The sequence below is a fragment of the Pygocentrus nattereri genome, chromosome 14 (genome assembly GCF_015220715.1).
Source record: "Pygocentrus nattereri isolate fPygNat1 chromosome 14, fPygNat1.pri, whole genome shotgun sequence".
Lineage (NCBI taxonomy): Eukaryota > Metazoa > Chordata > Actinopteri > Characiformes > Serrasalmidae > Pygocentrus > Pygocentrus nattereri.
In genome coordinates this window covers 16,196,300-16,340,478 of record NC_051224.1, presented here as the reverse complement: position 1 = coordinate 16,340,478, position 144,179 = coordinate 16,196,300, and the positions used below count along the sequence as shown (strand labels likewise).

Below are 144,179 nucleotides of genomic sequence, written 5' to 3'. Positions count from 1 at the left end.
ACTTTGAAAACCAGGGCTTTTGTGCTACGTGTTGTATTTTACTGACACAAAAAAATATGCATCAGTATAATCGCAAGGTGCATCAGTAAAATCATGAGGTGCCTAGAGATTCCCACCCCTAATAGGGGTAGGTAGCCATCTCATCTTGCCTTGAAGAAGTTCTCTGACTTGCAAATTAAAAATATTTGTGCATAGATTTGAGTGTGTGGATGTTTTTGCACATTTAGACTGAAAAAAACTTCACATTTACCACTCTGTGCTTCAAAATTTTAATTTTACTCTGAACCTGAAAGGTTTTTAGACATAGCAACAAGAACTAAGGGCGGTGGGACTTGCCAGTATTGTGCAAATAGTCAACTGTAGTAGACCAAGTTTTTAAAGGTGTATGTCAGAAAAGACAGAATCCCCTAGGAAGACAAATTGTGTGCAAGGAGAACAAGATGAGAGGAAAAAAAATTTAAATTTAAAAATGTATACAATAAAAAGGCACCCACAATGCATCAAGGTCACTCTCTGAGTAGATCCAGTAGTTTTTTGCTTCGAGACCCAACTCCTCTTTCGTCCCATCCAGACCCAGAAAAACACTGAGTGCACCTTCTCCATGCTTTACCAAACTCAACTGCTTCTGGATCGCTGTTAACCATGCCAGTACATGTATACACACACACACACACACACACACAAAATACAAAACAACACATAGTTTAACATGGTTTTAAACACAACAAAGCCATATAGCAGTGAGAAATTAATATAAGCACATACTATATTCAAAGAATTCCCATGCTTCTTTACAACATTTTTATTTCTTACATTTTATTTGTTATTATATACAGCTTCCTTCTCTCCTTTACTTCCTCCCCATTTCTCTCACCTGACATGGTCTGCACCTCTTTGGGCAGGAGCTGCTGGTAAGTGTTGAAGATTCCAGCATCTGAGATAATGATGGGAGCATGCACATGCACCTCCTCATGTCCCTTCATAACACTCACACCTGCAAACACACACCACCACAATATCAAAACACTCCAGGGAAGTCCCAGATGTTCATGTCAGTGTTACACAACAGGACACACTCAATGACAATAACAACATGGTGTGTATTATAGAAGGCCATTACCCCTGGAATTATCAGTAAACACTGCAGACACTGCACATTTACTCTGAAGTAAAATCATACATCTTGTCAGAAGTCCCATAAATTATAATATTTTTCCTAGTAAAACTAATCCAGCTCAAACTAGGCTTATTTTGAATAATAGATAAGAGTAGGAATGGCAAAAATGACAACAAATACAATGGCAGTTACAGTAACCTGAGGAGGAGCACGATTTATGAGTAACCTGGTTAACTTAAGCTCAAAATTAACACTGTCCAATAGGAAGAAGGTTATAGAGTATTCTAAGTGCTCAAATCTCACGTTTGGAGCTTACTCAGAAAACTGACAGAAATCTGTCTTTGTGAAATTCCCCCAGAAGAAAAGGACAACAAATGAGGTTACCTATAGCTTCCTTGGCGTCATTGAGGAGGATGCGGTTGACAGGTGCTCTGACGAAGACGGCTCCTCCTGCCTTCTCTATGACTGGAATCATGTGAAAGGCAATCTCACTCGCTCCTCCCTTAGGGTACCAGGCACCGGGCATAAAGTGGCACAAAAGCAAACTATGCATGGAGAAGCTGGCTTCTTTTGGGGGTTTTCCTGGCACACACACATAAAAAGTATTTGAAACACACACGTGTGTGTAATATTATATATATAGTTCCAACAGCAACACTTGGACATAATTTGAAAATGCCTGTTGCTCTCATTGTGCGTAAATTTAATAACAAATAGACTGAAAAGATAGCCCAATATTATTGTAAAAAAGTTTGGTTGCATTGATTTACATTACAAGTAAGTTTTTTCCTTGTCCTGTAAATGTACAACTTTGGAGATACGAAGTTTTGTCCCGAGAACAGCGATATATATGTGTGTGTGTGTGTGTCTTGCACCCAATCAATCAAATCTTCATTGTCTGCATGCATCTTAATACCAATGGTAATTTGAAGTGCTTTACAGAAGGACAGACAGCTAAAAGGGACTCAGATAAAAAATAAATAAAAGCAAAGAGAAGAAAAAGTAATTAAATAAAATAAATGAACACAACTGAAAATCCCAAGCAACAATATAAAATAAATATCATAGTTTAAAAAATATATATATGGATGGATGGATGGGTAAGTAGGTCTTACCATATGTGCCAAAGATGTAGCAGAACACAGCCCTTAGGTCTTTATTCCCAGTGAGGCCGTTCACCACCTCAGCCAGGCTACGGGTGCCATAACGGAAGAAATACGACAGACGATTGATCAAACCTGAGTAGACCAGGAACTTAGCAATCAGAGAGGGGATGAGCTTCAACACAGCCATAAACCAAACACCTTGACCACATTTCTGAAACAGGAAGACACAATAAAACACTTAAATAATGATTTTATACCTGTTTTTATCACGCCATTTATTTCTTATTCTTATTCTTTTTGGGCTTTGTTCATGATGTATGGGCATTAATATATGGTTTCTAAGACATTATATGGTTTCTTCTTGAACATTATACATTATTATGTATTAAGGGGTATCCTGAAGAATTGTATTTGAGATTCCTGCAATCTTGTAGATGTCATTAATGCTGCAGCTGACAGATGGATGGTTCATCCAAGTTTGTTTCATTCTATAGAAACAAAACTCTTACTGCCCATTTCACTCAGTGTCTCACCTTAATCAGTCTCATGAACTCATCAATGGCCTTCTCCTCTCCTGGAAAGCACTTCTTCAGCTCCTGAGTGAAGCGGTGTTCCCCACTGTAGATGTGGTAGACACGGCGGTTCTCCAGGGGCCCCAGGACCACCTCTTCATAGGGGTTGTCCATAGCCTCCCACTGTAGCTGCCCATTGGTCATTTGGTCCACTATGCACCGGAACATCTCATTTTCCAGCATATCACCAATGTAGTGGATTCCTGAACCAGACAGTGGTTAGTATAAGAAATAGCAAGTTAGTAGTTAGACAGTCATTCTTATCAATATTTTTAAAGAAATATCCAAATCAAGCTCTTCTTGTTTTTTTGACATAAAAAGGAGAAAGCAGAGCGGGTCTAACTCCACATCAATGTACTAACAAGCACTGTCAAGATGCCTCTATGCCACTTGTCTCAACTTGGTGAACTGAGCTGAACACTCAACAGCCTTCTCACCAACATCAAACTCGAACCCTTTCTCTGAGAATGTGTGGCAGCATCCTCCAGCTCGGTCATGCTGTTCAAGTACCACAACCTTCTTTCCAACCTTCGCCAGTAAAGCTGCGACACCCAGCCCACCGACGCCACTGCCAATCACAATGGCATCAAGATCCTGGGGGACTCTGCTGGCCAAAAAGCCTGCCACCGAATAAAGAAACACAGGGGGTCGTTAGACACAGATATGAATTATACCACGCACTATAACACTTTTTATAGCCGCAGTTTAAAAACTAAGATATCCCACTTTGGAGACTTCAACTTTGAGTAGGCGTCCCAAAAAACTCCAATATCCACGTGGCTTTGGGAGAATCAATGGAGTTGATTCCAAGATTCAATTCCACACAATCATGATTCCAAAAACCAAGACATAGAAAAGGAAATTTGACTAAAATGAAGAGTACAATATTAATTATATTTGAATGGATCTTAACTCTTAACTAGCCATTAACTTGGTTACCTCATTCTATTCTGTCAGTTCCGTCAGGTGGGCAAATGTTTTCGCTCTGGCAATATATTTTAAATGTAAGCCATAATTTTCATAACACATTTCACATTTGTGCAACGTAAAAACACTGCTGGACTATCAATGTGTGACTAGCAGGATGCATTTTTACAGACGGTCTAGTCAATGACAGCAGAATATCTCCATGTGCACGCAGGTATGAGCACACTTGGAGGTCACTGTATGGAATCGAGTCCAAGGCTTTGGATTCAACTCTGGATTCCCTAATGCCTGGATTCAAGGAATTGATTCTTTTTTTGGATCGACTCACAGCCCTACACATTACCCATTTACAGAATTTGGCAGATGCTCTTATCCACACTGAGTCTAAACTACCTTTTTAGAGCTAAAACACTGCCAGTATTACACATTTCTTATCTGGGTCCAGGAATCAAATAGCAGACTTTGGTCTTCTGAAGTTCTACTTTTTTTTTTCTCTCAGTTTTGTAAGGTGATCCACACACAGAGGTTAATAGTTATTCACTCACTCACACAGAGTGTTACATAATCCAATATGATTTACTCTCACTGAGCACTTCATTAAGTACACCTCCTTGTACCTACAGTGCCCATTTTTCAGCTCATATAACATATAGGAGCATTCTGTGGTCCTACAATTACAGAGTAAAGTCCATCCACTTATCTGCATACTTTGTAAGTGCCTTTTCACCCATTTCTTCAATGGTCAGGACCCCCTCAGGACCACCACGGAGCAGGTGTTATTTGGGAGGTAGGTCATTTTCAGCGCTGCAGTGACACTGACAAGGTGGTGAAGTGTTAGTATGTGTTGTGCTGGTACAAGTCTTCATCTAGTCCTTCATCAGTGCTCACAAGATGCTGATCACAAGACGCTGTTGGCCAGATATTTTTGGTTGGTGGGCTATTCTCAGCCCAACAGGGACACCAAGGTGTTTTAAAAACTCCAGCACAGTGCTGCCTCTGACCCACTCGTACCAGCCTAACACAGACTAAAACGCCACCACCTGTCACTGCAGTGCTGTGAATGATCCAACACAGAAATAATGCCTGCTCTGTGGTGGTCCTGAGGGGGTCTTGACCATTGAAGAACAGGGTGAAAGGCTATCAAAGTATGCGGAGAAACAGATGGATTATAGTCTATAATTGTAGAACTACAAAGTGTGCTCCTATACAGTAAAGGAGTATATCCGAAGTATAGTGTACAGTATAGTGTATATCCGAGGTTCCCCAACCCAGACTGGGTGGCACCGGTTGGGCATAAAGTCTTTACTGACACTAATTTGTTTCTAACTATGCTCTTCCTAAATCTCTTTGCACTTCAGTCGTGTCTTAACTAGTAACTACTAATGCCTACGTCGCTTTAACATAATAACACGATAAAAACCGATCTATAACCCGCTAACCAGCCTCTGACTACCCCATGGAAAAAAACATCAAGCATACAAGAAAACGACGTGTACTTAATGTTAAACTGAATAAAACTAATCATCTACAGTCACTGTCTGTTTCTTCTTTAATACTGATCTCAGACTGGATAGCCGACACAACAGCAGCCTCAGTTTAGCCTCACTGAGCTGGAGCTGTGGATGTTAACGGTTGCTAGCTTCATGTTCAGAGGGCGATGATTAGAGCTGTCAGTAAAATCACAGCGTATAACGTCAACGTTTAGAATTTGTAGCCTAGTTAACCAAAAAAGTTATTGCTCTGGTCATTCTACGTGGTTTCTGATGGTTTCCTCAACACTTAATCTAGCTAGGGTTAGGGGGAGGTAGCTAACCTCACTTAGCTAACGTTAACTCGGTTAATACTAAACTCGCTTGTGTGGCGCCAACCGTTGTGATTTAGTAACGCATAAACCCGAATGAGTAAACAAGCTAGCTAGCGTTTCGCTACTACTAACGTTAGAGTACGACCGTACTCAGGAGCCAGTCTGTGAAGCAGCACTGCACAAGGCATTAGACAGATGTGCCCGTGTATAATCCGTCCAGTTGAGTGAGCGACCTTGTTTCAGCACTTTGTTCTTCTCTTTTCTATCTAGCACCATCGGTTTCAGCGGTTCGCGGGAGTCGAAGTCAAACGGACTCGGTCCGGATAAGCCAACCACATTTTTGAGGAGCAACACGACCAGCAGCACGATAACAAGACCGACCGCGACCCACATCACTGCAGCAGCTCTCTGACACCCGGAGAACTAACTCAACTCAGCTGAACCGAAACGAGCTAAGCTAACGACTCTTTCTGCGCGTGCACGCGAGTATTGGTCAGTATGATCAAGCAACAAATCCAAAGGTCAACTCAGGTTTTTGTGTGTTTAGCGTGTCCACGTTTTACCTTGATCACAGCTTCTATCATCATTTTTTAAATATTTTTTGAGGGATTTTTTTTTCCACACCAGCAAAGTTCAGTCTTAGAAGCTGCTAAATCACTCCCAATCACTCCTCCAACAGAGACTAAAATGCAGCGCAGTTACTGTTTTCAGCAGGACGTTTTCATAAAACCTCCGACAAATGTAGTTCTTTATATCTTTATTGCTGCAGGATATTACAACCATTTCCGCATATGAGGCAGCTTCATATAGTCAGAACTGTAAGATACAGTACAAGACCATGTCAGTGCAAACCTTTACATACACACTTTTAGTAAATACAGCAAACAGTGCATCTGAAAGTAGACAAGTTCAGTGTTAGGCAGGCTTCTTTAAAAAACTAGGCATCAGATCATAACTAAATTTCTCTCACCATTTAATCACGAGATTATTAAAAAAATGAAAGCACATCAGGCAAGTACTTTTACAGAAACATCATTTCATCTTTACCATGAACAACCATAAGGCACATCAGTCCTATGTAACCGCAGCATAAAGAAATATTAACTACTGATGACCAGCAACACTCAAAACTACTCATGCTGTCAATTCTCAAAGCAGGTTTATATTTCATGTCCGTTTCCCTCTTCACACTGATGAGCTCAAATAAGCACATTCATTAATGAAAATGGTTAAAATCTAAAAAAGAAAAGCTTAAAAATCTCATATTCCATCTGTGTAAACATGGAAAAACAAGTCCTGTCACGTGTTACTAAACAGACTTTCAAATTGAAGAGATTAAAAACATTTTTTAGCAACAGATTTTTTTTAGATTATATTTTGGGGAGATCCCCAAAGGCAGACAAATCAATTAAGAGGAACCCTAAACCATATTACACAATGTAAACCTAGATACATACTACTGTAAAGCTCATTAAGGGAAAAAAAAACATATATCAAATAATTGGCAAATTCAGAAATAATCAATGCTTCTCTCTAAAACACAAAAAAGGCTGAAAAGTGGTGAAGCTTGTAATTAAGTATGTGTAAGTTAAAAACATCTGCAATTAATGTATGCTTATTACAAACTACTGCGTTTGCAATAGAAGCACATACACATGGTCATATGCAGAAGTTTGAATACTCCCAGTCAAATTTCATGCTTTGTTCATTTTCTAAGTGAGAACAGTTAACACATCCTCCACAGAGAATAATGTACACACTGTGTATTTCTTTGTAATTTGTATGTATGTTAACATACTGGGAAAAAAAACACACCTTTCACATGATGTCCTCCAACATGTTACATTCAAGTTGTACAGCTGTGTAATTGTACATTAAACAGTGTATTCATCTGTTCTCTGTAAGTAATATGTACTTTTGCATATTAGCATATGTAATGATACTGCATAAAAATACATCCAGTAGCATTCACTAAATTTGTTCTCTTTTAGTTATAAAGTGGGATAAAGTTTGTGAGGACGTTCCTGTGGAACTGTTTAGTAGAGATATAAGAATAAAGCAGTGGTGCCAACAGGGCAGGGGTTTCTTCGTACGATGATGACGCGGATGTGGTTCAGCCGGGTTTGAATGCTTCTTTCCACCGTTACAGTGCTCAGCCAGGACTGAAGGAGTGTTGCTCTGGTCACTCGGCTTTTTTGTTGGCTCTTTTGAGTTTCTTGCAGAGAGCCAAGACGTCCACATAAAGGTTGCGGTTGAGAATCACAGAGCCACACACCATAGCACCAGCCAGCGCACCAGCATAGCCGCACGAAAACAGATCTTGGCCTAAAGGAGTAATACACTTATGTTAGTCTAGCCACCGTTTAATGGAACTTATTTACTTTGCAGGATGTAACAGTCAAGGTCATGATCCACTGTGAGATATTGGTACTGATATGCTGCAGTTATAAATCTCACAGTACAGCACTCTGTTTGTATATGATTGTGTACAGGTACAAAAACAAAAAATACATGTTGCACTATGTGAACAGAATAAATATTACATCTACTCACAGAGGCCTATAGTTCCTTAAAAAAGGCACTGGCATGGTACCCCTTACAACATTGAGGTGGTATGCCCAAGACTACATCTTCAGTACCTTTTACCAGTCATAACTGCACCATATTGTTGTTTTTTTTTTAAACAAATGCTTAACAAAAAGTTTTGAAAATGGCACAATTATTCACCTTTCCCTGGGGGAAAACTCAGTTAGGGTACCTTTTAAGGTACAGTTGGATCTTAAGGCCATTGCTGTACCTTTGATGATTCAATTACATAGATTGTACATTGAAGAACAAATCTGTACACACAGACACACACACACACCTGTAAGGTAGAGATTTTTGATGGGGGTTTGTGGTTTCATGGAGATGCAAAATTCTGCACTGAAGCGGGCAGTGCCATGGTCAGCTCCATAAATCTCTCCTTTAGGAGCCGCTATATAGTGCTGGTTAGTGATTGGAGTGCCTACATCCAGGTACTCTATCTGCATAGAGAATGAAAGAGACAGTGTGTAGGAGAGAGAAAGCCACATAGAAAGAAGGGAATCCAGAAATAAAATGAAGAACAAGAGAATAAGATGAGAGATAATACAGATATACAGTATAAGAGATATACACAAATGTTTGGAGATGCAAGAGATAAGAAAAAAAATTCTACTCAGTAAATAAGCAAACAAGTTTATTAGCGAGAGGAAGGTGTATCAGAGTGAGTAATGGGATCATACCCTGTCCTTGATCTTGGGGAACACCTGATACACCACTTCTAATAGGGAGTTGAGGAGGGTCTCCTTTAGTTCCTTATAGTCAGCCCCCCTGTTTTTCACCCTGTCATCTTTCCATTCCTCGAACCACGAGTAGGGGGCAAAACTCACTAGACTCAGAGTGGATTTACCTGGAAAAAGGCAGAAAAATTCAGTAGAAATTTAGAAAGGAGGGCTTGTCTGAATGATTTTGTTCAAATATGAATGATTCACTTATGAAGAAAATCTAAAATTCCCATTCAGTCTTGATGCTACCAGAAACACACAGAATGTTCCTTTTACCACAAACATAGCTGAACAACTAAGACATGTTTAGTGTCTGAACTTTCCTAGTCTTTCGGTGGAGCTATGAGGCTAAAGTAGCTAACAAGTAGTGGGACCAAATTAGCACTGTGTAAACTGTGGTATTGATTAAGCATGTAGTGAGAAATAATTCATGTGGAACTACACTATGCCTTTGTTATTGCGGGTGATAACTGTGATTTGTATGCGTTAAATCTCACACTCTGTCTTCACCTGTCTCTCTGTACCCATACTCTACCTGGCTTTCTCTGCTCCCAGGTGGGGTCTTTGGCAGATGGCGAGGCAATAAAAATCAGAGGTACACTCTTTATAGCTTCTTCCCTCTGTTCTTTCCTGTAGCCCTCCACCCTAGAGCGAAAACAAGGTGTGTGAGGCATGATATTATCAGTAGACAACAGAAACAGGAGATCAATGTAACTATAGTACACTAATAATATGCTGTACCAAAACCTTTGGCACTAGAAAAATGGATCTGTGCCTTTCCCCCTCACCCATCGGTACCAACAGGACGTAACTGCACTTGAAGGAGTTCTCCTCTGTGTTTAGCAACACTTATAACTGAAGCCAATGAGAATTTAGCAGCTTAGTTTTTCCTCTGCCAGGTGAGTACAAAGTCACCAAGCACTATTACATCAACAATGAGTGAACCAGAGTGTAAACTGGAATGATCCGTTAACTTCATGCTAGCCTCCACAGATTGTTTTTGTTCACTCAACAGAGAAAAATATAAGCTTTGCTTTATTCTATACATGATTCTATATAACTGTAGACATTTGGAACAGTGCAGAACGATGCTTCATTTCAGTTAATAGGGTAACTAACTATAACTAATCAAGCAAGATCAAGTTCAATTCATTTATTTATTAAATATATACTGCTCACCATACCAAGGCCAAAAGATCAGTCTCAATTTCAGATGCAAACTAAAAGGAAGATTCACTTAGTTGCCAACGATAATTGACACGTTAACTTTTCTACCCATCATTTGCTACTGACGAAAGAAATTCAAACATACAAATTAAATCAACACAGACTCTGACAAACACATCTCACTAGTTATGGACAAATGATGCATCAATGGCCAGCTTTTCAGAGACTCACAGATCACACTGTGGCTTCTCTGAAAGAAGAAGGATCATGGAAAATAAGAAGGAAAAACTGATTCGATCCAGCAACGAACCTATATCAAATGCACTTCTATGCATTTGTTCCATCTGTTTTTCCCTTTTTCTCTCTGTCGTCAGTAGATCACGCTAACCCAAGCCTACAGCCCTTTCAAACCCATACACTCACACACACACATCCATGCCCAACTTACTCTGTTTTTTATGTCTTTCTGAATGTAGTCTCTGTACTTGTCTGTCCTGTCTCTGTTGCTTGTTGTAAATATAACCTCTCCATCTATAAGTATTGCTATAACATGCCAGTTCAACGATACATGGCTACTGTATAATCACGGTATTATCCCTGAAAATTATCTCATGGAATATAAGAGAAATTAGTTCCCCTGTCAAAAGGACAAAAGTGTTAAACCATCTCAATAGTTTAAAATCTGACATATGTTTTATTCAAGAAACCCACCTTACAGAGACAGAGTCTCGGAAATTAACGGCTAAATGGATTGGCCAGACTTATCACTCTATATATAATTTAAAAACGTGATATTTAAATATTAATCAGGAAGGACATACCACTCGTAAAGAACTTTATACTGACCGACCCAGAAGGCCGTTACATTATTATTAATGGCATTACTGGGAAAGATAACTTTAGTAAATATGGACCAAAGACAGATTCTCCTGCTTTCTTTCATTCACTCTTCTCAGAAATTCCAGTTCCAGAAAATTCTCAGACTCATTTTTTATAATTGGTAGTGACTTCAATACAGTTCTGAACCCATGCATAGATCGTTCTTCTTCAGATTCAACAATACAAGTTTAAACACTACAAGTCAGATTATGGACTGGTGGATATCTGGAGATTGCAGATCCCCAGTTGTAATGAATATTCATATTACTCCCACATAGACTATGTTTTGTTAACAATTCTATTACACATAGAATAATTCATTTAGATATTAATAGTATTATTATATCTTATCATGCCCCAATTAGTATCACCTTTCTAGCAGACTATAAATCCCTCCCTCCTTTCTGGCTGATGTTTTGGTCACTTTTGAATGTTGGTGGTGCTTTCACAATCGTGGTAGCATGAGACGGACTCTACAACCCACACAAGTGGCTCAGGTAGTGCAGCTCATCCAGGATGGCACATCAATGCGAGCTGTGGCAAGAAGGTTTGCTGTGTCTGTCAGCGTAGCGTCCAGAGGCTGGAGGCGCCACCAGGAGACAGATCAGTACACCAGGAGACGTGGAGGAGGCCGTAGTAACCCAGCAGCAGGACCGCTACCTCCGCCCTCAGCATGACGGGTTTGGCAGTGGGTCAGTAATGGTGTGGGGTGGCATTTCTTTGGAGGGCCGCACAGCCCTCCATGTGCTCGCCAGAGGTAGCCTGACTGCCATTAGGTAACGAGATGAGATCCTCAGACACCTTGTGAGATCATATGCTGGTGCGTTTGGCCCTGGGTTCCTCCTAATGCAGGACAATGCTAGATCTCATGTGGCTGGAGTGTGTCAGCAGTTCCTGCAAGATGGAGGCATTGAAGCTATGGACTGGCCCGCCCGTTCCCCAGACCTGAATCTGATTGAGCACATCTGGGACATCATGTCTCGCTCCATCCACCAATGCCACATTGCACCACAGACTGTCCAGGAGTTGGCGGATGCTTTAGTCCAGGTCTGGGAGGAGATCCCTCAGGAGACCATCCGCAACCTCATCAGGAGCAAGCCCAGGCGTTGTAGGGAGGTCATACAGGCACGTGAAGGCCACACACAATACTGAGCCTCATTTTGACTTGTTTTAAGGACATTACATCAAAGTTGGATCAGCCTGTAGTTGTGTTTTTCCACTTTAATTTTGTGTGTGACTCCAAATCCAGGCCTCCATTGGTTAATACATTTGATTTCCATTGATGATTTTTGTGTGATTTTATTGTCAGCACATTCAACTTTGTACAGAACAAAGTATTCAATGAGAATATTTCATTCATTCAGATCTAGGATGTGTTATTTGAGCGTTCCCTTTATTTTTTTGAGCAGTGTATATATGCTTAAACTTAAACTGGAATATTTTTAGCAAATCAATTAAAACAGGAAACCGAGAAATCAATAACAAAAGCAATCTCAGATTCCTCTGGTAGGATCATTCAGGACCACCTAGCTATCAATGATGCATTTAGGTCTTTTTACTCTAAGCGCTATACTTCTATTAAGAATGCCTCAACAGAAGAAACTGAAGCATTCCTGAGCATTGTCTCCCTACATTACCTACATGTGTATCGGAATCAATAGACAGACCTCTTTCCTCTGAAGAAATCAACAAAGCCCTCTTTCTAATGCCTAATCATAAATCTCCAGGACCTGATAACTACCCAGCAGACTTTTAAAAACAATTCTGGCCTCTTATTTCACCATTCCTTTTAAAAGTAATCTCAAATATTTTCATATTTGAAAATATCTCCATACCCTATCATATGAATACTGCTCTTATCACCCTTATCTTAAAACCAAATAAAAAAACCTACAGATTGCTCCAGCATTTCACTGATCAATTCAGAGAAAAATCATAAGTAAAGCTTTATCAATCAGATTGGAATCAGTCACACCCACGCTCATAAGCACAGATCAAACTTGGTTTATCAAAGGGAGACAGTCTTCAGAGAACACGCGTAGGTTATTCAATCTAATTCATATGTATAACAACAAAAAATCTCTATATATATCACCATGTATAATAGCTTCTCTGGATGCTGAAAAGGCGTTTGATAGGGTAGAGTGGTCTGTTCTCTTTGCCTCTCTTAAACATTTTGGATTTGGCCCATACTTTGTATTCAACTGGATAAAAACACTATACAACTCACCTTCTACTTCTGTCTCAATGAATAGACATATATCCAGACCCTTTCAGCTACACAGAGGAAGTCGACAAGGATGTGCTTTGTCACCTTTGTTTTTCTGCCTTTTTTATTGAACCCTTGGCTGCCTCTATCAGCCAGTGCGATAAAATCTCAGGTACAAAGTCAAAGTCATACCACCATAAAATCAGTCTATATGCAGACAATGTTTTACCATATATTACTAAGCCTTCACTATCCCTTCCATCAGTTCATGATCTGATAAATAAGTATAGTAGGGTGTCTGGCCCATTAATTCCATTAATTGGTGTGTGTATGTGTGTGTGTTTGTGTGTGCGCGCATGTGTTTTTCACTATTTGGTATAAATACCTAAGTTCTGATTGGCTCTATATCTGTGTGTTGGCCGTAGTTCAACAAGCACAGGATGTGCTGCAGAGGTGATACAGAGAGAAAGGAGGCACTCACAGCTCATCCAGATTGTTCTCGGGGAAGACCCAGTAGTTTTTAGCTTCGAGACCCAACTCTTCTTTTGTCCCTTCCAGACCCAGAAAGACACTGAGTCCGCCTTCTCCATGCTTCACAAAACTCAGCTGCTTCTGGATCGCTGTCAATCACACACATGCACATACAAACACATGCACACAAGATACAGTAGCTGTATTTTTAATTTGGAGTTTTAAATATTGTTCCGCTGCCCTGCGATGGACTGGCGACCTGTCCAGGGTGTATCCTGCCTTCCGCCCGAAGACTGCTGGGATAGGCTCCAGCATCCCCCCGCGACCCTGACGGAGAAGCGGCTTAGAAAATGGATGGATGGATGGATGGAATATTGTTCCAAGATTATAAGAACTTATAAATAAACCTGTCACAATTATTTAATTGCAATTATTTCTTACATCTATGAACCTTCACAATCCTGTTTATTTCTTGCAATAAACAGAACAGGAATTCAGCGATTTTCAGTTGTTTTGAAGCAAATATATGAAAATAAAAAACAAAACATTTATTAAGACGTGTCATGTGTCTAACAAAAACAGCAAAAGCTCTAACATCTGCCAGGTTTCTGTGGTAGTCTTTATATTTACTGAATAATATAGTTTAGAATGTAGTAAGCCTGGAATGTAAGGTGTGCAAAGTTAAATGGAAGTGAAGAATTAACATGATGTTTGATAAATTCATAAAACCATAAGCTTTTTCTATAACTTTATACAAATTTTCTATATCTATCAAAAATATGACTGGCATGAAAAAACTGCAGCCCATTTCTCATTCTACATTCTTATTCTCTCGTCCTCTCTCCTTTCCACTTTCTCCCTCACCTGGCATGGCCTGCACTTCTTTGGGCAGGAGCTGCTGGTAGGTGTTGAAGACTCCAGCATCTGAGATGATGATGGGAGCGTGCACATGCACCTCCTCATGTCCCTTCATAACACTCACACCTGCAAACACACAGCACTGCAATGTCAAAACACTCCCGGAAATACATCTTAATACATTATCTATAGAACTACTGGAGCTGGATTAGTTTTACCCATAGAGATTCTGTAACCATTGGTGACAAACACCACCACGTCACACGGCTGTGTTTGATAACAGGTTCTGATGTCCTTTTAGCATGAGCTGGATTAAAACAGGACTGCTATTACTATTAGGGAGTAACAGGGTCAGCCAAATACATAAGATCACCATTATTACTGTTAAACTAAAAACTTACACAGTGCAGATCTGTATAGGATCCACTAAAATGATAATACTTTAGCAGGTAAAACTAATCCAACTCAAATAGGGTTTGTGATAGGCTTGATTTCAGTAAAGCTGAGTTCACTGTATATAACAACAGTATATTCTACTACAGTTTACTTACCTTTAAACAAACTAATATTTTACTCAAATAATGTAAGAAAAATAATGTCTAGAAAATAGAATATCGAGAAAATACAACTTTTGATCCTGAAAATAGGACATTGATCCAAATGTTTAGAATTTCAGCACTATTTTTTTTACGAATGAACAGTTCACTTAAGTTAAAACCAAAATCTGCAGACTTGAAATTAGTTCATTAATTTAGAAAAAGTGAGGCAACCTGTTTCCTATACTTCTTAAAGTAAACTCACTGTTTAAAGTTTACAGCATAAGCATGGGTGAAACAGTTACCATAACAAATTTTACAAAACAGAATGTCTGATTAAGATCAGAAATGATCCCCCCAATCATCCTCCCACGTTACTCTACTGGGCAGTCCAAGTTTGTAAATATTAATTTCTAGGGTGCAAAGGGGAGGTAGGTATGGTTACTCTCCAAATAATGAGATCAAACTCAAATTTCTTTGGGAGTCTTTAACGTTGGTGATTTTTTTTTCATTAAAGTTCAAGATTTATATACTCCCAGTGGTTTTGCCTGTTGCTATACACACCTCCAACTTAACACAGTTAAATAAGTCTTGTGATATTCCAGTACGACAATTAACTTACTTGGTTTGATATTGAAAACTTCCCTTTGTAATAACTTTTGTTCATGTGCTTTTCCCCACTTAACACAATTCTAATTAATCCAAGATTACATGGTAGCATCAAGCTAAATGTGCTGTTTAATGCTTCTTTTGGCAACTGTAGACTAATATTTGAAGCTTGCAAGATTTGCATGTTACATCTGTTTTGTACTTCTGATCTTTTAGTAAATAGGTTATTTAAGATTAAAGCCTAACACTGACTCTCAAAAGTCTGTCACCCTTTTAGCTCTTTGCTAAGCGAATAGCTCTCTGCTAATCTTAGGCCACTCTTGAAAATGAACTGAACACAGACAGTCAATCAAGTGTTGGTCTTGAATATTCAACATACCCACACACTGAAATGGCAAAAGTCGTCAAAGAAAACAAAGTACAAAACACTTATTTTAATACTCTTTTGAGCAAGTTTTGAAAGGTGACCGTAGTATAGAAAATAGTTTCTTAAAATCTTTACTTTTTAACAAAAATAAAAACAAAATTATTGTGCTGGTTAAGAACATCCTTACTGATCAGTTCTCATTTCTTCCTAAAGAAGAAAAGAAACTGTAAATGTTTTGAGGTTACCTATAGCCTCCTTGGCGTCGTTGAGGAGGATGCGGTTGACAGGTGCTCTGACGAGGACGGCTCCTCCTGCCTTCTCTATGATGGGAATCATGTGAAAGGCAATCTCACTCGCTCCTCCCTTAGGGTACCAGGCACCGGGCATGTAGTGGCACAAAAGCAGACTATGCATGGAGAAGCTGGCTTCTTTTGGTATGTTTCCTAAACAAACACACCAATCAGTACCACAAACACTGAAAGAACAAACAAAACAAACAAACATTTTTATGCTTCTTGGTGAAGCCAAGGTTTCATAGAATACTCATAAACTGTTTTCAGCTGTTTGTACAATGTACAATCACATCTATAAGTGGCATATCTGTGATTGTTGTGGAAGCCTGTCATTTTAATTAGGGGTGTAATGATACACCATATTAAAAATTTTAATTACATGCATATATTTTAATATTTGATATGATTTTCCATCCTAAGGTCCAGAATTTATATATGATTTACAAAAATCCTAGCCAGTTTAGCAATAGGTGCATGCATAACATAAGCTGCAGCCCCTCCGTACCCACTTTATTCTGACAGAATGTAAACATAGTGCTATTTTGATCACTGACAATGGTTTCCACAAAAGATGACAAATGAGAGACTCCCAACCGAAACCGAGACATGTACCAATAATATAGTTTTAAATTTCAATAGTGTTTCAAATTTTATTTTTTTGATATTATAAATTAAAACTTAATTAAAAATTACATCCTTAATTTTAACATCTGATACAAACAAGCAAACATGAAGAAATTATAGCCTCCAACTCTGAGCCTTGTGACTGATTTGAGTCATCAATCATTCAATCATCATTTATAAGGCATGTGTTATAATAGCAAGTGTAATTCGAAGTGCTTAACAAACTGACACTGTTAACTGTTTAAGATGTAATATGTGAGATTTGGGGATTTGGAGACCTCTCTGGTAGAAATGTGTAATAGCGCACAATGCCCTGAAGAACTTGGTAGAGGACACATCTTCCAATGATGTGAGTGAATCATCCACTATTGCCATCATATTTTCATCAGTGTAATGTTGATTTTGCATTTGTGACCTAAACATCAAGCCAGACCTTCTTTTTGAGCATGTGTTGTGATGTGGTTCCAAAAACTTCCTACTCGACTCGATTATTATTTCAGGCTTTACAGGGCAACTCAGCAGCGCATGCACAGCATATTTTAGAGTGGTTTGTTTTTGTTCTTTTTTCAGTAATACTACATCTTTCAATCTGAACAAAAAATCTTTAGTTTGAAGACATAGAAAAATAGGAAATAGCCAAAAGAATAAAAGGCAGCAAGAGCACAAATATATATTTAATATTTTACAAAATACATTAAAACACATAACATTCACAGACAATAAGCTAAAATAAAGTCATGACAATCAAGAACAATCGATAAGTGTAGTTTATTGATCTTTTCTGGGGAAATTTCAACGCTACATTGACAAAACACAGTAGCAAAACTTATGAAAGTTATGAGAAAGTTATGAAGAAAAATCACAGGAGATCTTACCATATGTGCCAAAGATGTAGCAGAACACAGCCCTCAGGTCTTCATTCTGAGTGAGGCCGTTCACCACCTCAGCCAGGCTACGGGTTCCATAACGAAAGAAATACGACAGACGATTGATCAAACCTGAGTAGACCAGGAATTTAGCAATCAGAGAGGGAATGATCTTCAACAAAGGCATCCACCAAACACCGTGACCACATTTCTGAGAAAATAAATACAGGAAACGCACAAAATTATTACCATTTTCTTGTTTACATTACTTTTGTTTGTGAAACTTGGCATCAACATGGAGATATAGAATAAGTTTCAGGGAAGGATCGTGCCACCTCCTTCCAGTCTAACATCCTATAAATTCCCATCTCTACCTACAGTTTCACGTGATGAAGATCTGGCCATTCCCACCATCACTCCATCTGCCCTCAGGTCCTCATTTCCTTAGTCCAGAACTTTCCTTTCCCTTTCCTTACACTACCACCATACGCTGAAGGTAAAGTATGAACTAGCAAAATGTTGCCTGAAAGATACTGAGCAATAGAAATACAGTATTTGAAAGCTCTACAGTTTCACAGTTATTTCTATTCTTTTCATGTTTACAGTGCATTGTGCATGTCTTATTTTCAGCCTTATGAAGTCTATATTTTGCTTTCATTCCTCTGTAAACCACTCTGTGAACTTTAAAAATGATGCCAGATAAATAAAAAGCATTATTTGTAATTTAAAAAGAGGAAACATTTACAAAAAAGGTAACTGCATTTGCACATTCAGGATTGTAGTGAAGCTGGCCCATTTACATTTACAGTATTTGGCAGACGCTCTTATCCAGAGCGACTTACAAGAAGTGCTCTGTCTATCTAGAGAAAGTATCTTTGTTAGTTACCAATAGCTTAGAGAAAAAGACAGTCCTGAGCTCAGATACTGCTAGAAACAAAAAGTCACTGCAGACACCGAGAGAAAAAGGAACAGAGTTGAACACAGAACTCAGAATGTGCCATTCAGTGCAATACAATAACAATAAGATACAATACAATAAACTACAATACACAGTGCAATACAATAAAATATAAGTGCAGCTTATCAGTACTCTATCAGTACTTCGTCAGTACTCATCAGTACAGGTCAGTACTCTTACATGATCTAACATGTATTGCAGAATTTGTTCATTTATTCTTGTCTTATGAGAAGAAACATGGTTTGCAGTCACATTGAACACGCATACCAAAAACACAAGCAAACAAATAAAAAAATCACCTATATAAAAAAGCTTTTAAAGGAAGACAAAGCATAAAGCACAGAAAGCAAAACAGGCTATATTTTTCACTTCTCCCTATCGATTAATAATACCATTAATAACACAATCTCACTGGAGTTTTGAAAACTGCATTGTATCCTTGGAAATCTACAGCGAGGACTAATTTGGATGATCGTTCCATAAAATAATCGGTTTAGTCTTATTTATGCTTCTAAAATCATTATCAAAAATCAATAAATAAATAAATATAAAAATCTGGCATCCAATAAGATGGCTGCTTGTTTTAACAATGCTCTTAAAGAGTTCCCTGTTCCTGATACTCACGCTGCGCCAGGTGATCAATGCGAATGTCAAAACTGACTCATAAAAGACTATAAAACATGGGCATAAGGTTTGAGTGCATCTAAAACTGGCTGAAACTCAGAAGTACAACTGTGTGTTGTCTTTGAACAGATAAAGGCGCCATTTCAATCCTTTTTTGTTTTTTTTTTTAAGTACACCGTCACCAACTGCAACTCGTCACTCAGAAACGCATCACACTTACCTTACATTACACACTTGCTCACTGACAGCACAAGGGGGAGGGGACAGCAAGGAGAGGATGATTCAATTGCAATGTACTTACCCTTGGCTAGGTTAGCCTCAGTGAGCTATATAGCTAGCTATGCAAACTTTGTAATGCAGAGAATTTTTTTTGGTTGTGTTTTTTGAAAATTCTGAATACGACATACATAAAGTGCTTTGTGTCTGACTGTACGTTTTAGTTTTGAATGGTGGTGTATTGCCTTTATTTTTTTATTGTCTCGAGCGCTGCATCTTTAACAATGCCACTTTACCATGCAGGTTAGCAGAGTAATGAGGTTCTACCAGGAATCATGTATAACAGATGGAATAGTCTGCCACCTTAAACCCAGTATGAACAGAGCAAATAGAACATTAGGGTTTTGAAATGTGTATTTGTATTTGGCTTATAAACAGCTTTGTCTGTAATTTTTTCAGGTTTGAAAAAGAAAACGTTTTAGGTTGCAGTGATTTCTGGGAAAATTCTGCTGCTGAAGTTGTTACTTGCGTTACTCAGTCCCTCATCCCTCATCTAACACCCATCACTTGACCTAATGAAGTCCTGGAATGACCCTTAAGACAGACTTGGGGAGTCAATGTCAATGTTGGACTTGGCATGTTAAAACTGGTACTGAAAGAGGCGGCCTAGCTCAATCAGCCTCTCACCTTAGTCAGTCTAATGAACTCATCGATGGCCTTCTCCTCTCCTGGGAAGCACTTCTTCAACTCCTGAGCGTAGCGATTTTTGCCACTATAAATGGGGTAGACACGGCGGTTCTCTGGGGGGCCCAGGACCACATGATCAAAGGGGTTGTCTAGTGGCTCCCACTGTAGCTGTCCATTGGTCAGTTGATCTGATATGCACCGCAGCGGTTTATTTTCCACCAGGTCACCAATGTAGTGGATACCTGAACCAGAAAAGGAGGTCACTAGTGTGTTTAATATAAGAAAATGTGGAAAAGTTCAAGGTCAAGTTTCACTAGAGTTCGTCACTTGCACTTTAGTCAGTATAAATACTGCCGTTGTAAACATCAACAACTCTTGGAAGCTCAATTATAATATCTATTTTAATGAAATGTGCAGTTGGAGAATTCTTTAAGTACTTGTGATACCCAAAATATGCTGAGAAAAGCATTTATTTTACATTTTGTGGACATTTCATGAGAAACAATCCAAAATTAAAACTGAAGTTAAAAATATTTTCTTCCTTCTGCAAATTTTATTTTGGAAAAACATAATTCTGTCTAATAATATAATATTGCCCTCCCCACCACTAACATGCCCAAACACCATGAAAAGTGGCCATATGTTTCAAGGTAACTCTGAGCTGAAGACCCCAATCATACAACAGCCTTCTCACCAACATCAAATTCGAAGCCTTTCTCTGAGAAGGTGTGGCAGCATCCTCCAGCCCGGTCATGCTGTTCAAGTACCAGAACCTTCTTTCCAACCTTCGCCAGCAAAACTGCAATACCGAGTCCACCGACGCCACTGCCAATCACAATGGCATCAAGGTTTTGAGGGACTTTGCTGGCAAGAAAGCCTGTAGGGTAGAGAGCAGAAAAGCGTAAGAGATCATTTATTTTAATCATTTAAATTACTAGTAAACACTATTTCAGGAAACTAAGTCTAAGCTGTACTTTCTAAAGTGATGTGTTTCAACTCAGGACTATAACATATGTGAGGCATGGTAAGAGTATCACACAGCTGGGACCAATAGCTAAAGGAGAAAAGGAAGATGTGGGACAAGGGTTAAAACTGAGTATTACATGGAAATAAATGACAATATTTCAGCTACAGTGTATGAGATGTAACCTATCCTGGGTTTTTCCTGCCTTACGCTTAATGAGCTCCAGCTCCCCCACGAACCAGGAGGATAATGTGTATGTGTGTGTGAATGTGAGAGAGTGAGAGAGAGAGTGAGAGAGAGAGAGAGAGAGAGAGAGAGAGAGAGAGACACACAGGCACATTTGGTATTAGCCAAACAATAATAAACTGATTTTGAGCAGAATCTATTTCTGTGATGATTAGATCTGTCCTGTTTGATATGTGTGTGTGTGCATTTCTGTCTTCATGCTTTCTGTTTCAACACAGCCTTCTGTTTTACAGTATCTGAATGTTGCTATGCTACACCGAACCAAATTCTAATCTCAAATGGGAAATCCACAGATTTTTCACATTTTCAGCATCCTTAAGTCATTCCGAGTGATTTGGTCTGAAATGCACTGTTCTAGAGAGATTACTGTCAGAAGTCAAAGTAGTGAGGATAGGACCCAGATGTTTAAACAGTTTAATAGCTCTAAATGCTACCTTAACAGAAAGTTATTTCATGCAATGGTAATGAATGTATGCTTTGGCATAAATGTATTTTTTACAACAAGAACATGGCAAAGAGGTGCATAAAAGTTTTTTCAGACCTACCACTATTTCACCATCATCAACATTACATATAAAACCCTGAAAACATATGTAGGTTCACTGGTGGTTTTGCATTGTAAATAAAAAGGCTATATTTGCACCCCTGGTTCTTATCCACAATACTGTAAATAAACATGAGTCTACACTGAGCTATTTCACATCAAACCACTGACTTACATCTCACTGATTAGTGCAGATGTTTTTGATAAATCGGTGGGACACCCCTCTTTGACCAGGGTATATTTTGGTTTCTCCATCTGAATTTACATGACCAAATCCTAAAGGGAAATTATTCAGTAACTGCATTAAACAAATGTACATTTTTATGTTATATATTATTTTTTTGGTAAAAGTTTCCCTCAAATTAACAGAAAATGTGTTTTTTGGTCATACACATACTGCTATATGCTTACAATTTACTGCTAAAAGCCAAAAATCATAGACGATCTTTGTATTATTTTATAAAAATAATTTTTAGAGTAGATCACTGAAAAGACACCATTTGTTTACAGCCCAGATTTGTGGAAAAATGGGTCAACTTTCAGAGTTCAGCTTCTTTTATTATAAGGGTTTAAAATTACATCACCCATTTATTTGACTGGAAAGAAGAGATAAAATTTCGTATGACACCCACTTATTCAATGCAGTTCATGAAATATGAAAATTATGAAGAATATGACGAAGTGCATTTTGGAACCACTGGTGGTCTCAAGGGGTTGAAGAGGTTAACCACAGGAACCAAATGGAAGACTTCTGATGAAAAACATCTCACTGAGGAATCCAAGCAAAGGTATGGAAGCCAATTTCTTGGCTTTTGAAAGAAAAAAGACAATATACTTTGTCATAATAATGACTTAATATCTCATAATAAGAAGAAATTCTCAGAATTTGAGATGCTAAATCAAAACCATGAGTACGTAAGTCATAATTATGGAAAGTAAATCATTATTATGAGGTAGCATATCATAATTAAGATGGGATAAGTTATAAGAAACAAGAAACAGGCTTCCATACAAAAGGCTGAAACTGGCTTCTAATTCCAGTTGTCAGTTTCACCGTAAATGGCACTGCAGTTTTAACACACAGAAAACGGATTATCTATACTAAATGCTTTATAAACGCTCTGAATTGCGATCTGAATAAACTGAATAAAATGTAAAAGTCAATAAGTAAATAGGAGAGTTCATTTTAAAAAATGATTTGACGCTGCCATCTACAGGCCTCTGAGTGCAACTGCAGCATCATTTAAGGTGGAACGAAAAAGCCGACAGTTTCTTATTCAAACAAGAAGCTAACTTCAGCCTCGTTTTAAATACAAAGGTTCCCACTGTTTTATTTTACAGTGGTCTGTTATCTGACTCCCACCAAAAGCTAATCTCGACTCAGTTACGCTGTGTTAGTACGAGGCTGAGGCCGGGGAGTTCCCTCTCTAACGACTCTGCTTCCTATTCGCAGCTTCTTGTTCGAACTGGCTCGTTCCACCTTAAATAGGACTGCTTTACACTCCAAGCGCCTGTGGCCGCCTGAGAGTTTAACCTTGTTTCAGCACTTTGTTCTTCTCTTTCTTATCCAGTACCATCGGCTTCAGAGGTTCGCGGGAGTCGAAGTCAAAAGGACTCGGTCCGGATGAGCCGAGCACATTTTTGAGGAGTAACACGACCAGCAGCACGACAACAAGACCGACCGCGACCCACATCACTGCAGCAGCTCTCTGACAGCCGGAGAACTAACTCAGCTCAGCTGAACTGGACTGAACTATGAGCTGAACTGGACTAAACTAAACTGAAGTGAACTGAAACCAAGCTAACGGCTCTTTCTGCGCGTGCGTTTACTCCCTCGCGCGAGATTTGTGTGTGATCAGGCAACAAATCCAAAGGTCACCTCAGATTTTTTGTCGATATTTTTAGGTAGACTTTATTACTAAAGTTCAGTCTTGGAAGGTGGTTAAATTTTCTCTTTCTCACAATCTAAAAAACCTTATTCTCCACACTCCACACCCGGTTTCGGTCTTTCATCAGTAATGGCTTCTCACTTCTCAGTGGAGGGGTGGACAGAAAATATTTACATAATCTACTGGTCAGAAGCTAATAGTGTCGTTTCTAGTCCAAATGTTGAGGGCAGAAGTTTCCCCTTCCTGCTCCTGTACTATGTGGCCACCAGCAGAGCTTTTCTAACCCACCTTTCTTCCCCCTACTAGTGAATAAAATGCAGTGCAGTTACTGCTGTTAGTAGGGCGTTTTGTTTTCATAAAACCTCTGACAAATATAGTTCTTAGTTCTTTATATCTGTATTGCAGCAGGATATTAAAACCATTTCCGCATTATAAGGCAGCTTTATATAGTCAGAACTACAAGACCATATCAGTGCAAACATACTTTTAAGAAGACATAGGAAACAATATCAGAAAAAGAAAACTAATTTTAGTGTTAGACAGGCTTCTTCAAAAATAGGCATCACATCATAACAAAAATGTCCCTCACTTAAGAGTTTTTAAATGCCTAAAACATTTAATAAAATACATTCTCTTTCAGCAAAACCTGCAGTTCAACCATTTAATCACGTAAACCGATTATTAAAAATGAAAGCACATCAGGCAAGTACTTTTACAGAAACATTATTATTTCATCTTTACCATGAACAACCATAAGGCACAGCAGTCCTACGTAACCGCAGCATAAAGAAATATTAACTCCTGATGACCAGCAACACTCAAAACTACTTATGCTGTCAATTCTCAAAGCAGGTTTATATTTCATGTCCATTTCCCACTTCACACTGATGAGCTCAAATAAGCACATTCATTAATGAAAATGGTTAAAATGAAAAAATACAGTTGGATTCCATATACTGGACTTCATAAAAAACAAGTCATCTAACAAACCATTTCACAAGAAAAATTACATTAGGCACCTCCTGAAAATCATCTCCAAACACCAACTGTATGACTACAAAAACTAAGCTGGGTTCACATGACTGGTGTTACTAAACAGACATTCAGTTTGAAGGGATTAAACATTTATTAGCATTAATCTTTCTCAGATTATATTTTTGGGAGATCCCCAAAGGCAGCCAGCTACAGAATACAGAATGAATTAGGCCAAAAAATGAGGAAAAGATTGAAGGAAGGTATGAAAAAGTGCTAGAAAATGTAATGATCAGTGCTTCTGTCCAAAACACAAAAGCTTGTAATTTAGTTAAACATATATCAGCAATTTACATATTTTTATAAGTTTTATAAAAAACATAAGTAAATAAAAAACATAAGTTTTACATATTACTGTACATAGTCATATGCAAAAATTAAAACTTTCTAAGTGACAACAGTTGACACATCCTCTACGGAAAGCATACTTAAATATGGTGATTTCCTGCCAACTGCAGTTTACCATGTATATTTATTTATATGAATTTAACATCCTGGAAAAAAATAACATTTTTCACATTATCCCCCAAGTATGTGAAATTCAGCTAATAAACAGTAATTGTACATTAAAAAAATTTAGCTGTGTGTTCTCAGAAGAGGATGCGTACTTTTGCATATGACTGTATATTATATGCAATAATACTACATAAAAGGTGCGTCCAATGGCGTGAATCAGGACCGTGGTTCAGCCGGGTTTGAATGCTTCTTTCCACCATTACAGTGCTCAGCCAGGACTGAAGGAGTGTTGCTGTGGTTACTGAGCTTTCTTGCTGCCATATTTGAGTTTCATGCAGAGGGCTAAGACGTCCACATAAAGGTTGCGTTTCAGAATCACAGAGCCACACACCATAGCACCAGCCAGCGCACCAGCATAGCCGCATGAAAACAGATCTTGGCCTAAAGGAGTAATACACTATGTTAGTCTGGACATATGCAGTTACCTCTGTTTAAAAGAACTTGTTTACTTTGTGGGATGTAAAACAACTTTTTTGTAATCAATTTTTGTATTATCCATGTCTTAAGAGCTAATAATAAACATTATCTGAGGTACAACCAAGATCATGGTCACTGTGAGCTATAGGCACTGATGTGATGCAGTTGTAAATCGTACTGTACTATCATAAAAAGGCACTGGGGTGGTACACCTCACACCACTGAGGTGGACCCTTAAGGGTGCGTTGTTGTACCTTTGAGGATACATTTACATGGTCTGTACCCAGATGAAGTAAAAGGTTTACACACCAAAAATCTGTTTACACACACACACACACACCTGTGAGGTAGAGATTTTTGATGGGCGTCTGCGGTCTTATAGAAACACAAAATTCTGCACTGAAGCGAGCAGTGCCTTGGTCTGCTCCATAGATCTCCCCTTTAGGAGCCGCTATGTAGTGCTGGTTAGTGACAGGAGTGCCTGCATCCATGTATTTTATCTGCAGAGAGAGTGAAAGAAATCTACTCAGCATAAGCCAAGAAAACTGCTGAGTTTATTAGAGAGAAAGAGACAATAAGGCAGAAGGGGTAGTGAGTAACGGGTTCATACCCTGTCCTTGATCTTGGGGAAGACCTGATACACCATTTCCAAAAGGGAGTTAAGGAGGGTCTCCTTAAGTTCCTTATAGTCAGCCCCCCTGTTTTTCACCTTGTCATCTTTCCATTCCTCAAACCACGAGTAGGGGGCAAAACTCACCAGACTCAGAGTGGATTTCACTCAAAAATTCAACACAAATTCAGAAGGGAGGACTTGCCTTCTAACACACCTAAACCATTTCACATCAGACCTCTGAATGATTTTATGAGGAAGTCACATGTAACTGAAAAGTATGTTAGGGTGGTGCAGGACATGTATGAGGATAGTGAGACAGTGGTGAGGTGTGCAGTTGGAGTGACAAATGGTTCAAGGTGAAGGTAGGGTTACATCAGGGATCAGCTTTGAGCCCCTTCTTGTTTGCAATGGTGATGGAAAGGTTGACAGATGAGGTCAGGCAGGAGGCTCCATGGACCATGATGTTTGCAGATGACATTGTAATCTGTAGTGAGAGTAGAGAGCAGGTGGAAGAGAATCTGGAGAGGTGGAGGTTTGCACTGGAGAGGAGAGGAATGAAGGTCAGTAGAAATAAGACGGAATACATGTGTGTGAATGAGAGGGAGGCAGGTGGAAAGGTGAAGATGCAAGGAGTAGAGGTCGTAAAGGTGGAAGACTTCAAATATCTTGAGTCAACCATCCAGAGCAATGGAGAGTGTAGAAAAGAGGTGAGGAAGAGGGTGCAGGCAGGATGGAGTGGGTGGAGACGGATGTCAGGGCTGATGTGTGACAGAAGGATAGCAGCAAGAGTGAAAGGGAAGGTTTACAAGACAGTAGTGCGTCCTGCTATGATGTATGGTTTGGAGACTGTGGCTCTGTCTAAAAGACAGGAGGCTGAGCTGGAGGTGGCAGAAATGAAGATGCTGAGATTTTCGTTGGGAGTGACAAGGATGGACAAGATTAGAAATGAGCAGATCAGAGGGACAGCGAAGGTAGAGCAGTTTGGAGATAAAGCCAGGGAGGCCAGGTTGAGATGGTTTGGACATGTGTTGAGGAGGAATAGTGGATATATTGGTCAAAGAATGTTGGAGATGGAGCTGCCGGGCAGAAGGAGAAGAGGTAGACCTCAGAGAAGGTTTATGGATGTAGTTAAGGTGGACATGGAGATGGTTGGTGTAAAAGTAGAGGAGGCAGTGGATAGGGCAAGATGGAGGCAGATGATCCGCTGTGGCGACCCCTAAAGGGAGCAGCCGAAAGAAGAAGAACAAGAAGAAGAAGAATGATAAACTTATGAAGAAAAGCTGAATTTTCCACTCAGTCTTGTGTGGCCAGAAACACACAGAATGTTTACCACAAAGATAGCCGAGCAACTAAGGTATGTTTATCTTACTATTATGTACATAAATGGACAAAGTAACTAGAGTTCAACTATCAAGAGATTATAACTATGTAATCTATTAGTAGCACGTCATGCAGATGTTCTTGATCGTCAATAAGCCTTTAGACCTGGTCTGACGGTGAGGGCCATGGGCCAACCTGCCAAAGAGATACTCATAGCTTACCCCCTCATCCAAAAAGAGGAACAACACATTTTTATACTATAAATAACATTCATTTTTTAAATAACTTATTAACCAATAAATAGTTAAATGTAATAAAATATCTTGAAGCCTACTTAACTTCTATACTTTCTTTACTTGTGGCCCACCACAAACATGGAACTTTAGGTTCCTCTGTCTTGGACCCTTAATGTGGAACTATACCATGCCTTTGTTATCACAGGTGATAACTGGTTCCTATCAGGTAAATCTCACACTCTGTCTTCACCTGTGTCCCGGTATCCATACTCTACCTGGCTTCCTCTGCTCCCAGGTGGGGTCTTTGGCAGATGGTAAGGCAATAAAAATCAGAGGTACACTCTTAACAGCTTCTTCCCTCTCTTCTTTCCTGTAGCCCTCCATTCTAGAAGGAAAACAAGGTGTGTGAAGCATGATATTATCAGTTGACAACAGAAACAGCAGATTAGTGCAATTATAGTACACTAAGGCTGTTTTTTGCACTAGAAAACTGGGCCTGCGCTTTTTTCCCTCGCCCATCTGTAGTAATTAGTACTGCCAATTAGTACTGTAGGTTTCAGTTTAATGGCTTGTGGTACCTGCACATTTTTCAGCGTGAGAATGCAGAACAGTGCAGAATAATATATATCTGCAAATATGTTAAGCTAACTATAACAACCAAGCAAGGTAAAGTTCAATTTATTTACTTGTTAAAAATCTACTGTGTACGATAGCAAGGTCACATGGTCAGCCTACAGAAAATCTCATTTTGAGACGCATCAATTACAAAACATTCTAAAAACCCATCATTTCTCTTGTACTGCCTCCACAATGAAGCATCGTGCTTCGACCCCGATGGTTGCCACTGGTTGTTTAGCTCACAGAGTGGTTCTGACAGTCCACAGAAATCAACATGTTCTACATCAATTTCTGAAGCAAACTTAATGGAAGGTGACTCTTGGTTGCAAATAATACTCTACACCCACCATTCAAAAACTACTGAAGAAAAACATATGAAAATTAAATCAACTTCACCATTTGTAAAAATGTGGATGTTTTGTGTTTAGAGGAGAAAAGTCCATCAGACTCAGTTTGTCTCTCAGAATGTTCAGCTGGAAGTACACCCCGCCAACAAAAGTCCCAAAACTAAAACTCATCAAATCAGTTCACATCAATGAATCAGCATTCAAATTATTGAATTTTACCAAATGGTGTTGAGTTTAAATGTGTGAGCTTGTTTGAGTTTTGATTGTTCTCATTTTGGTCAGTTCATGTTTTTGAATGTTCAGTAAGGAATGAATATGGTGTAGGTGGAAAAAAGGGTGTGCTGTATATCACAGGCATTGAGTTCTGTAAGCACAGGATGTGCTGCAGAGACGATACAGAGAGAAAGGAGGCACTCACAGCGCATCCAGGTTGTTCTCGGGGAAGACCCAGTAGTTTTTGGCTTCGAGACCCAACTCTTCTTTTGTCCCGTCCAGACCCAGAAAGACACTGAGTCCGCCTTCTCCATGCTTCACAAAACTCAGCTGCTTCTGGATCGCTGTCAATCGCACACATGCACATACAAACACATGCACACAAGATACAGGAGTTTGCCGTTTTAGATACTGTTCCAAGTTTATAAGGGCTTATAAGTAAGCCTGTCACAATTACTACAAAATGGCCTGATCACAAATTTTTTAGCTATTATTTCTCACATTTTATATGATTCTGTTTGTATTGCAACAAACAAATGGGTGCGCTTCACTTGGGTTGAAGCAAATATGAAAATAACAGAAAGCAAAACATATTTGATGAGATGCATCCTGGGTCTTACAAAAACAGCAAAAGTTCTAACTTCTGCTAGGAGCTAGACCTTTAGAGGGCAGCAGTGAGTAATGTTTTATTTGAGATTGATCTGTGTTTGTCATCAGTTGGGGGCCACTAAACACCAAGAGACAGAAAGCAAAATAGCAAATCAGCCCATTTGGCCACTGTAGGCTTGTACTTCAATAGCTGCATATAATGAACAAAAGAGACAGAAATCTCTCTTAGTCTCTTAGAGGCCCCTTAAATGTTTTCTTAGCCCCTTAAATGTTCAAGACTCGCCAAAAGTTTCCAGCTTCTATTATATACTTCTTAATATTATATACATTGTAGTTACACTGTAGTCTGCACAGTTACTAATAATATAGTTTAGGATCTACAGTGAAGAATTACCACAGATGTTTGATAAATAACATAAAAAATAAAGGTTTTTGTTCAATACTTTTTTTTCAATATCTAACAAAAATATGACTGGCATGAAAAAACTGCAGCCCATTTCTCATTCTACATTCTTATTCCCTCGTCCTCTCTCCTTTCCACTTTCTCCTTCACCTGGCATGGCCTGCACTTCTTTGGGCAGGAGCTGCTGGTAGGTGTTGAAGACTCCAGCATCTGAGATGACGATGGGAGCGTGCACATGCACCTCCTCATGTCCCTTCATAACACTCACACCTGCAAACACACACCACTGCAATGTCAAAACACTCTCTACATCAAATACATCTTAATACATTATCTATAGAACTACTGGAGCTGGATTAGTTTTACCCATAGAGATTCTGTAACCATTGGTGACAAACACCACCACGTCACACGGCTGTGTTTGATAACAGGTTCTGATGTCCTTTTAGCATGAGCTGGATTAAAACAGGACTGCTATTACTATTAGGGAGTAACAGGGTCAGCCAAATACATAAGGTCACCATTATTACTGTTAAACTAAAAACTTACACAGTGCAGATCTGTATAGGATCCACTAAAATGATAATACTTTACCAGGTAAAACTAATCCAACTCAAATAGGGTTTGTGATAGGCTTGATTTCAGTAAAGCTGAGTTCACTGTATATAACAACAGTATATTCTGCTACAAACTAATATTTTACTCAAATAATGTAAGAAAGAAAATGGCTAGAAAATAGAATATCGAGAAAATACAACTTTTGATCCTGAAAATACAACTTTGTGATAAGCTTGATTTCAGTACAGCTAAGTACACTGTAAATGATAAGAGTATACTTTACTACAGTTTACTTACTTTTAAACAAACTAAAATTTTATGCAAATAATTTAAGAAATTATTTAATTTTCAGAAAATAAATGTAACATACCAAACAACTAAAAAACACAACTTAGTTATATAATCTTCTGATCACGAACCTTAGAATTTTTGCACTAATTCTCTTAAGAATTAACAGTTTTTTAAGTACTGTTTTTTAAATCTGTAGGCTTAACATGTAATAAACTAGTTCATTCATTTTGAAAAAGTAAGACAATCTGTTTCTCATCCTTTTTAAAGTAAACTCACTATTTAAAGTTCATAAGCTAGGGGTGGGTGAAAGTTTGTCAAAACCTTTATTTTTTTTTACAAAAATTACAAAGCCACTGTGAAGTTCCAGTGAAGTCTGTTAATGAAAAATGGTTTAATTTAAAGTGCAGCAGTTTTTAAATAAAAAGATATTGTTTAAGTATCAGCCAATACTCAAGGCAGCAATATTGAGAAAAAAAAATCATATCACACCATCTCTAGTTCAGAACATTCTTACTGATCAGTTCTCACTTTGACTTATTTAGCGAGAAATCCTGTTCTGTCAAACACCATTTAAGGAGAAAAGAAACTGTAAATGTTTTGAGGTTACCTATAGCCTCCTTGGAGTCGTTGAGGAGGATGCGGTTGACAGGTGCTCTGACGAGGACGGCTCCTCCTGCCTTTTCTATGATTGGAATCATGTGGAAGGCAATCTCACTCGCTCCTCCCTTAGGGTACCAGGCACCGGGCATGTAGTGGCACAAAAGCAGACTATGCATGGAGAAGCTGGCTTCTTTTGGTATGTTTCCTAAACAAACACACCAATCAGTATAAAAAAAACTGAAAGAAAATAAACAAATGAACATTTCAAAATCTGATAGGAACAGAATAAACAGCAGAACAAAATTTACATTTTCGAGGTGAGGCCAAGGTTTATTATAATACTTATGAGCTGTTTTCAAGCAATGTATGTAGAATGTACAATCACATCTGTAATCTGTGATTGCTGTGGACCCCTGTAATTTTAATTAGGGATTTAATGATGGCTCAATATGGTGTATTTTTCGACAAGGCAAAAAATGATTCAGCACCTGAATGTGTGTCAATTTTCAATCCTGAGGTTCTGATTCTCAGTATTTCTGTTAAAAATATTACAGCATGATTCTACTGAGATCTAATTCTATTACAGAAACATTAGCTTGGCTCAGATATATAAAAGTTCTCCCAAAGAACTGTCAATGCCTAATTTGCCCACTAAGAAAAATAAATAGTAAAAATCTATTTCTTTTCTTTTTTTTCCTTATTTTCTTTTGTAATGCATTTGTAATAAAATGAAGCAGAGGTATAAATGTATATTCACTGCAGAAAATATGCTAAAAAATATGTGAAAATCAAATACAATAATACAAAGAAAGTCATAATAAATCAATCAAAAAATATAATAAGTGTAGTTTATTGATTTTTTCAGGGGAAATCTGAATGCTACATTGACAAAACACAGTAACAAAAGAAGAAATCACAGGAGATCTTACCATATGTGCCAAAGATGTAGCAGAACACAGCCCTGAGGTCTTCATTCTGAGTGAGGCTGTTCACCACCTCAGCCAGGCTACGAGAGCCATAACAGAAGAAATACGACAGACGACTGATCAGCCCTGAGTAGACCAGGAACTTAGCAATCGGAGAGAGGATGATCTTCAACACAGGCATCAACCAAACACCTTGACTACAATTATGAAAAAAATAAATACAGGAAACGCACAAAATTATTACCATATTTTAGTTTGCATGACTTTTCATTGTGGAGTTATGGAATAGAAGTTTGGGGGAGTATCATGCCTGAAACCCCACCTCCTTTTACTCTAATACCCTATAAATTCCCAACTTTCTGTGGGTTGCCAGGTTAAGAACACTGGACCTATATGAACAAGCGCAACATTAAACTTTAAGAGCAAACAGCAAAGAGTCATATGCTGTTAGCTGATCAGCTACATAAACATTTGCAATGTTGTTATTGTTTACAATATGTATGTATGTATGGCAGCCAATGCAAAGACAATTATCCCAAAAATAAAAGCCCACTGCTCCAAAAATACTCACTATCTGGAAGAACCTGAAGTCAGCTTCTTATTCTCCAGCTTCTTATGCAAATTTTCCCGTTCCACCTTAAATGTTGCAGCCCTTACATTCTGGCGCCTCAGCCTCTTCACCAGCTTCTTGTTCAAACTTTCCCATTCCACCTTAAATGATACAGCAGTCACATTCTGGCACCCCAGGCATCGGAGTGACAGACATCCCCCCCCTCCCCCCAGTAACCGTGATGATGAAGTGAATGTAAGCTAACCCTAGCTAAAGCTTAATATTCGCACTAATGAAAATTAGCTAACTCAGCATCCATCTTAAAGTCCTTTCAGGCTCTAAGATGTCTCCATTTTCAAATGTATCACCAATATTTATTGGCCTTTAATTATGCCACTGGTCATGTAATGCAATGTGTTTCACATCTGGCAAGGGTGTCAAAACAGTACTGGGAAATGGGCAGGAGGTGAGATCACAGGCAAAACACAAACAGACTTTATTCACCAGTCCAGAAATGTCAAAGAAGAACTTACTGGTTGTTGCATTATTTTTGGAGAAGCCAAATGATGACATATCATGGTCTTTTCATGGTTTAATACAGTAAATATATTACATATTGCTCTATATTTTGTTTTCAGTCCCCTGGAAATCATTCCTCTGTGAACATTTTACATTTATGTATACACTTGCTACATGGTTTAGTGCAGTATACAGTACACTGCAGTACTGTAGTCATAAATAATAAACTGAGTAATACACTGAAGAAGGAGACACTTCTACAAAAAGGGGGACTGCATTTGCACAGACAGGACTGCAGTGAAGTTGGCCTGAACTTGCATTAAATAAAAAGGCAGACAGTCATACGTAGTATGTACTTGTCCTATTGCTCTTGGAAACACCAGACACTCCATGTGTAAAAAACTTGTATGTTTTAGTGCAGTAGATGAGAGATCAAGACACTTCAAGAGCTGACAAATAGAAGACTCTGTCTGACACAGTCTATTCTATGGAATAGACTTCTAAAATAAGAAAAGCCAAAACAGGTTACATTTCTCACTTCTCTAACAATTAACAAGACCTCACTGGATGCACTGTGTCTTTGGAGGTCTACATTGAGAACTCCTGTTCCTGTAATGATACTCACATTACACCAAACTGATCAACGCTAATGTGAAAACTGACACAATAAAAGACCATAAAACATGGTCATGAGGTTTGAGCACATCTAAAACTGGCTGAAACTCAAGAGCATAATTGTGTGTTGTCTTTTAACAGATAAAGGCTCCATTTCAATCCTTTTTTAAGCACGCCCTCACCAACTTCAACTCATCACTCAGAGATACATCACACCTACGTTACATTAAGTGGTTGCTCACAGCACAAGAGGGAAGGGGGGCCCCAGCAGGAGAATAATTCAACTGGAATGTACTTGCTCTCAGCTAGGTTAGCCTCAGTGAGCTGTATAGCCAGCCATCCAGTCTTTCTAATGCAGAGCGTTTTCTTTTTAGGAACTCTGAATATAACATATATAGAGTTTGTGAACAATTGCTTTGTGTCTGGCTTTAAGCTTTGAATTTCAAACTCTGGCGTATTTGCCTACATGATGAAATTCTACCAGTATTCATGTATAACAGACAGAATAGTTTGCCACCTTAAACCCAGTGTAAACTGAGCAATGTTATAAGCCAATGTCACTGCAATGGCTTATAAGCAGCTTTGTTTGTAATTTTTTCAGGTTTGAAAAGAAAAACATGTTAGGTTGCAGTGATTTTTGGGCAAATTCTGCTGCTGAATACTTATGTTGCTCAGTCCCTCGCCCCTCATCAACACCCTTTACTTCAGCTAATAAAGTACTGGAATGACCCTTAAGAGTCGGGGAGTCCCTTGAGGGGGAATAGTGAGGCCAAGCAGACATGGCATGTTAAAACTGGTACTGAAAGAGGCGGCCTAGCTCAATCAGCCTCTCACCTTAGTCAGTCTAATGAAATCATCGATGGCCTTCTCCTCTCCTGGGAAGCACTTCTTCAACTCCTGAGCGTAGCGATTTTTGCAACTATAAATGGGGTAGACACGGCGGTTCTCTGGTGGCCCCAGGACCACATGATCAAAAGGGTTGGCTCCCACTGTAGCTGTCCATTGGTCAGTTGATCTGATATGCACCGCTGCGGTTTATTTTCCACCAGGTCACCAATGTAGTGGATACCTGAACCAGAAAAGGAGGTCACTAGTGTGGTTAACTAGTGTGGTCAAAGTCAAGTTTCACTAGAGTTCTTTACTTACATCCTAAAAGCTAAATATTCTGAAATTAGTTCTTTGCACAATACCATAGTAGAACCACATTTGCTTGATTAAAAAATCAGTAGATGCTTCTTTGGAGAACCATTCTGTAAATGGTATTTTTGAGTGTGAAGAACCTTTTAAATGTTTAAAGAACCTAATATTATGGTCACCGTTATATCAAAACCACGTATCTTAATTGTATTCCTAGTTTTCTTCATTTGAGCACAGCAGCTGTCCTTTACATTGTGTGAACATTTCATGAGGAATGGACCAACAGCAGCAGTCCAAAATGAAAATTGAAATTTCATTACATTTCAATACATTAGAAGTTAGATGCATTTTTTGCATACATTGGAAATATATAGTCCTGTCTGGACAGTGACAACCATACTGTCCTCCCTACTACTAACATACCCACACACCATGATAAGTACATATGTCTCAAGGTAACTCAGCTAAAGACCTCGATCATACAGCCTCCTCACCAACATCAAATTCGAAGCCTTTCTCTGAGAAGGTGTGGCAGCATCCTCCAGCCCGGTCATGCTGTTCAAGTACCAGAACCTTCTTTCCAACCTTCGCCAGCAAAACTGCAATACCAAGTCCACCAACACCACTGCCAATCACAATGGCATCAAGGTCTCGGGGGACTCTGCTAGCGAGAAAGCCTGTAGAAGAGAGCAGAAAAGCACAAGAGGTTGTTTTTTCATAAATTACAGGAATATTAAACACTATTTCAGAAAAGTTTCAAAAGCTGCCGTTTCTAAAGTCACACATTACAATTTCCACACAACACAATGTGAGGCAAAGGTTAAAACAGAGTATCAATGTACAAAATGGCGATAATTCAGCTACAGTGCATAAGATACAGAGTACTAAAGTTACACAAATGGCACATTAGGTATTAGCCAAACAATATACTTAATAAACTGATTTTGAGCAGAATCTATTTCTGTGATGATTAGATCTGTCCTGTTTGATATGTGTGCGCGTGCATTTCTGTCTTCATGCTTTCTGTTTCAACACGGCCTTCTGTTTTACAGTATCTGAATGTTGCTATGCTACTCTGAACCAAATTCTAATCTCAAAGGGGAAATCCACAGATTTTTCACATTTAATACATAATTCAATCTTCAAGATGAAAACAAAGTCATTCAGAGTGGTTTGATGTAAAATGCACTGCTCTACAGAGATTACCTCCAGAATCGTTCTCAGTGGTGATGATAGGAACCAGACGTCTGTAGAGTTCAATGCCTCTAAAAACTACCTTAACAGAAAGTGACTTTATGAAACAGTTATGAACGTATCTTTTGGTATAAAACATTTTTTAAACATGAACATGGCAAAGAGGTACATGTAAGAGCATTGCAAGGCAAAACAGAACCCAAAATAAAAGGTTTTGTTTTAGAGTTGCCACTATTTTATCATTATCAACATTACATAGAAAACTCAGAAGAGGTTATAGGCTCACTGGTGGTTTTGCATGGTAAATATAACTGCTATAACTGGACCTCTGGTTCCTATCACCACCACTGTAAGGGAACAGGAGTCTTAAGGTTTCTCTACAAAGAGCTACTTCATATCAAATCACTCTGAATGAGTTTGGTTACATCTCACCCACCGATTTGTGCAGAAGCTTTTGATAAATTGCTGGAACTCCACTTTAACCACAGGAACCAAAAGGAAGAGTTTAGAAAAATATGGTTCTTACAACAACGCTTTTCTTTTTTCGCAGTGGTCCGAAAATTCTGATTCCCACAAAAAGCTAATCACGTCAGTATAAGGTTATTCGCTAGCTTATTCTCCCGGTCCACCTTAAGTGGTGCAGCCGTTATATTCTGACGTCTGTCGTTCTTGAGAGGCGCCAGAACGTGACTACTGCACCATTTAAGGTGGACCGAGAAAATTCGAACCACACGCTGGAGAAGAAGCTTCGTTTAGACTGTAAGTCAGTGAAGTGTTTAACCTTGTTTCAGCACTTTGTTCTTCTCCTTCTCGTCCAGCACCATCGGCTTCAGCGGTTCGCGCGAGATTGGTCAGTACGATCAGGCAACACGTCAAAAGGTCAATTTTATCTTTATCACGTCACTTAATAAATTCAAAGATCAAGTAATTTCCTCATTTAGGAGGAGGTCACGTTAAGTGGTCCTTTAATGCAGCCGGATATTTATATGATGGTGCTGTATGGAATATTAAAGGGCCGATACCTTACTTTTATTCCTGCATTTAATTTTTCCCCTTGAAAAAAAAATCACGTATTGTGCTTCCCTTTGACATTTGTGTGGCTTTATGTGCAAAACTGGTCGTTATTATTCTTTACAAGACCGTTAAATCTCAGTATGTGCTAATGTCCTAGTACAGGCTAAAAAATATGAACGGAAACGCAGATTTACTTTGCTCCGCTTTAAGCTTTAGCTATAGCTGCTTTCCTCCACTTCCTAACAGGAAACTTTTCCTCAAAAATATGGGGTGAGTCAAAAGTCACAGGACACTGTTTTATTTTATTTTATTTTTTATGCTGACACAAGCCTCCACGATGCAGTGCTGAAGGTGGTGTTTGTTGTGGTTTTTCTCAGCATACACAAATTGTTTGAGATGACCACAGAGTCGATAATAAAATAAAAAAAAAAATTAAAAAAATATAAAATACATGTGACTTTTGACTCACCCTGTAGAAGAGTTTCTTGTAAAATGTCTCTCAACGTTCGACTAATTAATGAGGCTGAGGTCGCTTCTCATTCACCAGCTTCTTTTTCAAATTGTCCCGTTCCATCTTAAATTCTGCCTGAGGCACCGAATGTAACTGCAGCATCATTTAAGATGGACTGGGAAAATTCGATAAACAAGAGAAACATAAATATAAATAATCTGACTGTATCTTGTAGCCGAACGCTCTCTTTCTGTCACCTGTCTAACTGGCTATGTTTGTTCTTCTACTTGTTTTTAGAAGGACACTTTTGCAGAAGTAACAATACTTTAATGTAAGATTGGGTTTAGGCTACTGGATGTACTAAAAAGTTCTACAGGGAGTAATTTTTGCAATAAAACTAGCAAAAATGTTTTTACTTGTACTTGAGCCATTATTTCCTTTAAGTAACAGTTTTACTTGAGGACGGGTTTAGACGGCTCTACCTCACACTGTACTATACAAACTTTATTTTTATTTGCATTTCACATACTGTCCCACCTTTTTTGGAATCTGTGTTTGTATTATGTTCATCACTGGGAAATCACTTGAGGAGGTGACCTTATGACTAATGTGGTTGCATTCTCTTGAAGCCTTATAGAAGATGTATTATCTTTAAATCATTTTATCACATTGTTAATTTTCAATGTTTAATTTAAGGACATTCTTAGACCCGTCACAGCCTGCTAAATGCAAAGGGTGCATTCTGAAAACTTACCTTGCAACTGTGGTTTTGATGGTGGGGACACATTTGAGTAGATGTAGTCATCAACCTCCATTCCCAACAGCAACAGCAGAAGTGTCTAAGATGCTTTCTACAGAATAGTGACAGTGGCACGAACACTTAAAAAAGGATCTCTGTGTCACTTCCTGAGACCTCTGTCTGACCTTGTTCTGCTTTGAGATACAGTGGGGAAAATAAGTATTTGATACACTGCCGATTTTGCAAGTTTTCCCACCTACATAGAATGGAGAGGTCTGTAATTTTTATAATAGTTACACTTCAACTGTGAGAGACAGAATCTAAAAAAATCCAGAAAATCACACTGTATGATTTTTAAATAATTAATTTGCATTTTATTGCATGAAATAAGTATTTGATACAATAGAAAAACAGAACTCAATATTTGGTACAGAAACCTTTGTTTGCAATTACAGAGGTCAGATGCTTCCTGTAGTTCTTGACCAAGTTTACACACACTGCAGCAGGGATTTTGGCCCACTCCTCCATACAGATCTTCTCCAGATCTTTCAGGTTTCGGGGCTGTCACTGAGCAACATTGAGTTTCAGCTCCCTCCAAAGATTTTCTATTGGGTTCAGGTCTGGAGACTGGCTAAGCCACTCCTTAGTTGCCCTGGCTGTGTGTTTCAGGTCACGGTCATGCTGGAAGACCCAGCCATGACCCATCTTCAATGCTCTTACTGAGGGAAGGAGGTTGTTGGCCAAAATCTTGCGATACATGGCCCATCCATCCTCCCTTCAATACGGTGTAGTCGTCCTGTCCCCTTTGCAGAAAAGCACCCCCAAAGTATGATGTTTCCACCCCCATGCTTCATGGTTGAGACGGTGTTCTTGTGTTTGTACTCATCCTTCTTCTTCCTCCAAACACGGCGAGTGGAGTTGATACTAAAACGTTCTATTTTGGTCTCATCTGACCACATGACCTTCTCCCATGCCTCCTCTGGATCATCCAGATGGTCATTGACCAGGTCCTCCTGTGTAGTTCTGGGCTGATTCCTGACCTTTCTCAGAATCATCCTTACCCCACGAGGCAAGATCTTGCATGGAGCCCCAGACCGAGGATAATTGACAGTCATCTTGTGTTTCTTCCATTTTCTAATAAATGCGCCAACAGTTGTTGTCTTCTCACCAAGTTGCTTGCCTATTGTCCTGTAGCCCATCCCAGCCTTATGCAGGTCTACAATTGTGTTCCTGGTGTCCTTAGACAGCTCTTTGGTCTTGGCCATGGTGGAGAGGTTGGAGTGTGATTGATTGAGTGTGTGGACAGGCATTACACAGGTAATGCATTCAAACAGGTGTAATTAATACAGGTAATGAGTGCCGAGTAGGAGAGCTTCTTAAAGTAAAACTAACAGGTCTGTGAGCCAGAATTCTTGCTGGTTGGTATGTGATCAAATGCTTACTTCATGCAATAAAATGCAAATTAATTATTTAAAAATCATACAATGGGATTTTCTGGATTTTTTAGATTCTGTCTCTCACAGTTGAAGTGTACCTACGATAAAAATTACAGACCTCTCCAATCTTTGCAGGTGGGAAAACTTGCATATCAGCAGTGTATCAAATACTTATTTTCCCCACTGTATAGTGCTTTTTAGCATAATTTATTCTTTACACTAACCACACACCATTTTCTGTTGTGTTTTAGAACACATTAGATCAGTTTTGCTGTTGCTGTCAGATTCATAACTACTGTAAAAGAATATATACTGAAGATATGCAAACTTCATTATCACTAAGTTCCTAAAAAGCTTTTATAGGGATGCAAGAAAGAGCATGTAGTGTAGAATAGTGTAGCATTCCGCCACCGGCTTGTATGGCCATGGACACATGGGAGGCACGCCCATGCAGAGCAGCAAGCACAACAGGTACTGCTGTAGCAGCAGTGAAAGAGAGAGAGACTTAAACATGTAAATAAGTTGCTGATGTTCAGTTTCAGAGGGGCAGATATGTTGTGTATGCTGTATTGTGCTGGGCTGTGGGGAAGTAAGGTGGGTCTGTATATCTTTCACAAATTAGAGTTGTGTGGTTGTTGGTGACATGCCTGATTCCAGGCCATACCAGGAGCGCTGGGTGCCGGGTCCCCTATCTGCATGTTAATAAAACACCATTTGCTTGAAGGGCTGCGTGCCCTATGCCATCCTTTTTGTTTTCTATGCCAATGCCACCGTGGTGTCAGAAGTTGGATTACCCTAGAAGGGAACAGTGAACCGATTGGCAAAACAGCAGAGAAGAGCAAGCCTGGACAGCAGCAGGTAGGAACAGTAGCAGCAGGTGGCGTCTAGACTGTGGTGGGTGGCAGACAAAACTCTGTTATTGCTACTGTGGTGAAAAAGGCAGAGAGCAGCTGAGGGAGTGCTGCTGTGGCCAACCACAGGAGCGTGAGGAGTGATGCCACAACCACACTCATTTGAAGCACTCTGTTTGTCACATCAAACATCACATTAGAATAGTAATGTATAACATCACCACTGTTGTTGGCAGAAAACCTTGTATCTCCAAAATTATGACTTTACAGGAGAAGAAAAAAACATACTTTGCTCTTAATGTAAGTCAGTGGAACCAGAATTTTTTCCAAGTAATTTTGGGCTGTTTCCTTTGGTCCACACTTAATGAGATTTTCTTCTAACTTTTTCTAAGAAAAAGTGCTTTTACAACACTGACAAGCATGATAGTATCACATGCTTTAGGCTAATCATTAGGCCTATTCAACACCTTTACACACTTTACTTTTTACCTATTGTAAAGACAACTAATACCGAATGGTTTTTAGCAAAAAATTTTAAAATGCACTTCGGCAAATTGGTTACTCACAGCAACATTTTAAGGAAAACACTAAAGAGGAAATCCACTGCTTTTTTTTAAACCTTGCAGCATAATTCAGTTGTTGAGATGTACACAAAGTTTCCTTACAGTAGTGGTGACAGAAACCAGAAACATTATTTTGACCAGTGAACACAAATGTGTTTTTAGATCTAATGTTGATGATGATCAAATACTGGTAAATCTGACAAAAAACAAGTTTTCTTTGTGTTCTATTTTGCCTTGTGTGTACACTTTCGCTATGAACAGATTTTAACAGTACATTTTAGGTTTAGAGGAATTGAACATTCAGACATTTGGTTCCTTTCATCACTACTGTGAACGATTCTGACTCTGTAGGTTTCTTTAGAATGAAGCAGTTCACCTCAAACCACTCTGACTGTCTACGTCTTAACTATTCCATTTTATAGAAACTTTTAAAAATGTGTAGAATTTCCCTTTATGGGCAGATCATGAGATGCACTGTATGTAGACTACAGCACCTCTTCTGTTTCACAATCTTAGAGCAGACACATCTGAAGTACCACATATGCTGGTGTCTAAATCATGGTAAGAGAAGTGGTTTAGATGTTTTTTTTGTTGTTTGTTTTTGATACACACAACCTGCAACAGCAGCTTTATTTATCTAATTTCTTAGTTATTCCAGTCGTGTGGCAGAAAGCCTATAAAAAGCATTATCGAACTGGACAGTCCATCTGGGACCAGGATCACAAGAATCTGATATTAATGAAGATGTGCTATTGTGACAGCAATTCATCAATTGTTTCCATTTTATTTTTCTATCATGTCAATATGATCAATTGGATCCTTTTAGCTGAGCCCTATATTTTGTGTAGGTGAGCAATCCTGGGTTTACAGCTTGGTTTTATACTTTTAATTATTTAATGATTAAATATTCTTTCATCAATAAACATATTCTTCTTCCCCTACTCACTGTATTATACTGTTATTCTATTTGTTCTCTTGCTAAATATAGGTGATACATTTTACTATTCAAAGAGATGTTTAAAAATAAATGTAAAAGCATTTATTGCAGACATTAAATTATGGGCACACAGTTGAATGCAACTGTTTGATATAAAATAGAAAATGTGTGTTATATATATATATATAAATAAAACACACTTTTTTATTTCGGCAAATGAACAGTAACTGTGCATTAAATTGTGAAATGTGAAGCAGTGTGTTCTCTGTAGAGGTGTTAACTTATTTTCACTAAATAAATCAACAACACATAGTCTGACCAGGGATGCCCAAACTTTCGCATACTGTAACAACCCCCTTAGTTGGTGGACTATTCTTAAAATTCAAACTAAAGTAAAATTCAGCCAACAGCGTCCTGTAGGCAGCGTCCTGTGACCACTGATGAAGGATCTATATATATATCCCCAACAATATACACTCACCAGCCACTTTATTAGGTACCGCTGCTCAATTGCTTGTTAACAAATCTACTGGGATTTTCACGCAAAACCATCTCTAGGGTTTACAGAGAATGGTCCGAAAAAGAGAAAATATCCAGTGAGCAGCAGTTGTGTGGACGAAAATGCCTTGTTGATGTGAGAGGTCAGAGGAGAATGGGCAGACTGGTTCGAGATGATAGAAAGGCAACAGTAACTCAACTAACCACTTGTTACAACCAAGGAATGCAGAACAGCATCTCTGAATGCACAACACGTCGAACCTTGAAGAAGATGGGCTACAGCTGCAGAAGACATTTACATTTACATTTATGGCATTTGGCTGACGCTCTTATGCAGAGCGACTTACAATTTGATTGTTTTACACAGGTAGGCGAAGGTAGTGTTAGGAGTCTTGTCCAAGGACTCTTATTGGTATAGCATAGGGTGCTTAACCAGGCAGGGGATTGAACGCCAGTCTACAGCGTAGAAGGCAAAAGTGTTAACCACTACACCACACCAACCATATGGAAGACCACACCGAGTGCCACTCCTATCAGCTAACAACAGGAAACTGAGACTGCAATTCACGCGGGCTTACTGAAATTGGACAATAGAATACGGGAAAAATGTTGCCTGGTCTGACGAGTCTTGATTTCAGCTGTGACATTCAGATGGTAGGGTCAGAATTTGGCGTAAACAACATGAAGCATGGATCCATCCTGCGTTGTATCAACGGTTCAGGCTGGTGGTGGTCATCTAATGCTGTGGGGGATAATTTCTTGGCACACTTTGGGCCCCTTAGTACCAATGGAGCATCGTTTAAATGCTACAGCCTACCTGAGTATTGTTGCTGACCATTTCCATCCCTTTATGACCACAGTGTACCCATCTTCTGATGGCTACTTCCAGCAGGATAAGTCACCATGTCACAAAGCTCATATCACCTCAAACTGGTTTCTTGAACATGACAATGAGTTCACTGTACTCCAATGGCTTCCACAGTCACCAGATCTCAATCCAATAGAGCACCTTTGGGATGTGGTGGAACGTAAGATTCGCATCATAGATGTGCAGCCAACTGCAGATGTGCATTCCCATCTCTGAGGAATGTTTCCAACACCTTGTTGAAAGTATGCCATGAAGAATTAAGGCAGTTCTGAAGGCAAAGCGCGTCCAACCTTTTACTAGCAAAGTATACCTAATAGAGTGTACACCCACACCCACACCCACACCCACCCACCCATATATATAAAACAGAAGGAATATGCTTGCAGATGAAAAAATTAAGCTTCCAAAGGAAAAAAAAAAAAACACCATACCTACGCTGTACAAAACATCCATGCAAAAACAAAAAATGTAATGATGAAAAATTACCTGTACGTCTTCCGTAAAATTAACAGACAATTTCGTCACTTCTAACAAAAATTCTGTTAAATTACAGTACATGTTCAGTGTATACACAAGATAGCTCCTTCACTTCATATACAGAACATTCTGTATTTTTACAGTTTAGGCCATAAAAATAATCAGTGACCTTGGGGCTGTGGCACCACCAGGACTCAAACCTGTGAGATCTTGACAATAGAGAAAAGACTTACAGGGCTGCCCACAGAGAGTCCAGTTAGAGCCAGAGCCAAGTTAAATTAAAGTCAACACCTCTTCTTTATCACAGTTAAACACGCCATACTGGTAAATTTGAACATAAAGCTCTATCATGGCGAACTAAACAAAACAAAAACATGCTAAATGTATCCAAATGTATCCAGGCAAAATCTCCATTACAAATGTAAGATAATACTTATTTGTTATTTTATATTTATCTACATGTCTAGATTATGGGCATTAATATTTCTGGGTGCCTAGCACACGGACACTGTTCAAGGCAGACAGAAAAGAAACTAAAAAAAATGTAGTTAACTAAGCTGGCATGATGGCCAACTTAACAGGTATTTTAATTATTCCATCTTTAGTTAATAGAATTGTTAAACACTGCATGTACAAGTTAATACTAAACACCACATTATGTTTTTAAAACACATTTGAATTAGTCACTGGTGAAAAAGTATCAAGGTACTCTCTCTCTGGGCGCGGAAGTGCAGTTTTCTCCCTTAACCCTGCTTGACTGACATGCTCTCTACTGCGGCTGTAAGCAGTGGGGTGGCAGGTAAACTGCCCAGCATGTAATGCATGCTTGGAAATAGGGAAAGTGGCAGTAACTCTGTCAAAGAAACAGTGAAATGGAAAAATTCTGTTGAGACTGTGCAGAGGAATAACCCATAAAAAGATTGATGTTTTTACAGTGTACTTTGAAACATGGAGGCAGCCCAGTTACACTGTAAGGCTGCTTTGCTGCCTCTGGCATGGGATGCATTAAATCTGTGCAGGACACAATGAAATCTTAAGACTATAAAGGCAATCAGGAGTGAAATATACAGCCCATTGTCAGAAATCTCAGCCACAGCTCATGGGTGCTCAAACGGGATAATGACCCAAAACACAAAAGGTACAGGCGCCCAAGAATGGATAAGAACAAACACTGGATTATTCTGAAGAGGACTTCCATGAGACCTGCACTGAATCTTATTTAAGTTCTAGGAAAATAGATTAAACAGGCGGTCTGGAGATGGCACCCTCTGAACCTGAGAGAGCTGGAGCAGTTTGCTCAGGAAGAATGGTCCAACAGGTACAGAAGTCTCACTGGGAGCTACAGAAATCACTTGTTAGCAGTGACTGCCTCTAAAGGTTGTGCAATAAAATATTAGGTTACTGGTGCCATCATTTTTGTCCATGATTATTTGCATTTGTTTTATTATTTAAAATCTTTTGTTGAATCAAAAATTGAAAGGAAAGTTTGACTTCTATTAAATATGAAAAAAAAAGTGATGGATGCCAATTACTTTTGTCAGCTTCAAGTTATTTCAGAGAAAATTGTGGGTTTGCACACTGTGAAATTAGACCTCTGCATTTAACCCATCCGTGCAGTGAACACACACACACTAGGGGGCAGTGAGCACACTTGCCCGGAGCAGTGGGCAGCCCTATCCACGGCACCCGGGGAGCATTTGGGGGTTAGGTGCCTTGCTCAAGGGCACTTCAGTCATGGACTGTCAGCCAAGGGGATCGAACCGGCGACCTTCCGGTTACAGGGCAGGTTCCCTAACCTCCAGCCCATGACTGCCCCGAACGAACGGGTTCCAACTAATTTGTCCATGTCTGTATGGTTCCATTGACTTACATTAAAAGTAAAGTATTTTGTTTTCTTCTCCTGTAAAGTTACAAATTTGGGAATACAAGGTTTTGTTCTGACAACTACCACTTAACTATGTCTACATGTTGTTAATTGAATTGAGAATGAATTCACAAGGACCAGCAGCAATGCGCCAAATCCTCACAGCAATGTCTACTTTATTTAACACAAAAAAAAATCTCCATGTTGACAGTTTTTTCCTCTCCATCATGAAAACCAAAAGACCACACAAGGCATTTTTGTCCTGATCCATTTGTTCCAATCATCTGATAACATCTCTATTCTGTCCACAAGAGAAACCCAACAGACACTGGCCAATAGTCATAAAACTCTACTGCTATAGCTGCTCTTCAGAACATGTACCAGCTCATTGCTTCTCATCTACAACACTGAACCATGGAAGGGAACAAATTTCGGCAAACCAACTCAAAGAATATTCTCTTTAATCTCTAGGACACTGATTACCTACAGCAGTAGAATTTTATGAGGAATTGCCAATCATGTGAGTGCATTAGATTTTACCACCTCCCACCCCAGCAAATAAAACCCCACAAAAATCATATTTTACTCTCAGATACATTAAATACTTAACCCCCCAAAAACCCGTCTCCTGCCCCCCACCACACTCATTCATGATTCATGTCTTGGTCATGAATCGCCCTCTTTAGTTATCATTAGTCCATAGGTCCACAATCTGGACACCTAGCGGTCATTGTTTTTGTGATATTACATTGTTGTTACTTGTTATTGGGTTATGTACACAGGGCTTCTCTGTTGGCATTACAGTGAACGGGAATCACAGGCAGTTAGTGATGAAGCAGCGATCCATCAATTAGAAAGAAACATATGAAAAGCAAAAAGACTAAAAAAAAATTAAAAAAAAAAGAGGAAAAAACAGAGAAAGATCTCTCCCTTGCAGTAAGTACCACATTAATTAGTCAAAATGAACTGGAAAACAATGACAATCCCATGACAATAACAGAGAGAGTGAAACAGCTAAACAAGAAAAGCTAAATTATCCACAGCAGCCCTTGTAATGTCCACTTTGGGTCTTTAACACCTTATTTGATTCTTGTTGGCTTTCTCTTTAAGGTATTCTCTGGTGTTGTATGATTGTTTTGTTACAATGTTGTCACAGTTTTTTTTTGTTTGTTTTGTTTTTTCTTTCTTGCAAAAGCACCTCAAAAGCATACTTGGACGGGGAAAAAACTGCTGTACGGAGTCTGTCGACTGTGTCAGCATGTGAGCAGAATGTTATTAATGTTTCAGGGCATGATGGGAGTTTTGTGTGAGGGAGCATCTGCAGTTTGAGTGCGTGTTACAACTCTCGACTCATGACGCGATCGACAATCGCAACCGTTTGCTGTTCTTGTCTGATGATGGCAATTACAGTGGCTTTAGATCCCTGTGCTGAGGGAGGTAAAAAGAAAAAAAAGAGAAAGAAAGACAAGAGAAAAGAGAAGAAATAAAGAAAGAAAGAGGGGGATAAAAAGAAAAAGAAAGCAAGACAGAAAAGTGGAGAGAGCCTCCCCTCTCTTGGCCTGGCAGGAGTAGTGCAGGTCCACATGGTCAAAGTTCAAATGTCAAAAAGAAATAAAAAAGAAATTAAAAAAAAAAAAAAAAAAAAAAAAAAAAAAAAAAAAAAGAGAAAATGGGCGGTGGCTTTTTCTTCCTAAACCTGGAAGTCCCTCTGTAGTATCGCTCAGGTGGTCAGTGCATGATGTCATAACTTGGCTTCACTATGACGTAAGGAAGGGCTTAATAATGGGAGAGGGTCACTGCAAGACCAAACCAACCTGTAGAACAACGAAAGAAAAACAACTTTACTGTGATGATTTGCTCTGTAACTAGAGATGCTTAAAATATCAAAACAGATCAGAATTCTAAAATGGATTATAATCCAAAATGTCTACAGTGACCAAACCTCTGACCAGGACTGACCAAGCTTATCTGCATAAGGCCGGTGTGGCTGCAGGTTTTCACTGAAATCAAGCAAACGCACATCTCATACTCAATTGTTTGAAGAATGAGACCAACTGATTTAAACAAGAGGAATCAGCTGTGCTTCCATAGGACTGGAATGTAAACTTGCAGCCATACTTGCCTTTTGTAATTCTGTATCCTTTGGAACTATGTGGATTTCTGCTAAAACTGCTGGTATAATGTGATCTGGCCACATATTCGGGAAGCTTTTTAAGAGTTTTATAGAGTTTACAGAGTAGAGAGAAGACCTTCAGCAGTATAGATTCTCTATTTAAGGTGGAGAAATGCAGGACGCTTTTTTTTGCTATTTTTGCTGCATAACGCTGAGTTCCTCTGGAATTCAGCAACAAGAGGAATGTCATCCAAGGCTCCCCCCACCAAAAATCAACATCTGGTTTATTCAACCAGTGCAGTCGATGGCAAAAGTGGGAAAACTCAACCCTTGAGGAAGCACTCCGCTTACTGCTGTGGTCCATGGAACAAACATGCAGTGGCAGAACTTTCCTTTATGGCTCCATTTAAAACAATGGAATATCTGGTTTGGAGTCATTCACAAACATGGATTTGTTCTTGTTGGTAACCTCAGCATATAACATAAGAGGAATCTGAGAGCGATGCACCAAAATGAAAATTCTTGACTGAGACCAAAATCCACATGCACTGCTGAAAACCAAAAACAAAATACAAAAAGACAGGGTTCTTTAATCTAGATTTTCATGTTTATGTTTTTGAATTGACATAATAATGGTTATGCTTCAAAGGCGACAACAGCCTATATAGAACTAGAGCACTAATTCAATTTGAAACAGCTTGCTAAATAATATTAAAAATATAACTGTAAAATTCTAACTGTAATATAACTGTAAAATATGTTTTGTGTTGTACCAAAGGCATCTAAAGCTGAATTCCAAAGTGACTTCATTATAATGGAATACACTGCGTTTTTTAATGGGTAAAGCATGTGGAAGCGACAAGTGGAACTCCTGCCTAGCAGCTAGACGCTATTAGCGCCCAAGCTGCTTTAGTGTTCAAAGAATCTAACAAATGTGTATAAAGTAACTTTCAAAAAAACTGTTAAAAAGTTTATTGACAAAAATATTGGGTGACTCCTGTTAATGAATGTCATTAAATCAGTTAATGCTGAGTGAACTAGTGTTTTTAATCACTATTTCTCATTTCCATTACAATGCTAATTATTTGCCAAGTGTCAGATTTCAACATGTTGTTGTAGATTTATTTAATATTTGTTTTTTGGACAAAATATTTGGCCTTTTTTTTCCTCCATCAGCCAAAAAACTAATGTGTTGCTTTGGATTTCTGGTCTGAAAATTACGGTGCATTCCCTAGAATCTGATCCTAGATCAGAACTTTTACTTCGAGGAGTTTAATAAATAGGCAGAAATTCAGATAATTCCAAACAGTTAACAAACTGTTTTCCACAGCTTGGTCTACCTTCATGACATCCACCTAGTGGTAAAAACCTGAAGTGTGAAGGTAAATAACTAGAGAAGTAACTGATGATCACTGATTTTCAAACGACAAAGTAAGTGTAGGTGAATATAAGCAGAACACATTTGTGTGTAATGCGACTAGAGCACTGTCTGATAAACCTCACAGCTTAAGAGTTTCTATCAAACGGCTAGACTCTGTACCTTCTCTGGGCCCATGCTGGGACATTTCCAATTGTAGAGATAATACTGCAGGTTCCCGTCTCCAATGCCGAACTTCAGCTTCTCCAAAAACGTTTTATTCTCCATCAGGTCCAGTGCATTAAAGACATCAAATTCTTTCTGCAGGGGGACATAAAAAGAAGTTAAGACACTAAAAAAACAGAGCTTATGTTAAGAGGAAATTCTAGAGAATTTTCTAGAAAAATTCAGAAAGACAAAGTCAGAATTGTTCACAGCAGTAGTAATAGTAACCAGACGTCATTTAAATACCTCTAAAAGCTACCAAACCATTGTCTGATGTCGGAGACATTGTTTTACCAAAGTTTTGAGATATTTTAACATCCAGTCATCGTGGAGAGGTACATGCAGGATGTTGTAAGGCAATGCACTACTTACAACATACTCAACATATAGAAAATATGTGTAGGACCTGAGTAGGTTCATTAATCATGTTGGACAGTAAATAAAATGGTTATATTTGTGTCTGAGACATTGTCATCCCTGCACATAAACATTTCAAATCACTCTGAATGACTGTTTACACCCTAACAACTGAATTATGTGGAAATTCTGAAAATGGGAATTACCTAAAATGGGAATCATGCCTTAAAAAAAAGTAAAGAAAAAAATAAAAGATAAAAAAAAAAAAAACCCCTTTATTCACTGACCGACTTGGCTAGGATGAGCGCGTCTCCCATCAGCTCGAGCAGCGGTATGCTGGTGTGCACATTGTAGAAGGAGTAAGCTGCCTTCAGACTGCGGTGCACTGGGTGGTTCATGATGGTGGATGGCAGGGTGTAGAAACTCAAGAAGTCAGTCACCTTCCCCTCCGTGTTCTACCACACCAACAATCAGAACGCCAATTATCAATCAATCAGAAAAAGTATTAATAAAAGGAGATTTTCAATTTATTAAGTGCTTAGAGACCTAGAGATTGATCAAAGGTAATGAGAACATATAAAATAATCTAAACATAAATAATGCAATTCTATATCATTTGTACATTTCAGAAGCTCAAAACTAGGAAATGCATACTGGTCACTTTTCAAAATGCTACCTTAAAACTACATGGCATAGTCATGTGCAAAAGCTTGAACACTCCTGGTCATATTACATTTTGTTGATTTTCTAAGTGAAAATAACACCATTTACAGGGAGCAGACTGCATTACAGCATTTTTTCTGGAAATTTTAATGTACAATTAAATTTATTTGTTGAGTTTATATTTAGTTGTATTTTTTTCCCAGTATGTAAAATGTTCCATAACTTTTGCTCAACTTTTCCCCCAATAAACAATTAATTAAAATGTACAGAAGTTTGCTCTCTGTAGAGGATGTGTTCAATTATTTCCACTTAAAAAAAAATCAACAAAACATGCCATTTGACCAAGGGCGCCCAAACTTATTGCTGCAGAAGAGCTGATGTTTGATTTGTGTTTTTGTGACAATGCCTCTACAAAAATCAGACTAAAAGCCCTACTAGGACCAAATCTTCAATAGAGCCGTCCCAATTTAGGTCATTAACATGGTGAGCTGTTAAATTTAACAGCGTTCTAAGGGTGTCAAGAGCTCTGCAGGTGACCCACCTCTACCACGTAAGTGTCAATGATGTTGTCCTGAGGCAGAAGCCAGTGCTTCACCTCCTCCAGGTTCATAACAGGTGCCAGATGGAACTGGCGCAAGTAGTCAAGCAACAGACGGTGCACAGCTGGGACGTCTTTCACCGTCATCGGCCTCAAGCCCGAAGTTTTGGGAGCCTACAGGCAGAAAGAGACAGCTGTACATGAACATCAACATGATAAATAAGGGTATATTTGTATAATCAAAGCTTGGGTTACATAAGTGGTAGGACTGTTCTTACACACATAAGACAGCCACTGAGAGAAAGACAGAAATGGAGAGAGAGAAGAAAGGCAGCCAGTTTTTGACCCTGTCAAAAATTCTAATTTCTCCAGCACAAACAGCAGTGCTATTTACCAACAGCAGACATTTCTGATACTCCATTGTATACTAATAACTTGTTTGTGTTCAAAAAAAGGTATCAGAGGGCATTCCTACTCATCAATGATGGACGGAAACATGATAAACATAACAAAACAAAGAAGCCCTATAAATTAAAACTATTCAAAATTATTTTTAGTGTGGTTTGATATAAAACATGCCATTGTAGAGAAATTTACTGATTTTCAGAACTATTCATGGCGGTAGGGATAGAAACTAGATGTTTAGCATTTAACACTTCTGAAAGTGCCCTCAGAGACGGTTATCACACAAAATGATTACAAATGTGATCATTGACGATAATTTTGGGTAACACTTTATTTGGATTGTCCACTTTAGATGCTTTCTACATACTTAATTTACCTTCAAGTTACATTCAACTATATACGTAGCACATAGACCATAATTTTAACCCTAACCAGAAACTCACCATTGTTTAGAATCAGCAGACAAGAGTTACAACAGACAGTGTTAACAATTTGCACATCTGTATGTAATCTAGAGGCGACTATAGTGGACTACCCAAATAAAGTCAGACCTAATTTTGATATAAGGTTTTGTCCCAAAGAATATCTTTAAATAGAGATACTTTCAAAAGAGCCGCAAGGCAAAATATCTCCCAAATAAAAATGCATTTCACATTTACCTCCATGTTACTATTATCAACTTTACATTTAAAACTCGCATGTAGGTTCAGTATTCATTTTGGATACTAAACAACAAGGCCACATTTGTGCTGTAAATATGGAGAACAATGGTTCCACTATTGTGAAGAAATCTTAATTACTGAGCTTCTCTAGAATGATTGTTTACATCTCAAGGCCTAAATGAAGACAACAGTTTCAGAAAAATCTTTTGAATTCCCCTTAAATAAGGCCATGGATGACCAAGAGAATGAAGGGTAGGCGGACATCCAAAATTCTCACTGACAGTTATACATCGCTTTTCTTTCTTTGGCAACTGCGTGTAAAATTTTAAACTGTTTTTGTTTTTGAAATCACACAGAATAAGGTAGCTAAAATGTACGTAGAACCAATTTATGAACAGGTACATCACTACACTTTCCACCCACACAGCTCTGCAGCCCAAGTGTGAGTTTTTAAGTGTTCTATGCCAAACTGTTTCTGTAGTGTGGAAATGCCACTACAACGGCTCCCCTATATCATTGAACAGGTCCGGCCCTGCAGTGCAAAGAGGCCATAAAAGCCTCGGTACATCTATGAGTTCTAAAGAAGCAATAAGAAAAAGAAGAGTTTTGGAATAGAGGACCGATGTGTACCTCTGGCAGTCGATAGAGCTTCATGGTGCGTTGCATAGTCATGTTCCGACTCAGGTGTGAAAACTTCACCTCGATCAGCTTCCGTGGGTTCAGAGAGCGGTGCCAGTACCTAAATGAACAACATATATATGACAATACATAGGTGTAAAGTTACAGGAATATCAGAAAGGCCTCTGGTTTCTAAAACAGCATCCACTGCATCCACTGTTCTAAGGAGTAAGTTTATGAACCTTTGGAGGGAAATACTTCACAAAAAACCTGACCTACCACTACGTTACATATGATGCTAAACAGTTCAGAAGCACAAGTGTTACCTGCAAGTGCCCACTGGTTTGGGCAGTACCACTCCCGCAGTGTAGACAGCCTGGAAGATGCCCTGAAGGTTGACCCGTCTGGTGATCTCTCGGATCAGGACAGGAGCCACACGCTTGGAGCGTAGCTTCTTATGCACACACAGGAAGTTAATCTCCACCATCTTCTTCTCTCTAGGAGGAAAACAGCACAGATTCCACATGTGCAACTGATCTTTCAGATATTTTAGTGCAGTAACTACGCACACCGTATTCTATGCACTAGGGCTGGACGATTTGGGGGAAAATATTTCATTGCATTCTTTTTGACCAATTTTGCAAATGCAATTAAAATGTGATTTTTAAAATTATTATTATTATTATTATTATTATTATTATTATTAATTAGCCTATATGGCTTTTTTCCCCACTAAGAAGATCAGTTCATCCATATTTCACACTTAAGTAAATCTTGACGAAAACTTGAAAAATCATTTTGATATTACAAACAACTAATAATTCAGCTCACTGTAAATGTCACTAATTGAAATTAGGAGCAATACTGCTCCAGTTTGCAAATGTTTGTTTACTCATACAGCATTGTATACAGAATGGTATAGCATGCTTACACTAAATGACCGCACAAATAATCGGAATTTCACATGATTTAAACAATTAATTGTGATTAACTGAATTGGTTTGTGCATTTGATGACAATCTCATTTGTCTTATTAGCTCTAATTTGACCTCAAAAAGCTATGTTTTTTTTATATAGCTACGTACGTAGACAAAAGTTTTATTACTTTTAATAATTCAACTTGAATCTGAACATAAAGTCACATGAAGGCAGGTGGACCATGAAAATAGAGTGAAAGCAGTTTCCAACTTCTATCCAATTCTTCTTATTATTTATTTTTATCTAATATTATTAGGGGCAGTCGTGGGCTGGAGGTTAGAGAACCAGCCCTGTGACCGGAAGGTTGCTGGTTCCATCCCCTTGGCTGACAGTCTGTGACTGAAGTGCCCTTGAGCAAGGCACCTAACCCCCATTGCTCCCCGGGCGCTGTGGATAGGGCTGCCCACTGCTCCAGGCAAGTGTGCTCACTGCCCCCTAGTGTGTGTGTTCACTAGTGTGCATGTATGTGGGTGTTTCACTGCACGGATGGGTTAAATGCAGAGGTCTAATTTCACAGTGTGCTAACGCAGTGACAAATGGTTGTAAATTCTAATTCTAATTCTAATATTCCTGGGGTGTTTTTGCTTATAAATGATACTTCAGACTCTTAAGAACTTTGAGAATAAATAAATGCACATTTATAAGCTGTTACTGAATGAGCTACAGTGGCAGAATACATAGCAACAGTGCATGAGCAGCTGTGCTTCAGGCTGGATGGATTACATATGGGTAAGTGGTCAAACTAGGAAAATGCAGTGTTTAGTGGCATTAATAATTCACCATGTTAACATTAAGGTGTTAACCTTGACATCACCAATAAACAGTCAAATAAATGACTTTTATATGTATAACAAAAATAATAGTATTAGAGAACTGTTTACCATCTGTAGTAATCTTCAAATGTGTGAAAATTGCTCAAGCTTGTAGATCTACCAGAAAACGTGTATGTAGCATGACATGAATTTGCATATTGTTTGATAAAAGATAAGTAGAACTTATCCTTTGATTTTTAATAAATGCAAATTGTACAGAACTTACCTAATTTTGATCATATTTTAGTGCAGTAGTTTAACATAATGGGGCGGTGAGGATAAAACAAAATATAAAATATAAAATATGCTGTAAGTTTTGCCCAGACTACATTTTATTTTATTTTTAATGTGCTCAATTCATCAAATAAGTAAGCAAGCGAACACAAGAGGGAGTGTGTCATCACAAAATAACATCATGGCTGTGATTTGGTCGCAGGCACGAGCTGAAGGCGAGTGATGTTAATTGCGATAACATCCTACCTCAAGTGTTCTATTGCTTTCATACAAAATTTAATAAACAAATTGGGCTGTGAGCGCAGCATGTAATATGTTTTAATGTTAGCAATTCCTTCCATCAAATTACAGTTCCTTTACAAGCAGCTCGTTGCTAGGTCAGAGTAACAAGCTCTGCTCACTCGCTGCACAGCCAGCAGTTCATTCTCCAGCTTCTTACACTAAACTCCGAAACTGTCATTACCACTAAGCAAACTTCTCAGTTCGCAGCTGAGACAGAAAGAAAACCTACACAACCTGGAATTAGCCAGAAATGATCCAAATACTATTCAACAAGCATGTAGTCTCTGCCACAATATCAAGTGTGGCTCAATTTTGTCAATTCTTGCTAGACTGATATTAAATGTTGTTTTATTCCAGATAGTCTGTAAAGCATTTTGTTTAGAGAATGGTATTCGGTTCATTTCTGGCTGATGCCAGGTTGTTTAAATGTTTTTCTGTCACAGCTGCAGACTGAAAAGCTGCTCAGTGGTAATGACAGTTTGGGAATTTAGTGTAGCCTCATCTTCAGAGTCTAACCAAATGGGCTGTTGGTCAAATGTAATCTAAAAAGTACCCATTTTCTGCTTGTGGCAAAGTAAGAAGTAAAAATGTTCAAAAGGCTTGAATGGCTCCTACAGCTGTCAAAAGTGTTGCTTGGCAATGGTGTCTCAGCGGAGTGATAGTGTTTGTGGGGGGGAGGGACCCGCTTTTATCTCACCATAAGAGAACACCATTAGAACGCTTCTCAACCAATCAGCTTGTGTGGCCGGAACTAACTGATGTATAAACTGTAATCGTGCATCAACTTATTTTGAAGGTGCCCAAAGTTTTGTTTACGACTGTAAACATTCATGCTATAAAATGTGATTTCACTCTGCTCAAGACAGCCTAGTATTGTACAGTTGTCATACAATACCTGCGATCTCCACTGATATTTATTTGTACTTACTCTACTGTTGTGTAAACGTCATATGAACAAAAAGAGACCAGCTTTCCAGATACAGTCTTTCCAGACCAGTTTTGAACAATTTCCACAGAACTCTAATTTGTTAGTGTAGCTACAATTTCAGTTCCAAGAAAAAGATGAAGTGGAAGCATGACCTCCTTCAGTAAGTTACTTACATGTCATAAATGCGGATGTTGGCTGGGATGGCACTAATAAAGCCCACTAGTTTCTGGTTAGAGTTCACCCTCACTCCACAGTGCCACTGTGGCAACCAGCCTGGGGGGCGCAGAGCCCTAAAAAGAGAATGAGGGTGAGTGAGTGATGCCTGCATGACAGCTTGGACAGTAAGAAGGGGGACTGTAGATGGTAGCAGATGTCAGTGATTAACATTTACATTTACATCATTTAGCAGATGCTCTTATCCAGAGCGACTTACAAGAAGTGCTTTGTCAATCTAGAGAAAGTATCTTTGCTAGTTACCAATAGCTTAGAGAAAAAGACAGTCCTGAGCTCAGATACTGCTAGAAACAAATATGTCACTGCAGACACCGAGAAAAAGAAACAGAGTTGAACGCAGAACTCTGTGCCATTAAGAACTTCATCAAGTCTCCCCGGCACACCTCACATTCCTCGCCCCTGAATACAGCCTGGAACATGCACCTACCAAAGCAGGAACTCTGGTGAGTAGTCAAAGCGGAACATGTTATCATCATCCTCCACGTAGTTCTCATTTAGGAGGGTATACAGCTCCTTAAGCTGAGCACAGTGGGAGAACAAGAGAAGTTAATTCACGTACATGTCCACAGCTTTTACTTTTCTGTTATCCAACAATGGGTGATTATTTGCTTTTAGAGTTTGTTAACGATGTTAGTTTAGTAGATCCAGACACTAAACTAAACTGACAATATCTGGGGTAAGTAAAAATTTGTATAAATTAAGATTTTTTTTTCCCACCCAGGTATTCCTTTAACATGAAAATAGGGGGGTTGATCATATTTTTAAGGTGAATCAACCACACCCTATTTTCATCCTTCAAAATTGTGTTAATTCCATGCTACATAAAATATATCCTAAATACTCAATTCATCACCCAGCCATAACCCACATGTCGTTTAGCTCAATTGGGAACACCAGAAAACCAAATACATTTAAGCAACCTTAACCATGCACTATGTGCACTGAGGCACAGCTGCCTGATCTTTTGAACTTTTAGAGCTCCAGTCTACACTACAATGTAATATCACAGACTATCAGGTTATGGTCATAGCCCGTCTAAACAGAGGAATACATTTAGGAGACAAAATAAGCTAATCTGATTTGAGCATTAAGACTTTCTATCTCAAAGGACAAGAACAAAGTGACAGAAGATGGCTCAGGGGCGAGAAGGAGCAAATTGGCTTAGTTAGGCTTGGATGCTGTTGGTGGGTGTATCTGTGTGAGTATGTCTCACCACGGCAGGGTTGCCCAGGTCCAGCGAGTCCCAGCTGAAACCATGAGGAAGGCTGTAGGGCTCCTCCCGGATGTTATCTTTATCAGGCTCAATGCAGCCATGTGATGTCACCGTCTCTCCTACATAAGACAATAACAGTTAACCAAATAAGCTCAGAGAACAAACATGTTGAAACAAGCTCCACATTAACCAAGGCACCCAAACTTTTGCATGCTAAGTATAAACAGTCATTTTGAAGCAGAGCTGCAAAGATTCGTTGATCCAGTTGATATAGTTATTAGTAGACTTGTGAGATCACGTGTGCCATCATTACCTGTTTTAACATTAGAGGTAAAGTGGTAACATCACAGAGTACTTAATGGGCAATTTAGATTTCTGCATAATAAACAGTTAAGATGTAAACAGAGTCAATCAGGGTGGTTTATTTATACAGGATGCTTAATTCTAGAGAAACTTACTGGTGGTAACAGGAACTAGACATGTGTAGTGTTTAATGCCTCCCTCATAAAATTATTACATGAAATGGCTTTGAATGCTTATGGTGGAGAGATACATCAAGGGTGTTCTAAGGCAAAATAGCTGCAAAATATTTTTTTTCTCTCAGATTAACTACTATTTTATCATTTATCAAAATCAACATTGCACATAAAACTCAGAAGACACGTGTAGGTTAACTGGTGGTTTTGGATAGTAAATAAATTGGCTGTATTTGTGTTGTAGCCATGGTGACCCTTGATTCCTATCACCACCACTGTAAAGAAATCTGAGTCTGTACGTTTCTCTATAATGAACCATTTCACACCAAACCACTCCAAAAGAATGTTTACAATAAGCTCATAGACACTTATCTAAGACTTCACTTCATAAAGTAACACAGAAATGCAACACATTACCTAGTTTCGGGACAGGCTGAGTGTCCCAGAACTGGTAGCTGCGGCGTGAGGCCTCTTCCATGGTTTTGGCTGGTCCTGGTCCCACAGAGAAGAGCTCAATGGCTTTCTGGATCTCCTGAAGCTTCTCGGCAGGTAGGGAGTTTACCTGGAGAGACGAAGAAAGAGAGACAAACAGGAAGGAACTCAGAAAAAAATGAAAGCTGCACTACAAAAACAATTTACCACAGAGGTTAAAAAACTCACTTTGGCCAATGGGTCCTGTGCTAAGTCCTTTCCTCCAGACTTGTCCTTCTTTTTCTTTTGTTTCTTTTTCTTTTTCTTGGCCCCTGTGTCACCTTTTTCCCTGTAAGCCATATAGAGCACATGCAGAAAAAAAAATATATTAAAAACACATACCTAACATTACAGGTAGGGCAAAACTATGACATTTATCATTGTGATAAACTTTCATATTACATCAAAGTATGCTTTTCTGATATAAACACGTATCATGGATATGGTACTTGAATGCTGACCAACTGCATGTTATATTAGGAAGGAGCTTAACTGGACCTCTTTAACCAGATTTAGTGGAGAGCAGTATATTATATACATATATATACACATATACACACACACTTTTTTCTTCCACTACATTAAATCTTTTTTGTTTGGTTTTTCTGGCACACTGGAATCACCCACTCAGCATTAAGATCCACTAGTCCCACACTCAGGAGAAAACAGGACATAAGCAGGGAATCAATTCAGGAAAGGTTAGTGCAGCAAAAAGAATGTCTGTTTTGTTTGCCCAAAATAGTTTTATTTGTTCAGCATGTTCTATGAAACACTATATATGTGCAGAAATAGAGTTTTAGTATTAAACAGTTGAAATCCAACATCTTGCTTTATTCGCACTGCATAGCGTGTGAGCAATTATAAATAAATCACAACAGTTACAACAGAATGTAAACAGAATTTTTGACAGCTGATTATTTTATTACCCCATATTTATTTATCCCTGCCCTGTTAAAAGATGACATGTTTCTAGTCAGGGTGGGTTTGGACTCAAACTGCAGTGCTGTGCGTTGGCTCAGGTCAGGCTCAGACAGAAAATTCTCAGGCTGTATTCGGGTTTAGACGAAAAGTTTAGGCCCTGTTACTGCTCTACCACTTTATGTCTTGCTTTGACCAAACCTCAAGAAGATGACATGTTGATGTGCATCGTGAATCCTGAAAGCGTCATATCACCCACTGCTAAATTAGAGATTTGGCCCATTAAGTAAAAGTATCTGGTGACACAAAAGCATTCAAAAATCTGAAAAACAAATGGTAGCCTTCTATCATTAGCTTGTATCAATCAAGCAGAATATTGCCTGCTAAAGAATGAAATTTTTTTTGCAGCAGATCAACACTAGATATGCTGACAACGTGCTACTCTCAAGCACAAATGTTTGAAGAGTTAGTGCGGAGGCTAGAATATGACTTCCCTCAACTGTGTCAGCTTCCAGAGAAGGCTGTGCTTTCATCAGAATCCCTAACTAATTTTTGAACACCCAAACTGGTAAAGCCTTCAAACATTTCATTTCTTTTACCTTGACAGATGTGTGGAAGCTAGTAGTTGTAAGCTTAGCTAAATGGTTAGTACTACTACTACTACTACTAATAATAATAATAATCTTCATTTATGTAGAACTTTTCATTTTAGGTAAAAAAAAAAAAAGAATTCAAGTAAAACACAGGAAAGATAAAGACACTGTGATGTCAGAGCACTATTACAAACAAAAGGAAGGTATAAAGAACCTAAACAAATGTGTTCTTACTCTGGATTTAAAGAAGAATTTGTTTGTAAAATGTTTAACATTTCTGCTTAATCAAAGGTTAAGATGTAAGCAGAACCATTCAGAGTGGTTTGATGTGAAACGTGCCTTTCTAGAGAAACTTGGTGAGTCACAATTGTTCAGTGGTGACGGGAACCAGATGTCTGAAAAGTTTCATGCCAATAGCTCCCTCACAATAAATGATTACATAGAACAGTTATAAATACTCTTCCTGATGTCTGAGATGATGTTTTATGAATGCATGAAGAATGTATGCTAAAACACATACTGAGCATTGTAAGGCAAAACAGCCTGCAAAGAAGACCTATTTTATTAGACTTATTACTATTGTGTCATCATCAACATTACATGTAAAAACTCAGAAGACACATGCAGGTTCACTAGTGGTGTTTTATAATAAATAAAATGCCTATATTTGTATTGCAGACATCACAACTTGTTGATGAGTTTCTCTATAATTAACTATTTCACATCAAACTACTCTGAGTTTATATAGTAACAAATCTGAAATTATGCAGAAAAATGGAAATATTTATTTATAATAATTTCCCCTTTAAACACCTATCAAGATTGCATTTCGGATATTCTCTGGAATGCTATTCTGGATGTTAGGGGCTATGTAAGAAAATTTTTCACCAACTGAGCTGTAAAAGATCCTGGGGGTTGTGAAGTGGTCTGGACGGGCTGTAACGCTTTAACAGATCAGGAAGATGTGCTGGTGCTTGGAGCTCTAAATGTCTCAAACAGCACTGTGTAGTTAATGCAGTGCTTAACAGGAAACCAGTGTTAACTGAATAAAACAGTAGGCGCAAACTTCCTCTGTGGCATTCTGATGAGAATATCATGCTTGCAGAAATGAAGTCTGTTTATCATTGATAGATATTAGAAGAAAACACAAATAATTTCCTATAATGTAATTCACTGTGTATGCCAAAGGTTGCTTCCTGACCACTGGTGGACCGTGAACCTCAATTAAGGAACTGCTGCTCTAGTGAGAGTCACCTAAACACTCACTATGAGGATCACATGGAAAAGAGAACAGAAGAGCACTTCAAAGGAACGCTGTTTTAAATATGATTCATCAAGCATTTTATTTACCCACAATGTTTCCAACCACACTGTGCCAGACCCTTACGATGACTCAACTCTGCTAAATCTTCAGACAGTATTTAGAGCACAGTAAGATGCATTTAACGTGCACCCAGGATATATTCTTATACAAAGGAGAAAACGAGAGAAAAAGAGAGAGAAAGAGAAAGAGAGAATGGCCCTACACAGACCCTAGTGAACAAAAACAGCAGAAACAGGTAGAACACCCACTTTAAAAAAGAGCTTGGACAACTGGAAGGACAGACAATAGCACTAAACCAACGAACAGCAATGAACACAGGTGAATACATGAAAATATTATGGTCGAGTCTTTGTAAAACATACTGAACTAGCCAAAGTTAAAAGTTCAAGTTTTTGCTGATACATAAACAAGGCACTTCAGAGTTGTTTGAAATAAATGGTGCACTGTGGAGAAACTGCTCTAGTGGATTTCTACAACCCAAGTATATCTGTTTTTGTTTGTTTCTTTTGGTCTTCAAATTGTAAAATAGAAACAAATCCAGAAAAAAAATTATTTTGGTTCTATTTTTGCATTACAACAGCCCGCATGTACCTCTATGTACCTTACATGGACATTAAAAATGTTTAGGCCAAAACCTCGTCTGAATACTATCAGAAAGCAAACTCTCAACCACCAGGCAGTGTATTCACAGGCAGAGTATTAAAACTAATCATTTGACCGTTTTCTGTAAGACACCTTTCTAGATCATTAAATGCTCCAGATATCTGGCTGCTGTCACCATCACTGTGAACAACTGTGACTTGGTAAGCATCTCCAGACTGGATCATTTCAGATTAAACTACTCAACAACTTTGTTTACTTTTTAATGATCTAATCATACAGATTTTTTTTAAATTGGTGGAATTCCCCTTTAATGCCTAAAACACACCCATACACCGTCCATCTTGTCAAGCACAAAACACAGCAGGTCTATCCCTAGCTGAGCAGAGCTAATATAGGTTTAGCTAAACTAGAGTCAGGACACAGCAGCGTACTTACTGAGGAGCAGCAGTTAATCCTATTATCATCCAAAGGGGGGGCAGAGAGGTGAGGGCACCGAGCTACATTTGTTACTGTGGGACAGATGGCACGTTACACTACCCTGGGGTGGAAAAGCGTGCATTTGTGAGAGGATGAGTGACCTGCACTGACACGGAACAAAGGCAAGTGAAAGAACGAAATTGCGCTAACTGATGGTTCGACAGGATTCTACCCCTGCTGGCGGGAAGAGGCCACCCAAAACAAAACCGCTGCAGCTCCCCCACCAATGCTGCTTTCAGTCTTTACTGCCTGAATGAACACTATACTGTACTGTCAAGCATGGGCCCTGCCAGTATGTATGGCGCTTTGTGCTGCAAGACTGTATGTGTTCATTCAGCAGCAAGCGATGGTGGTTACACCTCCTACATGCTCAGTGTTGGTGGGAGTTGAAGAAAATGGCTCAATATTTAAATAATAAAAAAAAAAAAAAGTACACAATTTTACCCTTATCCCACATGTAGGAGATTAGCTAGGACATTTTTGGCCCTGGTCTATAGTCTACCTGACTGCTGTTACTTGTTAGCTACATTAGTCTCAAAGCTCCAGCATGAAACTAAACAAGCAAAGTTCATCTATATACATGTATATACACACCTATATATATGCACATACATGTATATACACATCTATCTATCTATCTATCTATATATATATATATATATATATATATATATATATATATATATATATATATATATATATATATATATGTATGTGTGTGTGTGTGTGTGTGTGTATGTATGTATGTATGTATGTATGTATATACCCACACACACACCCACTATTAAATAGTATTCTAATTTGTATAATACAAACCAGATTTTTCAGTGAACCATTCCTTTAGCATACACTACTATTGAGAAATTTTGGTATAAACTTGACAACTCCATAAACCAGCCAATAGCTATTACATAATAGGGAGTGAAATGCTGGCGGTTGATTCATTTGCACAAACAACCACTACGAACAGTAGAATGAAGTACTTTCAATCTAGGAATGCAAATTAGCTAGATTAACAGAGAAGATATTAAAATGTATAAACTCTAGCACATCTTACTCGACACTTTGAACCGATGAGACCACAGCTCAACAAAAAATGACGCAAGTAGAACAAAGACTTTCACTGTTACTTTACAAGGTAGGCTCCATATATTGAAAGTGAAAGTACAACGGAACCTTTGCCTTACATTCCACACATTTCACCACATCTGTGAAGCAAACAGATTTCAGCAGTACTGGCCTACCTGCAGAAAGTTAACTGTTCTAGGTCGATGCAAATATTAGCCACTATATTAGGCATATCTCTCTGGTTTCTACAGTCAATGTCCATTTTACCAGCTCCATTAGCATATAGGAGCATTTTGTAGTTCTACAATTACAGACTGTAGTCCATCTGTATCTCTGCATGCTTTGTAAATCTTTCTCTACTCTGTTCATCAGTGCTTAGGACCCCCAGAGCACCACCACAGAACAGGTTATTTGGATGGTGGGCCATTCAGCACAGTAGTGACACTGAAATGTTAGTGGCATGTTGGCTAATGAATTAGCCCACTAAACCAATGGACTACAATCTATAAATACAGTATAAACAGTAACAGTAGGACGACCATTCGTGTTAAAATGTATTATTTTCCTGTTTCGCTGTGTTCTGGGCAACTTCACGTACTTATATGGTTTTGGGTGACAGAACAGAGCAAGATTTTCCCTCTGTGTAGCTATTAACTCTTCACGCACAAAACTAAGCTAAAAGCAAGAGCCCAATACGAAGCGGTTTACAGCACAAAGCTAGCTTTATCTGCCTGGTTAGTATGTAGCTGGTGTAGCTGTAAAGCTGCCAAACAACGGAGTTTTCAACCCCAAAAAATCAGTAAAATGATAAGTATAATACGAAGTACTCTGTAGACCGTGTACCAGAACAGAAAATACACGATATTTTCAATCGTAGATGGGAATTAAAACACCTTTTCTCGACTGAGATTGAACTAGTCCTAGCGATTAAGCTGCTACCAGCATGCTGGCTTGGCTAGTCAGCAAGAACATTGGCGGCCTTCTTTATATGACTTCCAATGTAGTCAGCCAACCCCTTTATTCAGTGTAGCTGCCCAAATGCTATACTTAGAAGCAAACACCCATCATAACTCCAGAATTAGCTTGTTGTGTAGCGTCTTAGACATCAAATTAGCCTATTTAGCCGTTAGGAAACCCGTTAAACAGGCTGGTTCATGTTCCAGCTACAGTTAACAACCTTTCACATATTTTAGTGAGCAAGACAGCAGTCGGTAGATTAGATATGTTAGTGCAAATACTGTTACTGCTCTCACACATGAATTAGTTTAGAAATATCTCGCTGGAAAAGAAAACCCTGGCAGGTCAGTGTGTCTCCGCCAGAGTGAACTGACAGTAAAGCAGCCCTGTGCTTACAGCACACAGCAGCAGCTTAGCCTGAGCAGCAGAACTAAAGAAACGAGGCTTTAAGTCCCGCCCATCTCTACACAGCGCACCCATATGGCCCAATTGTCGTTTAGATTGTGGTGTCAATCAAAGAAACGGACCAATCATGATGGCCCGGTGGGCGGATTCCTGTGACTATAGCCTCCACTGACCCAGCCGTATGACGGCCGAGCCTTTATGGCTGCGGGGCGCAACTGTTTTAAATCTCTAACCCAAACAGCGGAGGTGTGCGCATCGCTCACCCATCGTCAAAATGATGCTCTTCATTTTCGCAGTCGCTGCAGTGTCCGTGGTCCTCTTCTAGCTCCGCTTTTTCCTCCGGCTTCGGTGCTGTCTCATTCTCATCCGCCATGTTTAACCAGGAAATGAGGGACTGGTCTTGCAAAAGTCCAAACACACCCACAAAACCTCCTATTGGCGGGACTCTCGCACAGCCTTGTGGTCCATGTAGTTTAAAGCACACGTACAGATGTACATACACATGTACATACACACATACACACACACACATACACACACATACACACACACACATACACACACATACATACATACATACATACATACATCTATCTACATATATTCTGAAAATAATATTTCATGTTTTTTGTTCTTTTCCCTTTTTGTTTAAAGAGCTTTTTGATTTCTTTTAGAGAAAAGCTGAAAGATTTAGTGCTTTATTGAAAAAACACTGTCCCACTTTTTTTGTCTCTACTGAAACATTTAATTCATAGGCAGAGCCTTATTTTAGCCACACCCCTGTATTTTAGAGCAGTAAGTGAGACGGCATCCCTGCCCCTCTTGGCTGCATGGTGAGCAGTCAGATCCCAGTGTTTTTGAAATAATTTTGTCCTAAAGTTTGAAAATCGTGTATCGTTTAGTATTGTCACTACAGACTTTTTGTAATTAAGTTAGATCTTATGTGTACAGCTGTTCACAGCTGTGTTTGCTAGTCATGCACTGGCTAGAGATTTTGAGTTCTACTCAAAATTAGCTCAAACTATCTCTACCAACACAAAAACAGTCACTACTGCAACGTCTGGTAAAGTTTCAGTAGTGTTATGACTGTTGGTAGTGACAAAATGGAATGTTCAGTCATATATTTTAACACAATAAACATAATTAAGGTACAGGGTCACTCCAAGCAAAAGGATTTTAGTTTAAATCAGTTAAAAGTCCAAATTGTATTTTCAACTATGAGCTGATTCAGGAGAATGATGATCCATGTGTGTGACACAATGGGTGACACAATTGCTGTGCACAGTGTGTACAAGAGGGAAAAACTCACCTTCAATGCCCACGCCTTTACACTAGATGGGGCTCTACTGTATCGGTTTCAGAGAGCTGTTGTTACAATTGTCTAGATATGGACACAGCTCCTAACAGCAATGTCATTTTTTTTCTTTGTTTTTTTTTTTTTATCAATATTTCTGTGATATTACATTTGGATAAAACTTTTTATTACATCATAAATATGAAAACTATTAAACTGTTAGACATACATATTAAACATGGTAACTTTTAGCAGCTTTGTTATTCAAAGGCCTCGACATATCAACAGACGTGTAAAGTAGCTCGATATCAAACAAAATATAGTCTACTTTTAGGTTTAACTTGGGCTTTATGAATGTGAAATTAATCATAGAAGACAAAGCAGTATCACAGCGCTACCAAAGTCAGTGTGATTGGCTTGAGACTGTAAAACAAAATCATGTCAGAAATGTTAAACAAAATGTTAAAACATTAAAATAGTACAGTCAGAAATACCCATCCAAAGTGTTTCAGCGTGAGGAGAGCTGTGAAACAAATGTTGGATTCTTCCTTCATCCTTTTATAGAAGGACCACTGAAGAGAGTGAATGAATAAAATAAACCACTACTCACCAGAATGCAGCATCCAGTCTCTGAAACCTCAACAACTATAGGACGGACACCAAATTTCTCACCCAAGTTTGAAAAATCTACCTTTTTCTAAAGTCTTAAAGTTTGGAACCATGGTCAAATCATACATTTATATTCTTTTAATGTTGCTTTGTGGTCCAGAAGATGGCGCCATAGGAATGAGTCCCTCCAGCATACACACAAAGCAGCACACTGCAAACAATCTCAGGCTGGTCCTAATCTCTGTTTCTAAAATACAGACCTGCCTTTTAAACTACAGGTTATTTGAAAGTAAAACAAATCAAAACATTCATTTGCATTTGTGCAACACATTTGAAACTGCTGGACGAACACTGAGCAAAGAAATACAAAGAATAACAATCTATTTTTGTTAGTTTGACTACTACTGTAAGTTGATTTAATAATATAAATGATTACTGTTGTAATTACTGTATTGCAATGTAATGGCACAGTTAATGGGCCTCATTCAGCAACTGTTCTTAAGTAGAAATTTCCCACTTAAACAGTTTTTTAAAAGATTCTGACATTCAACGACCTACGTTCAACGGTCTACACACACTGATGAGCACAAACGTGACAACAGAGCACATCATAAATTTGACTTTTTGCAAGAACAAATTTAAGAAAAAACTAGAAAAATTGTAGTAGAAAATAGAAATAGAAAAAAAGACTGAGGCCTCATGTTTTTTTAATTAAGTATTATTTTTAAATATTTGTATTTACTCAAGTATTACCATTTTTTACTGAACACTTGTGTTTTCATTTAGACCTTCAAAGTACTCATTTCAAGTCTGTCAAGATTTTTCTTTTTCTCTTGCAATCAGTTGAGTTTCCATGCATATAAAATTGACTGTTTTTATTATAACATCCAACCAAATTCATATCAGAGCAAAATGAACCACCATTAAGCTGATATGTCTCTGTGTAAGACTATTATTGTGTAACACCATCAAACAAAGGAAACACTTCATTTATTAATTAAAACAATTACTTCTCAGGCTGTGTTTGTACTTGTAGTTTGGTTTCCTTGGTCCAGAATAAAGCAGAAGATGATATGTAATATCATACATAGGTGCATTATAGTTCTGGTTTCCTTAGGGTTCACCTTGATACATTTAATATCAAACCATCATACCAACAAACCATCATTTAATATCAACCAAAGATATAAACAAAAGTCATAGAAGTGAAATATCACAACCGACTGCACATATTTAATGATGTATAATGACTGTGATAATATCCACTGAACTTTCTGAATTGTGTTCTTGAGCTTGATGCTTTTATTTATGTTTTATCTGTTTTGTAATATTAGAACAATTAGCCATCAGACTCCTTGCATTAACTTGGTTCTGCACAACGCAGAGTGAAATCCCTCTAAGAGAAAAATATGTATACTATTTTATAATTACGTCAAACAAAACCAAAATCATCCATTTTATAATTAAGAAATCAGAGCTTAGGAAGAGATAATAAAACAAAAGCATGTGTCAAAACAGCATCAACAACTCATCTTTTCCACACACCAAAATCGTTACGTAGAGAGGCAATGACAGTTTATTCTGTCCTTGGCCATTTTAGACACCTGCGTCCATTTTACACAGCAGCGTTTGTTTGGAAGTGAACCGAGGCCAACCTGCTCAGGACTAACAGAGCAATCGCATCAGAGTTTGCTTTAACCTACCAAGTCGGCACACACTCTTAGAGCAAAAGTGCCTCATGGAATTGATCCATAGTCACTCACTCATTCACGTTTAGCAGGCCAAAAATGCTCCACAAGGGGGCACCATTAGTGAACAAATAGCTTTTGATGTTTCCTAATAATAATAAAAAGTTACATTTATATAGAGCCTTTCACAAACCCAAGGTTGCTTCACATAGCATGGAGGGAAGAAAATTGAATGTGTTTAAATGTGCTATTTTAATTACACTTTCACTTTCAGTAAGATTTTAACACAGTACACATACCTAAGCACAGTTTCTCTGTAATTTTTCCACTGATTATGTGTACCATTATCACAATATCAGCCGGCCCCTCACCCTCTCATAGTTTCTATCACAGTAAATAAGGGAAATAACCACACACAGTCAGATCAAATCTAACACAGATGTGCTTTTAATCAACTTGTACTTTTCCTAATTCAGATTCTCAGCAGTAACTGAGTTATTTTGTGTAAGTGTACAGTGAGTACTCTTGTACAGATGATGAAGCTAGGGTATAATTCGGCTTAAGACAGCTTAACGGTGCCTTACTTGATTTAAAATGAAACTAACTTACACCAGGCAGCACTAGCGCTTGTTGTCTGAGCAATATTTGTAAGCAGAAGATGTTCAGCAAATACTGATTGTCAGAGTATCAGAAAATATTCATAATACCAAAAGCAGAGCTATATTATCTTCTAATTAAAATAGCTTCAATTCATAGTCTACGTACATATTCATACCACATTTGAAGTTACAGACGTAAAAAAAGAAAGTGTACAATAACTCTCACTGCTGTCCATTATACAGTGCTGAACCACTGATATCACCTGTTTCATACAATACAATAATTCTGTATGGAATTCCACTCTTACACGACAGTCACGTCAACATTCCTGAATTCACTTACTTTCAATACATGTCAAAAGCTTCTTTTTCACATGCTACATCCGTCTTTAATCCTGCCAACATCTGCTTCTGCAAAACTTCAGAGACACATAGCCTGAACACAACAAGCTGCTCACAATGGCACAATAATAAAATAATACAAATATTACAGCACTTAATGACTATCTGAATGTCAGTTACAATAAAATGTATTTGGATTGTAAATACAATTAATTTATCAATAAAATAAACATTTGACTATCTAAAAAGCGTTTATTAACATATTAGCAGTCTAGTGTTGCTGCCTCTATGTCCATTTAGAAAACAACACTAAGCACATAACACATTTTGCTTCTATAGAAGCAGTTCTAGTTCTCTCAGCTCTATTCTAAAGCATGGCAGGCAACACCGGCTTTGCAACAGAGATGCCATGTTTGTACTGAGCTACAGGCCTACAGGCATGGACTGTTGGCACTTCTCTGGGCAGTATGTGTTTCATGAGTGCCATCTTGAGGGGGCGTTAGTATAGCCAGGCTGTTCTTGCTCCTCTGCAGCCCTATCCAGAGGCACTACACCAGGTAGAGTCTTCTCAGAAACCAAGGTCCCTATGGCTCAGGCCTGAAGCGGTCAGATATACCAATGCGGCTTGAGACTGTTTTGATGGGGACTCCTCTCCGCGTCACTTTCACATGGATGAAGAGAGTGGCTGGAGAGAGGCTGGAGCCGTCTGCTTTCAGCAGGTGCACGTGCCTGTAACCTGGAGGACAGAGGTCACTTTAAAGCAATGGTTTAGCCAAATATGAAACAGCTTCTGTGGTTTCTGACATGGTAAACCGTAATGTTACAGTCATATGTAAAGGTGGCCCTGATTAAAGTGCTGGTTCTCTACTTGAAAATAAGTTAAAACATCCTCTACAGGAGGACAGCCACTACAACACCACCTGTAATGGCACAGGCCTGTAATGACACAGGTCCATCACAAAACAAATTTATATTTGTTCATTTGTCTGTACAAGGGCTTTTCCTATTCGCAGCTGAACCAGTAAGCTGACCAGCTCATTCTGTTAGAGGCCAGGACTCTCTACATCAGGGGTGACCAGTCTTATCCACAAAGGGTGGGTGTGGCTGCAGGTTTTCATTGCTACAAAAGCAGGAGATCAGCTGTTCAGCAGTTTCAAGACTGAAACCAACTGATTAAACAAGTGGAGTCAGGTGAGCTCCAGCTTGTTTTGAGGAAAAACCTGCAGCCACACCGGCCCTCTGGGTTTGGACAGCCCTGACGTCATAGAGTGTTACCAGTTTTCCCATTCACTTTTCAAACTGAACTATCTGCACCTTTATAATGTCTCTGGTTAAACATACTGGGAAAATAAAACAGAATATTTAAAAACTATATATTTAAAAAATATTTAAATTTTTTTTCCCTGTTGAATTCAGCAAAGAAACAGTAACTGTACAAGAAAATGTGAGTTCTCTACATTCTCAGAAATAAACTGAAACTAAAACCTCTTTTTTCTCTGGGGTGGGACCCTCAAGGGTACATCTCAGTACCTTCAGTCAGGGAACAGAACTGTACCATAATCCAATGAAATGGATCATCCATTGAAGTTGTATTGACACCACAAACACTGCCTCGTCTCCAGGCTTTTTATTTTATTGTTCTGTTTTAAAACATTTGGTTATGAAAACGTACAAATATGTACATTTCGCCTGGAAAAACTTATTTAAGGTACACAATTGGACCTTGGAACATTTGCATTGTTTGTACTTTGATGAACAAGAAATTTACCTGCACAGTACCTTTATTTCTAACAGTGAAAAGATGTGCTAACCTATTTGCACCAATGAAAATTTGACCAGGGGTGCAAAAACTTTTGCATACAACTGTAAATAGTGTCAAAAAGGGGACAAAAGCACAAAATCTCAGTTTAAGGATAGTTACTGCTTTTTGTTAGGAAACATACTGTTTATTGATTTATTTATTTAAATACCACACACACATGATTTACTCTGATATTTAGTAACTGTTTTTAATGTGTTTATCCTGACTGTTCACTTTAAGGAGAAAAAGCACAACAAATTATGGATATTCCAGCAAGATAATACAAGATGCCTCCCAGTTAATAATATAGAATGAATTTATTATTTAATTTCTATAAACTTTAGTACAGTTTTAGTACATATTTGTATTATTACAGCTCCTCTAGTCTTGCTTTTGTGTCATCTGAGATCACAGCAGTCGGAGCTCAAGCCCCGGCTGGGGTATATCTGTGAACAGAGTTATTTTATAGCCCTCTTAAAAGAACAAAAATATCACATTGCAAATAATTTCATATAAATAGACACACACACACACACACACACACACACACACACCTATGCGCAAGCTGGTGAAGGGTATGGTGAACTGTCCGACAAAGTCGTTTTTGCTCGTGTGGTCATGATCCTCCACCACAAAGCGCACCAGCGCCAGCTCTGGAACCTGCAGCTGGAAGCTCAGTGTGCAGTCCCATCGTGGGTTAAAACCTGCGGTAATTACACAACTTGTTGAGCAGAAAATCTTTGTGTTGCTGGGTAATGTCTTTGTGTATAATTATCTGAGCATCAGCAAATATTAGAACAGCAGGCATGCTTCTGACTCAGCCCAGTCTATAATTTCACCATCAGGTTTAAAAGACACTCAAAGGTAGCAGACTAAATGTTTGATTAGGAATACAATACTAATGCCGTGATCTTTGGCTTCATTGTTATGTCACTGATGAGAACAGATATCATGCTGACAGAAGCTCCCGTTAAGAGCAGTTATCTAATCCCTGTTACTGCTAGCTTTGCAGCACAGCAGAAAAACAGCATTCCGTGCATTAAGCAAGTGTTGACTGGGGTTTAAGTAGCCATCAGAATCAATCCTAATCTGCTTGATGCGTCAAGTGATTCTGAAAACTTTGACTCAAAGAAAAACAGAGGTCATACCGTTGTTGTTGATGCGCTGGGTTTTGGAGCGGGCTTTGTCGATAGCCACTCCATGGATCTCTACCCAAACCAGTGGGTCCACGATGGAGTTGGGCTTGTCTGTGTTGATCTTGGGTAACTGCTGGGCAGAAATCACCTGTAGAGGACACAATATAGTACACAGCTCATTGAATTACACACTTCTTTAACCTAAGAATAGCTCAGTTTGCATTGAAGTCCCTGTAGTTACTGAATAATAAGCCTTAGTATGTAATAAGCCTGTGATTTTAAGCGGTTTATCCTATTTTTAGGCATGAATTAGGCATACATTCCATGATTTTTAGCCTGCTTTAATCCCAGATTTGTCCTATCTGACACCCACAATCAAAACTCAATGTAAAAGTAATTGAAGCCGTGGATGATCTGGTAGAGTCTTTAGTCTTACGATTGATCTTTAGAATGATCAGAGGCCTCAAACATGTTTGATTTTTATATTTGAAAATGCTGACTAGTAAGAAAACTGAATGTGTGATTCAGGCGACATCCAATAAGGGAGTTAGAACACTGAAAAAAGACAAAGACATGTATGCGCTCTATGTGAGCAGCAGCAGACCACAGAGATAGAGGAGCTGACTGTTTAACTAGCAAATACGCAACTGGCTTTATAATGAATGTACCAGGAGTCAGAATCACACTAGTGACATTAGAAAGAATACTCTCTTAAACATGACCTTAATAAATTGTTACCCTTTGAAAACATTTTAAAGAATTTTTAGTAACACTTTTTATAAATAATGTGTCTACTGAACACTGAACTCTACAGGTCTTTATGAACTTTTTTATGAAATTTACAGACATGCTTATTGTGTATTATATATTGTATGTATTATATGTAATATATTTTTAGTTTTTGTACTTTCATCAGTGTTTAGAATGACTTATGAATGCAGTATAATGTGTTAAGAATGTGTTTATAGATTATCTCTGACAGACTATTCATAGAAATTGTTATTGAAAACTCTATTGAAAATGTGGTATTCTTGAAAAAATTTCGAAATATTTGATTACCCTGATGATAGCCTCATGCTTTTCCTACCGGTCACACTGAGATAATGTTGTAAAAAGTAATATGATGTGAATACACTACACAAGAAAAAATCTATAGCCTACAAAAGTAAAACAATTAAGATGTTCTTAAGAAAAGCTTAAGAAAAATATAAAGACTTTTTCTATAAGAGAATATTTTAAAAACTTGTATTGAGAATTGCATTTAAGAACATTCTTATGAGCATCTTAGTTTTTGTTTAAACATTCTAAGCTTTTGTCTTAGGGATGATTTTGTAATTTAGGCCTCAAAACTTCACAATTTCAAATCAGCTGCCAGTTTGTAGTAAAATGCTTCTCCAGCATTCACTGCAGAACAGAATAATATCTGCATCCCCCAGCCATGTATTCATCCAGTCTGTGTTTCTGATATGCCTCTTGTGTGTACATAACAACACAAACAAGTCTGGTCCAGTTTAGCTTTGCTTGAGTCACCTGAAAACAGTGAGATGTGAGATTTTGGGTGCTATTTCATAGCTGTGTGCAATACCTCCTTTATGCATAATTGTATGGTGTGTGTGCGCTCACGAGAAAAAGACAACGCTCTGTAAAAGACTCACATTAAGTGTGAGACACGCCTCGTTTTTCAAACTTGTTAAAATTTTATCTGTCATGTAGTGTATTGCCCAGCTTTAGAGATACTTGAATGAAACAAAGGCCCAATCCCATTTCACCTCTTGCTCCTACCACTTAGCCCTTTCCCTCCCTTTTGGGCATTCACGCTTAGGGGTAGAGTGTCCCAATTTTTGTTGAGATGGAGGAGTAGGGTGAAATGTTACGGCTACATGGCCCTCCAAACTGAGGTTTATGAGAAAAAAAGAAAAAATGGGATTATATTAAGATTAGATTGTATTAACTTAGTTTAATGTCATTTCATCTGTTATGGTCCTTTTATTCATAACAAGCTTAACAAATCACTAGTGGTATACTGAAGTCTCGGTAGCTGCGCTACAGTGGGGAAAATAAGTATTTGATACACTGCCGATTTTACAAGTTTTCCCACCTACATAGAATGGAGAGGTCTGTAATTTTTATCATAGGTACACTTCAACTGTGAGGAACAGAATAAAAAAAAACTAGAAAATCACACTGTATGATTTTTAAATAATTAATTTGCATTTTATTGCATGAAATAAGTATTTGATACAATAGAAAAACAGAACTCAATATTTGGTACAGAAACCTTTGTTTGCAATTACAGAGGTCAGACGTTTCCTGTAGTTCTTGACCAAGTTTACACACACTGCAGCAGGGATTTTGGCCCACTCCTCCATACAGATCTTCTCTAGATCTTTCAGGTTTCGGGGCTGTCACTGAGCAACATTGAGTTTCATTGTACTCATCCTTCTTCTTCCTCCAAACATGGCGAGTGGAGTTGATACCAAAAAGTTCTATTTTGGTCTCAACTGACCACGTGACCTTCTCCCATGCCTCCTCTGGATCATCCAGATGGTCACTGGTGAACTGCAAACGGGCCTTGACATGTGCTGGCATAAGCAGGGGGACCTTGCAGACCCTGCAGGATTTTAATCCATGACGGCGTAGTGTGTTACTAATGGTAATCTTTGACACTGTGGTCCCAGCTCCCTTCAGGTCATTGACCACGTCCTCCTGTGTAGTTCTGGGCTGATTCCTGACCTTTCTCAGAATCATCCTTACCTCATGAGACGAGATCTTGCATGGAGCCCCAGACCAAGCAAGACTGACAGTCATCTTGTGTTTCTTCCATTTTCTAATAATTGCGCTAACAGTTGTTGTCTTCTCACCAAGCTGCTTGCCTATTGTCCTGTAGCCCATCCCAGCCTTGTGCAGGTCTACAATTTTGTCCCTGGTGTCCTTAGACAGCTCTTTGGTCTTGGCCATGGTGGAGAGGTTGGAGTGTAATTGATTGAGTGTGTGGACAGGCGTCATTTACACAGGTAACGCGTTCAAACAGGTGTAATTAATACAGGTAATGAGCACAGAGTAGGAGAGAGTAAGTAAAACTAACAGGTCTGTGAGCCAGAATTCTTGCTAGTTGAGAGATGATCAAATGCTTACTTCATGCAATAAAATGCAAATTAATTATTTAAAAATCATACAATGTGATTTTCTGGATTTTTTTAGATTCTGTCTCTCACAGTTGAAGTGTACCTACGATAAAAATTCCAGACCTCTCCAATCTTTGTAGGTGGGAAAACTTGCATATCGGCAGTGTATCAAATACTTATTTTCCCCCACTGTAAATGTACTGTTTTTCGAATGAGAATCTGGTGAATAGCTGACTTCAGGTTCATATCACTAAAGAATTAGGGGTGGATGATAATAAATAATTGTCACATCCCCGTCTTTGAAGGCATATGATGCCCTAAATGTAACTAAAGCCCAGCAATGAGGCTGCTCAATTTTACCCTCCTCTGCTGTCACTGCAGACTGGCAGGGTAACCTACAGAGCAGACAGCACTAGTAGCCTTTTAGTGGAGTAATGCTCTTTTTTTTTTGAGGGTCCCGTTTTGTAGGGGAAGATTTCAACCACTACCCCTTGTAAATTAGTTCCATTCAAAAATAAGGGGTATGGGTAAAAATAAGAAATGGAATTAGGCCTAAAAGTGTTGGAGAGCAAAAGCAGCAGGTAGAGTAACAGACAGATGAGTCAATCACATAACATGCATTTTTGTGTGCAAATCCATTGTTTTCCATTTAGGTATTTTAGAAGATACATTTTACATTGTTCTACAATACCTCCTTTACTTGAATCCAAATAATGTTCAGTTTAGGTTCATTTATTATTTATGTCTTCCAATGTCTAAAAATGTGAGGTGGTGTAAACGGTTTAAAAGGGAAATAGTAATACAATGCTCATCATAAAATGGTTATGTTTGAAAATTTTTTAAATCATAACATGTTGCAAAAGGGTCAGATGATGCGACCATGAAACGTTAGTTATGTAAATGTTATCGTTTTAATGAAGTTTGTTTATTAGAAACAAAATTGTATGCAGAAACTTAGACAAAGGATTCTACAGGTGTCCAAGTATAAAGACTAGTTTATACAAACTTTCAGCAGGTATGACTTTATAACATATGTTCCTATGTGGATGCAGCACCCGACATTTTCTCTGAGATAAAACTGATGATCATGTCTAACTTATATTATTATGAAAGCTATAATACAAATACTAATGGACTGAACTACACTACCGTTCAAAAGTTTGGGGTCACCCAAACAATTTTGTGTTTTCCATGAAAAGTCACACTTATTCACCACCATACGTTGTGAAATGAATAGAAAATAGAGTCAAGACATTGACAAGGTTAGAAATAATGATTTGTATTTGAAATAACATTGTTTTTACATCAAACTTTGCTTTCGTCAAAGAATCCTCCATTTGCAGCAATTACAGCATTGCACACCTTTGGCATTCTAGCTGTTAATTTGTTGAGGTAAGCTGGAGATTGCACCCCACGCTTCTAGAAGCAGCTCCCATTCTTCCAGCATTCTTTCCAGTTCTTTTGCCCATCTTAATCTTTTTCTTTTATTGGCCAGTCTCAGATATGGCTTTTTCTTTGCCACTCTGCCCTGAAGCCCAAAATCCCGCAGCCGCCTCTTCACTGTAGATGTTGACACTGGTGTTTTGCGGGTACTATTTAATGAAGAAGCCAGTTGGGGACCTGTGAGGCGTCTGTTTCTCAAACTAGAGACTCTAATGTGCTTATCTTCTTGCTTAGTTGTGCAACGCGGCCTCCCACTTCTTTTTCTACTCTGGTTAGAGCCTGTTTGTGCTGTCCTCTGAAGGGAGTAGTACACACCGTTGTAGGAAATCTTCAATTTCTTAGCAATTTCTCGCATGGAATAGCCTTCATTTCTAAGAACAAGAATAGACTGTCGAGTTTCAGATGAAAGTTCTCTTTTTCTGGCCATTTTGAGCGTTTAATTGACCCCACAAATGTGATGCTCCAGAAACTCAATCTGCTCAAAGGAAGGTCAGTTTTGTAGCTTCTGTAATGAGCTAGACTGTTTTCAGATGTGTGAACATGATTGCACAAGGGTTTTCTAATCATCAATTAGCCTTCTGAGCCAATGAGCAAACACATTGTACCATTAGAACACTGGAGTGATAGTTGCTGGAAATGGGCCTCTATACACCTATGTAGATATTGCACCAAAAACCAGACATTTGCAGCTAGAATAGTCATTTACCACATTAGCAATGTATAAAGTGTATTTGTTTAAAGTTAGGACTAGTTTAAAGTTATCTTCATTGAAAAGTACAGTGCTTTTCCTTCAAAAATAAGGACATTTCAATGTGACCCCAAACTTTTGAACGGTAGTGTATATTATTAAAGACACACAATAAGAATCTTTTATTAATTGTTTTGAAAGCCGTATTTGTCATTGACCCACATGCAGAGAGAGAATAAGAGAGAGAGAGAGAAGAGAATGTTTCTGACCCGTATGGTGAGCTGGGTGGGTATGTGTCCGGGTCCTCCGCCTGTGTTTTCGGGGTTGAAGTTGGACTTTGGATGACACAGGAAGTCTGGTTTCAGCACATATCCACAGCCACCATTGGGCAGGAAACGGCCGCGGTTCAGATCCATCTGCTCTCCCGGAGTCTGGAAGTTCAGAGCCACTGACAAGCAGAGATATCATGAAAATTAAAAGCATTCAAAATGTGACAAAATCCCAAAAACCCTGGCACTGGGTCCCCACAATGTACACACAGACACTGTAAAAATATGACGTAGTGTTTTCAACCTGGCTGCTTTAAAAGGATCCAGAATGTTAAACACAGGTTACTGTTCCTTTAACTTAGTATCTGATATTCAGTGAATTTAACATTTTTAGGCAGCCAGGTTATTTACTTTTTTAAGTTAAAATGACAAACTTTGTAATTGCTAATGTCACCTATGTCCAGTTACGGTATGTATATACTTCTTGTGGAATCTTGCATGTATATTCATAGCAATTCTACACTGTTATTTTGTGTGTCTTTCTTTAATATTCAGTGTTTGCCACATTTTGTCTGGATTCATTATGACAAATTTATATGACAGAAACAATACTAACAAAATAAGATACACTGAAATATTGCATTCATGCTCTTATTCTACTTCATTTGTAAAATCACTTAATGTTTACTGAGCAAAACCACTGGCATAATATTTTGCAACAAATGAAGCTGTTGAACTGCCAAATTTATAAGAAATACAAGTCAGTCTTTCTTCCTTTGAAGAAGTCATTCAAAAATACCTGACATTTGATCTTTTTATGACAAGATTTATAACTAAAATGACATAATATTTAAATATTAAATAAAGATTAATATAGAAAAGACCATTTTTAAAGTATTCTTACTACCTTTACACCCTCCTAGGACTCCTAGCTGATATTCCCAGAATCCCACGGACGATCACGTGACTCAGATCTCTCACACTTCAGAGTGTCAGAGGTCCACTTCACATAACTAATGCTTGGTGTCGTGTGTTATCTTCCCTATTTAAACTCTTCAGTTTGCTTTGTTCCTTCACAAAGTATTGCCCCAGTTATGTGAGCATACAGAGCATTTCTTTCTCTCGGCTGTTTTCCAGGTGTTGACCCTGAGTCTTGCTCTCGACCTATTTTGCTATGTTTGCTCTTTCTGTGACCTCTGGTTTTTTGACTTGACTTGTGTTTTGACTTCTCTAGGTGTCCCTAGTAACTTTGGATCATTTGTTTTTTCGGTTTTGTGACTATCAGTTCAAACTGTTCTTTTCTGTTTTTAACTGTGAGTGTCTGACTAATTCTGTCCTGTTACAGAAACAAAACAATAAACTTTCTGTGGTTTGTGGTTTGAGTTCATTTTATCTGGACTCATGTCTATCTGTATTCTAACCAGTGCAATAGACTGTGACTTTGAACTGAGGAAATGGCCTAATAAAAAGCCAGAGGAAATAATAACTGAGGTGCATACATCCAACTGCCTTGAGCACTCACTTTAACACAAACATACAGAATAAACATGATTTCTGCTAGTCCAGCCCCCTAGAACATCCATCTTCACTGAGGACTCTTCTGGAACTTTGGCTGATGTGGAGATGTATGCTTTAAAGCTCACATGAATGCTGAGTTTAATGCTTACCCATCTGACAGCCTCCGTTCCACATGTCCTGCGGGTCATAGTTGGAGGATTGCAGCCTCTGGCCTGATGGGTAAATCCGGCTCAGCTGCCTACTGTTGTGTCTCACAAAGAGCTTTCCTGTTGGAGACACATGGACATAAAAAATACAGCTGGTTTGTAAAAAAGTTGGGATGCTGTGCAAAATGTAAACAAAGAATATAATGACATGCAAATAATTTAAATCCAATATTTAATTGATAGTATGAAGACAACATTTCAAACATTGAAATTGAGAAATGTTGTTTTTTGAAAAATATAAACCCATTTTGAATTTGACGCTGGCAACATGTTTAAAAAGTTGGGACAGGGACAATAAAAGACTAGTTAAGTTGTGTAATGCTAAAAAACACTGGAATATCTAACAACTAATTAGGTGGATTGGAAACATGACTGGGTATAAAAAAGCATCCCGGAGAAGCGGAGTCTTTCAGAAGTAAAGATGAGGAGGTATTCACCACTCTGTAGAAGACTGCACAATCAAATAGTGCAAGAATCCAAGAATAACAATCAATCCAACAATCCAAGAATAACAATTCTCAATAAAAAAACAGCAAAGAACTTTTGCCTTTCATCATCTACAGTACATAATATCATTAAAAGATTCAGAGAATTTGGAGAAATATCTGTATGCAAAACCAATACTGTCTGTGATCTTTGGGCCTTCAGGCAGTGCTGCATTAAAAATAGACAAGATTCTGAAGTGGAAATCACTGCATGGGATCAGGAACACTTCCAAGAATCACGGTCTGTGAACACAGTTCATTGCTACATCCAGGAACGCTGTTAAAACTCAGCTATGCAAAGAAGAAACCAAAATAAACAGAATCCAGAAATGCTGCCACCTTCTCTGGACCAGAGCTCATTTAAGATTAACTGAGGCGAAGTGGAAAAGTGTCCTGTGGTCCAACAAATCAAAATGTGAAATTCTTTTTGGAAATCAGGGTTGCCGCTTCCTCCAGGCTAAAGAGGAGAGGGACCGGCTGGTTTCAGTGCACAATTCAGAAGCCAGTATCTGATGTTACAGGGGTGCATTAGCGCACATGGTATAGGTAACTTGCATATCTGTGAAGACACCATTAATACTGAATGATAGATACAAGTTTTGGAACAACATATGCTGCCATCCAGACAACGTCTTTTTCAGGGAAGGCTTTGCAAATTACAGCAAGACAATGACAAACCACATTCTGCATGTATTACAACAGCATGGCTGTGTAGCAGAAGAGTTTGGTTGCTAAACTGGCCTGTGTGCAGTCCAGACAGTTGGAGCTTCATAGCATCTCCAAAACAGAACAACAGTGTTTTGGTCACTGCATCTCACCTGAGTCTTTGATGTGTTTGAGGGCTTCATTCTCAGAGAAAGAGGACATCTCACTTGGTGGTTTCTGATTGGCTGCCTCGAATCCTCCAAATGGCACGCTGCTACAGTACACCACCAGATCTGACAGCTCAGGACTTAGTTTAGAAGAGATAGGTGGCTGAAGAAGAAAGCATACGTCAATTCACACAATTACTCATCACAAATCCACTGTGATATAATGTATAATGGGATAGAAAAGCACAGTCCTGCTCAAGAAACCATGTATCTATGTACATGTAAAGGGGTATTTTCACATATTCACTGCAATAAGATGCTTGGCATTTGTACCAACACAAAAGAATTCCTCCAGAAGAACATGCATGCAATGCATACAAGAAATGTGTGTTTTAACAACATATTGAAAGGGAAATTCCACAGACTTTCTGCATAAGTAAATTGCTAAGATGTAAATAAAGTCAGAATTGTTCACAGTGGTGATGTCAGGAATTAAAAGTTTACTGTCTCTATAAGCTACATTGCAGAAAGTACATGAGATGGTTATAAACAAATTGCCTGATCTCTGAAACACAACAGTTTTGAGGTAGTTTTGGCCAACAAGTACACATTCATGGCACAGAAGCAGTCCCTAAAAACGTTTTTAAAAAAATCAGATTTACCATGATTTGACCATTATCAGCATGACAATCAAAACGCAAGGAATCTGAGTCAGTAAGTTTCTACAAAACACTCTGAATAACTTTGCTTACATCTCAACACACTCAGACACACTTTAAACTGCCAACATCTTAAAGGGCCCATATCCTGTCTTTTCTTGAGCTGGTTCTTGTGACATCACAGAAACAATTAATTCAAAATGGGCCGTTTCAGCTGCTTAGTTTTTGTTTGTGGAGTAACACTACCAATGTTAACATATTACTTCCAACTCCTTTATTTTACAAAATGCAAGGAAAATATTGTCTTTCAAATGATACTGTATGGAAAACTGTGCTTAATATCAACAGTGACATAAGCTAACAAGGTAGAAAAGGGTCTGTTTTGATTTGAAATCAACTTTAAACACTCTGTAAATAATCTGGAACATGGTGAGAGCACTCCGTTCAGGACTCACTTTCCCAGGATCCTTCTTGTTTGGGCTCTTGATGCTGCCCCCTGTCTCCTCGTCTGAGCTGGAGGAGAAGCTGGCAGAGCTGTTTGTCTTTCCCAGCTGACCAGCGCCCAGCTTCTTCCCCTTCACCAGGATTCGCCCCTTCAACTCCTGCACAATAAAGGAGGGGTTTTAGGTGCCCGCTGTTTCAGTGCTAATAAGACTAAATCATGAATCAGATTAGATTAATGCTTCACTTGGTGACAATTCAAATGTCACAGAACTTCTAAAAGACAGGAATAAAAACAGCCAGACTGAAAGGGGACAGCAGTGGAAACCTGGCTCTTAAGAAATGTTCCTGATTGTGTTATGGAATCCAGTATTAAATCACACACACACACACACACACACACACACACACACACACACACACACACACACACACACACACACACACATTTTCTAAGCCGCTTTTTCCTCAGTGTGCTGGAGCCTAACCCAGCAGTCATCGGGCGGAAGGCAGGATACACCCTGGCCAGATCGCCAGTCCATCGCAGGGCAGACAGACAGACATATACATTTACACACACACACACACCCAGGGGCAATGTAGCATGTCCAATCGGCCTAACTGCATGTCTTTGGACTGTGGGAGGAAACCGGAAAACCCGGAGGAAACCCACGCAGCCCCAGGGAGAACGTGCAAACTCCACACAGAGAGGAACCCGGTCGCCCAGCTGGGGAACCGAACCCAGGCCCTCCTTGCTGTGAGGTGAAAGCTCAACAAATATCACTCTTAAAAAGGGTGGTTCCTTAAGGGTTCTTTTTTAAAATTATTCTATATTTAACCATGAAAGAACCCTTTGCATGATTAAATGGTTCTTTGCATCACAAAATGTTTCTTCAGACTGTTGGAGAAGTTGTATATGATTCTATATAGAATAGAAGAACTCTTCTTGGCACTATATAGAACCCTTTTAAAAAAGGTTCTATATAAAACCACCTACAGCACCTTCTCAATCAATGTTAGGAACCCTTTCACAATGCAAAAAAACCCCTTTAATCATGCAAAGGCTTCTTTGAGTGTTCATGGTTCTACATAGAACCATTTTTTACTAAAGAACCTTCAAGAACTATCTTTTTTTAAATCTGTGAGAATGGACAAAGCACTGAGAAAATTCTGTCTGTTACAGTGAACAGCATGCATATTATGCCAGAAATCACATACGTGAGCCTATTTCAGCTCACTTGACATAGTTTGAGGCAAATACGTGATGATTAAAGCATACTTGCTGATCTTAATGGCTAACTGGTGTTGTAAGAGCTTCCATTAATGTTCTGGACAACATAAGTATTTGTAGTGCTTATTAAAAATGAATAAATAAATAAATAAATAAATAAAGAGTGAGAGACAGAAGGTGAAATAGAGAGAAATAGGTAGAGAGTGCAGATCAGACCAAATGAATTAAAAAGAAAAGGTAAAATGGGTTAGTAAGTGGAAGGAGAGAATAAGAAAGGAAGAGAAAGAGAGTGATGTGTGGTGTAACCTCAGGTGAGGGCAGCTGATTGAGCGACTGGTCACTGAGTGGTTTGGTGAGGAGGGCCGAGCCCAAGATGGAGCGAAGGTGCTGCGCCATGACCGCCTGCTGCTCCACACAGCAGTGATTCTCCAGAGACAGGATCAGAGGGTATGGAGATGCCTGAAGGGGTGGGGAAGCAGCAAGACAAGCAAAGTTAAAGCAGAAATTCATCAAAAAAACAAAACAAACAAACAAAAGAAACACACCAATCTTTGTTGTGTTATACCATTTTAACAGGGCAGAACTCTCACAACCTTCTATGTCCTCAGTGAACACCTAATGCTTTTTATGAAATGTCGCAAATTTTTTTTTTCATTTTTATTTAATAAAACTATCTTTCTCGTATTTAAAGTCTGCAGGCACTAATGCTCTAAATAAGTAATTCACATAGCCTCTTAAGCTCCTTGAGATCTAATAATTTTTTCTGTGGTATGTATGTGAATACAGCCAAGTTAGTGCCCCACAGGTTAGGACTTTAGGATTCAAGGATAAATATAATGTTGATGTCGGAACAAAATATTATAACTTATATATAAGTTATATAACTTAAATATAACCTTTTTTGTCCTTTTTTTAAAACATAATTTAGGAAACAGCAGCAACAATTTCATGACGAATGGACCAAAAAAAAAAAAAAAGTTGCCAAAATTGCTTGTAATTTTTTTTTACACTGAAGTCAAGTTTTTTCCTCCTTACCATTTGAATGTAACTTTTTTCTCTGACAGTTATAAGATGTTAATGTCTGTTACATGCGTCAAATAAAACAGAATATCGTTCATGAGTTTCAAAGTTTCTGCATTTAACCTAGAAATGTTCATGTGAACAGCTCAGCACTAACTACTAATATCCCTTAAGGGTTAGCAGAAATTAATATTATCAGAGATGTTTCTTCCTCGTTTTTGATGGAGTTTTGATATTTATGACCTGAATTAAAGGTCTAGCCTCCTCAAGAAAGCGTGCTTATGCGTGTTCTCACCTTGAAGGCGTACTGAGCGATGGTTTCGATGACTTCCTTGAATGGGATTTTAGAAGTGAGCGTGTGTCCATGATAGATCACGGGCTCTCCTTTATCTCCGTCCCAGCAATCCAGCTCCACACAGCGGCACCCCTGATTGAGAGCCCTGAACACAAACACGTTTCATATCTGAAGTTGGCTTATGTTGTTTAACAGCGACTGGAAGCTTATAGAACAGCAATACTGTTATCTTTAAAAATAGTCAAAAGTACAGACAAAATTCTGCCTTTGACATGATTTTGAACGACTGCTTCATTACTGCTTAAAGTTAAAACAACAAATATTACTTCACAGGGTATTAAACATTAGAAAATGTAAGGGGCAGTGAGTGGCATAACCATCTAAGTGTTCACATCAGGAGACTGGAACCATGGCAATGTGTCAGCCAAACACCTGGGAGCCCAAAAATGTCTGGTGGGACTGTTTAATGGAAAGCATCGCAGCTAGTGGGGTTTTACATGCTTACATAACTGACCTAAAAATGAATTAAAAGCACTTTTGACTAAACTAAGATGTTAGAATGGGGTGAACTCCAGAGTCCTCAGGTAAAGTTAACTTTCAATGCTGTGTAACAAGTTACCTCATAGTTTCAAGTTGAGTTTGACACTGATTACCGACTTGACATGGTTATCATAAAATAAGGTGAAGATCTAACCAAACAGTCAGCACAATGTTAACAGGCACACACTAAAAATGATGGATTCTAATAGGGCTCTTTAGTAAAGAAAATGGGCCTATCTAGACCATGAACACTCAAAGAACCCTTTGCATAATTTAAGGGTTCTTTGCATTGTAAAATGTTTTTTCAAATTGAATAAGAATGCACAGCAGATGGTTCTATACAGAACCTTATTGAAAAGGGATCTATATAGCACCAAAAAGGTTTCTTTTGTTCTTACGATGGCAGGCTTGTTACAAGCACCTTTTTGGTGCTATTTAATCATGCAAAGGTTTCTTTGAGTGTTCATGGATCTATATTGAACCATTTTCTTTACTAAAGAACCCTTGAAGAACCACCTTTCTTCAGAGTGTAAGGTGTACATTTTATTGCTTGTCAGCCAGTAGCTAACAGCTAACTGTAAAGCTTGGTGCTGTTGTTGAAAAGGGTTGTTTACATTGATGGAGAATGTGCTATAGATGGTTTTATATAGAACCTTTTTGAAAAGGCTTCTATTTAGCTCCAAAATTTGTTTGTCAATTGCAACAAGTTTGACATCGTAACAATAGCAGAACCATTTTCGGTGCTACATGGAACCATTTTCAAAAAGGTTCTATAAAGAACCATATACAGACTCACCAACAATCTGAAGAACCATTTTGTGATGCAAGCAACCCTTTAATCATGCAAAGGGTTCTTTGAGTGTACATGATTCTATACAGAACTGGTTTCTTTACTAAAGAACCCTAGAAGAACAAGAATATTGAATCCTTTCATTACTTGTCAGCTACAGTAACTTTAAGGCTTGGTTCTGTTGTTGGTGCATAAAATTAATATTTAACTTATAGCTGAGTAATATGACAATATACACTATATTTCCAAAAGTATTCACCTGTCTGCCTTCACACGCACATGAATTGAGTGAGATCCCATTCTTAATCCATAGGGTTTAATATGATGTTGGGCCACCCTTCCCAACTACAACAGCTTTAACTCTTCTGGGAAGGCTTTCCACAAGGTTTAGGAGTATGTTTATGGGAATTTTTTATCATTCTTCCAGAAGGGCATTTGTGTGGTCAGACACTGATGTTGGACGACAAGGCCTAGCTTGCAGTCTCCGCTCTTATTCATCCCAAAGGTGTTCTATCGAGTTGAGGCCAGTCGAGTTCTTCCACACCAAACTTGCTCATCCACGTCTTTATGGACCTTTCCATATGGACAGGAAGGGGCCATACCCAAACTGTTCCCACAAAGTTGGGAGCATGAAATTGTCCAAAATCTCTTGGTCTGCTGAAGCATTAAGAGTTCCTTTCACTGGAACTAAGCAGCCGAGCCCAACTCCTGAAAAACAACCCCATAGCATAATCCCCCCTCCACCAAACTTTACACTTGGTACAATGCAGTCAGACAAGTACCGTTCTCCTGGCAACCGCCAAACCCAGACACGTCCATCGGATTGCCAGACAAAGAAGCGTGATTCATCTCTCCAGAGAACACGCCTTCACTGCTCTACAGTCCACTGGCAGGGCGCTTTACACCACTGCATTCAATGCTTTGCATTGCACTTGGTGATGTAAGGCTTGAATGCAGTTGCTCAGCTTTGGAAACCCATTCCATGAAGCTCTCTATGCTGTTCCTGAGCTAATCTGAAGGCCACATGAAGTTTGGATTATTTCATTATGAAGACAGCAAATAAGTCCTGTTTAACTGGATTTAGTGCAACGCAGTATGTGAAATATTGAATAAAAATCATTGTTCTCACCGTTTTGGTAGTGTTTTATAAAATATAACACTACTGGTTATTTTTTCTGTGATCCCACAAATCAGATGTCAGAAATGATAAATATCTTGTACGGTGAAAATTTCTAGAAGCATCACAATATTATATTTTTGTCATAATGCCCAGCCCTAATTCATAAACTGTAACTGGGGTGGTACCTGTCATGTCCTTGTAGTACCAACAAATGGGGAAGATAATTGTACCACTGCTTTATATTTCATTTTATTTTTCTGACAGTGCAAAATTATGAAACTTAAATTCAGGGCCCATAAGTCAATTGAACTTTTTTGCATTTTCAACTTACATATTTACCTGGGGAGATTTTCTGCTGTTCACCTATGGGTAAAGGGAAAATGGCCAAAATTCCCTTAGTGAAGCACTGGGTGTATTGTGTGTGTATGTACTGTAGGTACCTGATGTAGGGCTCGGTGCTGCTGTCGCTGGTGACCTGGTCTTTAGTGAGGTAGGTGTTGTGTGATGAGGAGATGTAGTAGTGGGCAAGCGGCTGGCTCATGTCCTGATGTACACGTGTGTGATCTGGATTAAATAGGTCGTTCTCCCGGGACAGCATGTACATGGTGAAGCCGTTCTGAGTCATGAATAGGTTTTTCTGGGCTGAACGAGACAACACAGGCACACGTAACAAAATCAATCAAAACACTTCAGCTCACTGTTACAGAGCAACTCATAACATGCAGCTCTACCCAGAGACACGGGAAGGCTGTTTAAGATAGAGCTGCTGAAATTTTAAGCAGCGTATATGTGATATCAGTGCTGACTTCATGCAAAATGATTTGCCTCCTGTCATTAGAAAATGTTTTTGATAAGTTACTTTAAACAGAGCATGTCATAACATATCGAGTGGGAGAACTAATGGCTGATAAAAAAAGTATCTGAAGGCAGGGCATTAATACATTTAATGATTTTCAAAAGCAGTTGTAAGTGGTTTTCTGAGCAAATGAACACTCGCTGTCAAGATAAATAGCTCAAGTATAATGCACAAATGTATAATATACATTGTTACATGTACATACTTACCTATTTATAATCCACATAAGATTATGTAATATTATTACATAGAGATGCTTACATAGCGTTGCTGCACAAAAACCTTATCTTTTGCTGTTTTTCACTTTTTTGCATAATTTGAGTGCTCAAAGTTGCATTAAAATTTCATATTAATTGGACTAATAAAAACGGTCCACAATTACTTGAAAAAAAGTTCTTGTTATATTAGCTTGCTTTACAAGTTAAACATTTTTTCCTACACACAAACATATATATGATAAAGCTATATGTCTGTGTATATGTATTTGTTAATGCCCTGTGATGGACTGGTGACCTGTCCAGGGTGTATCCTGCCTTCTACCCAATGACCGCTGGGATAGGCTCCAGCACCCCCCAGGACCCTGAGGGGGAAGCGGCTTAGAAAGTGTGTGCATGAGTGTGTTTGTGTGTATTTGATTACTTAATATAGATATATATTTATTATTATTACATATAGAAACTTGTATTTGTGTGTGTGTGTGTGTGTGTGCATGTGTGTGTGTGTGTGTATGCGTGTGTGCATGTGTGTGTACCCCAGTCGTTGAACTCGTAGGTGAGGATGAGTTTCTGGGCGTGGCTCAGTGAAGCGTCCTCGCCCTGATCGCCCAGGAAGTCCCTCAGCTCCAAGGTGGAGAGAACACAGCCGTTACTGGAGTAATGCCGAAACACAGCGTCCAGCTCCGGCCTCCGCAGCAGCTCCCGACAAAACTCCTCAATCTCCACATGGTCCAGACGCCCGTCACATGACCGGTCACACTTCTACAGACAGAGGGAGTGAAAAAGGGAGGGGAAAGGAATGACCAAAAGAGACTGAGTATTCACAAACACAGCACAGTGGCATGGTAACGATCAGCGGTGTAAATCCGTGACATTGTATCAATTTGATTCACGTATGATTTAAAAAATAATTCATTAACACATTTCATGATAGGTTTCAGTAATTTTGGACCATTTCCACAGGTCTGTTCATCTCAGCTTTTTAAGATGATGCAAAGGGAGAGTTTTCAAAGTATGTAAAATGATATAAAAAGGGAGATACAAGTTTCAAGCATGACAACAATTAGATTTTTATTGCTACACATGAAAATAACTCTGGAATCTATAAAATATGAGCACTTCAAGACACATAGATCACACTCACTGAAAACTGTTTTGCAGCCGGAGAAAACGTTACCTAATGTAGAGAGCAGAGCAACTCTAATAAGATCTGATGCCAGGAGCTTACTTGTGTGACAGAGAGAGAGAGAGAGAGACAAAGATAGAAAGACAAAGAAAGAGAAGAGAAAAAAGAGAGAAAGGAATGAGAGAGAAAATAGACAGAGAGAAAAAGAAAGAAAGAGAAAGATAAATAGAAAGAAAACAGAAAGCCAGAGACAGGTAGAGAGACAAAGAAAGAAAAATATATAGAGACAGAGAGAAAGTGAGAGGGAGGGAGAGAGAGAGAGAGAGAGAGAGAGAGATCTAATACTTCCAGTAATTGAAGACAGACGGCAGATAGACATTCCAGCAGAAACCCAACACGACATTCAATAATAACAACTGAACATATGGAGCAACACAGACACACACAGACCTTAAACAGCGTCCGGGCGTACTGTTCATTCAAGTCTATGTTGATCATCTGGAGCAGCCGTTTGATCTCGTCGTAACTCATTTTCCCGTCCTGGTTCAGGTCTGCACGTCTCAGATAACTTCTGATCCAAGTGACCACAGTTAAGGACACAATAAAACCCAGCTTAAACTCCACAATCCACACACACACACACACACACACACACACAGACACACACACACATATATAAACCCTAAAACTGTTTGTCTCAGTCAAGAATGTGTGTTTAACCATTAGATGATTGAATTCAGAACCATCAGCCAACAGTTTTTGCACGCTACATTAGAATGAATACAAATTAATGTAGATATAGCTAAATATATTAAGGTTATTTTTGTTATAAGCAAAGCTTTTAACAATAAGTAAAAATTCAGTACATATAGCCCAGATAAATAGCTTTACATGTCATTTTCTTAGCTGACATCTGCACAGTAACATATCTGGCATCAATTAGATTTTTAGTAGTATGCTTTTTACCTATATTGGACATTTTCTACATAAAACAAAACAAAAAATAATACTATTTTAATAAACACAACCAAACACACACACACACACAGAGTGAGAGAGTTAAACTTTTCCTCTGCTTGCAATATGCGGTATGTGGTATTAGAGATTACACTGACTATCAGGTTTTCACCTATAATTACAGTCTCACAGTGTCTCTCTCTCTCTCTCTCTCTCTCTCTCTCTCTCTCTCTCTCTCTCTCAACAATGCAATTGCAACGCTTCATGGGTGGCTTTATAACTACCTACTGCTGTGGTAACTGTTATCAAATCCTAAAGTGACTCTATTGTACCACACTGCTCAGTGGCCCATCTTCATGTGTTCATGTGAAAAAAATCATTGCAAAGCACTTTTATAAACCCCAAATCCTGCTCTGTTTGCTAGAACATTAAAACCTGAAACCCTATTCAACTGACATTAAAGTTGCATTATGTAAATTTTGGAGATTTGGAGACTGCTCTGGTGGAAATGTCTAACTGCATGCAACGTACAGAACATTTCGTAACATCATTATGCTTGTGAGTGCACTGAAAAAGAACTTCCAACAGAACTCAGTCAAAACTTGAAGGACGTAACCTCAATTATTTAGTATTGACATCATATCTTCATCAGTATAATGCTGAAATAATTTTGTGACTTAAACAAATCAAATATACTTCACTTTTTCATGAATAAATTGCAATATTGATGTACATTCAATATATGAGTCTGCAGGTCACTGACCCACAGAATGTCAGTGCACTGATATGACAAAAGGATATTGGTCAAGTTTTTCTTTCTGGCTCATGTTGGACACACGATCTTTGAGTGTGCGGATGCCACGGACCCAGCATTCCGCCTCCTCCTGAGACAAGCAGCACAAGTCCAGACTCTTCCTCCCTCCGCGGAACACCAGAGTGAAACAGTGAGCCTCGGGAACTGAGTCGGCCACCCGCCGCAAACACTCCGACTGACAGCCTTCCCTTACACACTCCACCTCTGTCACACAGACTAAGAGAGAGTGGGGGGGGTAAAAGGACTTATCTTACAATGATATATATTCCATATAAATGAACTCTAATAAAGTCATTTGAAGCTGACAGAGACAGGTGTGTGTGTGTGTGTGTGTGTGTGTGTATGTTGACTCTTGGTTTTCCGGTAATCTTGTAAAATTTCATCATGTAAAAATTCTACAGAAGGAAAAGTTTACAGTTTTCCCAGAAAGGCACATTTAAAGAGTGAATCAGTGAAGCTCTTTAATTACAGTACTTATGAAATACAGAGTGTCTGTCTGTATATTTTAGAATTTTAGAAATATTTCCCATCAGCCCCATTCAACAGCATGGAGCTGAGAGGACCATGAGGCCATGTTTGTCCTGAGATGCCTAAAGTCAGTATGAATGGGAAATCACTGCACACTATCCTTCCAAACTGTCGGGGGGTTATGGAAGGGGGAGGTAAAATAAGATATTATTGGTTAATATTATTTTTCCTAGCCTGCTGGTGCATGATGGTGAAAAGTCATTGCACTTTGATGAAGGATTATGGAGAAATTAAATGTAATGAGGTGACAAAACATGCTTAATATGACCAGGGCATAAACTAACTAGATAAAAGGCCCATTTCTTATTTTGGTAGACTTTAAAGGAACTTAGGAATCTGTTCCAAATTGCTGCTGTGCTATAAAGTGATTCAGTTCATGGTTGATTAGGCAGATATCCAGTTAGTGTAGGAGGAGATACTTTATCAGATGGTTTAAGTTGACAAGACAGCAGTGTTCTGTAACAATGAGCTCTTTGAACTGTAGATGCTTTAGAAGGACTTCACATGCAAGGACACACACAGACACACACACACACGATTTTCTTCCCACCTAAAAGCAACAATAATAGATGAATTTCTGTGTCAGAACTGAATGTGATCAAAACTTGTAGAAAAGGCAGAAAGGTAGTGTTTTCCTGATGTCATAAATACTGCCTGCTAAAAAGCCAGAAGATTGTATTCATGTGATTAACTGCTGTATTTAAAGTAATACAATGGGATGGACAATCAGCTGACAACAGCATACGTGCCTGTACTCCCATAAGAGTTAGTGGGTGTTAATACTAAGAGCGGGCGCGTGCTTTGGCAGCTGCAGCCTGTGGCTGAATGAGGTGCCAACTGTGCCAGCCATGCCCTTAGCATGCTTCTGCAAAGCCTTCTGCACAGAGGCCACAGGCTCTGCCCCACAGGTGTCTAAATCCTACAGATCCCTGAGCACCCCCTATCCAGTGAGGATTATAATTTAAACAGTTTCCTCATTACTCCAAATGTAGCTGCTCAAATACCAGACAGTTTTGGGCTGATTCTGGCTTTCCTATGTGAGAGCTGGTTGACTATTCAGTAGATGTTAGGTATGCGTGTCAGAATAGGACCAGATCCTGGACACCTTCATACCGTTTTGCCTCGTGGGACAATTCTGACATGAATGTTGTGGACCAACAATATAGTTTGGAACCTAAATCTGGAACCAGATTTAGGCCATATCTCTTAGCTCTACTCACTTCGCAGAGTGTGGATCAGATCTGAGCCGAGGATCCCAGCCATATACTAGGCTGGGATGTGGCCCACAAGTGAGCCAGACAAATTTTGCTAACTGGGCGATCAGTCAAGGCATGTTTAGTGTCTGTGCACTTCTTTAGTTTTGCCCTGGAGCTATGGGGCTAATGTAACTAACGAGTAATGAGAAATAGAAGCTAGCATTGTGCAGACCGCATGCCAAAATCATCACACACTTGCCACAAACATCAGCAAGATGTTAAGAAATTTCAAACAGACAGTTTTATGTGGTTTCAGACACTGTATGACATACTGTCATCTATACACATGGACAAAAATACATTGCAATGCTAAGAAACAGCAGCAGCAGCCGTCTGAATTTTATCCACACATCTATCCATGTATATAGATAGCAGTATGTCATACAGTGTCTGAAACCACAAAAGGGGGTCTAATTTGGATTATTTAACAACAACATAATTTGAGGCAAGCATGGGGTGATTTAATCCTGCATTTACAATGCTAATTACATAAAAGTCCATTATGTGTTGTTAGCCATGTGGCTCTGGTGCTCGACTAAAGGAGCATGTATTTAGATAGCAGTATGTCATACAGTGTCAGAAACCACACAAGGAAGTCTTTTTGGGATTACTGAACAACTCAACATAGTTTGAGAGCTTGTGGGGTGATTTAGGCATGCCGTTTACAGTGCTAATTATATAAAAGGCCATTAAGTGTCAGCTAAATTAGCCTTATCTCTGGTGCACAACTGAAGAAGCAAACATGAAAGATGTCTTGGCCAATCAACTATGTTTGGGGTAAATTTGTGTAAATGTGAGGAAAACCTGTGTACATTTTCAGAGATTCATATACAATGAAAACATAAAAAGGCCAAACATGCCACCGCTGACTTCTGCTGAGACTTTAAAAGGTCAATGCTCTGCTCCACAGCTGTCGAGTAGCGCGGCCTTATTAAAAGCTGTTAGGACAGTCTTGTTGGATCTGGTTAGACCTGTGCTAAATCAGCATCTCTTTTCCATGTGCTGAGACATAAAATTAACACTGGATATCACCTAAATAATATTTTGCGTTGAGTCATAACTGCTGGAACTGATCTTGTTTCACATGAATACTCAAAGGACTACATAAATGCAATGTATTATAATTAGAACTGCACATGGAGGCTATGTGTTGTGTTGCCAGGAGAGTTAAATAAGTACTGCCTTCAGTTTAGAGAGGCCTAAGCTTGTGAGTCTGTTGAAAAGTGTACACTACCATTCAAAAGTGTGGAATCAATTTTAAATAACATAAACACAAACTGGCTATATATACATGTGTAAAATGATTGTAATATGATACTAGTAGATGATGTGTTATTACTGTGACTTTAAAACTGATTTTATATACACACACACACACACACACACACACACACACACACACACACACACACACACACACACACACACACACACACACACACACACACACTCAGTGAATTCCAGCGTGGTACCTTGATAGGACGCCACCTGTGCAACAAGACCAGTTGTGAAATTTCCTCACTACTAAATATTCCACAGTCAACTGTCAGTGGTATTATAACAAAGTGGAAGCAATTGGAACTCAGCCAAGAAGTAGGCCATGTAAAATGACAGAGCGGAGTCAGCGGATGCTGAGGCGTATAGTGCACAGAGGTCGCCAACTTTCTGCAGAGTCAATCACTACAGACCTCCAAACTTCATGTGGCCTTCAGATTAGCTCAAGAACAGCATAGAGAGCTTCATGGAATGGGTTTCCATGGCTGAGCAGCTGCATTCAAGCCTTACGTCCCCAAGCACAATGCCAAGTGTTGAATGCAGTGGTGTAAAGCGCCACCACTGGACTGTAGAGCAGTGGAGACGTGTTCTCTGGAGTGTCTAATTATGCTTCTCCATCTGGCAATCCAATGGATGAGTCCTGGTTTGGCGGTTGCCAGGAGAACGGTACTTGTCTGACTGCATTGTGCCAAGTGTAAAGTTTGGCGGAGGGGGATTATGGTGTGGGGTTGTTTTTTCAGGAGTTGGGCTCAGCTGCTTAGTTCCAGTGAAAGGAACATTTAATGCTTCAGCAGACCAAGAGATTTTGGAGAATTTCATGCTCCCAACATAATAGGAACAGTTTGGGGACGCCCCCCTCCTGTTCCAACATGACTGCACACCAGTGCACAAAGTATGGTCCATGAAGAACTTGACTGGCCTGCACAGAGTCCTGACCTTGTGTTTGCGTGTGTGTGTAAATGATCTCTGTTTGGACTGGCTGCCCTGAAACACTTTTTATAGTGTCAGCATGAATGGGTGGGGCTTGGTTGCTGTAGGTTTTGCTGTAGAGTGAATACGTGTACATGTGATGGTTTGAGACTGTTGCTGTTTGCAGCTTAGTTTGTGTAAACAGACTGTATGGAGAGTACTATATCAAACTCTTATTATTAAAAAAGTGTGGGAAATTCAGTTTTCCATTGTATGGGCACAGTAAACCATAAAATTCTTAAATCCTTAAAGATTAACTATGGTGGTAGAAAGGGGATTATCTGGGCAAAAAGGTATTCCACATGACCTGGAATTGGGTAACCCCCCTACCCACACTCACTGGATTAAGGACATTCTTTATTTCTCAAGCTTGGAAAAAATACCTTAGCTGTAAAGCGCTCACTTAAAAAACTCCCTTGAATTTGGGAATAATGTTCTCGTATGTTTCCACACATTCCGACCTAAGTTTATCCAGTCTAGGAAATGTTTTCTTGAGTATTGTTTGAGCAATAATACATTGTATCGTGCAATTACTGCTTTATGGCACATAAATTACCGAGTCCACACACATTTTCTGTACCTTCTCCAAGTAGTCCCATCACTGTTCTAATTTTCTTCTTTAATAGTTTTTTCACTCCTTATGAAAGTGGGTTGCCATATATCTCTTCAAAAATATTTCCAAAAAATAAATAACTTGAACTCAATGGTCATTTCGACTGTAATTAAAATACAACCCCATTTCTAGAAAAGTTGGGACACTGTGCAATACGTAAATAACAACAAAATGCAATGATGTGCAAAACATTTAAAGCCTATATTTAATTGAAAATAGTACAAAGACAATATATCAAATGTTGAAACTGTGAAATTTTATTGTTTTTTGAAGCATACATGCCTATTTTGAATTTGATTCCAGCAACATGTTCCAAAAAAATGAGACAGCAGCATATTTACCACTGTTTCATCACCTCTTCTTTTACAAAACCCTGTAAGCATTTGGCAACTGAGACCAGTTTAGCACCTGCACTCTTTTAATATAGAGCCATACTGTTGTAATACATGCAGAATGTGGTTTGACATTGTCTTGCTGACATAAGCAAGGCCTTCGCTGGAAATGATGTTGTCTGGATGGCAGCATATGTTGCCAAAACATGTATATATCGTTCAGCATTAATGGTGCCTTCACAGATGTGCTGGTCACCCATGCCATGTGCACTAATGTCCCCCTATACCATCATGAATACTGATAATAAACTGAGTGGTCTTTAGCCCGGAGGACACAGTGTCCATGAGTTTCAAAAAGAATTTCAAATGTTGATTCGTCAGACCACAGGACCCTTTTCCACTTCCCTTCAGCATTTTAAATGAGCTCGAGCCCAGAGAAGGCGGCAACATTTCTGGATCCTGTTTATATGTGGTTTCTTCTTTGCATTTTACAGTTTTAACTTGCCGTTGTGGATGCAGCAACAAACTCTTTTCATAGACAAAGTTTTTCAGAAGTGTTCCTGCTACAGAATAATGGCTGTTTTTAATGCCGTGCTGTCTGAGGGACCAAAGACCACAGCCAGCAAATACAGTTTTTTGTTCCCTTGCATACAGTGATTTCTCCAGATTCTCTGAATCTTTTAATGTTATAATGTACTGTAGATGACGAAAAGCAAGAGTTCTTTGCTATTTTATGTTGAGAAATGTTGTTGTTGAATTGTTGCACTACTTGATTGTGCAGTCTTTCACAGAGTGGTGAACCCCTCCTCATTTTTACTTCTGAGAGACTCAGCCTCTCTGAGATGCTCTTTTTATATCAACCACCAGGTTTTGTTTAGCATTACACACCTTTTGTTGCCCCTGGCCCAACTTTTTTGGAATGTGCTGTCGGCATCAAATGGGCAAATGTAAAAAAAAAAACAAAACAACAAAACAAAAAAAAATTCTGACTTTCAACATTTGATATGTTGTCTTTGTACTATTTTCAATTAAATATAGGGTTTAAATGATCTGCATATCATTGCATTCCGTTTTTATTTACATACTGCACAGTGTCCCAATTCCACTTTTTTGGAAATGGGGTTGTAAATGAAGGTGTGATTACTGTACAGTACAGCCTGTTTTTTTCTGCCAACTACTTTATTCAGTTGAATTCAATGTTTCAATGATCCAGCTGTACGGTTTTGCTCAACCCAACAAACAATCCTTGACTAAAAGACATTCCACAAGTGTGTGTGTGTGTGTGTGTATGAGGGAGAAAGGGAGAGGGAGAGAGAGAGAGAGAGAGAGAGAGAGAGAGTGAGAGAGAGAGAGAGTGAGGGAGAGAGGGAGAGAGAGACACAAAACAGCTGAAAAGTGAGATTGGGGGAGATGCCATGGTTTAATTTTGCGTAATATTTTTCTGTACCAGTTTGTGAGACGAAAAGCCAAACCTTCTTCCCAGAATTTTCCACTGAGTATAGTACATTTCTGAAAGCTGTGGGTGACAAAGCTCTAATCTTTGCCGCAGCATTCCAGTGCTCCAATGGGGCAGCCTCGACAGACTCGAGGCAGGAATTCAGATTCTTCTGCTCTTTAAGAAGGTCAGAGGCTAATTCCAGCTTCACAGACTGAGAGTGATCGACACTGATCGGTGGCCTAATAAAGAGCAAAGGGCCAATGATAATCTGCAATAGCTGGATAAGTAAACAACACTTCCTACAAAACATTCAACACCTTGAGGAGATGTTCTTCTTTGTTTTAAGGCCTGGTTGGTTAACAACAATGACTAGTTTGATTCACTTCACTGAACCGACTCTTTTAATGAATCAAACAAAGACTAATTGACTCACAAGTAAAGTTCACCTTTATTCTCATCTCCTTCCTTTTGAAATACCAACCAGTTTAGCAAATGAGTGTGATGCCTGCTACTTAACTTACTACAAAACTTAAAACAGATAAATGTTTGTTTATTTAGCTTTGAATTCTGTCCATAGTTATACTTTTGTCCATTTTATTGACCAGATTTAGTGTAAGGGAAAAACTGTCAATTGTATTTATCAAACTACTATTTGACAAAAATTTGATTTTTCATGAAACTATTTGCTTGTGGAGGAGCCAGCCAAATTCCACTGAAAGAAACAAAAAAATACCCACTCCCCTGCCCAGGTGTAAATGGCCAGGTTTTATGAGGAGAACCCCAAGGTTGTTGGTTCTAATTTTACTTTCCTACAATAAATCCTAATATGTCTCTCATGTATTTTTCACATTGAAAACCCACCTTAAAATTCCCTTTCCATGGATTTTTGTAATCATCCAATAAATATTTTTAAAACTAGCTCACAAAAAATGGCTGACATTAGCAGGCTAGCTAGATATGTATTAGTCATTATGATACCTTATATTTAAGTGTAGTTGAATTGAACCAGTAAGACGCTCATGATGAACAACAAAAAATGAGGCGACTGTCAAATCCAGAAAGGTCAAAATACAAAGAGGGACAAACAAACAACCAGTTAACCAGATCTACAAGGGCAAAGACAAATAGACAAAGTCAGAGAATCCAAGAAAATGTCAGAATATCACAAAAGGCAATCAGGAAACCCACTGAGTAGTTCTCACAAGAAGAAACCAGTCTAAAAGCCGGGGCTTTATATTAACTATCTCCAGACATGTGACAACAAGAACAGGTGAACCAGATTAGTATTCAGATGAGTGAGAATGATGATTGGAATGCTGTAGATTGTCAGCAGGCATGTGATCTTTAATTAACTTACATTTTTTAACTAATTGTGTGTTGTGTTTTTTTGGCTGCCTTCACGTTCCAAAGACATGGCACACTAACAGTCGTTAACATGGAGACTAAGTTCGTGGTCCCTGCTGAAGCAGCATGACTTTCCTTCGGCCGAATGGGCCGCAGGAGTGAACTCAAGGTGCATGCCACTTTGCTTCAGGCACACAATTTAGAACTGAGTAAAAGATTTCCCTACAAAAATGGTTACCCAGGAATGTGAGTTGGAACGCTGATCCGTCCTGACTTTTACTCCTGGAATGGGGTTCTTTACTCACCATATAAGTGAGTAATAAGTAGTTACACAAGTAAAAACTGTGGTTCATCTGTTTCTCTGCATTTGTTTCCCTCTGTTAGATCATTCATCTGTGTTCAGGACCCCAAAAGGACCAGCAGGTATTGTTTGGTGGATCATTTTTTTTAAGTAAAAAGTGCATCTTTTTTTTTTTGTGTAAAATTAAATCTGCACAAGTATGATATAAAAACTACAGCTACCTATTAGTCACCACACCACCACACAAAGAAGACCTCATTGATCTGTGACTCTATTTACATGTTACTTCTATATACCGGAGCATGTTTAACACAGGTACGTTTTACTTTCACTCAACTATATTATTAGCTCTGTTCTTCCACTTTTAACAAAGGAGGATTTTGACATAGTACACATACTTTCAGTTTCTCAGTTTTTTTCCCACCGCTGGCAAAACAAGAGATACGGATGCAGCATTAAAAGAGAAGATGTTCAGCAGAATCGAACTGGAGCAAGAGGCCATGAGCGCTATGAGTCAGTCAACTGGAGTGTAGGCGGTCATGTTTACAGGGGCCAAACAAGTAGCTCATAGGGAAGCACCGAGATTAAAAAAACAGTGCCACAAGAATGTTCACAGATGAGCCGGTTTAAACAGGCACACACTGAACACAGGTGCACATGTAAACATACTGTGCGCTCAGTATCCTGCTCTTTTTGGTATAGCAACAAATTCCTGACCATTCCGGTACTTGATGTAAATAAAAGGTTCTTCAACCTAATCTATGACTGTGTCACTATAACACTATCTCTCAAGTCCCCGCTCAATGGAAAACAGGCTTTTCAGAGATTGATTCATTGCACTTAGTGCTGTCATAAACACAAAAGCTTTGTCCAACTTTAACCGTGTTAACACATAGCAGTGATTGTGTAGGCGCAGCAGGGCTCAGCATGGTGAGGGCGTGTCCATCAGCAGAAGCTTAACGTGAAGAACGAAAACAGATTCTGACTGTTCTGCTTCCATCTGTTCAAACACTGAGTGATGGGACTCCAGTTAATAACAATAATAAAAACCTGTTCTCTCACTCGCGCCCTCTGTGGTTTTTACAGCTGGTAATATGCAGGATATTGAGCTGAGTATGTGCACTGTAGATTATACAGAGGATCTGAGACAACTAGAAAATACTACTATTTTGCATTCTTTTCTAGTTTCATGTAAAGTGTTTTTTTCCTTTATTACAAATTACTTAACCTGAACAATGTCACAAATTTGCTTTGACCTTTTTTTCAAAATTCTAAAACTTTCTCTTGTTTATTTCCAGGTTTGCGTCACAGTCACAGATGTTAGGACCCCGTTGTAGGTCTTACCGAAAGCTAAACATCCTGCAAAGTACTGCTCTTTCTCAGCCATAGCGAGTTTTGCGGTTCGTCATGGACTAAATAACTGCATTGCTGTGTTTCACTTTTGTCATATTTGGATTTGGACTCTGATTAAAGAGGGAATTGTGGCTTAAACCAAGCATTTAATATGATGTTTATGCTCTGCAGTATTCTGTAACTCAGCATTATATCTCACGGCCTCACCGGCCTCATTCTATATAGCTTTCATGTCATTGTTCTCTCACTGCAATGCATGAATTACACAAATGTATCAATAGCTGTGAGGAATCCCTGCACTGTTTACCAAGCCTGGCTGCTAGTTTAGCCATTAATCTACAGGGTAATAATCCAGAAAAGCTAGTATTAATGTAACTTTCACCTCGGTTGTCATTTTAATCTTTATGCAGCACAAAATGAACAACAGAGACAAGTTTTTTACCCTTGCAATCAGGAAAAATGAGCAAAACTCTGATGAGGTCTAAACAGCCTTGCTAACTTTAGCTTTCGGCTTGTTGTCCTCCTCATCTGAAGAGTCTGTTATTTATATAACCCATTGTCTCCACTGTAGTGATTGAAGGCTATGATTTTACACTTGCAAAAAGATGTTTGGCCAGCAGTAACAGTAGATATCTAGCTTCCTTCCACATTTGGCAGTGAATCAAGCAGAAATTCACTCCAAAGAAGTTCATGTTTTTTAAAGGTTCCTTCCACCTTCAAGATACATCATCATAAAAGTTTTCTAGTCTTTTATGTGGACAATCTCATTACTTTACTACTGCGCTATAACTATACGACGCAAACAGGCATCTTTACAACCGATGTAGCCATGGCTACATTTTTCATTTTGCTTTGTGTTTATCATTATTGTGTAACTACAGATTAGAACTTGAATATATGGTTTATTCCAGTTATTAACCCCTTACCTGGCCAGGACCTGCAGACAGATTTTACTACACACTTCTGTAACCTAAGAATAGCTCAACCAGTTTGCGCTGAAGTCTCTGCAGATACTGAATAATAGTATGCAACAAGCCATTTTAAGGGGTTAACAGTTGCTTTATTACATTAGATGCCACCTGTGTAAAATGATCAAATTGTAAGTCGCTCTGGATAAGAGCGTCAGCCAAATGCCATAAATGTAAATGTAAATGTAAATAAAGAAGTTACATGGAGACATCACCTCTGCCCTTTTCCATGGAATAACAAATTGGCAAAGTCCCTGCTTTGGAGTCATAATAATAAAATTAAAACTGCTGTGTTATAATTTAAACTTGCTGGCTGCCTAATAAATTCTGGTTTAGTTGAACTGAAGCATTAAACTCACAGAATGCATCACTGATTATTGTACAGTCAATGTACCAGAGTTCAATGAACTCTAATATATTAAATTATATTTACTGACAATCTCTTCAAAGCACATAAACACTCCATCACAGAATAGGTCCCCAATAGAATGAATCCCACATTCAAGCCATTCTTTCCAATATACTGGTTTCTTACCAATAACTATTTTCGAATTGAGCCAAAGTGAAGAATATTCTTGTTGATACTGTGAGACTCCCATAATTTTGTGAACCTGATTCCAAACTTCCCTTGCGTGAGACACTATAGGGTTACTAACATCCTGCCTCTCATGTCGTTGGAGAGGCCAGATCTCTCTTCATTACCACCCAGTCCAATCCTGTTTCCTCTTTGCACCAGTGTTTGGAAAGTTCAGTGACTTCAAAAGAAAGATTGTATAGTCTAACATCTGGAAGGCTTAGCCCTCCTTTTTCCCTCAGGGAGTACATTTTATTTACGTTTATTCGTGGTCTTTTTTTCTCCCACAGAAAACTCCTAATACTCTCATTGTACTGTTCATATATTTCAGATGGGATGGACAAAGGTAGTATCATTGATATATAATTAAACTGAGGGGCTATTACCATCTTTATAGTGTTACCCTTTCCCCACAGGGACAGTTTTCCCCACTTCTCCAAGTTGGTTTTAATGTTTTTCAATAAAGGCTCAAAATTAAGGTTTGAGATTTCAGTTAAGTCCGTACATAGCTTTATACCTAAATATTTCATTCCTATAGAAATCCACTTAAAATTGGATTGTGCCACTGCGCTTTGTGTGCAGCCTTTCGAGATCAGGTTACTAATTTTTAAGTTAAAACAGCAAATTTACTGAAGTTTTTTTTTTTACAGTGTAGAACAATGCATCTGTTTATGGGAAGAACACACACACACACACACACACACACACACACACACACACACACACAAACAAACACGCATTTTCTAAGCCACTTATCCTTCTGGGTTGTGGTATGGGAAGAACAGTGAAGGTCATGTAGATGCATCTTCTCTGTTAGCAATTGTAGAAAAGAACAGACACTCAGAGACGTGTAATTGATCACGATCATTTGTCAATGAGAGTTAACAGTGAGGAATCTGAAAAATGCCAAAACATTTTATGGTGATTTCATGTCACCAGCAGTTGTATTTCCCCAAACATGGCCTCCAAAGCACCAATCAAACAAAGAGAGATGATCAATGCTAAAAATACATTGGACCTGCCAGACCTGTACTCCACACTAATCTTTACCTCCTTAGCCTTGAACCTGATCCAAACACGTCATAGCCTAATGTTCAAAATCTCACACAGAACATGAATTTCCTTCTTGAAGAATTGTTGTGAGCTATAAACAGTTCCAGCTAAAAAACAATGTGCTGGCAATAAATCTGTGTTTGTTTTTTTGCCAGCGCCAGAAGAGGTAGAAGGAGCGGAGAGAAGGCATGACCATCAGCTGGAAATGTTTATGTACAACACTAGCGCCTTAGAGCTGGCCTTGAGGGTGTGGCTTCAGCTCCTATATCTGATAAGGAAGTATCAGTTTCCTTTACTGTACAGCTAAAAATTCCACCCAGCTGCACAAAGGAATGTTACTCTCTCACTCAGATACAAGTAGGCATCTTGGCTCAGTTCACAGAAAGCTTCCTCCAGTCTGTCTGATCCTTTTCATCTCATCTCAGTCCCCTGTGAGTCCATGATGAGCATCAACATTACGACACAGCAAGAGCTACATATTTTCACAGGCTAACTTTTCTTTTTTCTGTAAAGACTCAAAGCTCATTCTTAGACACTCACTATCATATTTCAAGCTTGGTAAGTAGATACTCCTTGTCATTTCCCCTACACAACATTTAACATGAATTGTTGTCTGCTATTCCTGGACACACCAGTATTAAAATATTACAGATCTGTTTAGCTTGCTTACTATGCAGCTCTAGCCTTTAGACTAAGGCCCATTTTTACCCCTACCCCCTGTTTTCGAGTGTCCCCTTGCCCCTTGGAACCGAGTTACAAGCTGTGGTGGTAGATCTTCCCCTACGAAATGGAACAACCCTCAAATTATAAAGAACATTGCTTCATTATTGGGCTACTAGTGCTGCTCTAGAGGTGACCTTGCCAGTCTGCAGTGATAGCAGAGGAGGGTAAAGTTCAGCAACTTCACTGCTGGGCTTCAGTTACATTTAGGGGATCATATGCCTTCAAAAAGGAGGGATCCTTCAGTGATATGAAGCTGAAGCTATTCATCAGCTTCTTGTTCAAATTTTCCCATTCCTCCTTAAATGGTGCAGCAGTTCTGATGCCTCAGAGGTCAGAATGTAACTCCTGCACCATTTAAGGTAGAACGGTAAACTTTGCTTGCTTTCTACAGAAACATCAGCTTACACACAGGGATTCCCTGTGGTTGTATGACATGTTTACGTAATGCATGTTGAATGTTGTAGCGAGAGATGAATGGAAACATGAACATCTACACTAAAGAATATAGCACAACACAAAAATATAACATGCTGCACTCTAGTTTTCGCCAGCATGGCGCTTTAAAGGTCACATGATTGCATTGTTCTTTTGGTTGTCAAAGAAATCAAACAAGAAAGACTAACTGATTGTGGGCGGAGTTAAGCCTTGATGAGAAGGCAATTTAGAGAGAAATGCAATTTACCCCACAATCTGAAACATTGCCACGGTTTTGCCTGAAGTCTCTTGCCTTAAAGTGTGTGTATATATATTGGACTCACAGCTCTGGCGTCTCTGGGCTTTGCGGGAGGTCTTGCTGGACTCGCACCACACAGTCACACAGTCCTCCAGCAGTCTGAAGCTGCGTTTTTTCTGCCAGCGCTGAGAGCGAACCTTCACTATGCTGGAGCCCTGCAGCATCACACGCACGTCCTCATTGTCCAGCACGTCTGCAAAACATCACACACACACACACACACACAGACACAGACACAGACACACACACACACACACACACACACACACACACACACACACACACACAGACTGAGTGAAATAAACTTTGATGAAATCTCATTTTCCCCAAACTTTCAAAAGGGCTTCTTCCATGCTGTTGGCCTCACAACGCTATTGTTCATAAAAAGACTTGGGCTGAATAGCTGCCAAAGTTTTGCTCATTTATAAGACTTCCAAGTGCCATTTCAGAACACTGTGAAAAGCCACATGGAGTGGAAGCACTATGAGCGCAGGAATTCATAGAGTTGTGTAACAAGAAAAAGCAGATGTCAGATTTGAACAGGTTCAGGACAAAAGAAAAAGAATTAAAGTGTCCATATCATGGAAAACCGAATTTTCCTCAGTTTTTTGGAAGAAATCTATTTGATGTAATATAAACATTGCAACCAAAGCATACCATTCATTTCCCAGATCATATATGGACCCCAGGCTGCATTTTGAATTTATTTGTTTTTGTGATGTCACAAATACCAGTACATTTACATACATCCACCTACTCTGCCTATTTTCCAGCAAACTACCAATTTAAGCTAAACGGCCTATTTAAAAATCACATTTTCTTGTGATAAACATTCACTGGCTTCTGCTTAACCTCTGGGTCTAGCACACCTGCTATATGACATAAATCTTCTACGACAATACTGACACATACCCAGGACTAATTTAGTAGCACGTAATCATGCACACACGCGCTGTTCCAAGGCAGAGAGCGTTGGTAACTAGTGTTTTTCCCAGCATTGAGTCACACTTTATTACCACATACGCTGCCGTTTACCATAACCATAATCATTTTGAATGTGCATATTACTCATACTTTTCCCAAAAGCGCCACGCACACACACTCACAAACATGCTAGGACCACTGACAGGTCAGAAGGCTAAGAGGAGCTGTGTCAGGAGGATCAGATGTGTCAAATGACTGCGAACATTGCAGGAGACTAAAAAAAAACAACATGATGTAAGAGCATGACAAGAGTCTGCATGAGAATGAGGAGAATGACACCAGCAAAAACTGAGCTCTGAGTATGTGCACGAGTGTGTATACAGTAAAGCAGGGAGAAAAGCACCATCACAGGCAAAAGTCTGAACACCTCTGGTCAAATGCCATGTTTTCTTGATCTTCTAAGTGAAAACAAGTGAACACCCTATGATTTTTGTTAAATTAAAAAAGGAAAATTGACTAAAAATACTGTTAGCATGCACTGCTGTGAGCTGCAAAGCCTGAAATAATAATCTAAAAGTCAGAAGTGTTGAGTTTTTCAGAACACGTGTTATGTCTTTACACAACGTCACACACGCAGATTAAAGAAATGTGTAAATGCAAAATCAACATTATACTGATGAGGACATTTGCATGTTCTCCCTGTGTCTGCGTGGGTTTCCTCCGGGTTCTCCGGTTTCCTCCCACAGTCCAAAAGACATGCAGTCAGGCCAATTGTGTAAAATGATCAAATTGTATGTCGCTCTGGATAAGAGCGTCAGCCAAATGCTGTTAATGTAATGTAATTAAAAAGGACATGACAATAACAGTAGATAATCCACTCACATCCTCAGAAAGCACGTCCTTTTCCAAGTTTAGACTGAGTTCTTTTGAAAACTCTTTTATGCTCCTTTACTTGCCCGCAAGCATTAGATTAGATAGCTCGGGGAAGGGGTCCAAAGTAGAGCCCACGTTACAAAATGTTGTTCCACGTGTTGTGTGCAATTACACATTTATACCTCCAAATTTCCAAATAGTGTAGCTTCAAATGTGGCATATTAGTGAAAAATTGTAGCACACAATTTTTGACACGGTTAAATTTAGCAATAAACAGTCATTGTGCATTAAAATGTGCAGAAGTGTGTTCTCTGTGTTTTTCATAAAAAAAAAAACCAATACAAGACATTTGACCAGGATCACACAAACGTTTGCACACAACTGTATAAGTGTGTGCTTTGGTGTTTTGCTGTCTGGTTCCATTAGGACCCCCCATAATGTTTTCATATGATTTTGATAAGTCAAAAGTTGTAAACAGTGTAATTTTATACACAACATTAACAAATACAGTGTATGTTGAAATACCATACACTAGACACCAAAAAGTGTTTTAAACATTTTATTTGATAATCCAAGTTGGGAGCAAGTAAGCATGTCAATATTATTACATTATTGATCGCAATTATTTTCCACAGTGACTGGATTTCAAAATGCTATGCTTACATCACAAGAAAAAATTGGATGTGTTCTTATCAGTTGTGTTTGAGGCAAATTTATATATACACTGCTCAAAAAAATAAAGGGAACGCTCAAATAACACATCCTAGATCTGAATGAATGAAATATTCTCATTGAATACTTTGTTCTGTACAAAGTTGAATGTGCTGACAATAAAATCACACAAACATCATCAATGGAAATCAAATTTATTAACCAGTGGAGGCCTGGATTTGGAGTCACACACAAAATTAAAGTGGAAAAACACACTACAGGCTGATCCAACTTTGATGTGATGTCCTTAAAAATTAGTCTCAGTATTGTGTGGGGCCTCCATGTGCCTGTATGACCTCCCTACATCACCTGGGCATGCTTCTGATGAGGTGGCGCATCGTCTCCTGAGGGATCTCCTCCCAGAGGTCTCCTGGACTAAAGCATTCGCCAACTCCTGAACAGTCTGTGGTGCATCTGATGTCCCAGGTGTGCTCAATCGGATTCAGGTCTGGGGAACGGGCGGGCCAGTCCATAGCTTCAATGCCTTCATCTTGCAGGAACTGCTGACACACTCCAGCCACATGAGGTCTAGCATTGTCCTGCATTAGGAGGAACCCAGGGCCAACCGCATATGGTCTCAGAAGGGGTCTGAGGATCTCATCTCGGTACCTAATGGCAGTCAGGCTACCTCTGGTGAGCACATGGAGGGCTGTGCGGCCCTCCAAAGAAATGCCACCCCACACCATTACTGACCCACTGCCAAACCGGTCATGCTGAAGGATGTTGCAGGCAGCAGATCGCTCTCCACGGCGTCTCCAGACTCTGTCACGTCAGTCACGTGCTCAGTGTGAACCTGCTTTCATCTGTGAAGAGCACAGGGTGCCAGTGGCGAATTTGCCAATTCTGGTGTTTTTTGGTAAATACCAAGCGTCCTGCACGGTGTTGGGCTGTGAGCACAACCCCCATCTGTGGACGTGGGGCCCTCATACCATCCTCATGGAGTCGGTTTCTAACCGTTTGTGCAGACACATGCACATTTGTGGCCTGCTGGAGGTCATTTTGCAGGGCTCTGGCAGTGCTCCTCCTGTTCCTCCTTGCACAATGGCGGAGGCAGCGGTCCTGCTGCAGGGTTGTTGCCCTCCTACGGCCTCCTCCACGTCTCCTGGTGCACTGGACTTTCTCCTGGTAGCGCCTCCAGCCTCTGGACACTACGCTGACAGACACAGCAAACCTTCTTGCCACAGCTCGCATTGATGTGCCATCCTGGATGAGCTGCACTACCTGAGCCACTTGTGTGGGTTGTAGAGTCCGTCTCATGCTACCACGAGTGTGAAAGCACCACCAACATTCAAAAGTGACCAAAACATCAGCCAGAAAGCAGAAAGGTACTGAGAAGTGGTCTGTGGTCCCCACCTGCAGAACCACTCCTTTATTGAGTGTGTCTTGCTAATTGCCAATAATTTCCACCTGTTGTCTATTCCATTTGCACAACAGCTGTGAAATTGATTGTCAATCAGTGTTGCTTCCTAAGGACAGTTTGATTTCACAGAAGTTTGATTTACTTGGAGTTATATTGTGTTGTTTAAGTGTCCCCTTTATTTTTTTGAGCAGTGTAGATGTATATATATATATATATATATATATATATATATATATATATATATATATATATATATATACACACACACACACACACACACACACACACACACACATATATATATATATGTATTAATTGTAAGTAAATGAGAAATAATGTTTCTTTGCACACGCCATAGATCTTCTGTCTGGTGCTATAACTCCTTTAGAGGGCAGTGGTGAGTGATGTTTATAATGGTATATACATTGTAATGGCAAATTAGATTTTATGTTTTACCAGAGCAGGTTTATGAGGAGCGTGGCCACTTCCTATTCCCCCCAAGCCGTTATATCAAATACAGGACTGCTAATCAGCAGAGGGCGCCCACGAGGGAGTCCTCAATGAACGAGGGTAAATGGCGCTTTTTTCTAAAAACGAAAAATTTTAAGTAATCATTCTAATCATTTACCCAGAACTTTCCTTTAATGTTAGAAAGCAGAAGGATGTATTTCACTAAAAAAGCAAAGAAAACGTACCTGTATGTTTCCTTTTTTCTACAGCAAACGGGTTCCGGGCAGCAGAAAACTGGCATTACAGCTAGTGAGTGCTGGCTGTTTGGCAAGCGGAGCAGCTCATTGGTTGTTCATGCTCACAAACTTGAATTTAAAAGCTCCTTAAAATATAACACCAGTGTTAAAATGTTTTATGCTCTATCTTAACCCATTCATCTCAGCCTCGATCGGGAGCACCCTCTATCATTTGAGAAGCCATACAATACAAACAACCAAACAATACAAGGTTTTCTTCAGATAGCAGCATTTTACTATATAGTGGACTGACAGGAGAGTGATCAAAAGGTTTCTGTTGAGTATTTGGCATGACCGACACACTATTTAGTGCTTTATTTCTCAAACATGCTGCCATAAACAATGCAGGTCAACCACCAACCATGTGACACTATTGAATCGCTGGTGTGAATTTAAAGGGGGATTACACCAATTTTAAAAACTACATAATTCAGTTGTTAATATGCAAATAAAGCAATTCAGAGCGGTTGGTGTGAAATGCTCTATTCTAGAGGAACTTACAGTCTGAACAGTTTAATGCATTTAAAAGCAACTTCAAAAAGTGCTTTTAAGTTAAATGATTACAAATATGTTACCAGATGCCTGAGGTGTTGCTTTATGATCCTTTTGAGAAGATTTTGGCATAAAACATACTTTATTAACTCTGTGGTGGAAAGATGCATGCAGGGCATTGTAAGGCCATTGGGCACCTACAGAAAACAGATTCACCACTATTTGGCCATCATCAAGAACATATATAACACAACAACTCAGAAGACATGTCAGTTCACTGATTGTTCTGGATAGTAAATAATTTGGCTATGTTTGCTGTGTACCATAACCATACCATACCATACCATAACACCATAACTCCTGTTTCCAATCAGAAATCTGCGTTGGTAAGTTTCTCTATCACAAACCATTTCACACCAAACCATGTTCACCACTTAACCACTGAATTATGCTGAAATTTTGAAAAAGTGGTGGAATTCCCCTTTAATACACTGCAAGGCATACTGCAATTTCAATATGGAGCAGTATAATATGCAGCAATATTTAAACTAGCAAAATGACTTTGAATGACAAACAAGGAATAGATACTTCATTAACAATCTGAGAAGGAATTACTGTAGGAAGGTGAGGCAACAAGGAGAAACCCGTGTGATGGGTGGAATATTCAGGCTACTAATTCCTCCCTGCTGTATAGAAAAGCCTGTCTGGTAGGTTTCGTTTGAAGAGCTATTGAAAAGATGACACAGACTCTTCCTCCTTCACTTGATCTTGACCATAAGCCAACTCAGCAGAAAGAGATTTATCCACAGATTCTGAAATAGTAAGAATGATGCTCGGCTTTGGTTTGGCAAAACCACTTCAGTGTAAACGGCCAGAAACTCAGGGTGAGTGCTTTATAGCTTTTACAAAGCCATGCTAGACTACGCTAGTCTGCGCAGAAAGCGCCTCTTCTTTCCTCTCACGTCTTTCAGCCAGTGGACATAAAGTTAAAAAACACAGCTGAGTTCACTGCCATCTGCTTGTTTACAGTAAGAAAGCCTCTCCTCAGGCAGTCTGTGCTGTGTGTCAATGATTAAAAACGCTGCCCCTCCTCTGATCTCCCAGACATCACTAAACACTGGCCCGTGAGAGGGGGAGAGAGGGAGAGGCAGGGAGGAAGAGAGAGAGAGAGAGCCAGAAGGAAAGACGAAGGTGAAGGTGAGCTGAACGTAAGGGAGTGAAAAAATCTTTTGTTTACATTTTGTTTTTATTTATCTTCCTTGCTATGTAAACTTACTTTCAAAGAAAGCCTGAAATCAAAAGTCTCTGTAACCTTTAGTCTCTTACCAGAGAGAGATGGAGAGAGGTGATGTGTGTGTATCAAAGTAATCAGAGAGAGCAGCAAGACCGACAGTGAGGTGAGAGAGAGAGAGAGAGAGAGAGAGAGAGGCTGACAGAAGGGAGACGGAGTTTTAAAAAGTAGTCTAAGACATTAAAAGAGAGTTAAAGCATAACAGAGAGAAAAAAGACGACGGTTGAATCTTTACAGGCTGAAAATACAGGCCACAGTGTTTCAGTGAAAGAGCCCCTCACCACAGCAACCACAGAATACACACTCACACACTGATCAGCTCTCTCACATCATCTACACCACTCTGTGAAGCTCTTGCTTCAACTCAAACTCACATTACTCCAGCAAGGCAATTTAACTGACCAGCCACAATGCATACCAAATGAGAGAGAGCGAGAGAGCGAGAGAGCGAGAGAGAGAAAGCAAGAGAGAGAGTGAGAGAGAGAGAAAGAAAGCGAGAGAGAAAGAAAGCGAGAGAGTGAGCGAGAGAGAGAGAGAGAGAGAGCGCAAGAGCAAGACAGGGAATGCAAGACTGAATGGACAGAGCGGAGAGAAAGACTGAAGATAGAAAGACATTCAAAGGACAAAAGAGAGAGTACACAACTTGCACACATTTGACATACTGACACGTCTGGAGCCTGACTACAATCATTCACACACATGTACATACAAGTAGTATGTATGTATATGTGTGTGTATGTGTCAGTGAATATAAGCTGTATGTGCAAGTGTTTCATAAGCATGTGCAAAAATTGTGTGTGTGTGTGTGAGAGAGAGTGTTTCATAGGTGTGTGCAAGTCATGTGCATGTATGCAAGTGTTTCAATGTATTTCACCCTAAACGGACCCCCACAGAAGTGCAGTACTTCTCACTGCTTCACCAGAGCAACTGCCATATTCAGTGAAACCATGCAGGCAGTACATACGCCAAAATTACAACACAGCACAGGAGTGCATCTTCACTCCTTTTTTAGCCTGCGGATGACTCTCTCTCTCTCTCTCTCTCTCGTTAAGTGCAACAAGAGAAAACTTCAGCCCTACAGTTCCATATGCTGGCATGGCAACATTACATAACTCTTTGAAGAGGTCCACTCATGTAACCATGAAAGCCACTTAAAGCCATTTCACACCTGGAAAATGTCAAAAAATACAACAGAAGTTCCACTAAACTCCTACTACTATGAACCTGAGAGGTCACTTACAGGGCCTACACTCGTAACCTTACACGCTAAGACTTTCATGACATCCTATTCAGTAAATACATAGAAAACAATGGTTCAGTCACTCTTAAAGGACCCATATCCTACATTTTTCTTCCACCTATGACATTTGTGCTGGTTTACATGTCAAAAACAGCCATAAATTATTTTCTGACCATTTCCCAACCTCTATTTATCATTTTCAAATAAACAGGTTGGGCTTTAAACCAATATATCATCACTGTTCAAAGAGAAACAAGCATCTCCACAGTAGTAACTTTACAGAAGAAGCCAAAAGGTTGATATAAATGGATTTTTTCCAAAGCAGTTTTGTAGTATTTCTGTTGGTCCATTCACTGTGAATTTTTCACGCAGTGTAAAGGACAGCTGCCGCAGAAAAGTAAAAATCTAAAAATGGAAACATGCTTTTCTTTAGACAGTGACAATATGTGAATACATTACACCTCATTCAAATAGCAGTCTGGACTGAAACACTCCATATAACGTCAGTGTGAATGGGCGGGCTAAACTGCTGTTGGCTAAACAGGTGCATGTATGACATTAGCAATTTTCTAAAGCCTACACTGTATTTCTCGGTCATTACATCATGGCAGGCTGTCCCAAAGTGAAGGACCCTTCATACGCAGCCTAGAAATGCAGCCTACATTTGGAGTGATTTCAAGGATGCATCAGATGTATCCTTCCAGGCCTTCGATTACCCACAGTTCTCTGCACACGGATGACACAAAGGAAAAAAATAAACAGCAACACAAAAAGGTGGAAAACAAAGCTGTTGGATAAGAGTTAGTTTTAAAATATAAGTTGTTCACTGTGGCGTGCGCGACAATGATGGCTGCGAGAGCCGGCAGGAAGGCGGAGCCCGAACAACCATCGGCGACGAACCTCGGCCAGGACGGGAGGGAGAGAGCCGTGAGTGGGGAGGGGGCGGAGCGCAAAGCCCGAGCTCCGCCGAGTGACCTGAGTGACGGCGGGAGGAGGACGCAGCGAGGCCGCTTCACTACACCTCACGAGCTGGAACTCGGGGTGGTGATGGGGAAGCAGAGCAGCGAACTCTTGTTCCCTCTCGGCTCGGGAGCTTTTAAAAAGAGCTGAGGGAACAGAGAGAGAGAGGGACGAGCAGCAACAACAAAGAAAAGAGTGGAAGAGCAAAGGAAAGAGTGGAAGAGCTGAAAAGCTTGAGTAAAAAGACTGAAAGCCTAGCTGTCTGAAGTCACTGAAAAGTGGCCAACGTAGCATAGCTTTGGTTATTTGGTTTGAATTTATATTTATTTGATGTCCAAAGAAAATATGGCTGCTGCCAACCTGAACCCTGCCTCCAGCATCCTCCCTGAGCTGGTGACGTCACCACGCAGCCTCATTAGGAGTGTTCTATTTGTGTGACCAACAGGCTACTAAGGAGGAGTCATCATAGGACAGTCCTACCGAAGGCCCGCACCACCTCGGCTGCAGTCTAGGCTTTGGAATGCAAATACTGTAATGACTTTTGTGAGGCTGGGAGGGTGAGGACACCAGGAGCAGGGTGTGGAGACACAGCGTTTCTTTTTACTCTGATAATACAAGAGAAGTGTCTTTTCAACCAACATACAAAAAAGAGCATGTTCATGAAGACGTCCAGTCTTTTCTTGTTTGTGCCTCCTGTGATCTCCTTCTCCCTGTGCTCTGCCACCTACTGAGAAAAGAGATGGCTATAAATAGGCTGGCAGAAACGAGGCACAGGTGAATCTTATCAGCTACTCACACCGCTGGTTCGGCATGACTATCCTGCATGTGACGCTCAGCCACACCCCTTCCACCACAGACATCGCAAAAAAATAATTGAAAATGGGCTGCTTTGCAGCTAATATTCCTTATATGGACAGTACTTACTGGAGTTTTCTATGAAATTGGCGCTTTAGGGACTGCGAATGAGTGCATAGAGCATAAGAGGTTACAGGTGCCAAAAAGGGCTCTTTGGATTGATGCAATAGAAGAACTACTTTTAGTTCCCTAAAGTACCTTTGGGTGGATGTTTCTTTAAGAAATGAGAAAGTCTGCATGTAAAGGAACTTTTGAAAGTTATAAAAACTATACACATAATGTAAATGTGAAGCTATACCAATGAATGGCTTTTCCAAGAACCACATGTGCAAGTCAGGAACCATTTAGGAACCTATGCCAAGTGTGCACTCGTGCCCTTGTTATACAGCGCTCAATAAAATATTTAAAAGAACCCGTGAGATTTACAATTGGACACTCACACCACAGTAAGTCCACAAACAATGGGCCAACAGAGACGTCCACATGGTCCAGATGGTAACAGGTGATAAAGGGGCTAAAGTAACCATAAAATAATTAAAAAAGAAAAATGACAGGGCAAAAGCAAAGAGCCACAACTAGGGCAGGAAGTTAGGAAACTTTACCTCTATTTACAGAGGCTTTTCACGCTATCGTCAGGTAACATGGTTACATGCCCCAGTTTGTAGCTTCACTACTGCTTTGTAGCAACACACCAGCTTAGCAGAACAAACCTCAAAACGAGATCAAATTAGACATAGATGCAAAGCTGTGGTAGACAAGGAGCTCGCAGGAGGTACTGCAGGACACTCTGATAGGAAAGGCTTTAAGCAGGAAAGCTGTGCCACTCCTAATAGTCAGATTCAGTGGAATTCCAAAGTCCAGTGTATGTAACTTCTAATCAAACTGCACGTTTCTTTTTTATTTTTGGGATAGGGCTATACCACATCTCTGTAGGTAAGTAAACAACAGGCCTGTTTTATGACCCGAGGTCAAGATTTAGCCTGGATTGTATAGCATCTCAAAGGTTATTAAAAAAAAAAAAGGAAAGAAGGAATGGGCTGACATCCAGTCTAGTATGTAATAAGCAGGTATATGCTGTGTACCCTGCGATGGACTGGCGACCTGTCCAGGGTGTATCCTGCCTTCCACCCGAAGACTGCTGGGTTAGGCTCCAGCATCCCCCCGCGACCCTGACGGAGAAGCGGCTTAGAAAATGGATGGATGGATGGATGCTGTGTACCTACTAGGAAGTCAGTGGGATGTGTGTATACTCATCAAAAATATCACAGTGATAAAACTTAGGTAACACACTGCTGCTTATCTCATCCCTGATGATCCTTGTTGTCATGGTAACATATACTAAATGGTACTCCATGCATGTAGGTCATTTTTGATCTGGTTACCTGTAATGTGCAAGTTAGCTAGCTGTTAGTCACAAGTGTTCATCAGAATGTCTTAATCTATAAAGAATGAATTCAAAATTCAAAAGAAAATCTGAGTAAACACAGCCGTTGAGTCAGGCATAATAATGACATCTTAGTTCAGGTGCAGCAGCAGCATTCAAATACAGTTTGATTACCTGGTTCAGGTTATTCACATCTTCAAACTGCAACCCAGAAGTTTTCAAAGCATCCACCTCTTGTATGTGTTTACTCTGTTCTGCTGCTGGCATCACACACAACCTGATGGAGCTGCTCTTATTGCTCTGCATGCTGTTGACTTGTATACTCAAATAGGGTCACTCAGTCAGCGTTGGAATGACCCTGTAGCAATGGTCACCAAACTCAGTGCCAAACACAAAGTTGGACTCTGATCCTGTCCGTGTTGTGTGAGGTTTGCGATCTTTTCTATTTCAGATTGATGAAAATAGGAGTAATATATCTCAAGGAAGTGGCTGCTGAAGCAAACCAAGATGTATTTTGTTTTCTTGCAAGTTCTTCCATCAATCAAATTGACCAGCCATTTTAACATATTTTTTATGGCAGAGCTTACATCTACTACAGGATATGTGTAAATTTTACATTAGAACTATGTTGAAACTATGTTACTTGGTGCAACCAGTTCTAGTTGTGCGTAAACTTTACATGTTCAAACTAGCCTGTGATCAGACTTATGTTCAGCTGGTGCAACTGGCAACTTAGCAGTCAACACATTGTGCCATTATCTTATTTTTATTACCATTTGATTTCTTCTAGTTTTTTCTTTATACACTACGTAGGATCTGGGGATTTGGAGACCTCTGTGGTGGAAATGTGTAACTGCACTTCATGCATTGAAGAACATTTTAAGTTAAGTGATACTTTATAAATCCCACAACCCGGGGAAATTCCACCTCCGCATTTAACCCATCCGTGACGTGAAACACCACATACACACTAGTGAATAGACACACACACTAGGGGGCAGTGAGCACACTTGCCCGGAGCGGTGGGCAGCCCTATCCATGGTGCCCGGGGAGCAATTGGGGGTTAGGTGTCTTGCTCAAGGACACCTCAGTCTTGTGCTGTCGGCCCTAGGGATTGAACCGGCAACCTTCCGGTCACAGGGCCAGTTCCCTAACCTCTAGCCCCTAACAACATTTTGTAACATGGGTTGTGTTTCGGACACCTTCCCCGTGCAGATGCATCTGACGATGGCGAGTGCTTATTCAAAAAGAACTGAATCATCTGAAGGAAGTACATCATCTACGATTGAATCATAACTTCCACAGTTCAATGCTGATTTGGTGAATCTCATGAAAATGTCCTCACGTATGATGATGTTAGATTGTCGCAATATGTTAACAGGCTATTTGGGGTCACTAAAGGGATCATTAAATATTTAACACTGATGCTAGGCTCTGAGTCAGGCAACAAAGTGTACGGAGGATGGGAGGCTAAAGCTCTGAGAGCAGCCGTGTGTTAAGAGTGAGTAAAAGGTGTGGGAGGAGAGGTAAACAATAGTAATGAAGGGAGATGGAAAGGAAGAGTGAGAGGGTGTGATTGTCACAAATACATGACAAAATAGGGGTCAGAGCACACCACGTAGGGACATACACTCACCGAGAAATGACCACATAGCTTTATCTTACCAAAACTAAAGCCTCCATTCGCAGTCGCTCATATTCACCACTCCAAAAATAAGAACCAGTGAAAAATAATAGCTTAACATGGAAAGGAACACACACGCCAAGACTGTATGTAGGTCAAAGCTGTATTTTCAGATCATATTATCAAGGTGTTAGCTGGACTGTAACGGCCGTGGGTTACCAAACTGACACTTTAACTAATAAAAGCCAAGCTGATATCATACAGATATTACTTCATTTTCTCAACTAGACCAAAGTAATGCTTTGTTCACAGGACTTTATACAAATACAACAAGTAAACTACACTTCATGCAAAATGCAGCAGCACAGACTAAAAAACACGATCATTAGACCAGGTTTGGCCTCACTGAACTGGCTGCCTGTTACTCTTAGAGTCAACTATTCAATTTTACTACTACTTTTTTCCTCTCTCTCTTAAAGCTTTAGCAGCTTTGTACATTTCTGAGTGCCTGAATATGTTCCAAATCATGCTTAAAGATCATCTAGTACTGGGCCTCATCCATCTTCCACGTATGAAACTTAAAAAGAGTGAGGAGGCAGTTTTCTGGAAAACATTACTAATAAACATTCTTCAGATTTCTTCTGTCACTGTTTTCAAAAAGCAGCCAATAACACAATGCTTTACTTTAGCATATAACTTTTTTTATTGTTTCCCTTGGTTTTTTTTTCTGGAACATCACTTTCACTTTTTTGTTAGTTGTTGTATTGTTATTGTATTTGTATCCCTTCATCTCACATATTTTAATTTTATTTACTATTAATATAGTCCTTTTTACGTTACTGCTTTTGTTGGTTTGATTCTTTTTATGTTTTATTCTTTGATTCTCTTTTTTTCTCGTCTTTGTTATTTTTACTTTGTAATGTAAAGCCCTTTGAGCTGCATTTTTAAAGAAATGTGCATTCATTATCGTTGTAGTCATGTGTAAAACTTGATCTGTACAGTCGTATCCAAAAGTTAACACCCCTGGTAAAATGACATGCTTTGTTGATTTTCTAAGTGTAAACACATCCTTTAAAGGGAAGACACTTAAGTATGCCATTTTTCTGTAACTTCTAGAGTACAATGTCAATTTATGTGCTGAGTTTAACATACTGGAAAAAAATAAAACATAAAAAATAAATGGATACATGTTGCATAGGCCACATTTGCCCAGGGGTGCCCAAACTTTTGCAAACAACTGTACACAGAATCCTTTCATGCCCATCAAATAAATTTAATATGGAAAATGCTGCATTTACTTGTTCTTGCTGTTCTAAAGTGATAATACACATAATCTTACACATAATAAAATTTCAATTGTCTATTGTTTGCTTAAAAATAGTCCCATATGTGACCAAAAGACGGACATTAATATGTTAATTCATTAATTATTAATTATTCTAATTAATAAACAGGGATGGGCTGATATGGGACGTAGGCTGATCACTCGTCACCAAATCTGAGTTGTTTAGAAATAACAGAAGGCGGTCTGTACACGCTGAGGCAATGAAAAACTCTTCAAACCATGTATACCACCATCAGTCAAGCATGGAGGAGGATCAGTGCGTGTTTGATAATGATCCCAAACAGATCGCTGAGACGATCTCAGTTCCCAGAACAACCAACTGGCCACCATGGAATGGATAATGAAGACAGAAAAAGCTGAACTAACTTCTAAGACTAAACTTTGAACGTGTGGAAAAAAAAACATCCCTGCAGATTTCTTTAAAAAACTGAAAGCAAGCCTCCCGAAAAGAATAGCAGCAATGAGGCCAAAGGACTGACACATTAAACACTGAAAATATTATATTTACTTGTTAAACTTCTGTGTAAGTATCTGTTAAATATATGTCTTCTGCTTTTTTCCCCCAATCCTACAAAGTGAAGCATGTACCCAATGGCTGTTTTGACTGGGAATTAAATAAATGAAGGGTAGTCTCTGCAGTCTTTTGCAGAACTGTGGCTGGTGATGCTAATACTGAGACAAACACTCATTAAAAAAAAGTGAGAATTGAAACCATTTTGGATTAGCATTACAGAGAAATCCAACATTCTGGAGCAGTGAACATCAGTGATTTCTACATGGCTACAAATTCAGTAAGATGAAGCAGTAAGACGTTTTTGCACAGCAGCCCAGTATATAGAGTTCAACAGATATATCATCAAACATGGGTTTAGAACGTTGATCAAATTTAAAAAAATCTTTTTGGTGCTGTTTTTTAAAGCCGTTATCTGCTGATACAGGAACACACAATGCGATTAAATTCACTTTTTTGACCATATTTTACATTTTTCATCAGATTTGTGCTCAAGCAAGCTCAGAAAACATATAGACCAAAGGCAGTTTAAAATGTCAGATCTGGACATTAATGGGTTGGACATTAAAATTGAGGGTGCCAGGTCAATCAAGACCAAGTGTTTTCAACATCACACACAGATCAGTTCCAAGGTGTCAAACTCATTAAACTATTTTTTCCACAATTTCACATACTTCAAATGTTCAGATGCAAACAAAGTCAGTCAGCGTGTTTTGAAGTGAAACGGTTCACCGTAGAGAAGCTTACCAACTCTTCACAGTGCTGGTGATAGGAACCAGAGGTCACAAAGTGTTTACCATAAATATAGCCACTTTATTTACTATCCAAAGCAACAAGAGACTCTACACATGTCTGCTGAGGTTTGGTTAAACAGGGGAAAAAAAAAAAAAAAGTTTTCTTTTGGAACTACTTTGTCTTCAGCCTGCATGCAGCTCTTGGCTCGGACTGTGTTTAAGTTTTGGACCATATATTCATTTAAAAATGATTATCAAGTATTATCAAATACTTTGTGATGCTGCTTTTAGAGGCAGTAAGGTCCTCAGACATCTGGTTCCCATCACCACCACTGTGAACGATTCTGACTTGGTAAATTTCTCTAGAATGGAGCACTTCACGTCAGACCTTTCTAAATGACTTTGTTTACATTTGAACCATTTGATTATTAAGAACTTTTGAAAAATCGGTGGAATTGTCCTTCAAAACTACTTCACAATAACTGGGCCTGAAAGAGTCTAAACACAAGAAACTGCAGGTTTAAGTCAGGTGGCATGACTAAGGTAACTAGTCCTTGTTGATAACAGTGAAAACTGCTAACTCTTCTCTATTTGTTAAAAACATCCATAAAAATACTATAACACACTATATTATATATTATCCCATATATGTGTAATACTTCTATTATAATCTATAAAACACCTCTATAATATCCATGCAGTCCTGTATTAGACTGACCTATGTTTGTCTAGTATCCTACAGCGACTGTCTGAAGGCTCTTACAGGAATCCTGCAGAATATCTGTATTACTGCAGTTTTTTTCCCTATAAAGTGAATTACGTGAAGCTCGCGAAGGCTACAGTTACTCGTACACGCAGCAAGCAGTCTAGCTTCATTCTGTGCCGCTCCACAGCAGCCGAGGCCACTTGTTGACCGAAATCTTCCACCCTTCAGTATGAAGTAAACCCAGCACCCCCTTACCGAGCCTCCGGAGCGGGTCCAGGGTCTTGGACTCGTAGGCTTTCGCCTCGCTCGGTTTCTTTTTTCTTCCCAACATGTCAGCGCTTCCTCCAGGAGCTCAGTGGCCTCCTTTCCGCTCTGAGATTGTAGAGAAACGCTCCTCAAAGCAGCAGCCGAGCTTCGACGCGACGTGTGTTCCCGGTATCATGAATCACGGCATGTCACCGCACTTGGAGTTTCTTCTTACCACACATTTTCAGGCAGACCCCGCCCCCTGCGCTACGATTGGCCAAGAGTTCAGAGCTATTAGTTTCACATATATTTAATAAAATCTAGATACTTGCTTATTAAGGATGTCTGGATTAAAAAAAAAAAAAAAATTTATATAAATTATATATATATTTTATTACATTTAATTAGGTTAAACATTGTTATTTTGCTGTGTTATTTAAATCTTAAATTATAACGCTGATTATTGTATAGAGTTTGCGTGTACGCGCTTGTAACGCAGCCAAATAAATAAATAAATAAATAAAACTACTAGCGAATGCCGGCACAGGAGGCGGGGCTTTTCGGAATAAGGGTGTGGAAAAAAACGTTTGGGCAACTTCAAGGAAAAGCGTGAGAGGAGTTTATATGAAGCGCACCGTAATCTGACTCCAGCGCCGAGCAGCGAGTGTCTGTCTGAATAATGTAAATCACTGCTCTGAGCTGCAGCTGTGGGCGTCTGTATCTCAGTCTGAACGGACGAAACGCTTATCGCTTTATTTACTACCATAACTCAAACCAGGGCAGGAATGACACAGACGTGCGCTCTTCAGCTCAGGGCTGTGGACCGGGCAGAGGGCCATGCAACACATACTAAACGATCCAACCAACCATTCTCGCTGATAATGCAAACTTCCCCAAATTGCATGAAATTGTTGCGAGAATGAGTAATGATCGGATCTGAGACGGTTAGGCTTTTTAAATGCAAAAATGAGTATATATATATATATATATATATATATATATATATATATATATATAGTATAATTCTTGTGTTTTGTATTATTTCCTCTTTTACTGTTTTATTTAAACGTAGTTACGATGACTTACCTGTTTGTATAATTATTAACTGTAATATAATAAAAGGAACAAAAATGTAGTTTTTTGCATTGTTTTGACGTGAAGAATCACACCCGCTCCACCGCAGGGATTTAGTCCATTTTAAAATACATGTGTAAGCCGTGAGGCCGAGGCCCACAAAACACTTAAACAGCAGCTATACTGCCACCTTTAGGTTATAGAGAGTCACCCAAACTAGTGCTTTCCCACTCAGGGTTGGTAAGCCATTTGGTGAATTACCAAGAGTGAATTAAGGAGAGTGATGACTGATTTTACACAATAATTTTATTAGAATAATCCTTGGCTCATAAAATATACAACACAATAAAACCTGACCAGGACCAGAGTTGACGGTATAGCAATGACACAAATTTAGGAGTCAGTGGCCATATAGCAAGAGTATGTTGGAAGGCCAGTAGTACAACCATAAAACAAAACAAGGATTTACAAGGATTAAGGGCCCAAATGCAAACAAACACTCCAAAACAAAATATACATAAATTAAATAAATCAAAAACACGAGTAAACAACAAAATTAAGCAAAACACCAAATGAATTATATAAAATTAAAATCAACACTGCACTCCACAAAAAAAGGAACCCTCAAGCTTGTTTCTCAGCTTAGTTTATATTACTATGGTAGAAGTAAGCTACTGGTTTCCTCCCCGTAACTGGCCTCCCACAGTCAGAACCGTTAATAAAAAAAATGCGACACTGACGAAAACAAGAATGGTTGGCACTTGACTCATTTAAGGCGTAGTTCAGTTAAAAATCCATCTTTAATAAATCTATTTTCTATTAAGACTTAATGGTAAGGAAAGAACAGTGATTAACTTTTTTCCACATGCCAGGGATACCACTCCTAAAACAGAAGACACACTATTAGTGCTACACAATTTTGCTGAAATTGTTGCTGAACCCATTGAATAAAATCACATACCTGTCTGTATACTTGAACAATTATAAATGCGTTTGCCTTGAAAGGGCTCCACTTCCCCCTCGTCAATGAAACTGCTGTCCAATACCGGATACTGTTACCCACTGTAACCAATGAGCATGTTTTAAAGCCAGCCAAACAGCAATGTTCTATGACTTATTAACGTAGTCTCACAACAGAGAACAGCAAATACCTGCATGTGGGCTTCCACAGCACATGCCGGATTCAGTGTGCACAAAACAGCTCACTTTTCCAGCTCCAATTAGTATAGCAGCATCTACTCCAACCAACCCGAATGAAGCATTAACAGCTGTGCTGAAGTTTTAAGAGCTCCTCACGCTGCCCGCACGTGTCCCTGGCAGTGAACCAAACAATATCTGGGCTAAATCTCACGAGACTTTAAAGCCCAGCATCTCGCTCGCAGCGAGCCAAACGAGAATTTACTCAGCTCCCACGAGACTTCAAACAAAGCCAGCAGGCACGAAGCATACACAGTGCACCGCCCCCCTCTGCTGGTCAGGTGTGGGAGTGCCCCAATGCACATATCCCTAGTACAGGCTACACATGTAAAAAGTTTTCATATTTACATATAAAACAAAGGCATTCACTGCTTCCCTGATGTAGGTTCAATGCTGCAGTTTGATTGGCCCATCCTAATCCAGTGTACAGCTTCCCAGTCCGTTCGTTTGCATCTATTCAGCTATGTGGCCCATAGCTGTGAAAGTGTCTGACTTCTGCAGCTAAACAGAAGTTACAGATGCATGTATGCATACAGCTGGATAGCAGAGACTTACAGAGTTTGTGAATCAGTTTTAGGTATATATGGTTGTGCACATCATCTGTACTCTGTATTAATGTGCCAAAATGCTGGACAACTATGTTGCTTATAGAAATTGTGGCAATTAATATTAATGATAATTCAATTACTTATTGAATACTGGTGTATATTACAAATCAAAACAGCATCCCTTAACTGTGCTAAGATCACTGTAGCACTCTCAAGACAAGAATTAGTGGAGAGAAACTTTCTTCTGTGTATGGAATCCTCTACATCTTCTGTTTAGACCTGCAGCCACAGGCACAGGGAGCTGAGGGGAAATACTGATGATGTGGCACAAGTTTTAACCCTTAACTCCACAAAGGCCCTTCACCCTATTAACCCCACAGGGGCCCTTAAACCTTCTAAATCCCACAAAGGCCCTTCACCATATGAACCCCAGAGCAGCCATTAACCCCTTAAACTACACAGGGGACTTTAACCCTATAAACCCTACAGAAGCCCTAAATTCTCTAAACCTCACACTGCCCCTTAACCTTCTAAACACGACAGGGGACCATAACCCTTTAAATCCCTAAATATCACAAGGACCCTTAACACTGTAAAACCCTGTAGAACCATTAACCCTCTAAATCCCAACGGTGCCCTTAGCCCACCAAATCCCACAGGGGCCCTTAACACTGTAAAACCCTTACAGGGTCCTTAACCCTCTAAACCCCACTGTAACCCTTAACCCTCTAAATCCCAATGGCGCCCTTAACCCATTAAATCCCACAGGGGCCCTTAACCCTCTAAACCCCATTGTAACCCGTAAAACTCTAAATCTCACTGTAACCCTTAACCCTCTAAATCCCACAGCGCTTCTTAACCTTTAAAACGTACAGGGGCACATTTTCTCAAAACATTCTGACTTTGCTCCTGAAATATTACAACATCATCCTCAAACTATTATGGGTTTACTATGAAAATATTGTTTTTAATCATAAAGTTCACACACACACACACACACACACACACACACACACACACACACACACACACACACACACACACACACACACACACACACACACACTTCATTAGCAGCAGTAAATGATCAACTGTCCACACATCAACAAACCAAGCTGCACCATGGAGCACTGAAATGCCCAGCAATAAGGAATTTATTATAGCATGTGACAGACTGTTGAACAGACACTGTTTTGCAGGTTAAATTTCTTCTTTTTGCATTGAGGTGTACAGATTTCTGCATAGTACTTGTAAGTCACAGAGAAAGGCCATTTATGAGGAAGTAAAGAACAGTCTACTGGAGTTTAGTTCTGTTTGCTTTGTTTAAAACAGGTACACTCCAAGAATTCCAAATAAAAGTACTTATTATATTCATACAAAATATATACTTTATAATATACTGTATACAAAACAAACAAAAACCATTAAGGAAAAAACATTTCAAGTAACATCTTGAAAGAAATGACTGTGCACTTAAGTGCACTTTTGTAAACCATATAAAAACAAAAAAAAAGAAAAAAAAGTAAAAACCAATATGATATTATATGTATATTTACAAGGTTAACTTAGCAAGGCTTTGTACAAATGTTACAAAATATTTCAATGCACATACACATTCTACACAGACAATTTCACACAGATGAAGAAATGATTAGGCCGAGCGGCGGCGCCCGGTGTACGGGTGTTGTGAATGCACCACAATTTGTTCTGTGGTTTCTAGAAGTAACATGAAGGGACAAGAGCAAAGTTCTGCATGGGGTCTACGGTAAAAGGTCAATGGTCTTTAGCTTCAACACTTTTCCTCTTGGCAAACAGTCTCTCAATAATACTGTAACAGTACTCTGATTAAAGGAGAATCCTTATTTCTATAAATTTCTCCATAGTTCAGTCAAGATGTAAACATGGTCATCTAGGTTGGTTTAATGTGAAATGATCTGTTCTAGAGAAGCTTACAAAGTCCAAATTGTTCACAGTGGTGGTGATGGGGACCAGCCTTTAAAAGCTCCATTATAGAAAGTTATTACATGAAGTAGTTAAGAATTTGCTGCCTGATACTTTGTGTATAATACTTTTGAGAAGTTTTGGCCTTTTTTATAGCAATTCATGGCAGACAGGTACATGCAGGGAGTTGCAATGCAAAATAGTCCACAAATAGAATCTATTTTGTTAAAATCAGTAGATTTACCACTATTTTTGCCATTTTACATACATACTCACACACATTATATATATACACACATATATATATATATATATATATATATATATATATATATAATGGATGTTTTCAATAGTAAATAATATGGCTATTTTAAAGACACCGTAACCTCTGGTTCCCATTACCACCAATGTTAAAAATACTCAGTTGTAAGTTTCTCAACAATTAACCATTTCACATTTAAACCACAATAAATGACTGTTCTCAACTGAATCATGCAGAAATTCTGAAAAATGGATGGAACTCCCCTTTAAATGTATTACATGTGTGTTTAAAGAATATGTGTATTTGTGTGTGTGTGTGTGTGTGTGTGTGTGTGGGTGTACCCTCATTAGTTGTCTCAGGCTCACCGTGACAGCCCAGGACATGTGACCAGGCAGCATCGTCATGGAGATGCAAAAAAAAAAGTGTCCCAATTCCCAAGCTTGGCCCGGAATTCCAATCCGGGAAGCTGAATCTGCCCTCCACTGCATACAGTAAGAGAACAAACATGAATTCTCTGTGTCACTACAGCTAAAGGGAACACACGAGAAGCACCAAAGCACTCAGGAACTCCAATGGCGAACGCATGGCAAGAGTGTTGGCTGTTGCAGAAAACAAAACACAGTGACCTGTTTGGTACTGGCCCCTTCGGGACACTGTGTTAAAAGAATACTAAAAAGAGTGAAGGAAAACTTTGGCAACACTAAAAACAACCTCTGTGCCAAGCAAGCAGGGCAACTGTGAAAGGAAAATAAAGAAGGGGCTAAGTACTCTTTCCCCCCCAAGACATCTGATCCTGGAAAAACTGCAGTTAGAGAGCTCCAATGCGGCTCTCTCCTCGTGTTGTAGAGTATAAAATGGCTGCAGGCACCACTCTCACATCCTCTTCACTCACGCACAAAGTGACACCACACATATTAACTATATGGCAAACAACTATGGCAATGTTTGTACTTTGTTCAGTAGCTAGCATAACTAGTGCCAATCATGTGCATACGTAGAACTGTTCACAAGCTGTGGCGCTCATAACAAAACAGGTCAAAAGAGAACACAGAGTACTCATGATTAGAGGCATCGCAATAAGTCACCAAATATTAATATAATAAACATTAATCTAGCATTAGCTAGCGTTACTGATAGACAAATGGCCTTAAGTTAGCTGTTAGTCAAAAATGTTCATTTTATCAGGGTTGCCAACTTTGGTGACTAGAGATTTTAAAGTGGCTGTATGGAGACTGGAGTGAGATTTATTGGTGGCTGGAGTGAGAATTTCAGGTGGCTGAAGTGAAATTGGAGTGAGAATTTCAGGTGGCTGGAGTGAGAATTTCAGGTGGCTGGAGTGAGAATGGAGTGAGAATTTCAGGTGCCTGAAGTGAGAACGGAGTGAGAATTTCAGGTGCCTGAAGTGAGAATGGAGTGAGAATTTCAGGCGGATGGAGTGAGAATGGAGTGAGAATTTCAGGTGCCTGAAGTGAGAATGGAGTGAGAATTTCAGGTGGCTGGAGTGAGAATGGAGTGAGAATTTCAGGTGCCTGAAGTGAGAATGGAGTGAGAATTTCAGGTGGCTGGAGTGAGAACGGAGTGAGAATTTCAGGTGCCTGAAGTGAGAATGGAGTGAGAATTTCAGGCGGATGGAGTGAGAATGGAGTGAGAATTTCAGGTGCCTGAAGTGAGAATGGAGTGAGAATTTCAGGTGGCTGGAGTGAGAATGGAGTGAGAATTTCAGGTGCCTGAAGTGAGAATGGAGTGAGAATTTCAGGTGGCTGGAGTGAGAATGGAGTGAGAATTTCAGGTGGCTGGAGTGAGAATGGAGTGAGAATTTCAGGTGGCTGGAGTGAGAATGGAGTGAGAATTTCAGGTGGCTGGAGTGAGAATGGAGTGAGAATTTCAGGTGCCTGAAGTGAGAATGGAGTGAGAATTTCAGGTGGCTGGAGTGAGAACGGAGTGAGAATTTCAGGTGCCTGAAGTGAGAATGGAGTGAGAATTTCAGGTGGCTGGAGTGAGAATGGAGTGAGAATTTCAGGTGCCTGAAGTGAGAATGGAGTGAGAATTTCAGGTGGCTGGAGTGAGAATGGAGTGAGAATTTCAGGTGGCTGGAGTGAGAATGGAGTGAGAATTTCAGGCGGATGGAGTGAGAATGGAGTGAGAATTTCAGGTGCCTGAAGTGAGAATGGAGTGAGAATTTCAGGTGGCTGGAGTGAGAATGGAGTGAGAATTTCAGGTGCCTGAAGTGAGAATGGAGTGAGAATTTCAGGTGGCTGGAGTGAGAATGGAGTGAGAATTTCAGGTGGCTGGAGTGAGAATGGAGTGAGAATTTCAGGTGGCTGGAGTGAGAATGGAGTGAGAATTTCAGGCGGCTGGAGTGAGAATGGAGTGAGAATTTCAGGCGGCTGGAGTGAGAATGGAGTGAGAATTTCAGGCGGCTGAAGTGAGAATGGAGTGAGAATTTCAGGCGGCTGGAGTGAGAATGGAGTGAGAATTTCAGGCGGCTGGAGTGAGATTTTAAATTCTGCATGTGCGTATCCACTGTTGCACTACTTCAAGCTACACTATGCACCTCTCTGGTGGAAATTTAATTACACAGCATGAGTTGTGCTTTAATAAAGTGACTAGTAATTCTTATACACAACGTACTACCTTGTTAGCCTGCTAGCATAACTAGCGCTGCTATGTATTTGTAGAACACAAAGTGATGATTGGAAGCATCTCAATAAGTCAAAAATACCTAAATAATAGCTACATATGAATGAATATCCCCTTATACTTTCCAATTAGTACAGATGTGTATGTGTTTTAGAGAGTACCTTAGATGTAATGTGATGAGTACTGAGAGAATTTGTAAAGGAACTTTAAAGTAACTGCCTCAACGCTGTTGGCTGCAGGTAGCGGGGAGCTGACGTTAAACCAAACAGAAACTTGAACTTGAAGGCATCAGTAGCTGAGCTTCGCAAATGTTGAGCCATGACGCTCTAGCTTTCTAAAGCCGCTCCTCTGTCAGGCAAAATCACGTTCACATACTCCCCTGTGCTACAGAAACATAAAAAGGCGGAGTTGTGGGTGATACAGTCAAAGGCCCAATCTCACTTCACCCCTTCAGCCCTCCTTTTTGTACGTTCACACCTAGGGGTAGGGTGTTCTGATTTTTGTTGAAATAGAGTGGTAGGGTAAAGTGTTAGAGCCACATGGCCCTCCAAACTGAGGTTTTTCAGAGGGTCACTCCAAACAGGGTGTTTGAAAAACCAGCAAGATGGCTGCGCGAGCGGCCAAAGAAACAAATGTACTTTTTGTGCTGTCTGCTATCCGGTGTCGACCAGAAGAGGATGGGTTCCCCTTTTGAGTCTTAGTTCCTTTCAAGGTTTCGTGCTCTTGCTCTTAAGGAGATTTTTCTTGCCACTCTCACCACTGGCGACACTCATAGGGGGATGGACCTGGATTTCTCTGTAAAGCTGCTTTGTGACAACACCTGTTGCAAAAAGCGCTATATAAATAAACTTTGACTTGATGACCAATGTATTATCTTAGTTTAATGTTGTTTCATTATATTATGGTCCTTTTTTCATAACAATCATAAAAATCACTAGTAGTATTCTGATGTTTCGGCAGCTAGCTAGCTAAATTTCCCATTCCACCTTAAATGGTGCAGCAGTTACATTCTGGTACTATTTAAGGCAAAAATCTGAACAAGTAGTGGATGAATAGCTGACTTCAGCTTCCTATCACTGAAGAATTAGGGGTGGGCAATAATAAATAATTGTCACATCCCCCCTCTTTGAAGACATATGATCCCCTAAATGTAACTAAAGCCCAGCAGTGATGTTGCTGAACTTTATTCTACTCTGCTATCTCTGCAGACTGGCAGGGTTGCCTCCAGAGCAGCACTAGTAGCTTGATAATGAAGTAATGCTTATTATTTGAGTGTCCCATTTCTTAGGGGAAGATTTCAACCACTACCCCTTGTAACTCAGATCCAAGGGGTAAGATGACACTCGAAAACAAGGGGTAGGGGTAAAAATAAGAAACAGGTTTGGGCCTAAGTCTTCTCAAGGGGCTATTCTGCAGAAAGAACAAAACAGTGGCTTGCAAATTTGTTAAATGTTGCTTGACCATTCACTGGCATTATATTTCTTGGCATGACATGACAGCTTAAGAAAAGACCTAAAACTGCGAGAGTTGGCAACCCTGATTTAACTCTAAAAAGTAACATTGATGAAAATCCAAACAACCAAAGAGCTGTGAGATCAATTCTATGCACTGATCAATACTATGCACGTATTAAACCAAAAACGCCTTGAGAGTGGTGCTAGTGAGCTGTGGGAGTGGCAGCTGCAGCCATATACTGGTTTATTGGGCACTGTCTTTGTTGTCACAGGCATTCGGGAAAATGGGAGGCAAGCGGAGCCCGGCATGTAGCGTCGACCTCGGAGTGCTGGGGGAGGGACTGTGCTCCAGCACGGCCGATCAGCACAGACGGTTTGGGGGGCAGTGCAGGAGGCTTGTTGTTGTTGTTGCTGGTGGAAACAGCGGAACTGAGGGGCAAGGCTTTGGTGGAGGCAGTGGTGGGCGAGGCCACCACAGTATGCCTCCTCCAGGCCCGCCTCTTCCTGCGCGTTTCAGGTGAGAGAGGCTTCCTCGTGCCCGCAGCCCGCAAGTCCTCGGCCGAACCCAGCAAGCGGGCTCTCACCTGCTCAGCCAGGGTGGCCCCACTAGGGGGGAAGGGACGCCCCTCACTGTGGCTAGAGGGGGCTGGGGTACTTTCTTGACCGCCATCTGGGTTCAGTTCGGTTCTTGAAGATGGAGAGGGGGAAGTGGAAGAGGAGGAGTTAGCAATTTGGGTCTTTGTTTGTCCAACACTGGGCCGTTGTTCATCCTCTGTGGCTGAAGTGCTGGACAGGTCCAGAAGGTCCAGGGAACGAGCTTTACCTTTCTCTGACTTTAGCCTGCGGCGGGCTAAAGTGTCACACTGAATAAGGCGATGGGAGTTGAAGGAGGGCCGGCTGTGGAGGCGCTGGGAGGCAGAAGATGAGTAAGAAGAAACTGAGGGGGTGGATGGACGTGCTACTCCTTCACTGACCCTTTCTGTGGGGTCAGGGGTGGGGCTTTTGTGGTTTGTGGGAGCAGAAATGTGTTCAGGAGCAGGATTTGATGTGGAGGATTTAAAGTGTGTGTAGAGGAAACTACGAGGGGCAGCTGGTCCTGGTGAAGTGTGTGAAGTGTTTGTACGCTGGGGAGATGCAGGGGTGGGTGTGTGCTTTTCAGGACGCTCCTGGGTGAGGGAGCGCGAGGCGAAGCCACTTTCGTTATCTGTTTCGCTTACCAGTTCGCTCTGTTCGTCATCTGCGTCTTCGCCCCGCCCCTCTGAGGCTAAGCTCCGACCAAGTGTGGAAAGGGTGGAGTAACCCGAGACAATGGAGCGTGCATCTTCTCCTCTCCAACCTCCTGACCTTTTGACCTCTGTCCTCTGGTCCTCTTCCTCGCTCAGGAGCACCGATTGGGCCTCCTCGCTACAAGGCATGCTGGGAGTGGCCTTAACTTTCTGAACACATTCCGTCTCTTTTACGCCTTCATCCTCTTCTTCGTCCTCTTCTTCGTCTTCGTCCTCCTCCGCCTCTGCACACGGGGCAGTATCAGACTGAACTGGCCCCGTCTCCTGCTCCTCCCCCTCACCTGTGAGGCCAGCTCTGATTGCCTCTTGCTCAGAGTCATCATCAGTGCTGCTACCCAGGAGGTGGGCGACGGGCCGTTTTCTGCGCTTGCGTGCCACAGCAGACATGATGGACAGTGTGGTCAGAAAGTCCTTGGCTGAGAGGTCACGTTTTGACCCCCCTGACCCCTGAAAAACAATAGAGGTCATTTTAGGATGCCGTCACAAACAAAACAAAGTTATGATAAGTGATGTCGAGTTGCTACAGTTACACAGTTGTTGATCCTTAAGGATCGTTAACAATTGAAATCTGAACATGCGATCACTGGCTATAGATTGATGATCAGAGGCCATGTTTCTCTAACTACGTTCGTCCCTGCTTGGCAGTCAACCTCAGGACTTCTTTCGCCATAACACACCACTGGGTGTTTGCCTGTCGGAGGTATCTTCAGCTAAGCTAATGATCTTAGCTAACGCTGTTCTGTTTCTACCTGCAATCACAGGCATCTAATTAGTCTTTTGAAAGACTTCAATACATTCAGCTTCAGACTGTCAAGGTTTTCTTCAAGGAGAGTGTTAAATTTATTCATTCTTTTGAGGCCTGCAAAGAAGAGGCCACTGATAAATGTTAGCAGTGTGAAGAGCAAAATAAAAAAAGCCTGTCCTGGACCAGCAATAATGCGCATCTGCATACAAACAATAGAGATGTCCAGTCCAGAGCCAGTCAATACAGTCCATACATGAAAACCATGCTGCAAAAAGAGCCTGTTTTGAATTTGTTGATGTCACTGAGGAGCCAATCAGAACAGAGCTCATTTATCTTATATTGGTCTTAAAGGTACAGCAACAACCAGTTTCATTCTAAAGGATAAAGACAGGCTGAAAATGGTCATGTAGAAATGTATTATGGCTATTTTGGCACATAACACAAATGTTGAAAATAAAATACAGCAAACAGTCTATTCAATAATACGAAATCAATGTCTTCAGTGCTTGAAACCTGAGACTGCAAACTTGGTCAATTCTTACCTTTGATTTTGCTGAATCACTGTTGGTTGAGTCTGCAAAGTAAGAAACAGAAGAAGAAGGGAGAGGGAGAGAGAGTGAGGGAGAGATGAATTTCATGGTACAGGGCCATGTTCTTGAGAAATGAGAGGCACAGAGGAGAGGCGTGTGACACAGGCCATTTTGCAATATAAGGACTGGCCTCTAAATGTACAGTCACATCATCTTTCTCGCCTTTGTGCCTGTCATTCAGCATGAAGCATTCCATCAGGAGACAATGTTCACACAAGATCCTCATCTGACGAATGATAACTAAGTGTCTTTAAATGGTGCTCAAATGTGAACAGGGTCTTCAAAGGAAGCCAAGCGGTCCGAATCTGCAGCATTAAGGAAGAACCGCACACACTGATGACACCACATCACATACTGATGACATCAACCCGTGTAAGAAGACATGTAAGAAGCAAGAGCAGCAAAGGGCAGGGAGGATGATTTCAGAGACACAGAGAAAAACAGGCCATGTACACATACATGACTCATTTTCAGTGAGGGGAAACTTTGTACTTATAAATATGAACAAAAAAGCATGCATTCATAAGCATAAACAAAAATATTTTTCAACAGATATGTATAAAAAAACTATTAACAGGGAAAGGGTATTAAGGTACTATATTAAATTATATGTACAGGTAAATGTTACATAAAAATAAATGAAAAAGTTCTAAATATTGTTACAATCCTCAGCTGGTGTAGCTTTTCAGTGTGTCTGTGGCCATTTTGTGTGTTTTTCTCTCTTGATGCATTGAGCGCAGGTCCATGACCACATGACAAAATTCTGTTATGACCCTGTCTAGGGTCAGGCCATAACAGAGAATGAGAGTGGGCTCTCTCGCCAGACCTGCTGCCAGATCAAATGCTGGATCATAACACAGCTGGGGCCGAGGGGGCCTCTTTTGTTCTTCCCGCCTCATGACATCATAACCAGAAATTGACTGGAGCACGGACTGGAACATGGACTGGAGCGAGTAGTGATGAGTTGAAAACATGGACGAGATCATGGAATGAGGCTACAACTGGGAAGTCAGGACAGAGTCACCCACAAAACAAAACACTGTAGGGGGCTGGAGGTTAGGGAACCAGCCCTGTGACTGGAAGGTTGCCGGTTTGATCCCCAGATCCAACAGTACATGACTGAGGTGTCCTTGAGCAAGACACCTAACCCCCAAATGCTCCCTGGGCTCTGCGGACAGGGCTGCCCACCGCTCCGGGCAAGTGTGCTTACTGCCGCCTAGTGTGTGTGTGCTCACTAGTGTGTAGAGAATTGCAAAGAATTTCAGAAATGCAGAGAATTTCCCCGTTGTGGGACTAATAAGGATCACTTAAAAAAACTTAAAAAAAAAAAACAACAACAAAATATGGAGCGGAACATAACACTCCCTCCTATAAGTGCGAAAGGTCCCAGGTTCACATCCTAGATGAGCCCCCAGTGCTGTTACAATCCGGTGTTTGGTCTGGCACAAAAAACACTTTGCCTGTCATGTCATTATATAAGATTAGAAAGCTTTCCTGCAGCAAATAGGCAGTGAACAGTGTTTAAAAGATAGATGTTTAAACAAGTGAACTACCCTAAACATACAGCCACAATAACTCAAGGCTGGTTTCTAAAACAGAAGCTAACGGTGCTTGCATGGTCTAGCAAATCTGAATGACTGCCATTGAAATTTTTGGATTGATTTTGAATCTACAAGTGCATTGTAGGGAACCTAGAGGCCACAGGGAGTTGAAGCCTGCATGCCAATGAGCCACAGTGTTGCAAAATGTAATTACTTCTTACTGAAGATGTCTCAAAACCACAGTTTTCTTAATTTTGTTGTTTAAACATGCCGTTGTTCATGCTTATGAATGTATTCTTTTTTTTCATATTTCTATGTACAAAGTCAAAAGACATTATGTGTGTACATTTCAAGAGGATATATGTACTGGAGGTATATTAACTAACAAAATCAAAAGTGTCTGAATACTTGTTTCCCCTCACTGCACTCAGACCCCACAGCCACAGACATTCGGCCATCCATTTAAATACATCCAAACATTCTCGCTCTCTCTTTCTCACTCACACACATCCACACACACACAGGGTATGGCAGGCAAAACCCATCCTACCGCAGTGGCTGCTCCACAGGCTCAGCTAAGAGAGGGACGCAGAAATGTACAGAGAGAGAAAGTGGAAAAATGAATACAAAAAAAGAGAAGAAAAAGGCAAATAAAACAAAAACAGAAAAGTGTAGAGCACTCAACATGCAGGGAAACCGTGTATTTTAGGCGTGTGTATTTTTCTAGATGTCTTTTGAAACGAGATATGCTTTCTATTGTTATTCAGTCTATCCACGACTTGCCCATGAATGCAGCCTTCCGCTTAATCTACGTTAACATTGTCGCCTTCACTTGTAACTTCTTTAGCACCGTGTATAGTTACTTTAGGGCAGGTTTTCCCAATCTTTTCTGACCAGGGAATCCCTTCAACCAAACTGATTTGTTTTAAGTATCCCTTGATATGTTAAGTAGGCTAATGAGAGATGAAATATGTTTTTCAAATAAAGTCTGTTTGCGGCCTGGTTTGCATCATAGCTGAAGTCAGTGCATTTTCTGCTTAGATTGTCAATCAGATGTTTGTCCCTAAAATCTTCTCATACAAAGTAAATGTTACAGTTAATACATTCAAAATATATGCATGTATTTTGACAAAAAGCTGAGTTTGTCATTAAGTTGAATGAAATTTTTGCCAGCATTCTATAAATCAGTTGTGAGAAAAGAAAGGACATGGGAGGACAGGTCAACTATGCTGCAGTTGCTTCATCTTAGGCTTACCATCCTCTGAAAGAGGACGCTTATTCAAGTGCCCCATTCATGAAAAATCAGAAAACTAGGCTGAAATAAGTTTGTGATTTGTATTGCTCTGCGGTGTGAGGTGTACTGTGAGACTGGTCAGTGGACATTGGGCTGGACGCTCTCTCACCTGAGGCATCTCCTAGAAGGCAAGTTCGGCCAATGTTAGATAAGAGGTGGTCTATGTTAGGGGCAGGCTGAACATCTTCTGTGTCCACTGGCGTCTGAGGGAAAGGAAAACAGAAGGGAAATGCTTCAGTACACATAAGCTGCAAAGTAAATCAAGACAGGTAACACAACAGATTTAGTTTACCTTTTCATCCTTGTCATGTTCCTCACTGAAGAACCAGGCATACTGTACACAAAATAAAGAGAGAACAAAGACATAAGAGTTTAAAATCAGAAGATTTGATGTAAATATTAGCCAACTGCACGCTGTCTAAGTATGTTTTGGTGTTCATTTTCATATAATTACTATAACTTCATTCTCGATTATGTCCTCATTCTCAATGTTATACACCTTTATCAGTGATTTTAGTATCATTTCCAGCTCTGTTCATCATTCTGGACCCCTGTAATATTTATTATTATATTTTGTTATTTTTACGCAATCTGTGAATTAGTAGCATCATATTAGAATCATTGAATACAACATGTTATATTATATATTTACATGTATATTATAAAAAACATTGATTCCAAACTTTTGAAAAGTACTTATGTAGTTTTTAAGGCTCACATGCTGGATGAGAGTCTCGACAATCTTGTAGCGGTCAGGCATGTGGGTGACCATGTCCGTCATGTTGTCCTCTGATGTTCGTACAAGAGTGGGGCCAAATACCAGCGCCAGATTACGTGGCTCCATCTACATACAAATTGTAGGCCCAAATCAACAACCCAAAATTTTGTCAAATCCACTTCAAATCAAAGTGAAAGTTTGAAAGCAAAACTCTATGCAAATTGCAGCCTAAATTGTCACACACTTGATTCAAACCACCCTGAGTTATGAAATTTCAAATAGACTTTCTACACTGTTATCTGCAAAATGAACACAATATTCATTTTGCAAGATGGTTGCTGCTGCAGTTTTTAGCTATATAATAGATTATTGCCCATTTTCATGAGTAACACATAAACTTTCATTACGCTGTAGCTAAATTAGCCTCTTAGAACCAGTGCAAAACTAAAGAAGCAAATTAATTAAATATTATATAAGCATAAAGCTTCAACTAAGACCAACTCTCACACACTCCAGGTTAAAAGGAAACAGACATGTATACAGATGCACAAATATATACACAAATCAATACAAAATCTAAAGACATCTTTTGCTGACCTTGTTCTTCTCAGAGTGGTCTGCTACTGTCTTCAGGTGACCAATCAGAAACTTCAAAGTGTGGAAATAGTAATCTGGCAAATCGTGAATCTGCAGACAAAGAGGCCAAAGGAAGGATGTTAATGATTGATTGATTATGCGACAAAAGCAAATGTTGGACAAGTGCATATGGTTAATAAGTTAATTTAACTTCCGACAACATCCTACTTGGTGCACAACTCCAAGTTTTCTGGAATCAACTGCAACTCTTGACAAGAGTTGCCAGGTTAGGCACATACCTGCTAAATTGGGCAAAAGTTGGTTGGTTTTGGCAGGGCAAAGTGCTTTTGGGGGTGGACACAATTTGGGCTGCTTTGTCATTATTTTGGTAGGCTTTAAAAAGTATGTAAAATTAATAAACTGATACACTTTATAATGCAGCTGAAATCTGAATAGATAGGCCCACACATTCCATCAATTATCAAAACTTTGATTGGCACACATGTCACTTATGATTTTATGTTGATGTTTTTGAGTTTATGTTGATTGTTGTTTAAACTGTATGCATGAACTTGCCCTGGTTAGGCCATATATGTTGGATAACTTGGGCTAATAATGTGTAGTAAATGTACCTAGACTACTGTCATATCTGTTCCATTGTGCTGCGTAATTTTTACATAAAATGCACTACATTGATGCTTTAATGGGTCATGATTTTAGGTTTCTTGATTAATGACCGAATGATAATGATGGCTTATTGGTCAAAAGAATTCGCATCTCTAGATTAGAAGGTTAAGAAATGTAATAGGCAGAAAGGAAGCAGTGTATTAGCAGTGCATTAGTAAAGATGCCACAGTCATACCAGTTTCTTCAGGGTCTTCAGTCTGTCACTTGCATTCTCCATACGGTTGGCCTCAATGAAGTCATTGTATTTGTCTGAAAAAGAGAGAAAAGAAGAGAAAATCATGCACTAGCAACCAATGGGGAACAGACACACTGCAAATTACCCAAAAGCCTTGACACAGCAGTTTTCGTAACAATCTTCATAGACATAATGGACAAAGAATTTCCTCAGATATGATGGACAGTAATAAAGGTTTTTCTAAACGTCAGATACAGCGCACTACTAACTGGTCCTTTAATAGTTTAGCAGCGGCTGCTGTAATGCAGCGCTAATCAGATCCACCTGATTCACCTAAAAATGAGTCAATGTAAGGAAATGTTAGCAAAGGAAAAGAAGGTGTTTCCCAGTGAAAATGAATATTTTAGAAACAGTTTGATTAAAATAGAGGCAAATTATAAAATAAAAAATAAACCAACTAAAGCTAAATTGAAAAATGACATACACCTTGAATTTCACTGCTTGCTTTCATACTTTGGGCCTGTAGTGTCGGCTCTTCACAAAGGTAAAGTTCAACTGAGAAAAATGAACTAAGCTCTGCATATATTTAGGTGTCTATAATTCCTAACTTCTCACCGTCAGTGAAGAGGGGTTCAGGGAGTTTTCGGAAGAAAGACTTGAGCAGACTGCTCACCACGTTCAGGTCCTGCCACCGCTGGTGCAGGAAGAAGACAAGAAACATTACTGCCTGATGCAATTGAAAAATAAACAGTGTGAACAGATGAACAGTCTGATTGGGAACTGACTACTGAGCACTGAAGAAGCACTGCGCAGTATAGGTTGAATTCATCACTTGTATTTTTAGTTCATATTCATGAATGTATGCTGATATATAGTCCCTATGTATTCAAAATTTTCCAACTACACAATGGCAATTTGTCATAAATTTACCCTGGGTAGTTGCAGAAGTCATACATTTGCAACTCCAGTATACCCCATACAACCACTAAACTGTGTGATATAACTAAATAATTAAATGCATTTAGTTGTTTATTCATTTTCACTTCACTTCTTATGAATAACTGAAATTGGGGCTGTGGATACATTTACATTGATATTTTAAGTTTTTTTTCCAGAAGCCTAAGTCGGACCTGACTGCTTCAAACCATGAAAACGTGACAAGATGGCAAGTTTACTAAGACTAAACACTTTGAGATGAAAGCATTCCTTTATTAATACACTTGTTAAAGTGAGGCTTTCACAGTAGACATAAAATGCAATTTCAGCCTATTTTAGAAGATTTTAAAATATTTTAATTAAACTTGAATTGCACTTTGAATAAAATGTTTTTTATTTAATGACATTAATAAAAATATTGGCGTTGAAGTTGATTTCCACTCTGCTGGCACAATGACCAGTAGCAGTCCTGCAGAAAAGGGATTAAACTTCATTTTGGACAGCTGATTTTTTTACTGCATTATGTTATTTTATTTATATATTTTTTATTTTACTTAGCCATGATCTAATGATAGCTATTAATGTTACTGTGCTGTTAATTAACTGGCATAAAAAACAGGTTTTATTTGACACCTTGTGTGATGAGCTGTTTAGGGTCAGTTTCTGTCAGAATTTTGGCAGGCTTGGATCAATTTTGGACTTATCAGGCTGTGTTCGGGTTTGGACCAAAACTGAAGCCCGGCTTAAGCTCTAGTGTTTGTGAATCTCACCTCCTCTGCAGTGTTGATGTCACATCCCTTGTTGAGTTGCTCCTGTAAGCTGGACACTACAGCGTTGTTTCCTGGTACTCTGTAAATGCCTGTGTACTCCAGGCCCATCTCCTCCACGAGCCCACAGCAGATCTCCACAATCAAGGGAATGAACTACAAACACATACACAGACAGGACGGGTAAGGCTTGGCTCTCTAAAGGGCTGGTCTGCAGATGCACCAGCAGTTAAACACTGACCTTGGTACTGGCAGCAGGTTGGCAGTCTTCCAGGCGCACTCCGAAAGCTTTTGGCCCTGCCTTCTTCACCTTCTTCATGATGTTGATGCCCCATGGAGACTTGGGAGGACTACTTTCCTCTGAGAGAGAGAGAGAAGGGGGAGGAAAACAATAAATAACTAAGGAGGAGAGGAAGAAGGAAATATTTCTACATGAAATTAGGAACTTTGCTGACCTTTGGCCTCGTGTTTGGGAGAGCGTGGGGGTGCGCTGCTGTTATCGGCCTTGGTGAGCAGGAAGGGCATGCGTGGCACTCGAGGAGAGGAGTCTGGCTTATTGCCTGTTGGACTAAAAAAGGGGACAGAGAGACAACAACAAAGCATAAGACCCCACAGGATGTAACTAATGTTTGCAGATAAAAGCTAAAAATACTTTAAATGAATATTTAAATGGCACACATTACACTTACATTCTTCATGTATTTCACTTTCTCTTGAAGTCCATTTATAATAATTTATAACAATTTTTTAATGTACTGAAAACAGTTTTCATACCTTAGAATTAAACATGGTGTTTCTGGATATTGGCTGATATATGTAAATGACTTCTGTTCTGATGAACAGCCCTATGGCGTGCTTCATTCAAAACCAGTGTAGGCTGAAATGCATTGAATAAACTGTCAGATTTGGGCTGACATTCTGAAGAAAAAAGGAACGGCATCCACTGTTTCTGGGTGTGTGGATCCTTGGGAAGGCTGCATGATGCATGTGCTTCCCGACAGCCATGATAAGCACAACGTTTACTTGTTTTCCCATCTCTTCCACGCTAATGACTCTGCTACAGACTGTCTACAGTAACAACACTCTTCACAACCAAATCACTGCAATGTGAATGGGCTGGCTAAACGGCTGGCCATAAAGTCAATGTGTTCATAGGTAAGCTTAGTTTCCATATGTATGAGGATATGTTGGAACATTACCATTGTTTACATAATACATCTAACTTTTATGACAGAAATGTTCCCTATGATTGAGATAATGAGATAAGTAAATGTGACATACAGTATCTAAACCAACTATTCAGTTTGTAGCAGGCCCTGCTGTGAGACAACAGTATAATATTATCTAGACTCACCTCTGTTTCCTGTAATCATTCAGTTTCTTACTGATGAGAGCTTGGCGAGAGAAGCCCAAGTCCTACAAGAAACACATACACACAAGCAGATAGATCTTTCATGTTCTGTCCCATATCTGCCTAATCAGGTTATCACAAACACTGGTTTTGGTAGTAATCTCTCTCTTTCTGTCTTACCTCACTGTCGGTCTTGCTGCTCTCTCGGATTACTTTGATCCAGTCCAGCATGTCGTCCCGGTCCTCTGCCTGCAGCAGGTACTCACAGAAGTCCTGCGTGGTCAGCCGCAGTGCGTTCTTGCGTTTCGTCTCACTGTACGCGATGTCCACCAGGCAACCCCGGATGCTGATCGGCTGCTCATCCTCAGACCCACCCCCGAGGGCAGACCCCTTCAGCAGCGCCTCCCGTTTGTCTTTGTAGAGGTAGAGCGAATTACAGCGCAGCACCGAAAAGACCCGCCTCCACGGACGCATGGCACTGCCCACCTTCTGAGAGGTCAAAGTTCAAAGCACAGACAGGTGGACAGCCCAAGAATGGCAGAAAAATGAGAAGATGAAGAGAGGAAAGAAAAAAGAGAAAAGTCTCAAAATCAATGAGCCACAGTGAGACACACTACTGTTCAAAAGTTCTGAATGATTTATATTTAATAGGTGTTATTTAACATTATTCAATAACAACTTGTACAGCTCATACTGCGTAGATGTGAACAGTATAAACTAGATACTAAATGTTATAGATGTTATAAGATATAATGTTAGAAGATGTTTTATTCAACATTTTATTTAGTACTTTGCAAACAAGAACATCTATTTACCGTCTTTGTTTGTCAAATTATCTGCTTCATAATTCAATCACTTAAGTTCTGTAACTTTTTTCAGCTTTTTGCTTTCAAGTAATTTTTTTAAACCTGCATAGTATGTCATAGAATTTTAGAATCATTTATACATTTTCACTACCATCAAAAAATTATGAAATTAGTGTTTTCAATAGATTAAACCAATGTGGCTATGTTATTCCTATGCTATTTTGCATAATTCAAATAATTAGCAGCAAGCTGTAAATAAAAACAAAGAAATGTTAAATGTCCCCAGAACGATGAATGAAGCTGCAGAAACCATAATGACTAGAAAAGGTGCAGATATAAGAATACAGTTTATTTTCATTTAAAAATTCCTGCTGCTCAGTCGGTGAGTGCTTCCTTTCTCTCTCTCTCTCTCTCTCTCTCTCTCTCTCTCTCTCTCTCTCTATCTCTCTTTCTGTTTCTGTCTGTGTCTCTGTCTCACCTTGCCCTTCTCAGTGTGGATCTGTTTGTAGTGGAGCCAGCCTTCTCTCCTGACGTCACTGTAGCTGATGCTGCCCAGCTCCGAGGTAGAGTGCCGTTTAGAGCGAGCATCCTCAGTGGCCTTCAGACTTTCTAGAGACTTTACATACACACACACAAAAAGTTCAAACTCAAATACATGCAGATAATATTTGTATACCTTTGACTATTTGTACTGCACAAAATCTCAGCACATCTATTTAGACAGATGAACTCACCCCATCACCAAAGAAGCTCTTAACCCTCTTTGGCAATCTCCTGCAAAGAGACAGCGCAACAGAAATGAGGATACATTTATAGAATCACACAGTACAGTACATATCGTCACTGTCCATAAAAAAAAAAAACACCAAAAAACAAGTACCTCCAAAAAGGTAAATTTAAATGAGGTGACAAAAACCTTCTTTACTTTTAATGTCAATCTACAGAGATTTTATTCCAAGCATTTTGGAGCATTTCTATTGGTCCATTTATCATGAAATTTTCACACAGTGTAAAGGGGAGCTGCTGTGCTGATGCAAAAAACGACAAACAAAAAATGGAGAGACTTCTTTTTGTAGACTTTTCTTTTTGTCTTTTTAGACCTTGACGGTATATCTATGTAAAAGTTGTTACAGCAAATTTAATGCAAAGAAAACATCTGTCTATCTATTCTATCTACTAGTAGAATTTTTGGATCTGGTTACTTTCTATTTTATAGAAATAATTTTTTTGCATCATTAATTATATATTAGATTTTACCCAATTTCTCCTTAAACAAGGCCAATTATGGCCCTTATGATTTATCACATGATGCTGATAAGCTGGAAGGCCAAGTTTAGCACATGCTTCCTCCAAATCACATGAAGCTCCACCACATATTTTCTAATTGCGTGCTTGGAGGAAAATAATTCTGAAAACATCAGCTAACAGATGCCCTTGTTGGCTAGCCCTAGAAAAGGCTCATTCTCCTCACTCAGAGAGAGCGATGCCTATTCTGCTCTTTGGACTTGGCTATGGATGGCTGTGGCACCGCTAAAGATCAAACTGGTGACCTCCTATAGATAGGACCCATACTTGCTGCGCCTCTCAGAAGTCAAGCTGAGTAAGACATAATAATTCTGATCAATTGATTTTGATTGGTGCATTAACCCAAGACCTCCCACACATCCTGACGACTCACGAGAAAACTCGTCCATCATCCCTGAAGGTGTTGAGGCCCTCGTCACATGATTTGGAGCGTTCGGTGGTGATGGCCAACAGGTAGGAGGAGCGACGACTAGACTTAATGCTGCCTGCTCAAAGAGAGAGAGAGAGAGAGAGAGAGAGAGAGAGAGAGAGAGAGAGAGAGCATTAACTGCATTAGTTGTATGGAGATGGTTTAGGGTGCCAATGAGGAGAAAAGGGGTGGAGCAAGCCAAGGAGTGTTAAGGGGTTAAAGGACAGAAAAAGGAGACAGAAGGAGAGCGAGCAGGGTGACGGTGGATCCGTGTGGCTGGGGGTGGGATTTTGCTGTTTCAGAAGACCGGCAGAGCCATCGTTGAAGTCCAGAGACGGCCGTGGGGCACTGCAGAATGGCTGTCATGTACACATGCAGGAGAGCATGCAGAGATGCTTTACGACGGAGCTGACAGGGTCATGAATGCACATCTAATGCATGCAAAAGTCTTCTGAAGGTTGGGATGGAGAGCATACATGTAGATTCAAAGTAGAGTGCGCATGCTTTACGTCAGTGGGACTTTTGCTAATCTGTGTGGAAACCCTACCGTACAGTATCAGTCAAATGTTTGGCCACACCTTCTAATGGAAGGGTCCTTATTTTTATACATTTTAGGCATCAAAAATGTGAAATAACACAAAAAAAAATTCGCAGCTTTTTATGTGTCACCAATTTGCATTTGGAATAAGGAACATAAGTGACAGACTGTAACGCTACTCTGAATAAACAGGCCCTAACAAACATTTTATATATAGTTATATAGAATAAATAATAGTTTAATATAATAGTTACATGTGTATTAATACAATTATGAATCATGTACTAGTGATATACCACTAATCAATCATTATTTTAAATCATAGAACATTAATTAGAATAAAGCATGAATAAATAATTAAATAATTATTTAGTTATTTCACTCTCAAATTCAAAAATTATACTTAAAATATTAGGCATTTAATTAGATGCACAAAAATAATTAATATTCATCATGAAAAATAATTACTAGTAATTGGTAATCTACGTCCTGTTTAAATGATTTGGTAGTTATCATTTGGCCACTTATCCATAATGCTTAGTTAATCGTTATTAAGTGGTTAATATATACATTTTACACATTAATAATCATTTTTTTACAGTGCTTTAATTATCTGCATGTCTCTGAGTTAATG

The 144,179-nt window shown here is 39.4% G+C and overlaps 5 protein-coding genes and 1 pseudogene across 12 annotated transcripts in view; all 6 read right to left on the bottom strand.

Annotated features, from left to right (window-relative positions):
• LOC108432053 (all-trans-retinol 13,14-reductase-like) overlaps positions 1-5,948 on the bottom strand; it is a 13,342-nt gene extending 7,394 nt beyond the window's left edge. Inside the window, exons 1-7 of one of the 2 annotated variants that reach the window (XM_017705610.2) lie at positions 5,760-5,948; positions 3,233-3,415; positions 2,757-2,998; positions 2,233-2,434; positions 1,502-1,699; positions 875-994; positions 495-633 (exon numbers count right to left, since the gene is read on the bottom strand). In XM_017705610.2, the coding sequence (XP_017561099.1) occupies positions 495-633; positions 875-994; positions 1,502-1,699; positions 2,233-2,434; positions 2,757-2,998; positions 3,233-3,415; positions 5,760-5,919 (1,244 nt within the window). In that variant the 5' untranslated portion in view covers positions 5,920-5,948. Of the gene's footprint in view, positions 1-494; positions 634-874; positions 995-1,501; positions 1,700-2,232; positions 2,435-2,756; positions 2,999-3,232; positions 3,416-5,658 lie in introns of both variants that reach the window. The other variant, XM_037544816.1, reaches the window with a different exon arrangement.
• Positions 5,949-6,268: 320 nt separating this feature from the next.
• On the bottom strand, positions 6,269-23,765 carry LOC108432054 (all-trans-retinol 13,14-reductase-like). Its single transcript, XM_017705612.2, has 11 exons — positions 23,487-23,765; positions 20,893-21,075; positions 20,199-20,440; positions 17,723-17,924; positions 16,176-16,373; positions 14,425-14,544; positions 13,571-13,709; positions 9,370-9,479; positions 8,793-8,959; positions 8,393-8,552; positions 6,269-7,851 (listed from the first exon to the last, which is right to left on the bottom strand). The coding sequence occupies exons 1-11, from the start codon at positions 23,644-23,646 to the stop codon at positions 7,709-7,711; spliced, it is 1,824 nt and encodes a 607-aa protein (XP_017561101.1). The 5' UTR covers positions 23,647-23,765; the 3' UTR covers positions 6,269-7,708.
• Positions 23,766-25,614: 1,849 nt separating this feature from the next.
• LOC108432036 lies at positions 25,615-40,024 on the bottom strand (annotated as a pseudogene).
• Positions 40,025-46,409: 6,385 nt separating this feature from the next.
• Positions 46,410-65,552, bottom strand: nmt1a (N-myristoyltransferase 1a). The gene is made up of 12 exons (XM_017705609.2): positions 65,428-65,552; positions 59,009-59,108; positions 58,766-58,910; positions 57,873-57,991; positions 57,087-57,178; positions 56,599-56,715; positions 53,518-53,688; positions 53,204-53,312; positions 51,510-51,680; positions 50,593-50,760; positions 49,907-50,044; positions 46,410-48,067 (listed from the first exon to the last, which is right to left on the bottom strand). The coding sequence occupies exons 1-12, from the start codon at positions 65,535-65,537 to the stop codon at positions 48,047-48,049; spliced, it is 1,461 nt and encodes a 486-aa protein (XP_017561098.1). The 5' UTR covers positions 65,538-65,552; the 3' UTR covers positions 46,410-48,046.
• A 3,627-nt stretch (positions 65,553-69,179) lies between these two features.
• On the bottom strand, positions 69,180-123,115 carry plcd3a (phospholipase C, delta 3a). Of its 2 annotated transcripts, XM_017705607.2 has the most exons (16): positions 122,931-123,115; positions 122,741-122,841; positions 104,729-104,896; positions 91,231-91,459; positions 89,923-90,052; positions 88,883-89,108; positions 87,716-87,917; positions 84,826-84,970; positions 83,817-83,969; positions 82,294-82,440; positions 81,186-81,342; positions 79,826-79,942; positions 78,159-78,337; positions 72,646-72,781; positions 72,052-72,201; positions 69,180-70,432 (listed from the first exon to the last, which is right to left on the bottom strand). In XM_017705607.2, exons 3-16 carry the CDS (start codon positions 104,865-104,867, stop codon positions 70,281-70,283), a joined length of 2,262 nt encoding a protein of 753 aa, XP_017561096.1. In that variant the 5' UTR covers positions 104,868-104,896; positions 122,741-122,841; positions 122,931-123,115; the 3' UTR covers positions 69,180-70,280. The 2 variants fall into 2 exon arrangements, with proteins under 2 accessions (XP_017561096.1, XP_017561095.1); XM_017705606.2 differs by lacking the exons at positions 122,741-122,841; positions 122,931-123,115 and adding an exon at positions 120,715-120,943.
• A 5,141-nt stretch (positions 123,116-128,256) lies between these two features.
• arhgap23a (Rho GTPase activating protein 23a) overlaps positions 128,257-144,179 on the bottom strand; it is a 118,274-nt gene continuing 102,351 nt past the window's right edge. For all 6 annotated transcript variants that reach the window (XM_037544640.1, XM_037544638.1, XM_017705603.2 and 3 more), the window contains 16 exons: positions 142,972-143,083; positions 142,028-142,067; positions 141,772-141,909; positions 140,668-140,976; positions 140,491-140,552; positions 139,592-139,704; positions 139,378-139,496; positions 139,140-139,292; positions 138,049-138,127; positions 137,434-137,507; positions 136,593-136,682; positions 135,996-136,121; positions 135,570-135,611; positions 135,387-135,480; positions 132,395-132,426; positions 128,257-131,554 (listed from right to left, as the gene is read on the bottom strand). In XM_037544640.1, coding sequence (XP_037400537.1) covers positions 130,088-131,554; positions 132,395-132,426; positions 135,387-135,480; positions 135,570-135,611; positions 135,996-136,121; positions 136,593-136,682; positions 137,434-137,507; positions 138,049-138,127; positions 139,140-139,292; positions 139,378-139,496; positions 139,592-139,704; positions 140,491-140,552; positions 140,668-140,976; positions 141,772-141,909; positions 142,028-142,067; positions 142,972-143,083 — 3,050 coding nt within the window. In that variant the 3' untranslated portion in view covers positions 128,257-130,087. The remainder of the gene's footprint in view (positions 131,555-132,394; positions 132,427-135,386; positions 135,481-135,569; positions 135,612-135,995; positions 136,122-136,592; positions 136,683-137,433; positions 137,508-138,048; positions 138,128-139,139; positions 139,293-139,377; positions 139,497-139,591; positions 139,705-140,490; positions 140,553-140,667; positions 140,977-141,771; positions 141,910-142,027; positions 142,068-142,971; positions 143,084-144,179) is intronic.

Excerpts from the sequence above, each read along its gene's own strand:
- LOC108432054 (XM_017705612.2), bottom strand. The coding sequence starts at position 23,646 with ATGTGGGTCGCGGTCGGTCTTGTTGTCGTGCTGCTGGTCGTGTTACTC. Across the intron at positions 21,076-23,486 it reads GAACAAAGTGCTGAAACAAG|GCTTTCTTGCCAGCAAAGTC; the intron begins GTTAAACTCTCA and ends TCTACCCTACAG. Across the intron at positions 16,374-17,722 it reads CTACATCTTTGGCACATATG|GAAACATACCAAAAGAAGCC; the intron begins GTAAGATCTCCT and ends GTGTTTGTTTAG.
- nmt1a (XM_017705609.2), bottom strand. The coding sequence starts at position 65,537 with ATGGCGGATGAGAATGAGACAGCACCGAAGCCGGAGGAAAAAGCGGAG. Across the intron at positions 59,109-65,427 it reads GAGCATCATTTTGACGATGG|GGAAAAAGGTGACACAGGGG; the intron begins GTGAGCGATGCG and ends TATGGCTTACAG. Across the intron at positions 48,068-49,906 it reads CCAGCATGGGCCCAGAGAAG|GTTGGTTTGGTCTTGCAGTG; the intron begins GTACAGAGTCTA and ends GTTGTTCTACAG.
- plcd3a (XM_017705606.2), bottom strand. The coding sequence starts at position 120,790 with ATGTTGGGAAGAAAAAAGAAACCGAGCGAGGCGAAAGCCTACGAGTCC. Across the intron at positions 87,918-88,882 it reads CTACGAGTTCAACGACTGGG|CCCAGAAAAACCTATTCATG; the intron begins GTACACACACAT and ends TGTCTCGTTCAG. Across the intron at positions 81,343-82,293 it reads ACAAGAAGGATCCTGGGAAA|CCACCTATCTCTTCTAAACT; the intron begins GTGAGTCCTGAA and ends TTTCTTCTTCAG.